At 45.9% G+C, this 121,896-nt stretch overlaps 4 protein-coding genes and 1 long non-coding RNA gene across 5 annotated transcripts; 3 read left to right on the top strand and 2 right to left on the bottom strand.

Moving 5' to 3' along the window:
* The first annotated feature begins 8,380 nt into the window (after positions 1–8,380).
* CFAP126 (cilia and flagella associated protein 126) lies at positions 8,381–11,953 on the top strand. The gene is made up of 5 exons (XM_004589286.3): positions 8,381–8,541; positions 10,253–10,315; positions 10,488–10,568; positions 11,179–11,355; positions 11,714–11,953. Exons 1-5 carry the CDS (start codon positions 8,515–8,517, stop codon positions 11,936–11,938), a joined length of 573 nt encoding a protein of 190 aa, XP_004589343.2. The 5' UTR covers positions 8,381–8,514; the 3' UTR covers positions 11,939–11,953.
* A 4,293-nt stretch (positions 11,954–16,246) lies between these two features.
* SDHC (succinate dehydrogenase complex subunit C) lies at positions 16,247–52,019 on the bottom strand. The gene is made up of 6 exons (XM_004589114.3): positions 51,935–52,019; positions 42,448–42,504; positions 40,375–40,476; positions 29,001–29,062; positions 20,398–20,561; positions 16,247–17,075 (listed from the first exon to the last, which is right to left on the bottom strand). Exons 1-6 carry the CDS (start codon positions 51,952–51,954, stop codon positions 16,971–16,973), a joined length of 510 nt encoding a protein of 169 aa, XP_004589171.1. The 5' UTR covers positions 51,955–52,019; the 3' UTR covers positions 16,247–16,970.
* A 5,474-nt stretch (positions 52,020–57,493) lies between these two features.
* On the top strand, positions 57,494–61,575 carry MPZ (myelin protein zero). The gene is given in 6 exon segments (XM_004589113.3): positions 57,494–57,638; positions 59,818–59,984; positions 60,206–60,419; positions 60,647–60,782; positions 60,969–61,029; positions 61,142–61,575. Coding segments are annotated over 6 exon segments (939 nt in total). The 5' UTR covers positions 57,494–57,571; the 3' UTR covers positions 61,436–61,575.
* Positions 61,576–79,680: 18,105 nt separating this feature from the next.
* PCP4L1 (Purkinje cell protein 4 like 1) lies at positions 79,681–108,051 on the bottom strand. Its single transcript, XM_012928081.2, has 3 exons — positions 107,828–108,051; positions 81,007–81,061; positions 79,681–80,388 (listed from the first exon to the last, which is right to left on the bottom strand). Exons 1-3 carry the CDS (start codon positions 107,834–107,836, stop codon positions 80,246–80,248), a joined length of 207 nt encoding a protein of 68 aa, XP_012783535.2. The 5' UTR covers positions 107,837–108,051; the 3' UTR covers positions 79,681–80,245.
* LOC131479608 (uncharacterized) lies at positions 100,005–102,650 on the top strand. The gene is made up of 3 exons (XR_009245006.1): positions 100,005–100,580; positions 101,695–101,762; positions 102,460–102,650. It is a non-coding gene; the product is annotated as an uncharacterized LOC131479608 (long non-coding RNA).
* Positions 108,052–121,896: the final 13,845 nt, after the last annotated feature.

The raw sequence follows: 121,896 nt of genomic DNA, 5'->3' as shown, positions 1-121,896 counted from the left end.
CAGTTGTTTCTGGGTCTTCCATGCGGATTCAGGGTCCCAAGGCTTTGAGCCATTCTCTATTGCACTCACAGGCCACAAGTAGGGAGCTTGATGGGAAGTGGAACAGTTGGCACATGAACAGGTGCTCATATGGGATCCTGGCACTTGCAAGGTAAGGATTTAGTCACTAGGCTATCATGCTAGGCTCAGGAGTTTGTATCTTGGTGCTAATGGTTACCATTATTCTAATATTTTCACACAATACTTTAAGTTCTTTCTTGGCTATTGTTTATATAAACAAACTTTCTAGCAATGTTATTGACTCTAGCATTTCTCTCTTTTTTAAAAAAAGATTTTGTTTTATTTTTGTTGGAAAGTCAGCTATGCAGAGAGGAGGAGAGACAGAGAGGAAGATCTTCTGTCTGTTCATTCACTCCCCAAGCGGCCGCAACAGCTGGAGCTGCGCCGATCTGAAGCCAGGAGCACAGAGCCTCTTCCGGGTCTTCCACGCAGCTGCAGGGTCCCAAGGCTTTGGGCCGTGCTCGACTGTTTTCCCAGGCCACAAGCATGGACCCTGATGGGAAGCGGGGCTGCCGGGATTAGAACCGGTGCCCATATGGGATCCTGGTACATTCAAGGCCAGGACTTTAGCTGTTAGGCTATTGTACTGGGCCCTCCAGCCTCTCTTTGAGGAAAACTTACTCCTAGGTAAAACCTGTACATGACAGAGAACTCATTCCATTCTCGTGTGCTTTCCCTGACCTGTCCTCTTTGACAGTTATAGTATGTGTATAGGTCTTCCAGGAACTACAGATCATAGGTGAGCACGTGTTAGTGGTTTTATGGTATTATATTCCAATAAAGGATTTAAAAAGAACTATTTCTAGGCTTTATGAACACTCTGTATGTCCACTCTGTATGATAGCAGGGCCTGGCAAAGTGGCTTAACTGGATAACCCTCGCCCTTTAAGTACTAGGATCCCATATGGCCACCAGTTCATGTCCTGGCTGCTCCACTTCCCATCTGGCTCGCTGCTTAATGCCTGGGAAAGCAGCATAGGATGGCCCATAGCCTTGGAACCCTGTACCCACGTTGGAGACCCAGAAGAAGCTCCTGGATCCTGGCTTTGGATAGGCTCAGCTACAGCCATTGTGATCATTTGGGGAGTGAATCAATGGGTGGAAGATCTCTGTCTCTCCTCTCTATAAATCTGCCTTTCCAATAAAAGTAAATAATCTCTTTAAAAAAACCCACAGCTGTCACATAATGTACTGTTTCCATGATTCTTCACTGATTTTGCTTGTTCAGGCAAACATACATGTAATTCCCAGCACGAGTGATAGATGTTGTGTGTTAAAGCACTCTGGTTACTGAGGCCTGTTTTCCACATTCCCCAGGAGGAACTACAGGCTGCGTTGTGGGCTTTTTGGGGACATAGAGCAGCCATCTCCAATAGAGGGCGCCACCGTCACAGGAAAGAAAAGTGGATCCGCCAGTTTGCGCTCAAGAGAAGACACTCGGAGCTCCCAGTGCACAGAAGTGTTTTCACTTCCTATACAGAAACACACACACGCAAAGGGCTCAAAACTGGCCCAGTAGCTAGGCTGGCCCAAAGCCTGTCAGCCTAGGAAAGGGGCAAAAGCTAGCTGGCCACCTGTCTTGGGGCGGGGGTACGTGGGGTCCCCTTGGAACTGGCTGCAGGGAACAGACTTTGAAAGCTGATGGCGTGGCCAGAGACTGATGTTCAGGAAATCCAACTGTATAACAGTTGGAGGAGATGCCCATGTCTTCATGAATATTGGTTGCTCCTCATCCTTATAGTTCTTAAAGTTGCCATGAGAAGAAGATCCATTAAGTGCTAACATTCAGCGATGATTAATTAGAACGCATTCAGTGATATAGCTTATGTAATGATGCAAATATTGGAGGGAGAAGTTGCTGATAATCCCACTGCTGTCTAGGAAGTGGCCTGGGATGAAAGCAAACCATCCTGGAGCTGCCAGGGAGCTGTCCCACGTGGGTGGGAAGGGTGTAACCTCTGTGGCAGGCACTGGGCAGCAACTATCAGAATATATGGACCCTTGGGCTTCATGTTTTCACTTCTAGAAATTCATGCTACAAATAACATTAGGCGCTGGCACTGTGGCATAGTGGATAAAGTCCACAGTGATGCCTGCATCCCATATGGGTGACAGTTCAAGACCCAGCTGTTCTACTTCCAAGCCAGCTCCTTGCTTATGTCCTGAGAAAAGGAGAAGATGGACTAAGTGCCCGGGCCCCTGCCACCCATGTGGAGAACTGAATATTTGGTCTGGATCCGCCCTGGCCATTGTACCCACTTGGGGGCGGAAGGAGCCAGTGAATGCAAGATTCTCTCTCTCTTCCTCTCTGTGTAACTCTTTCAAATAAGTAATAAGTAAACCTTTAAAAGGAGAGACCAAATGAACTTTTTTTTGAGAAAAAGATTTTTAACAAAAATAAAAGAAAGGCAGATCAGATTTATAGAACGGAGAGACAGCATGATGTTCCATCTGCTGGTTCACTCCCCAAATGGCCACAGTGGCTAGAGGTGAGCTGATCTGAAGCCAGGAACTTCCTCTGGGTCTTCCATGCCGGTGCAGGGTCCCAAGGCTTTAGACCATCCTCCACTGCTTTCCCAGGCCACAAGTAGGGAGCTGGATGGGAAGTGGAGCAGCTGGGACACAAATCAGTGCCCACATGGGATCCTGGTGCTTGCAATGTGAGGAATTAGCCATTGAGCCATTGTGCTGGGCCCAAACTGAATAATCTTAGTACAATATCAATGTAGTTCCAGGTGCTGTAGAAAATAAGGAAGCTCTGTGCATTAAGATGTAATGATATCTAGAATATAAATTGCAATTTAAAAATGATTCTATTTGATTTGGAAGTCAGTGTCACAGAGAGAGAAGAGAGATCATCCCACTCCCAAATGACCACAATGGCCAGAGCTGGAAAGTCTGAATTAAGGAGCCAGGGGCCTCTTTTGGGTCCCCTACATGGGTGCAGGGGACCAAGCACCTGGGTCATCTTTTCTGCTTTCCCAGGCCACCAACAGGAAGTTGGATCAGAAGCAGAGCAGCCAGGACAGGAATAGCTTTTTTGGGGTCTCCCACATTGGTCCAGGGGCCTAAGAACTTGAGCCATCCTTCACTGCATTTCCAGGCACAGACAGCTGCATCAGCAGTGGGGCAGCTGGAGAACTAACTGGTGCCCGTATGGGATGCTGGCACCCACAGACAGAGGATTACTCTGAAATGCCATCCCACCGGCCCTGGTTTCCTCATTTCACATATAAGGACTGTAAAACTCAGATTAAGTTTTTTAAAGGTTTATTTATTTTTATTGGAAAGGCAGATTTACAGAGAAAGAAAGACAGAAAGTTCTTCAATCCAGTTGGTTTACTCCCCAAGTGGCCACAACAGCCAGAGCTGAGCCAATCCAAAGCTAGAAGCTAGGTGCCAGGAGCCTCTTCCAGGTCTCCCACGCGGGTGCAGGGTCCCAAGGCTTTGGGCCATCCTGTACCACTTTCCCAGGCCACAAGCAGAGGGCTAAAAGGGAAGTGGAGCAGCTAGGATATAACCAGTGGCGCATGCAAGGTAAGGACCCCAGATACTATGCAACCACTGGGCCTGAGATTAAATTTTTTTTTTTTTTTTTTGAGATTAAAGTTTCTAAGGTCTCATATTCTGCAGAGCCAGAATTTAATCCAGGCAGTTTGACTGCAGCATTCATGTTGGCGGTTTCCCTCCCTTAGGTCTAGCTTGTTCAACTACATGCCTTACAGACTCTCGGGAAGCTTCACACTTGGAGCGGGCGTTTGGTTCAGCAGTTATGTCACTGCCTGGCACGCTTGCGTCCCCTGTTGGAGTGCCTGCCTGGCTTCAGTCCCAGCTCCTCCACTTCCTTCCAGCTCTCTTGCTACTGTGCACCCTGGAAGGCAGGGGATGGCTGCTCAGGAGTTTGGGTTTCTGGCCACTTGGTAGACCAGGATTAAGTACCTGGTCCTGGCTTCGGGCCCTTACCAGCCCTGGCTGGTCAGCTAATTGAAAATCGATATCTCTTTCTGACTTTTAATACAACAACAACAAAAAAATAAAAAAAGCCTTATATTTCAATGACAGGTAATCTTAATCCAAATGAAGCGTGCCCTAATGGCCCAACTTTAGGCATCAGAATTTTCTTTTAAGGATTTATTCATTTTATTACAGCCAGATATACACAGAGGAGGAGAGACAGAGAGGAAGATCTTCCGTCCGATGATTCACTCCCCAAGTGAGCCGCAACGGGCCGATGCGCGCCAATCCGAAGCCGGGAACCTGGAACCTCTTCCGGGTCTCCCATGCAAGTGCAGTGTCCCAATGCATTGGGCTGTCCTCAACTGCTTTCCCAGGCCAGAAGCAGGGAGCTGGATGGGAAGTGGAGCTGCCGGGATTCGAACCAGCGCCCATATGGGATCCCGGGGCTTTCAAGGGGAGGACTTTAGCCGCTAGGCCACGCCACCGGGCCCAGGCATCAGAATTTAAGTGAACAAAAGTATCTATCTATATGACATGTTTTGGAGCCTTTATGAGCCCTTCCGACTTTGCAAGAGTTAAATTTGGAAAGACCACCAACTGTACCTAACAACCAGTTCATCCCAGGGAAGGTTAGAATGTAACACAATTTTAGTAGAAGCTTCAAACCGTGTGTTACTATTTCTGTTTCTATTATGTCCTAGTGTCTGTGACATTTTAACTAGAGCTCATACAAGACCAGCCAAGACTGCACCTTGGATTTTAGACTGGAGACAAGTAACCTAAAATGGTTACCATTCTTCCCAGAACAATGGGATTCAGAAATAGATCCAAATTATTAGGGAGTAAAATGAATGTGACGTTTGAAATCAGTGTGTGTGTATGCGGGGAGGGGGATAGCTTATTTAATGAATAAGGCCAAGACAACTAGTTAAGCATCTGGAACCTGACCTCATTCTGTTCCCTTAATTCAGAAATAAAAATTCAGGAGGTGAATCCTTTTTTTTAGGTGAATCCTTTCTTACATATTGGAATTTACAAAAAGCCACCCAAAGCATACAAAAGCACAGAAAGAAAAAATAACAAAGTTGACCACAAAAATACAAAAACTGTTCATGACAAAAAACAAAAAGGAAACAAGCAAACAAGCAAAAAACAAACAAACAAAAACCCCAAAACCCACCACAAACAAAACAGAATTAAATAACTAGGATAAGATATTCGGAAAAACAACTAATTTTCTCAATATAAAGTACTATGCCCGGCGCAGTAGCCTAGCAGCTAAAGTCCTCACCTTGCACATGCTGGGATGCCATATAGGTGCTGGTTCATATCCTGGCTGCTCATTTCCCTTCCAGCTCCCTGCTGTGGCCTGGAAAAGTAGTAGAGGATGGCCCAAGGCCTTGGGATCCTGCACCTGTGTGGCAGACCCAAAAGAAGCTCCTGGCTCCTGGCTTCAGATTGGCTCAGCTCTGGCTGTTGTGGCCACTTGGGGAGTGAACCAGTGGATGGAAGATCTTTCTATCTGTCTCTCCTTCTTTCTGTAAATCTACCTTTTTAATAAAAATAAATCTTAAGGAAAAAAGGGGAGTGGTAATGGGCTGAGCTTGACATGACCATGGAACTCATGGGTACTGGGGCTGGGAACAGGTCAGGCTGGTCCAGGATGTAGCACCCTTAAGTGCACCCAAGTATTGGGTGTAGGGCAGGCCGGGCTACAACATCCACCAGCACACATAAAGGCCAAGACCGGCAGTCAGACTATGTCGGGTTAGTGCCTAACACCCAGTGGCACACGTGAGATCTGGGTCTGGGAGTGGGCCTGGTGGGGGAACTTGGGGAACTCCCCTGGTGGACTATAGCTCTTATTGGTCAGCATGTCAGCCAGAGCTGGGTGTTGGTCAGGCCAGGCAAGCAGTTCCACTTGTCAGCAAGTGTGTGGGCTGGCTCTGGGGGGTGGACCCAGCAAGCCAGATCAAACCTTAGCACACTGGTATTTACAAGAGCCAGGAAAGAATGTGGGCCATGCCAGGCTAGGCTGTCACACCTACAGGTTTGCATGAAAGTTGGCAATGGGGGCAGGCTGGGTAGCACCCATCAGTGAGAGTTGTTAGGGCTGGGGCCAGGTTAGGCTATAGCATCCAATGGAAAGAGCCAAGACAGGGTCAAGGCTCTGCCAGACTGGGTCAGAGCAACCACCAGCACATGCAAGATCTGTGGCTGGTTGTAGATCTGGTAGGGAAGCTAAGGGGATGGACCTCCCTGCTGGGCTGTGGTTCCTACTGGTGAACGCAAGAACCAGGAATGGGCTGGGCTGGCTACAACATCCCTTGGTATTTGTTGTGGGCTGGGTCTTGGGGTATGCCAGAGTGGCTAGACTGCAGCATCCACTGGTGTCCATGAGAGTCAAGAGTGGGTGTAGGACGGGCTGGGCTAGATCAGGACACCCACTGATCCACATGCGATCTGGGTCTGAGGATAGGCCAGGCAGGGTGGGGCTGTAGCAGCCAATGGTGAGAGTCAGAATGGAGATAGGTCTGGCAAGGCCACAGAAGCTGCCAGTGAATGTCAGGACAGGAGGTGGACCAAGTCAGACTGAGCCAAACACCCACCTAGTGTGTGCAAGATCCATGACTAGGAGTTGCTTTAATAGGGGAGCTTGGGGAATTCCCCTGTAAAGATGTAGCTCCTGCTGGTGAGTAAGACAACTGAAGCTGGGGGCAGTCCAGGCCAGGTTGGGATACCGTACCCGTAGGCATTCATGTAGGTCAGGTCTGGGGTGGCCTAGGCTGGGCCAGTCTGCAACACTCGCTGGCAGGCATGAGAGTCAGGGATGGGGTACAGGTCAGGCCAAGTTGGGATTCCACACCCACCAGTTCACATTAGGCCTGGGACTGGGGGTTGTCCAGGCTAGGCTAGGCTGCAGCACCCCACAGTAGGAGCTGGAACTGGGGGCAGGCTGGGTAGACCAAGGCTGTAGCAACTACCGATGAATGTCAAGGTGAGATGGACCATGCCCGATTGGGTTGCAGCACTCAGTGGCATACAAAAGACCCCAGGCTAGGAGTGAACCTGGTAGGGGCATTGCAGGGCTCCCTTGCTGTGTGAGAGCTGGGACTGAGGGCATACCAGGCTGGGCAGGGCTGTAACAACCATTGGCCTGCATATGAACTGGGTTTGGGGGAGGGTCAGACTAGGGCAGGCCACTATATCTGCTGTGCTGATAAGCCAGGATAAGTGCTGATTGGCTAGGCTTTGTGCCAGCATCTACCTGCAAGTGATGGGACAGGGTGTGAATTGTGTTAGACTGGACTGCAGTAATCCCAGGTAAATTCAAGGTCTGGGATTGGGACTGGGCCTAGTACTAAAACTGTGGGCATTCCTTTGCTGGGCTGCAGCTCCATGGGCTTGCATGAGAACTGGGGCTGGGGGCAGACCAGGCTGGACATGACAGCAGCACCAGTCAGCATACGTGTAGATTGGGTTGTGGTAGGATAGGCTGAGCATGGGTGTATAAGACAGCCTGATTGGGATGCGGCCGGCACAGACTGGACTAGTCTGCTGCACCTGCTGGCACACACAGGAACAGGGGCTAGGGGCGATCCTGGTGGGGATTGTTGGGGGGTCGCCCCAGCTAAGCTGCAGGTCTCACTGATGTGCGTAAGGGCCAGGTCTGCAGCAGGCAGATCTCTTTCTTCAAACAAATTGTCTTTGTTTTTTCCCTTTCATCTGTTCACCTTATGTGGGCCAACTCAGAAAATGCTATTCTAACTTCTCGTTAACTCTCCTAACAACCCATTAGATGAGGATTGTAATGCACTCTTAGATGATTCGCAGGACTATCTCATCCTCCAAATGTTGGGCTTGAGTGCTGTCACCATGTAACTCGCCCAACCTGATGCTTCCCAGTCCATCTCATCATCCCTGTTCAGCTTCCTTGCTCTAGTTCCTGATTCTGCTTTATCTGAGCCAGCACTAAGCCACTGTGTTCCTCGGCTCTGATTCCATAGGTTGTAGAGGCACGAAGAGTCATGAACATCGTACTTATTCATTTGAAAGGCAGAGAGACAGGGAGAGAAGTAAGGGGCATCTTCTAAGGGTAGGGTGGTTCTGTGTACAAGGTAGACAACAGATAGGTAGTGAGGGGAAACCAGAGGCTGAAACACCATGGCACCATGTTCAGTAAGAACTCAGATCCCAAAAATGGGTTCTTACCCAGTGAACACAGTTCTTGGGAATCCACGGTTAAAGTAAACCATGGACGTTCTTAGGTAGGAGTAAGTGATGCTACTCAGCTGATTTTTTTTATTTTCCTTGTTAACCCAGCCTTTCAGATCTCTAAAATGAAAACAAACCCAGGTTTCACAGAGAAGAAGGGAAGGGCAAGGAAGGTGGGGCAAGGAAGACAACAGGAGGCCGCCAGCCCCTGCTGACTGGGAGGCAGCTGGGAAGGCCAGCCTTCTACGGTTGCCAAGCAACCAGCATAAACAGCGCAGGATCATGGCCACTAACTACAGTGCCAACCAGGTAAACTCTTTTTCTGCCTTTTTTATTGTTGTCTTTTGGTTTCTGTGTCTCTGAAATGACCTCCACCATCAGCAATGTGATTATTCAGTAGTTGAGAAAATACAGGGAGGGCACAGAGGTAAACACCAGGAATCTATGCGTGAAACCAGGAGAGTGTGAACCAAAAGCCAGCAACCTGTTTCTGTAACAGGCCACAGTACTTGGAGGGGGGCAGGTCTTCAAAAAGTTCGTGGGAAATGTATGTTATGAAAAAGCTATGTATGGATTTTAAAATGTCTAGCCAAAAGAAACATATCTTTTATAATACTTTCAACCCACAACCCTTCTGAAGTATCCTCTGAATTTAGGCTTGTGGGCCAAATAACACAGTCACAGTAGTTATGTAGGTACTTGCATAATGAGAGAAAGCTTTTTTTTTCTGTAAAACTTTGGGACAAAAATTTGACAAAATATTATGGAGTATAATTGTGACATAATGAAAACAGCTGAAGCCTTTTGGGGGTCAAACATTTTGCTTAACTGGAATTCCAAGTTAGTGTTCCCTTTTATCAAGCCAAATGCAAGTGCTTGACTGTGAAAACCATTCCCGTATATGAAGCCGTTTAAAAATGGCCATCCCTATGGATGTAGCCCATGAGTCAGCTTACCAAGTCCGGATACAGAGCTGGGCAGCCCAAAAAAGAGTATGTGTCACAACTGTAATTTTAAATTCTCGAGTAGCTATATAAAATTTTTAAAATTAACTTTAATATTAACTCAAAATATTAACAATATTGTAGATTATAAACAGATGATCCACATTCTTTTTTTGTACAATCTTTAAAATTTAGCACATTTAAAATTTATTTTCATTCAATTTGAAAGGCAGAGACAGAGAGAATTTTTCCATCAGCTGGTTTATCCCCTAAATACTCACAACAGCAGGGCTGACCTAGACCAAAGTCAGGAGCCCAGAGTTCAATCTGGATCTTCCATGTACTTGAACTGTCTTCCACTGTCTCATAGGTTGCAAATGAGCAGGAATCTGGACGGGAAGTGGAGAGGCTGGGACGTGAACACTGCGATGTGGGAGGCAGGCATCCCAGTGCGGTTCGAACTGCTGTGCCACAATACCCACCCAATCCAGTGCATCTGATCTTTTTTTTTTTTAAGATTTATTTATTTTTATTGGAAAGTCAGATATACAGAGAAGAGGATAGAGAGGAAGATCTTCCATCCACTGGTGTATTCCCCAAGTGGCTGCAACAGCCAGAGCTGAGCCAATCTGAAGCCAGGAGCTTTTTTTGGGTCTCCCACACAGGTTCTGGGTCCCAAGACTTTGGGCCATCCTCTACTGCTCTCCCAGGCCACAGGCAGGGAGCTGGATGGGAAGTAGGGCCACCAGGATTAGAACCGGCACCCATATGGGATCCTGGCGCATGCAAGGTAAGGACTTCAGCTGCTAGGCTACTGCACTGGGTCCCCAGTGCATCTGATCTTACCAGGCACCTCAGTCTGGACTAGTTACATGTCAAAAGCTCCAAAGGCGCATGTGGTGACTGGCTCCTGGTTGGACAGCGACATCTCACCCAAAAGACTACACCACTGTTACAGTCAGTAGCAATGTCATTGTTCAGACTTTGGATTTTCAAATCTAAAGACCTAGGCCTGCCGCTGTTTCTGGGTGTGGGCCTCTGACTTCCCAGCACTGTTCATCTTTCTCTCCCCACAGTATGAAAAAGCCTTCTCACCCAAGTATCTGCAGAACTGGTCTCCTGCCAAGCCAACTAAAGAGGTATTTCCATATACGGTTACTGATTCTATATAGCATGCTAACTTCATCATCTGACTGCTTGTAGCTGTCTCTCGGCTCCTACACCCTCCTCTCCCGCTTCCCTAAATTCAAGTTCCTCAGTTACTTCCTTCCTCTCACTCATGAGCACTTCTCTCCCCCATGGCCCCCTCAGAGAATCTCTTCCCATGAAGGCTACACCCAGTTTATCGCCAATGACCGTGGTCACCTGCTGCCCTCGGTGCCCCGTTCCAAGGTGAGCCCCATCTCCATTCCTATCAGGAGACACAGAGAACTGGGGCACAGCACTTGGGGACTGCACTGTCTCAAACAGCGAAGTTCAGTGTAACTCATGTTGCAACGTGCATGTTCCCAAACTGCTACCTGGTTTATGGACCAGGATGGGGTTGTGGTTAGCACTAAGAAATCCTTAACCTCGTGAGCCATCTCCATGAAGCAGTGTTCCCAGGTCTTGATGCTTGGGCTGTTAGGCCAGTGCAAAACCAGGAACCCACGACCGTACGGGTGGCAGAGGTCCAAGAACTTTGGCCTTCTTCTGCTGCCTCTCCAGGCACATCCACAGGGAGCTGGACTGGAAGCAGCGCTGCAACATGCAATGCTGGTGTGGCAGGCAGCGGCTTAACTTGCTGTGACACAACCCTGGTCCCCAGAATGCAGAATTTGACGGAGGGAAGTAAAAGACAAAACTAGGGTACCCTAAAGGAGGCAGGGTAGGAAGAGTGGGGGAGATGATGCTTTCAATCTTTATTATCATAGAAAAGTAACTCGGGGAACAAGGACAAACACTGCCAACAGGTCAGTTTTGGGAGGGGAAGCCCTGTTTGAAGCAGCTCTTTTCCCCTTAGGCAAGCCCCTGGGGTTCCTTCCTGGGCACATGGCAGATGCCTCTGAAGGTCCCCCCTGCCCGGGTGACCCTGACTTCCCGGACAGCTGCTGCTGCTGACTCCCTCACCACGTGGATACAGAAAAACCCGGACTTACTCAAGGCCTCGAATGGGCTGCGCCCTGAAATCCTCGGCAAGGTATCTATTTTCCCATTTAACCCCAAACCCTGTGGTCTCCATTGCATTACACCCTAAAAACAAACCAAAGTCTGATGTTATACCACTGCTGTCCCAGCAGAGGGGACCTCTGACCAGGTCTGCCTCTTACCTGGTGTGGTCACCTCCTTCTGAGCCTGACCCAACGAACGAAGGCCATCTTATCCTTATAGCAGAAAATAACCTCACCTTAAGATTTTAAAGGAATCAGATGTAACTACTCTTACTTGAGACCTGTTTTGTCCGTGTATGGGGGTGGAAGGGATTTAGACTTGTGAAGTGGCCTGGAAACAACCTGGGCCTGACTAGGAACCTGATGCTCTCCCCCTCCCCTTGCCAGCCCCATGATCCAGACAGTCAGAAGAAACTCAGGCAGAAGTGTGTCACAAAGACGGTAAAGCAAGCACCAAGTGCCACCATAATTCCAAGCTCTCCAGCTGCCAACCTCAACTCTCCAGATGAGCCCCAGAGCCCCCACCCCTCTGCAGGTCACACACCAGGCCCCCAAAGCCCAGCCAGCTGTCCCAAGAGCCCCCCCGGAAGCCCTTGCGTGCAGGAGAACTGAGCAGGTCCTCACCCAGCTGGAACTCCTTCAGAGACCCAGGGCCACACCCGGTAAACCTGTCGGGAAGTGAAGTCAACAAGACTTCCAGGCAGGAATGTGGGGCAGAAAAGCTGCGGGGTGAGAGTAAAGGCCAATTTGGAAAATAAATTGTTTGTGAAATCCCTTACTGATCTGAATTTTCTCCTCTGGTTGCGTGTCTGCTTAATAACTCTTTAGGAGAAGGTAGGTTTTGTGGGAAATAGAATAAGGAAAACAACATTGCTGGGCTTGGGGAGTGGTGGGGAGCATGTTTCTGCAAGAATCGAATCAGTTATACTGCAGAAATGATGGAAACAGGTCTGCATGAGCAAAAAGGCAGCCCATCCAAGAACCAGTCCTGCACCGCCACCTTTTCATTTTGTCCTGCCTGTGTGCACATGACAGTTTTAAAATCAGAAGTAGAATTTAGTATTTTATGTGTATTTATTGAATGTGGGGAAGAAAAGCCACAGAACTCCAAAGTACAAGACACTGTCCTTGCATGTACTTCAGATGTAAACAGAAGTACATGCAAGCATATCTCAAAACATCCATAAAAAAATGGAATGCAAAGATAAACACTGGAGCTGGCCATGTGGTAACAGGTGGGCCAGGGCCGAGGGGAAACCAGAAGCCTGAAACTTGCCTGCGTATCCCACATGCATGGCAGACACCGAGTGCTCGAGTTCTCACCTGCTGCCTCCTAGGATGCATGTCAGCAGGAAACTAGATCAGAAGCGGAGCTGAAGCTTGAACCCAAGTACTCCAATATGGGATGCAGGTATCCTAAGCAGCATCTTTTTTATTTTATTAAAGATTTATTGTTATTGGAAAGCCAGATATACAGAGAGGAGGAGAGACAGAGAAGAAGATCCTCCATCCGATGATTCACTCCCCAAGTGAGCCGCAATGGGCCGATGCGTGCCAATCCGAACCCGGGAACCAGGAACCTCCTCCAGGTCTTCCACACAGGTGCAGGGTCCCAAAGCTTTGGGCCGTCCTCAACTGCTTTCCCAGGCCACAAGCAGGGAGCTGGATGGGAAGTGGAGCTGCTGGGATTAGAACCGGCGCCCATATGGGATCCCGGGGCGTTCAAGGTGAGGACTTCAGCCGCTAGGCCACGCCGCCGGGCCCCCAAGCAGCATCTTTATTCTGATTTTTAAAAAAGATCTCATTTGAACTGGCAAGGTGACACAGAGACAGGCAGTGAGAGAGATCTATCTTCGTCCACTGGTTCACTCTCCAAATGGCCAAAAAAGCCAGGCCTGGGCCAGGCACATGAATGTCAGAAGCCAGGAGCTTCATTTGAGTCTCCCATGTGGGAACAGGAGCCCAAGAACCTGGGCCATTCTCTTCTGCTTTCCCAGGCGCATTAGCAGGAAAGTGGCTCAGAAATGGAGCAGCCAGCACCCATTCAGGATATCACAGTGTTGGTTCCCCCCAAGCAGCATCTTATCTGCCGTACTGAATGCTTGCCCCACGCATAGTTTTTTTTATATGTGTTTTTCATAAACTAAAGACTTCTTGCATACATGAATTTTTAAAGTTTTATACCAAAAATACATTTACCTTTTAACTCCATTTGTTCACTACTTTTTTCTGTCTTTTTAAGATTTATTTATTTTTATTTGAAAGGCAGATTTACAGAGAAGGAGAAATAGAAAGATCTTCTGTTCACTGGTTCACTCTCCAAGTAGTTATAATGGCTGTAGCTAAGACAATTAGAAGCCAGGAACTTCTTCTGAGTCTCTCATGCAGGAGCAAGTTCGCAAGGCTTTGAGCTGTCCTTGACTGCTTTTCCAGGCCACAATCATGGAGCTGGATGGAAAATGAAGCAGCCGGGACATGAACTGGTAACTACATGGGATCCTGGTACATGCAAGGTAAGGATTTAGCCACTAGGTTATTGCACAGGGCCCAGTTTTTTTTCCCCCCCAAAGGCAGAGTTACATATAGAGAAAGCAAGAGATAGGGCAAGAGACAAAGAGATGAATCTTACATTCACTGGTTTACTCCCCATGTAGCAGCAACCACTGGAGCTGAGTCAATCCAAAGCAAGGAGCCAAGAGCATCTTCCAGGTCTCCCACATGCGTGCAGAGGCCCAAGCACTTGAGCCATCCTCTGCTGCTTTCCCAGGCCATATGCCAGGAGCCGGATTGGAAATGGAACAGCCAGAACACAAATTGTGCCTGCAGGAGTAGGCTTAGATGCTGGTGCTGTAGAAGTAGGCTTAACCTGTTAAACTAATGTGCCTGCTCCTTCTATGTTTAAGTATCCATACAGAGTTTGAAAACTGCAGGTGAAGACTGGAAGGAGCCAGTGCTGTGGCGGTGAGCTAAGCTTCCATAGACACTGCCAACAACCCACTTCAGAGTACCAATTGGAGTCCTGGTCTCTCTGCTTCCAATCCAGCTCCCTGTTAATATGCCAAGACAGACAGGGGAAGACGGAACAAGTTCTCGGGCCTATGCCACCCACATGGGAGACCAAGATGGAACTTTGGGCTCAGAAGCAGTTCTGGGCATTCCAGTCATCTGAAGTGTGAGCCAGTGGATAGAAGATTTCTCCTTCTGTCCCTCCCTATCATTTCTGCTTTTCAAATAAACAAAACTTAAAAAGTGACTGGAAGGGCTTGGCACGGTAGCCTAGCAGCTAAAGTCCTTGCCTTGAATGCTCTGGGATCCCATATGGGCACTGGTTCTAATCCTGGCAGCCCCACTTCCCATTCCAGTTCCCTACTTGTAGCCTCAGAGAGCAGTCGAGGACGGGCCAAACCTTGGGATCCTGCACCCGTGTGGGAGACTCAGAAGAGGCTCCAGGCTCCTGGCTTTGGATCGGCTCAGCTCCAGCTGTCGCAGCCACTTGGGGAGTGAATCAATGGACGGAAAATCTTCCTGTCTCTCCAATAAAAATAAATACATCTTTTTTTTTAAAAAGTGGAAAACATGGGCCCGGCGGCGTGGCCTAGCAGCTAAAGTCCTCGCCTTGAAAGCCCCGGGATCCCATATGGGTGCTGGTTCGAATCCCGGCAGCTCCACTTCCCATCCAGCTCCCTGCTTGTGGCCTGGGAAAGCAGGAGAGGACGGCCCAAAGCATTGGGACACTGCACCCGTGTGGGAGACCTGGAAGAGGTTCCAGGTTCCCGGCTTCGGATCGGCGCGCATCGGCCCGTTGCGGCTCACTTGGGGAGTGAAACATCAGACGGAAGATCTTCCTCTCTGTCTCTCCTCCTCTGTGTATAGCTGGCTGTAATAAAAAATGAATAAATCTTTAAAAAAAAATGTGGAAAACAAGGAAGAAAAAGAGATTGATAGGGAGAAATTTGAGAGTAACATACATGATGCTCTGTCACATTTCTTCACCCGTTGATCACTGGAGTGGAAAGAAGCCACCAAAAAGCAGCTCTCCATCCATTTCCAACATCTGTTCATCCTTGGCCCCAGTCTCCAACTTCCTGGCACTGACTGGCCTGTTGAACTTTATGTCCTCACCAAACCTTTCCCACTCCCAGTGTCAGAGTGCGTCCTTGTGAGCCCTTCTGTCTCACCTCAAGGACAAGGTGAAGGGCAGCTGGTGTGAAGTGGACACACACTACAGGAACCTCTCAGGGCCAGTCTGGCAAGAAGGGGTCATTACATCAAGCCAGACTCCGAGGGCTGGGATGAAGATGAAGCAGCAGGCCCCCATTCTCTCAGCTTAAATAAGGTCTTCCTGTGTAACCGAAACCAGCTAACATCAGTGTTATTCCTTTTCATTTCAACCCATGACTCTAATTAGTTAGGCAACAATTCAGAGTGACAAAGTGGATCTCTAACTACTCCAGAGTTTCTGAAGATTATCAAAGCGGTACTTCTGTCAAGGGATTTGGGGATCCACAAGCCTGGCCTATATGGACTATAAAAACAGCAGGTTTTTCTGTTAAATATTACCGTGTCCCTTAGCTGTTATCTCTGCTGGACCCCCACGTCCGTCTCTGGGTAATTTTCTGGCCTGTACCCAAAGATGATAACTAGTCTTCAGTGGGATCTGGAGCCTGCCACAGCCAAAGAGCTCTACAGGCTTAACTTCCTTTCCCCTCCTTTTCTGAGACTTTTCTGTGATATTTAAATCTCTGGCTACTTGGACAAGCATTTCATTCCCTGAAAATTTTTTCCAGTGGTCAGCTGGAGGACAAACTCCTGGGAAAGGTCAGCTAGGGGGTGTAAATGCCTGAGACCCGAGAGAGGGGGAGGGAACTGGCTCCCCAACAGCCATTCATTTGGTCTCTAGATTTCAAGGAGAGTCAGAGATAAAATGAGTATTTTAATTCCACTTCAGAAAAGGATGGTATATGAGCTTAGATAGAAAACATGACATTAAGAGTTTTGTTTTTCTGCAAATCAAGAAAAAAAAATAATCTTTAATATATTCAACAATCATTTTCTGGGTCTTCGTCTTGCATCAAAAGCTATATATCTTGTTTCTACAGCATCTGCCCAAGAACCAAGTCACCCATTTTATCTCCCTTTAGCTGGACAGGCCAATCCCCACAACCTCGCATCTCTTCTTTCAGTCACACTGTGTGGGTACAAAAGGCCCTGGGCTCTGACCAATGAACAGGGTTGTCCTTTAAGCCAGCAACCCACAGGCAGTGGCACCCAGAGCCCCAACCCCAGTCCTTAGAGCAGAGGCCACAGAGCTGGCATTGTTTCCACTTCTCGGGAAGAAGGAGCCAAAAGCTGACCCTCAGCACATATCAGCCGAGCATGGAGAGCGGATCAGGGCTCCATGCCCAGAGTAGGCTGTGAGCTGTAGGCAGGACAAGCACATTTTTGCAGCTACTCCATCTTTAGAAACAAGGCGGGAGACTAGGTCCTATCCCTCTGCTATGGTTCTACCAGCTGCCCTACTGCTCTAGAGCTCCATGGGGATCTGCGAGCACAGAAAGAATAAACAGCCCAGACAGGAATGACAAACAGGAATATAAATCAATGATATAATTTGTAGGAAGATGATGCTAGGAACTTGAGTTCTTCACATGGCTGCCAGACCTACAGAGGTCAACACAGTAAGAACCAGGACAACCACTCCAGACTGGTACAGCTGGGGGATCTTCAGGCCTTTTCCTAGGTCCCACATCTGCAGAAAAAGAAGGAAAATAATGATCAGGACCCTGGTCACACAGCTCCTTTCTTAGAGAGTAATTCTCCCTCGTCGGATAGCTACCTTCTTTCAGTGTGACTCCCGAGAAAAGCAGATCTACCCTTACACTCTGCCTTTACTCTTCTCAAAACCCGCACTACGCACCTACCACCCACTTCTCCCGAAGACAGGCAATCAAGCCCCATCGTGTGGTGGTTGTTAGAGGGACCACAGGCACTAGATACTAGAGTTCCAAAACTGAACAAATAAAACTGTTTCTTGTACCAACACTTTCAGATCAATGTTTTGCAAAGTGCGTTCCTTCAAAACTAGTTCTGAACAATGCTGAAAGGCATTATATGAAGGGAAAAGTTTTGCAGCCAAATAAATTCAGTAAACACTTAACTACAATACTATTCAAATAATTTATTAAAGCACACTGTAAATCTATAAATAGGGAACACGGTATGCATAACTTCTTTTTTATTTAAACATTGGTACATAAAAATTATATATATTTGGGCCAGGCATGGTAGCCTAGTGGCTAAAGTCCTCACCTTGATTGTGCTGGGATCCCATATGGCTGCCGGTTCTAATCCCAGCAGCCCTGCTTCCCATCTAGCTCTCTGCCTGTGGCCTGGGAAAGCAGTCGAGGGACCCTGCACCTGTGTGGGAGACCTGGAAGAGGCTCTGGGCTCCTGGCTTCAGATCAGTGCAGCTCCAACCTTTGCGGTTACTTGGGGAGTGAATCATCAGACAGAAGATCTTCCTCTCTGTCTCTCCTCTTCTTTGTATATCTCACTTTCTAATAAAAAAACTGAATCTTTTAAAAAAAAGTATATATATTTATGAAATACTATGTTAATTTCTTAGATATAGTTAATGTTGTTTAGAGGAAATATCTGTGTATCACAGATCTAATACTCTAAAGAATATTTTGTGGGATTTAGAAGACTGTCCAATTATGCTTGGATTATGACTCCACTAAGAAGTTTCTTTCAGGTGTGGGCATTTAGCTTGACAGTTAGGAGGACAGTTAAGATACTGATGTCTCATGTCAGAGTTGCTGGGTAGGATGCCCAGCTCTGGCTCCCAACTCTAGCTTCCTGCTCATGTACCCCCTTGGCGGTAGGGGTGATGACTCAAGCAACTAGGTTTCTGTCACATAACCTGGATTGAGTTCAAGGCTCAGGGCTTCATCCCCACCCAGTTGCAGCCATTGTGGGCGTTTGGGAAGTGAATCAATAGACTGGAGCTCTCAATGTAACTAACTCATTGCCTTGGAAAAAACTTGTAAAAAGGAAACATCCTTTAAATTGGAACATAGTAGATGTATATAATACAGTAAAAGTTAAATAGCCAAATTTATTTTTTAAAGGTTTATTTTTGTTTATTTACTTGAAAGGCACACACACACACACACACACACACACACACACACACACACAGCAATCTCCTATCTGCTGTTTCACTCCCCAAACAGCTGCACTGGCTGGAAGCCAGACCTGTGCAAAGCCAGGAGACATGAATTTTTTTTAGGTCTCCCATGTGGGTGCAGGGGCCCTAGGACTTGCGCCATCGTGTGCAACTTCCTCATGTGCATTAGTAAGAAGTTGGCTTTACTTGCTACACCACAGCACTGGCCTCTTCTATCCTATTTAAATTTATTGTTGGTAACAACCCACTAAGTTGATTTTCTACCCACTGGGTTAAAATCCGCATTTTAAAAGCACCAGACTCTCTTGTACCCTAGGTATATTAACATACTATTTAAGTCATTACAAGAGTCTGTAGGGTCTAGGTAGAATCTTCAGGCACAAGGTTGTTAGGGTAAAATTCCCTTGGGAGGTGGTGGTGTGAACAGGACAGTCTCCTGAATGGTAGATAAACTTCCTGCTCTTGTTTATCCAGGCCAGAAACTCTAACCGTCCGTCAAAAGAAACACAAAAAAATCCCTGACACCCCGGGTTACAGCCAGTACTTGTTAGAAGAAGAAGGAAAAGAAGCAGATTTAAGGGCTTAAGAAAAGCCGTTAAAAAAAGCCTTTAGGCTCCTCATTTCTCTCAACAGATTACCCAACTCAGGATAGAGAAGCCCTGAGTTCTGGGATTTCACAAACCTCCTTCTCTTCCCTCCCCCAATACTGAGACACAAGCAAATCTCTGGCTCGTCCCCGGCCGCCCTCCCTCAGCCAGACTCCCAAGAGAGGAAGCTGAAGCTGATTTTCATGAGAGAGCTTTGTTTGTGGAGCAAGAAGTCATTAATGCAAATGCCTTCTCTCTCCACCCTCTACCCCTCAGTGAAGTCATGTTAAAATTTAAACTGTCCCAGGGAACAGCTGACAGATATGCTCAATAGGTCACTCAGTCCCAGGTTTTTATTCCATTGAACAGTCTACTGGACTAGATCCAACCTCAGGAAGTGCTTGTGTCCAAGTCTCTATGTGGAAGTTATAACGGTCAGATCAAAGCAAAAGGATCAACAGTTGGCTGAGGTTCAGAAGTCATGGAAAACATGGAATGTCCACTGTCTTCTTGAAGAAGGATCCAAGACATGAAATCATGAAATATTAAACTGCTAGAAGAGGGTTCACTGGCATGCAGTGGGCTTGGTTAAGCTTTAATTCCTTTCAAAAGGGAAGAAAGTTGCCAGTTTAGAACTCACTTCCAGGTCGTGCAGGAGCCACAGCGCCTGTTCTCAATTCACCGCAAAATCTCTAAACTCAGGACTAAAACCTGAGATCCTTGGCGCCCAATGTCTACCGAAGTTAGTCATTCTCTCCAGATAGTCAAAATGATAAAGAACAGCCAGCTCACATCTATCGTCAAAATAACAAAAGTTAACAAACTGAGTCTGGCCAGATAGGAATGTCATTTGTTTACAATTGTTACTGTTCTGTTCCTTTGTCTTTGACAAGAATGTTAGCAAACATGTTTAGCTCGTGACTGAATCCTCTAGATCTAGAACAATCCTTGACATACAACAGGTAAGAATATTTATCTAATAAACAAGTTCTTTATTCCAGACCTATGATCTGGCTTCAGAGGTCTCTTTAATAACATCTCAACATCTCCTTAAAACCAGAAATCACATGGAAACCCTGCAAGCATCTGCCTGGCCAAACCCACTGCTCGGCTGTGTGCCAGCAGGGCTGCTCCTGGATGCACAGCAGGTCTTAGCTTTCCCAACAGGATCTGCTGAAGATTCAGTACAACACCCCTTAAAAGTAAGACTAAAGCCAGCAATCTGAAAGAAAACGGTGAGCCTCTGCACATCCCTCACCCCCGACCCAGAACACAGAAATGCACAACTGACTCACCAGGTGCCGGACGCCATTCCAGGTGTGATACATGAGAGGGAAGACGAGTGCGAACTTGGCCGTGTGGATCAGCGCAGGCCCCAGGGACAGGGACTGCACAAGTGCCAAATGGGACTCAAAGTTTCCAGGGAGCAGTAGGGCCGACAGGCCAAACAGAGAGACCCCTAAGGAAAAAACCGAGCAGCCCGTCAACAGCTGCCCCAAAAGTTACAACTAATATAATGCCCAAAGCTGTTTATTCACTGCCCTCCCGCCACCACCTCGTTCCCTCATAAGCCATTTTGAAATGCAGAGAATTTACACCCATGCTCAAGATGACTGACAGGTTACTCGGGATCTGAGATTAATCTAAACCTGCCATATGTTTCAGTACATTATTCCTTGTGTCAACATCCTCTTCATAAAAACCTTACTTTGTCAGTTCAAAAGGCATGCTTGCTGTATCTACATCATCTCAGCAACAAGAAGAGTATATTTAGCCCAGTGTAAAGAGTGAAAAATATTTCAAATCATTCATACAAAAAAATCAAAATCGATCAGAGATTTAAAAGAGCTAAAACAACAAATTATTAGAAGAAACCATAAGCGGCCCAGTGAGGCTTAAGTCCTTGCCTTTCGCACCTGGGATCCCAAATGGGTGCTGGTTTGTATCTTGGCTCCTCCACTTCCCATCCAGCTCCCTCCCTGTTCATGGCCTGGGAAAGCAGCGGAGGACGGCCCAAAGCCTTGGGAACCTGCACCTGCGTGAGAGACCTGGGGGAAGTTCCTGGGGGAGGCTCCTGGCTCCTGGCTTTGGATTAGTTCAGCTCTGGCCATTGCAGCTACTTGGGGAGTGGACCAGCGGATGGAAGATCTTTAAAAAAAAAAAAAAAAGAAAGAAAGAAAAGAAACTGTGGTAATAAATCTTCACACAATCTTGGATTAGACTGTCATTTCTTTTTCCTTTTTTTAAAAAAAGATTTATTTTATTTTTATTGGAAAGCCATATATACAGAGAGAAGAGATAGAAAAATCTCCTGTCCGTTGATTCACTCCCCAAGTGGCCACAACGGCCGGTGCGCGCCGATCCGAACCTGGGATCTGAAACCTCTTCCAGGTCTCCCACGTGGGTGCAGGGTCCCAAAGCTTTGGGCCGTCCTCGACTGCTTTCCCAGGCCACAAGCAGGGAGCTGGATGGGAAGCGGGGCTGCTGGGATTAGAACCGGCGCCCATGAGATGCCAGTGCATGCAAGGCGATGACTTGAGCCACTAGGCTACCGTGCTGGGCCCTAGGCAGTGGTTTCTTAAATATGACCCCCAAAGGCAGCTCTGAGCACTTTAGTTGCTGTGTTCCATCACCCTGTGGCCCCTGTGCTGCCCCAGCCTGCAATGTCAGGTCCCACAGGGGACCTGGGCATGCCTGTGGACACACGTATGGATGGCAGCTTGAGGAAGCAGAAAATGTTGCCATCAACATCATACTAGACCAGACTGACTCAGTCCTGGACCACCTGGAGGGCAAGAATGCCCATCTGTGCAAACTGCTCAGTCTAACTGGCAGGTGCGCCTCAAGTTCTAGTTTCAACTTGGGCAGGTGCCCAGAGCTGCCAGCCTGGGGCACTCATCACTTGGCTCAAACACCCTCTCATGGGCTAGCCTTTTTCCCCCCTGGGCCTCACCCTACTGCCCAGCATATCCTCCTGGAGCCAAGGGTGAATGTGCCACCATCCACTCACTTCCCTTCCTGCCCAGGCCTTGAATGTCCATACATTAAATGGGTCTGTGGCTCCAGAAAAAAAAAAAAAAAAAAAAAAAAAAGAGCCCCCAAACCTAGGTGACAAAAAAAAAAAGCTGTTCTGCAAATAATGCCATGAAGAAGGTAAAAAGACAACTCATAAGAACAGTAGAAAATATCTGCAATATCTAACAAGGGAATGTATAAAGAATTCTTACTACTCAACAATAAAAGATTAAAGGGCATGGGTGTTTGTCACAGCCGCTTAAATCACCATCTGGGACACCCATATCCTTTCTCAGGGTGCATAGTTGGAGTCTTGGCTTCTCTGCTTCTGACCCAGTCTGCTGCTAACATGATTCCTAGGAAGTAGGAGAGCAGAGACCCAGAAGGAGTTATGGGTTCCTGGCTTTGCCCTGACCCAGCTCTGGCTGCTGTGGGCATTTGGAAAGCAAACCAGTGGACAGAGTCTCTCTCTCTTTCACTTTAAATGAAATAAAAATTTACAAAAAAATATTATGAATGGCAGCAGGCATTTAGCTTAATGGTTAAGACACCCCGTCTAGGCTCAGTGCCCTATTCCCAGTTCCAGTTTCCCACCAACACAGAGTGGGCGATGGGATGGGGGTGGAGACATGCAACAGTGAGAGTTCAAGGAATCAGATTCCCACCTCCCATGTGGAAGACCAGGACTGCGTTCCTAGTTCCTGGCTCTACCACCAGCTCAGGCCACTGCAGGCACTGGAGAAGCAAATCAGTTTTCTAATGCTTAAAATAAGTAAAAACAAAAATGACAATGGGCAAAAGTTCAAACTTCTATCTCTCCAAAGAAGTAAATGAGTATGAAAAAAATCCTCAACATCATGAATCATTAGAGAAAATTAAGTCAAAATCATAATGAAAATTATTTCACATACACTAGAATGCACTGTCTCTAGTTATATAATTTATTTAAAAAATAAATTTACAAAGATTTATTTATTTCTATTGGAAAGTCATATATACAGAGAGGAGGAGAGACAGAGAGGAACATCTTCCATCCAATGATTCACTCCCCAAGTGACCGCAACGGCTGGTGCTGTGCCGATCTGCAGCCAGGAGCCAGGAACCTCCTCTGGGTCTCCCATGTGGGTGCAGAGTCGTCCCAAGGTTTTGGGTCGTCCTCAACTGCTTTCCCAGGCCACAAGCAGAGAGCTGGATGGAAAGTGAAGCAGCTGGGTCTTAAGTCTGAGCCTGCCCACATGGGATTCCTGCTGCAGGTAGTGGCTTAGCTAGCTATGCCACAATGCTGCCTATACTGGCGGTGCAGACCCCTCAAAACTTCTCTACTTTGGAAAGTTGTGTTAAGAGTAGATGGCACCTTAGGAGGAGGCCGCCGGGCCCAAGTCTGCCTTTCCATTAAAAATAAACAAATAAGGGCCCGGCGGCGTGGCCTAGCGGCTAAAGTCCTCACCTTGAACGCCCCGGGATCCCATATGGGCGCCAGTTCTAATCCCGGCAGCTCCACTTCCCATCCAGCTCCCTGCTTGTGGCCTGGGAAAGCAGTTGAGGACAGCCCAATGCATTGGGACACTGCACCCGCGTGGGAGACCCGGAAGAGGTTCCAGGTTCCCGGCTTCGGATCGGCGCGCACCGGCCCGTTGCGGCTCACTTGGGGAGTGAAACATCGGACGGAAGATCTTCCTCTCTGTCTCTCCTCCTCTGTGTATATCTGGCTGTAATAAAATGAATAAATCTTAAAAAAAAAAATAAACAAATAAATACATAAAACAACATCTCCTTCCTTGGTCATGATGTTTTCCATTTCCATACTCCTGTTGTCACCACGACCCACCCCAATCTTTGTAACTTCAAATTGGCAGGTCAAACCTAAAAACAGTAGCCACTCAAGTGTTGTGTCTATTAACCACGGCACAAGTAGTTAAGGCAAATGGAGCTTAGAAAGACTGTTGAGGATGGATGCGTGGGCACACATACTCCATTTTAAAAAGTTGTATTTTTTTTTATTAATTATTTTGCATTATGTGACAGTTTCATAGGTTCTGGGAATCCCCCACCCCTTCCCCTCCCCTCCCCCCTGGTGGATTCCTCCACCTTGATGCAGTATTACAGTTCAAATTCAATCAAGATTCTTTCCTTGCAAACATATACCAAGCATAGAGTCCAGCTCCTTATTGTCCAGATGGGTTGAACAGTTTCTTGGGGAGACCATTTCTGGTCCGAAGTTAGAGCTGGTAGAATATCATCCCAGTCAATTAAGAGTCCCAATATAACATCAACAGGAATTTGCAACATTATGGAATTGACATGGTTTTGAGTAACCAGTATGTTAAAAAAAAAAAAAAAAAAAAAAAAAAAAAAAAAGCAAGTCCTAACCACAACCTATGATTAGCTCATTGACATTTCAATTTTAGTTTATATTCAGGACCGGCTGCTATATACCTGAAAATGGCTATAAGGTACCATTCAGCTGTCTCGTGTCTATTTCATTTTAGTATTTAGCCATTTGTTGTGTTGAAGTATAATTTTGCTGATCTTGGCAGATTTTAGGATAATCTAGACTGGCTTGTAACTCTAACAAGATATTTGTCGACATTTAAGGTGCAGAACACATTTTTTTTTGGGGGGGGGGTGTAGGAAAATCCTCAACACCATGGTGAGGAGTGACTAATCTTTGTGTCCCACCCAGCGAGGCATGAGCCAATCCACGCCAGCTCTTTCCTGTCAGATTTCAAGCTCTACTTTCTGTTGTTTGTCTATTTATTTTAGGTTTTTTTTAGTTTGTATGATTGTTTGTATGATAAAGTTGTATTTTATTTTTCATTAACACAAAGTAATAACATGCTCAGTGTGATGTTTCAGTGTAGGTCCATACTGTGCAATGATCAAACAGCATTTCAACATTTACAACCTCTTTCTGGTGGGAACGTTCAAATGCTCTGTTCTGATTATGTTAAAATACATAATTCATTACTGTTAACTACAGCCACCCTAATCTAAAACTTTGATACTACTAGAAATACTTCATGATAGCTGACTTGGGCAAGAATCTATTAGACAGGACTTCAAAAGCACAGGCAATAAAAGCAAGAACAACTGCGATTGCACTGAAAAGATCTGCACGCAAAGGCAACTATCAACAGACAACTTATGCACCTGACAAGGGATTGATATCTAAAATGGACAAGAAGTTCAAACAATTCAATAGCAAGAAAACAAATAATTGAACTTAAAAATGAACTGAAGACCAGGCCCAATAGCTCAATTGGATAATCCTCCCCCTGCAAGTGCTAGGATCCCAAATGGGCACTGGTTTATATTCTAACTGCTCTACTTCCCATCCAGCTCCTGCCTGTGGCCTGGGAAAGCAGTCAAGGACAGCCAAAAGCCTTGGGACCCTGCACCCACATGGGAGACCCGGAGGAAGCTCCTGGCTCCTGGCTTCAGGTTGACTTAGCTACAGCTACTGTGACCATTTGGGGAATGAACCAATAGATGGAAGATCTTTCTGTCTCTCCTTCACTCTGTAAATCTGACTTTGCGATAAAAATAAATAAAACTTTAAAAAATGGGCAAAACACCAAAAATGTTTGTTGTAATAATGGTTTAACTAAATAAGATATATGTATTAATCAAATACAGACCATAGGCTGCCAATGTATGCCCTGAAATAGAATACAATGCTGCTGACTAGCTTTTTGTTTCACTTAATTTTTAAAAAGCGAGATTTTCTTATTTCTTTGAAAGGCAGCGTTACATAGAGAGGAGACACAGAGGGAGAGGGACACGACGGAGACAGAGATGCAGAGTCTCCCATTCGCAGGTTCCTTTCCCAAATGGCTCCAATGCCAGAGCTGAGCTTACACGAAGTCAGGCACCAGGGGGCTCTTGCGCGTCTCCTACGTGGTGACAGCAGCTGACCCAATGATTTGAGCCGTTCTATGTTTTTCCAGGCTATAAGCAAGGAGTTGAAATGAAAATGGAGAATCTAGGACACAAACTGTATGGGATGCAGGCGTCCCAGGCAGAGATTAGACTACTATGTATGCCATGGCACTATCTTCATTCTTGGACTCCTCTATGCTTGGGGAAGCGATTATGTATCTACTATCCCTAATTTCAAATGTCTAACAAGAAATTAGTGAGAAGGCAGAAACAGCATCCCAGCTGTAGGTAACTGTCTAGGTTGCCTTGTACCTAGGCAAGCGTTACACTACTGGAAAAAAAGCAGCCAACAGCTGGTAGCACTCTGGGGCTGATTAATGCCAAACCTGTGTTAATTATATCAGCATGCCAGCACAGCTGTCTGTTTCATTATTCATTTTTAAAAGAGTGTGGGGGATTAAGTGCCACGGTACTCTAGCAGAAGATGCAAGATGGCAGGCCAGGACATGCCACACCAGCCCCTGGATCCTGCCATGTGTGTGAGGGTGGGTGGGGAGGGCACTAGATTTCCCTGGAAGGGATTCTGGGAACATGCTAGAGTAGAGCCATTAAGGCATATTTCAGAGGTGAGGAGAGACTTCTGGGGGCTTCCGCAGACCAGGCCACTGCACTCGCAGGTAGGCGAGGGAGCAGAGATGGAATGATTTAGACGGTGGAAGCCAGAGGGCATCTCTGAATCAGGCCAAGGCATTGCACATGTGAGAGACCTGGACCAGATTAAGTAGCATAGCCAACTACACATCGGTGCACACAAAAGTTGTAGCTGGACAGGGGAACATGCCTGGCTCGGCTAGGTCGCAGGAACCACTTGCAAGTGTCAGGGCAGAGGGCAGGCCACATCAGGCTGGGCCACAGCAACCATCAGAATGCACAAGAACCAGAGATTTGGGAGGTAGATTCTGCAGGGCACTGTGGGCCTGCCCTGTAGGACTACAGCACCCACCAGTTTGCACAAGCGCTGGAAGTGGTGTGGACCACAGAACTCACCAACATTTACAAGAGCCTGGGCCTGGGAGGAGGCCAGGCTGTAGCACCTGCTGGCACATGCAAAAGCCAAGACTGAGTTAGATCATGCCAAGCAGGATACATAGATCAGAGGCTGGGAGTGGGCCTGGTAGGGAAACTTCAGGGATCCCTCCTAGGTCTCTCCTTCCACTGGTGAGCCTGAGACCTGGGACTTGGGGCAGGTAGTCCAGGCAGGGATGTAACACCCATCACCTGGCCTGTGGGCTGGGCCTGAGTGCAGACTAGGCTGGGCTAGGTCTCAGCACCCACTGGCAAATGCCAGGACTGGGTGTGAGCCATATCAAGCTGGACTTAGTGAAGCCTGGCAGGTGCAAGACCCAGGCCTGGGAGCGTGCCTGGTAGAGAGAACTGTAGGCACTCCCATGCTAGGCTGCAATTCCCACTGGCAAGCATAAGAACCAAAGTTAGGGGTGGGCCAGGCTAGGCAAGGCCCCAACACAGGATAGTATGTGCAAAAACTGGGGCTGAGGGTTATAGGGGGTTACCCGACTAGGCTGGTGTGCGTAAAAATTGGACCTATGGAGGACTGGGCTGGGCTAGCTGTAATACCCACAGGTTCACTGAGAGATGGGGCTGGGGGCAGAACTGATCAGGCAGCTGCATCCACAGGTACGTGTATTGGCTGCAGCAGGTGACAGACTGAACCTGACCCTCTACCTGCTGCTGCACACAAGAGTCAAGTCTGAACTCACCCCAGGAGAGGCTTCTTGGGGGCACTCCCCAACAAGATAGCTGGACTCAAACCCTGGCCACAGGGAAAAACCACAGGATGTATGGTGCAACCTTGGAATGCATGTATCAGGACTGGGCCTCCTCAGCTGCTCTTGTCTGTGTAGTGCATAGCATGCCCAGATGCACAAGGGGGACACAATGGCCAGCTCATTCTAGGTCAGCAGGGGTTGTCAACTGGGGAGCTGGATAGAAAATGGATCTGCTGGGACACGAATTGGTGCTCATATGGGAAGCTGGCATTGAAGGAAGCAGCTTTATTTACTATGCCACAATACTGGCCCCTTAAGCATTTCCACCACTCCTGGTTTGCATCTGTTCTGTGCTGAATTACCTTTACTAGAAGAGAGAATACAAGCTCACCAGGAATCTTGTGGAGACCTTCAGAGAACAAACTCAGATTTACCCATTCACCACTCCAATAATTCCTGCGGCCCGCTTCTTGCTCCCACTGAATTGAGCGGCTACACTGGCGACCATACATACAGAAAATATCAGTACTGAAACACTAGTGAGATAGCTGTTATAGTCGGGATGCAGAGGAGCAAAGTAAGATACCACTGGAGCCAGAAAACATGAATATGCATTGAAAAGAAACTTGGAATATAAGAGGACATCACAAGGTTGGAATGAAATGGAAAACAGAATTAAAAAATATGTTTTGGTGCACAAGTTTTTAGAACCCATGCACAATTTGTTCATAACACATCTTACATAAAAATGTTGATAGATGTAATCTAAGTCCGCACAGAATGCATACTCCAGTAAAACAATGAAAATGAACAAGCTGAGTGTATCAAAGGCACCAGGTCTAGTTGGTTTTGTTCCCCCTTTTTGGTGGTGTGAAGAAATAACGCATTTTACAAAAGGCTAGAGAAAAGCAAAAAGAAAAAGAAGGAAGGAAGGAAGGAAGGAAGGAAGGAAGGAAGGAAGGAAGAAAGAAAGAAAGAAAGAAAGAAAGAAAGAAAGAAAGAAAGAAAGTAAGTAAGAAAGAAAAGAAAAAGAAAAGAAAAAAGGCCAGTATTGGCCAGAGAAAAATTTAAATCTCAATTATTAAATAAATGAATAAACTTGGAAAGACCTATTCCCCTTAAAATTAAGCTTAAATGGGGCAGTGACATGAGCTACAGAAACAGTAAAGTTCCTCAAAGAAGCCTGAGTGTTTTTGCTTAAAACTACACATACATACCTGCACTCAGGGCTACACCGGTGCCACGATGGCAAATGGACATTGCCATGGGAAGAGACCAACTGCAAAGAAACACACAAAGACAAGTTGAAGAAAAAAAAGATGACAACACAATAGAAAACCCATCTTGGCAAAGAGAATATAAACTAATTTTGAAATAGGTACTCTTTTTAGAAAAATAAAGCAACTTTGATATTCCCATGTTTCCATTTTTTTAAAGATTTATCTTATTTAGGGCCCAGCACGGTAGCCTACTGACTAAAGTCCTCACCTTGCATGTGTCGGGATCCCATATGAGCACAGGTCCATATCCCAGCAGCCCCAATTCCCATCCAGCTCCCTGCTTGTGGCCTGGGAAAGCAGTCGAGGATGGCCCAGGGCCTTGGGACCCTGCACCGGCGTGGGAAACCCAGAAGAGGCTCTGGGCTCCTGGCTTTGGATTGGTACAGCTCCAGCTGTTGCAGCCACTTGGGGAGTGAATCAACAGACAGAAGATCTTCCTCTCTGTCTCTCCTCCTCTGTGTATATCTGACTGTCCAATAAAAATAAATCTTTAAAAAAGATTTTAAGATATTTATTTTATTTTTACTAGAAAGGTAGATTTAAAGAGTGAAGAAGAGGCACAAAGAGAGATCTTCCATCAGCTGGTTTATTTCCCAAATGGCCACAATGGCTGGAGCTGAGCCAATCTGAAGCCAGGAGCTTCACTAGGTTCTCCCACATGGGTGCAGTGGCGTTAAGGCTTTGGCCGTCCTCTGCTGCTTTCCCAGGCCACAGCAGGCAGCTGGATCAGAAGTGGAACAGCCTATATGGGTTTTCTATTGTGGGATACGTGGATAGCAGGCATCCATGCACTAGGGCTATCATCCGCTACATTCCCAGGAGCATTAGCAGAAGAGAAATCGGAAAAGAGGCTAGCTGGGACTCCAACCAGAACTCCAATAATATGGGATGCAGCAGGTGTATCACACAATGGCTTAATGCATGTGTCACAATGCCCACCACAAGGATTCCACTTTTCTAATATTAAAGAGAAAAAGATTTATTTCAAAAAATGTGTAACCATTTTACTAGACTCCATCAAACAGAACTGAAAAAAGGCAATGATTATAACTCAAACAACATTGATCAAACACACCAATTAAAGTTGGTACAACTGGAAAACAATCAGAACAAAGCCACTAGTCCTTGTGTTTCTCCAGTTGCAAAACGAAAGAAAACCTAAGTAAATCTTGTTTATCCATGATGTCACATAATATGTAGTCAACCTTGAATTCTCCCTCAGTACATGCCCCCAAATATTCAAATTAAGCATGCCACTTATTCCCAAATAAACTTCTTATCCCACATTTTTACAGCCAATTTTAGACTTAGTATATATTTTTCAATCTAGAGCAGTTCTGAAGTACTTTGTCATCAAACCCCTTTTTAAATCATGAATCATCAATTTGCCAAAGTATTTCCAAAGAAGGACAAGCAACACTGTTATTCTAGACCTCGTTCCCATGCTAAAAGGGAACTGGTGGGTAAAATGGAAAGAAAAGGAGTCTTGGAGAAAGTTAATTTCGATGCTGAAATCTGAGTTTAAATATGGAATACTGAGCATAATCTGATATAACACTCAACACTGTCAAAGAGGAACAAATTTTAAAAACAAACACATAGATATCACGCTGATTAACTCAGATTTAACAGGATAAATATAAAAGTTGGAAAAAACAGCCAGATAAGCAAAGGCAAACAGAAAACAATGGCATAATTTGATGAGAAAAATCAGGAGACTAATACCCAGAAAGAGCTGAGGCTTGCAAAACTATCCTGAACAAAAAGGGGCTTTTAAGATTGTGTTCAGAAAGCCTCCTGAGATGAACAACTTATGTTAATTGATGACAGAGTGAAGAACATATTGCTCAACTACTCAACTTATCAAGGAGAATGATTACCAGGCTGCCAGAGAACAAATATTGACTTCAAAGACCCAAACCTAAAAAGTGAGGAAACCTTAAGACATCCGCATTCCAAATGCATATAGAACTCCCACATGGGCACCGGCCAGTTTGTGTCCCGGTTGCTCCACTTCCCATCCAGCTCTCTGCTTGTGGTGTGGGAAAACAGCAGAGGATGGTCCACATCTTTGGGAAACTGCACCCACATGGGAGACCCAGAGGAAGCTCCTGGCTCCTGGCTTTGGACTGGCTCAGCTCTGGCCACTGCAGCCATTTGGGAAGTGAACCAGGAGTTCACTGTTTTATTGCCTTGCCAATAAAAATAAATAAATCTTGGAAGGAAAGGAGGAAAGAAGGGAAGGAGGGAAGGAGGAAAAACAAGGAAGGGAAGGAGGAGGAAGGCAAGAAGAAAAGGAAGGAAGGAAGCAAAGAAAGAAGCAAAGAAGAAGAAAGGAAGGAAGGAAGCAAAGAAAGAAGCAAAGAAGAAGAAAGGAAGGAAGGAAGCAAAGGAAGGAAGGAAGCAAAGGAAGGGAGGAAAGAAGGAAGGAACAGAGTAGCCAGGACTCAGATGAGAATCCCCAGTACGGGACATGGGTATCTGAAGCAGTGGTTTAACCCCACTGTGCCAAATTCCTTCCCCTAGATCTATGTCTTAACTCAGCTCCCAGCCTTTGTGTTTTCCAACTGAGAACCCATACATTTTGGAACAAGATATTCCCTGTTCAAACAATAGATAAAAACATAAAACCAGGGTTGTCAATCATTGTGTACCAAGTACAGCCTTCAGCCCGCAGTGTCAGCAACCTACAAGTGTACTGATTAGAAATCACAGCTCCTCCTCTTCCCCTCCAGCTCCCTGCTTGTGGCCTGGAAAAGCACTGAAGGATGGCCCAAAGCCTTGGGACTCTGCACCGCGTGGAAGACCAAGAAGAAGCTCCTGGCTCCTTGTTTTGGATCAGCGCAGCTCTTACTCTTGTGGCTATTTGAGGAGAGAACCAGCAAATGAAAGCTCTCTCAGTGTCTTTCCTTCTCTCTCTCTTTTAAATTAATTACACTGTATTATGTACACAGTTTTATAGGTACTGGGATTCCCCTCACCCTTCCCCTAATGGTGGATTCCTCCACCTTGTTGCATAACCACAGTTCAAGTTCAGCTGAGATTCTTTCATTGCAAGCATATACCAAGCATAGAGTCCTGCATCTTATTGTCCAGATAAGTTCAACGGCTTCTTGGGGAGACCATCTCTGGTCTGAAGGTAGAGCCAGCAGAGTATCATCCCGATCAATTAAAAGCCCCAACAACACATCGCAACAATTTATAACGTTATGGAATTAATTGACATAGTATTGAGTAACCATATGTTAAAAAAATGCAAGTTCTTAACCACATCCTGTGACTACTTCATTGACATTTCAATTTTAGTTTATATACAATTGGGTTCTATACATCTTAAAATGGCTATAGATTACTGTTCAGCTGTCTCGTGTCTATTTTCTTTATAATATTCTCTCTCTCTTTTAAATAAATAAATAAATATATCTTTTTTTTTTAAAGATTTTGTGTTTTTATTGGGAAGACAAATTTACAGAGACAGAGGAGGAGACACAAAGATTTTTCATCAGCTGGTTCACTCCCCAAGTGGCCACAATGGCTGGAGCTAAGCCGATCCGAAGCCAGAAGCCAGGTCTTCCACACAGGTGCAGGGTTCCAAGGCTTTGGGCTGTCCTCAACTGCTTTCCCAGGCCACAAGCAAAGAGCTAGAGGGGAATTGGAGCAGCTGGGACATGAACTGGCGCCCATATGGAATCCCAGCATATGCAAGTTGAGGATTTAGCCACTGAACCACAGAACCAGGCTCCAAAATAAATATATCTTAAAAACAAAAAACAAAACAAAAAAAAAACCTGGGGCCCGTCGCAGTGGCCTAGCAGCTAAAGTCCTCGCCTTGAATGTGCCAGGATTCCATATGGGCACCGTTCTAGTCCCGGCAGCTCCACTTCCCATCCAGCTCCCTGCTTGTGGCCTGGGAAAAACAGTCAAAGACAGTCCAAAATCTTGGGACCCAGCACTCAGATGGGAGACCCGGAGGAACTTCCTGGCTCCTGGCTTTGGATCAGCTCAGCACCGGCTGCTGCAGTCACTTGGGGAGTGAATCAACGGACCGAAGATCTTTCTCTCCGTCTCTCCGTCTCTCCGTCTCTCCTGCTCTTTGTATATTTGACTTTGCAATAAAAATAAATAAATCTTAAAAAAAATCCTGAAAATCAAGATTGTTTTCACTCAGTTACAGAAAGGTGGTCAATACACCTACCCTTGACCAAAAAAAAAAAAAAAAAGAAAAAAAAACCTTTTAGGTAATGCTGACATTGCTTTCGACAAAGGTTCTATCTTATTTACCTCTACACTGTATACCCTTAAAAGAGCATCAGTTGCAATCTGAGAAACCTACTTGCATGAACTTATATTAATTTTATCTTCTTTTCTGACTTTGTTAATAGAATGTTAAAGAAATGCTAAAGACATGGGATATATGAATTCCAACAAGCAACATACTTCGGAAATAATACTGTCAAGAAAGTAAAAACATTTTTCCAAAGCAATGTATAAACGACCAAAAAGCACATGAAAAGACAGTATCACTCATTTCCTTGCCTCTTTCAAAACTAAAAGTTAGAGAAAATATGAATGCAGATATCTCAAACTGCTTTCCTGACAGACACAACACTGGAAACAGCCCCATGTCCCTTGCTGTTTCTTTTTTCCATAAGTCTGGGGTTCCACAACTGAAACAAGGTCATGAAAGATTCAACTTACTGCCCTACCACTATTCTTTTAAGACCTGAGAAGAAAGGTCATGGCCTTACAAACAGATTCAGGATAATTTGGGACATTCATCATCATAACCCTCCCCAAAGTCCTAGCTCTCTGGGGAAAAAAAAAAGTTCAGCATAAAGTAGCATGGGTTGAGATCACTTATTAACTTTCTTCTGTTTTAGTAGAATATTTGGTTTTTGCAATCAGAATTATTCCTGGAATCTGGCTTGTGGTATTTGTGGAGGTGGTTAAAAAATGGCCAGCCTCCCTGGCAGGAGTTCAAATAAAGAGGGAAAGAGAGCTCAGGAGATGCTTTTCTGGGATAGCTTTAACACACTGATTTTTTTTTTTCCCTTTGAAGATACAAGTAAAACCATCAGTCACACTGTCACCCCTCTCGTGAGGATGAGACACAGAGGTGTGTCTATGTACACATCCACATACATGCCTGAATGCTGGGTGGCTACAACAATCAGACACGGATAGTGCCCCTCCTTCTGCCCACTAAGACGGCCTAGAAGCAATGTGAGCCTGCTAGCAACAAGCAGGGGGTATTTTGATTTTTGTTTTTAAAGATTTATTTATTTTTATTGGAAAGGCAGATCAGATTTTACAAGAGAAGGAGAGACAAAGATCTTCCATCTGCTGGTTCACTCCCTAAATGGTTCTAACAGCTGCGGCTGAACCAACTTGAAGCCAGGAGCCAGGAGCTTCTTCTGCGTCTCCCACACTTTGGACCATCCTCCACTGCTTTCCCAGGCCATAAGCAGGGGGCTTTATTGGAAGTGGAACAGCTAGGATACAAACTGGTAGCCATATGGGATCCTGCAACTTGCAAGATGAGGATTTAGCTATTGAGCCATCATACTGAACCCAATAAACAGGTTTTTATTTCACAGGAATAAAAAGTTCTCAGATATTTAGTTCACAGGAGCATCTTGAAGAATGCCCACTGGTCAAATATGAGACAACCTGAACACCAAAATGACATAAGACTAAAACCTTTTCTGCAAAATAGGAATCTTCGCATGCATAGTGATAAAGTAGGCAAATTTTACCTGTCACAATACATAAAGCTAGACGATATATGAATTAGGAAAAGGATCATAATTTTGCAAACAACAGAGCAATGACTTGTTAAGGCAAGAACCACCAATAGCGCTGATAAACATCTCTAGCAGAGTTTCAAATATCTTTCCACAAAATATGTATTAGTTATCAGAAACAACATCCTGCATCATTAACCTCCCAGTGATCTAGCAGATCTTACCTGTTACTTAGTGATTTCTTATCAGCAGGGATGGATTAAACCACCAGCATGTGCTTCCCAGTAATAACACTGAGAAGACTATAGCATCATTTCAGGAACATTCTTGCCAGAAGTGCATTAAGGAAATATCAAACAAATGCAAACTGAGGAACTTTACAGAAACGTTGAAGGCAGGGACAGTCACATACGTGGCAGTCATCATTTGCCAGGTCCACATGCTGTCCTGGAGTACTTGGCCTGAAACTTGGCTATTCTACTTCATTCCACTTCTAGATAATGCACACGCAGAGGCAGCAGTTGATAGCTGAAGTCCTTGAGGGAGACCTGCATGGCATTCCGGGCTCCTGGCTTTGGCCTGGCCCAGCATGTTCTGTTGTGAGCATTTGGGAACTGAGTCAGTGAATAACATTATCTGTTTCTCCATCTTGTGAATAAAATCAGTAAAACAATGTAAAAATAATAAGAGATCAGGAAAAACTAAAATACTATCCCATACTGAAGAATATTAAAGACACGTGGCAACTAACTACTCATGGCTCATGGCGGGCTGGGCCCAGACATGCCTGGGTGTGGGGCCTGCTTCCTTCCGGGGTGAGTACGCCGAGGGGGGAGGTCTCCGTGACTGGGTATGTCCGGGGCCCACCCACCACCCTAATTGGGCGGTGAACGGGATTGGGGATGGGCGCAACCTTGGGCCTGCGGGTTTAAACCTCCAGCTGCCAGAGGCGACCGGTGGGCTGCAGGAGGGGACGTCTAACTCGGATCCCGAATCCAGCCCGCCATGTGCTCATGGCGGGCTGGGCCCGGGCGGCCAGTGCGTCATTTGGCGCCAGGCTGTGCCTTCTGGCTGCCCGGCCGGGGAGCTCTGGGGTAATGGATGTCTGAATCGCTGCTTAGATAACTCTAGGCTGACCCCACTTTTTCTGGGATCTGAGTCAATCCTAAAGATTCCCAATGCTAGTAACTCTTCCTTTGAAGAACTTCCAATCCCTTAATAATGCTGAGCTTTGAACATCTATCAAGTAAAAGATAAGCTCCGGCTTGTCTAGCAGGCTTGCACCTAATGGTCCTCAGAGCAACCACGGGCAGGTGTGTGATTTACGGCTAGGAACGGGCCCAATCTGGGAGGTAAGGGGACACCACAACTGGGATGAGGTTCCCACCAACGGGTGTATGTGCTGGAATAGGGGCTGCATTCTATCTAGGAAACAGTGGTAGTCACCCGAGGCACTAGTGTGGGCTGGGATTGGATGCACCAGGCCGGTTCAGATCCCAACACCATCTGGTGTTATGGAGAAGCAGGGTAGATGTGGGACTTTCTAGGCTGGGTCTCACTCCCCTTCTGAGCCATGTGTGAGCTGTATGTGGGTATGGACGAGCCATGGCTGGGCTGAAACATCCAACAACAAGAACCAGAATGGGATGAAAGCCAGCCAGCAAAAGCCACTGTTCCTGCTAGGACAGGAGGTGAACCGAGTAGGGTTGGCTCAAGAACCCCCTGGCAAGCGCAAAATCTGGCATTGGGAGGGGTTCTGATGGAGGAGCCTGGGCAACTCCTCTGACAGGACAGTCCCTGCAGGTAAGCGCAAGAAGCATGATAGGAAACAGTCCAGAATAGGCCATGGAAAGTTTCCCACTGGCATACATTTGGCATGGGTCAGGAGCAGACCAGGCTGAATCAGTTCATGTCATCCACTGGCAAATCCGATCACCAGAACAGAGTGTGGGATGAGCCGGGTTTGGCTGCGACAAAACCAGTACACATTATGGAATGCCAGGGCGTGGTTGCCTGTACTGGATATGAATGCAGCACCCATCCAGCACACGTGAGATCCAGGAAGGAAGGGGCAGAGCTGGCGGGGGGATTAAGGGGCTGGTCCCCTCGCCAGACAGCTACTCCCACTGGAGAGCGTGGGCTGGGATAGAGACAGACACGACTAAGCAAGGCTAAAACACCTGTGCGCTGCATGTGGACTAGATCAGGGCCGCAGCATCAGCTGGCAGAAGCTGGCACTGGGGACTAATTCTGTCGAGTCAAATCACAGGACCACATAAAGAGTGCATAAACCGGGACAGAGAGACCTGGGAGGGAAAAAGTGGGTTCCTCCTTCTTGGGTCACTATTCCAATGGGAGGGCATGAAAACTAGGACGGGGGCTGGGATGGCTAGATAGAGAGGCACTCAACAACATCTGTGAGGGCTGGATGGTTGAGTTGGCTAGATAGAACTAAGCTTTAATACCCATTGACAAGTACAAGAGCCAAATGGGATGGGGGACAGACTGGTCTTCTGCCACACATACTGGCAAACCAGGGTAGGGGGCGGGCCTGGTGGGGGTTATTGTGGGGCGCCCCTACTAGGCTGCAGCTCCCACTGGTTGATGTAAGGGCTGAACCAGACTGGACTGCAACACCCATTGGTTCCAGTGCAACTCGGGACTGAAAACAGAACCAACACAGCAATTGCAACCACCAGCTGATCGGGGTGATGGACTGTGCCGGGCCCTGTGCTTGCTAGAATATACAAGAAACTAATCTGGGAATACCTCAAAGTATCTTTGGAGATCTCCCCAATCGAACTGCTGGACTCAGAACTCTAACCAAGAAAAGACAGAAGACAGAACAGGACAATCATTCATCTCAGCTATATGTTGGCAGCGAAATATGGGGCAAACGGAGACTTTATGATGGACCATATCAATCAGTGGACAACCTCATCGAGCAAAACTGGCAGCGATTCATAACTGGAGAACTATTAACACCACTTGAGCACATATCTCAGAGCATGCCCCACATCCGGGACTTGGGGTGGGCGGGAAACAGGGTGGGGCTTCTCCCTCAATATCCCCCTTTACCTCAGATACATGATGGAAACAATATGGACATAATAGCATTACCCACTTCCCTATCCCCCTGAACCTTTTTTTTTTCTTCTTTTTCCTTTAACTGTAATTAACTATGTAAAGATTGTCAACAACAATACAATAAAATAGATTAAAATAAATAATAAATAAAATTGGAGGTTGGAACTTGGAACTATAAATGACATTATTGGGATCACTGGCAAAATCTGCATTAGGCCTGAAGTGGATCGGTGCTGATTAAATTTCTGACTGTGATAACTGTACTGTGAAGAGAGTTCTTGAAGAAGCACACATCCATGTACAAAGGATATATGGTAGGCAGAATAACGGCCCCCTGAACGGCTCCACATCCTAACCCCTAGAACTTGTCAGTACTTAACTGAATATGGTAAAGGGGAAGTAGGGTTGCAGATGAGACTGCTTCCTAGCATTATAATTTTAAAATGAGGAGACACTCCTGGATTAATCGGATAGGCTCAACATAATTACAAGGGTATTTAAAAGCGGAAGAAGCTGGCAAAGTCCTCTCCTTGCATGCGCCAGGATCCCATATGCACGCCGGTTCATATCCTAGCTGTTCTACTTCCTTTCCAGCTCCCTGTTTGTGGCCTGGGAAAGCAGTCAAGGATGGCCCAGAGCCTTGGAATCCTGTACCAGACTTTCCAATAAAAAAAATAAATAAATCTTTAAATAAAAAAAAAAAAAGTCAGACACACAGGAGGAGTAAAGACAGAGAGGAAGATCTTCCATCCAATGATTCACTCCCCAAGCAGCCTCAATAAGAAATAAAATTCTCCCACAGTAGAAAAAAGTTACAAGAATATGCCTCTTCCAAACCTGTCCAAAAAGGATATTTAAACATGTTCTCTTGACAGAGAAGAGCAATAGCACCTACCAAAACCAGAAGCAAATGTGAAGCACATCCCAGTAAAATAACAACAGAAGACTAAATCAACGAACAACCCATTGCTACAATGACAGGACAAATTGCCAACCATTCATATTAACCCTGAGTTTAAATAGCTTAAACTCATCAAACAGATTAGTAGACTTAATTGAAAGAAACAAAACCCATCTATTTGTTGCCTACAGAAGACATATCTCACCAACAAAGACTAGCAAAAAGTATATCTCATGGATTTTGATTTTTTTAAGTTTCATCTCTTCAAAACTCTTTCTCATTAAATTCTTCACTGGCTCATAGATCATACAGTAGCATTATTTTCTTCAAGAAGGTTCTTGATTTTCTTTTTCGTTTCTTCAGCAACGCATTAGTCATTCAGTAGCATGTTATTTAGCTTCATTGCGTTTTTAATTTCTTTTTTCTTCCTATCGTTCATTTTGTTTTGTGGCTTTTCATTTAAGGGTATATACAGTAACTGTGTAATGGAGACTACCACATCCAGTAGCATGTTATTTAACTTCATGGTGTTGTGAATTTCTGTTTTTCTTCCTGTTGTTGATTTTGTATTGTGGCTTTTCATTTAAGAGAATGTACAGTAACTGTGTAATGGAGACTATCATATCCAGATGTGACGATACAACGCAGTATGCATCTCTACTTTCAGATCAAAGATGGACTCCCAATGAAACTGTTAACTATATTTGACAATAGGATGCTGGACTCTCTGCCATTGTCCATGCCCGCAATGATGGACATATGACTTTGTATGAAGAACTATACTATAGTAATAATACATCAATATATTCATAATATAATTTAAAATATCATTATATATTATATCTATGTTATCTATAGTTTATAACATATTAAATATATATTATACAATGCATATTACATACAATATATTATATACTATATATGTGAGGGGGAAGGGGTCTGGGGAGGGAGAAAAGGGGAATCCCAGGGCCTATAGAACTGTATCATAAAATAATAATAATAATAATAATAAAGTAAAATAGATTAAAAAAAGATTATATTTTGTCTTACAAATTTGCTGAACAGCAGTTTTATAGAATATCCTTCTGAAGATAATTTAAATCATTTCCACTCAAAAAAGGCCTGAAGTAACTTCAAATCATTATCCTCTATCCTGAGGCATTCACCTCATGTACAGCAGTTACACCACAGCTCAGTAAGTGAGGGGGACCCAGTGTGGTGATTCAGCATGCTAACCTTCAACCTGCAGTGCCAGCATCCCATATAGGTACCAGTTCATGTCTTGGCCACTCCACTTCTGATCTAGCTCCCTGCTTGTGACCTGGGAAAGTAGCAGAGGATGGCCCAATGCCTTGGGCCTCTGAATGCACGCAGGAGGCCTGGAAAGAAGCGCCTGGCTTCAGATCAGCTCAGCTCCAGCGCTGCAGCCATCTGGGGAGTGAACCAGCAGATAAAGTTCTCTCTCTATCACTTCTTCTCTCTGTAAAAATCCTCCTTTCAAACAAAACCAGGGAGCCCAAGCTCAATCTTGAGAACTTACACACACCTCCACTACAGCTTCTGGTGCTAAAGCTCTTACCTGTAGATAGAGATATGGGGGGATACAGGACGGTTGGAACTTGCATTCTTATTCCAGAAACGCTCCATCTCTTCTTTGGCTGTGGTTCCCAAAGGAACAGCACTAAAATAAAACAAGAAAGTTTTGAAACGACTGGTTTAATATTTTCCATGACAAGAAAAATGTTTTGAAGGTACAATGGGCTGAACAAATCCACAGTATCAGAAGAATATGTTCTTCCACTCACCTTCCATGACTGTGTAAATATCCTCAGTCACTCAACGAGCTCAAATCACCCCACCTAATACATTGGTCTGGAAACAAAGGCCAACTTCTTTCTTATCAGGCGTATGCAGTGCTGAATGCAATGTTTCAATCACATAAGTGGATTATCCTTCTCTCGAATCATAGGTGCTCTCTCATATACTATCACCTGCTCTCTTTTGGCTTTTCAAGATTCTTTGTCATGGGGCTGTTATGGTGACGTGGCAAGCTAAGCCTCCACCTCCAACATGAGCATCCCATATAGGTACCAGTTTGAGTTCTGACTGACCTACTTCCTATGCAGTCCCCTGCTATGGCCTGAGAAAACAATGAAAAGCGGCCCAAACCCTTGGGTCCCTGCACTCATGTAGAATACCTGGAAGAAGCTCCTGGCTCCTGGCTTCAGACTGGCTCAGCTCTGGTCACTGGGGGCCATTTGGAGAATGAAACAGTCAAAACATACATTCTGTCTCTCCTTTTCCCTCTGTACTCTACCTTTCCAGTAAGAAAATAAAATGAAAAATAATTTTTTCCTTTGAAAGGCAGATTTATAAAAATAAGGAGAAATAGATCTTCCATTTACTGGCTCATTCCCTAAAGTCTGCAATGGCTGCAGCTGATCCAATCTGAAGCCAGAAGCATCTTCCAAGTTCTCCTACATGAGTGCAGCGGCCCAAGAACTTGGGCCTCCTTCTGTTGCTTTTCCAGGTCACAAGCAGGGAGTTGGATCAGAAGTGAAGTAGCTGGGACTAGATCCAATGTCCACATGGGATGCCAGCACTGAAGGCAGGGGATAGCTTGTTGAGCCACCATGCCAGGCCCCAAAATAAATAAATCTTAGATATAATATCACTTACACATTACTACTGCCACAAATGCACACTCTAAGCCTGATCACCGGGAAACAATCAGGCAACCAATCAGCCTGTATTCTTCCACAATGTCATAAAAGCTAAAGGCCAGGAAACAAACCCATATTTAAAAATACTAAGGAAAAACCACTACTAAGTACGATGTGCAAGTCTAATTAGATTCTGGATGGGAGAGGGGATTTGTATTTCTATAAATAACATTATTTGGGACAAATAGAAAATACAAAAATTAACTATACATCAAATAATTCATCAACCTTATTGTGAAAATGTATTAATTATGTTAATATAATTATACTTTTTTAAATTTCCTTTTCCCTAGGATAAGTACCATAAATAAGTAAAAGGTCATTGTACCCACAACTTATTCTGAAAGGATTCATTGTAAACAACAACAATTGCAAACTTATGCTGAGCCACATTAAATTGTCAATATATGACCAGCTTTGATTTACAAAATAACATTTTCATATGGCACTACTTAAAATATCTAGGATAAGCAAACACAGCAAAATGTTAGCAATCAGGTGAAACAGAACCTCATTGTACTTCCCTTACAACTTTTCTGAAAGTATAAAATGTCTGTAATTGTTGAAGTCAACACACTAGGAATATATAACAGGATAACGTATATTTACAGACTAACTCCTAGACCTACTCAAAGTTATAAGGGAAAAAAAGCATCAAGGGAAGAAAAACAAAGAAAATTCAATAAGAAGGAAGGAATAAATAAGTCAGGGCAAGTCAACAAAGTTAAAGAGCACAGACAAATCTGAAACTGAAGAAAATTAAGATAAAGGAACTATCACTCCTCCCGCTTCCAGCAGAGGTGCCCACAATGACACCATCTTCGGTCAGCTGGCTACCACTGCCTGCTTGCAAACACATTCCCCAAATCTAATTCTGCCTTTTTTTTTTTCCTCCCTGGGGGAAATAATCTCCAGACTTAAAAACTTACTTTCTGATACAGAGCTGCGGGCTGAGGCGGGCTCGGAGGCAATGACGGCCAACGTGTCTGCAAGGTAAGAGAACAGGGAGCACACATTAAGCACGTAACTTCACTGCGTGAACGTCTCTCTTTTAAAAGTCTATTTATTTATCACATTTATTTGGAAGGCAGAGTAATAGAGAGACTGATCCATCTTCTATTCTTTGGTTCACTCCCCAAATGCCACCAACAGCCAGGGCTGCCCCAGTTTGAAGCCAAGAGCCAGGAACTCCAGAATGATCCCCCAGGTGGTTGGCGTGCACTGCAGTCATTATCTGCTCCTTGCACATTAGCAGGAAACTGGACGGCAAGTGGACGTGGAACTTGGTCCCAGGCAGGAAGACAGAGAGGATCCCATGAGAAACACACAACCACAACGTGCTTTGGTTATGTCACTGAAACAAACATTTCTAGAAGCACCGAGGAAGGCAATGAAAGTGAAAATCTGGGATTAAAATTAGCAATGTACTGATCCTCCTAGAGGCTGCTTAACCTGTTTCATTGCGGTGCCTGCCTCATTTTTGTTTCTGTACTCAATTAAGACAACATGGCTGGAGGGGCAGTGCCAAAATATAATGCAAACAATCACACTATCAATGTCCTCAGATTATTTTTTAGTTGTAAAGTTACAACTCGCAGTGATTCGTTAATAATCAGAAATATTACCCATATGTGCAAAATAACATATTAACTGAAAAGCAAGGGAAAATAATAATCAAAGTTGGTAACATTCAACAGAGAAACACAGAGGGAGACCAAAAATAAAAACGGTCTTAAAGGAGGTGATAACTAAAAGACAAAATAAACAAGCAACAAGGAAAAAAATGCAGAGTAAGCCACTGGCAGCAGTGAGCCAGTGTTTAGTTTAGATGTAATGACCCTGCTGCAAATCAATGGATTTGAAAATTTGGAGAACAATGATCTAGAAATTTGCGAAGCAAGGGTCCTAAATTTTAACAGACCATATCAGAAACTACCAGTAAGTTCCAAACAACCTGAATAAACACCAAGTCAAACAGTTTCTCATGTATCAGTGTATAAAGTATAAAAATTCATTTTTCCCCCACTCCTGGAAAGGTATATAAAGAACAAATTTTCCACTAAAAAGTTGCTATTTGAAAAGGTATGCATCAGTACTGCTTTTCAAGTCAAAACAGATATACAGGCATTTTTTTTTTAATTGGAAAGTCAGATATACAGAGAAGAGGAGAGACAGAGAGGAAGATCTTCCACCCACTAATTCACTTCACAAGTGGCTGTAACGGCCAGCGCTGAGCCAATCCAAAGTCAGGAGCCAGGAGCCTCTTTTGGGTCTCCACGCGCATGCAGGGTCCCAAGGTTTTGGGACATCCCTGACTGCTTTCCCAGGCTACAAGCAGGGAGCTGGACAGGAAGTGGGGCCACCAGGATTAGAACCAGCACCCATATGGGATCCCGGCACAAGCAAGCAAGGACTTTAGCCGCTAAGCTATCACACCGTGCCCATGACCAGGCATTTTACCTAAGGAAAAAATCTGGGGAATATTATGAAAAACACTACCAATATACTCTTTGGTCACATCATTATATCAAACCTTCCCAAAAGCACTGATGGGGCTCAGCACGATGGCTCAACTGGCTAAATGCTCTCCTTGCATGTGCTGGGATCCCATATGGGCAACAGTTCGTGTCCCAGCTGCTCCACTTACCATCAGCTCCCTGCTTGTGGCCGGGGAAAGCAGTTAAGGATGGCCCAAAGTCTTGGGACCCTGCACCTGCGTGGGAGACCATGAAGAAGCTCCTGGATCCTAGCTTCAGATGACCTCAGCTACGGCCATTGTGGCCACCTGAGGAGTAAACCAGTAGATGGAAGATCCCTCTCTCTCTTGCTCTTTATGTCTCTCTGTAAATCTGCTTTTCAAATAAAAATAAATACACCTTTAAAAAATACACTGATTCCACCTGAATTTATTAGCTATCCACTATGCGAAATCTATGTAATGCAAGGATGTTCTGAAAGACTCACAGTGCCCTCCCTCACAGCACTGACACCAGACGCACAAACATTTCAAAAGCCTCATCTTTCACTCTAGCATCTTACAAGGGCCCTTGACTGGAAGGGGAAATCCAACCAACAAGCCCTCCTTCAGCCCTTCCCTTCTGCCAGCTTTGGAGGCAAGAGGTGAATACAGACATTGTGCACCCAGGGCCTCCAGAAAGAAGAAGTGGGAACAAATCTCTTTGAATTGTGACTCTCAAGCTGCAGGGCACACATTCCTCCCAGCACGCTCGGCCCAGTCAGCTGTCCAGCAGGAGCTTGCAGATGTGGGTTGGAATCTATGGCGTGCTCTCTCTGTCTAGCGCTATTGTTTCTCAGACAAAAACCAATGTAAACTTTCAACAAGGCCCTTACAGAAATTATTTGTACCAACTCCATAACTTTGTTTGAAATATGTCAAAATTAGACAATCATGTGAAACCAGAAACTCTGAAAAGACTTCTTCTTCAAATTCACTTATCCTTACATGTGGGCACATTTCTTGTTATATATACTGTATTTGATAAAATGTGGGTTTTTTTCCCAAAGAAAATTTGTTTGTTTTGCAACCCAGGAATGATGTCTGCTATAACTAGAAAGTAACAGTATACTATTTTGAATTAGTAAGCCAGAATTTATAATTCTGATTTAGTACTGTCCTCTTTCAAATACACTGCCAGAAAGACAATCATCACTGAACTCAAGGGCCGTCCTCAACTGCTTTCCCAGGCCACAGGCAGAGAGCTGGATGGGAAGTGGGGTCACCGGGATTAGAACCGGCGCCCATATGGGATCCCAGCACAAGCCAAGTTGACGACTTCAGCTGCTAAGCTACCACACTGGGCTCCTGAAATCATTTTTTAAAACTCTGAGGCCGCCTCATGGCAGCGCACATTAAGCCACCATCTGCAATGCTGACAATTGCTGCAGGGACTGGTTCATACTTGGCTGCTCTGTTTCACTGATCCAGCTCCCGGGTACTGCTCCAGGGAAGCAGCAGCAGCAGACAGCCCAAATGCTTGGGAGAGACCAGATGACGGAGGTCCAGGCTCCTGGCTGCAGCCTGGCCCAGCCTAGACATCCTGGCCATTTGGGGTGTGATTCAGAGAAGGTAACTCCTTCTGTCTCTAACTCTGCCTGTTAAATACATAAACCTTTAAAAACAAACAAAAATTCTTCTTTGGATAAAAGCAGTAACAGTAGGTCTTTCTGAAAATAAAAGAGTCAGATTTGAAGTATAGGTCTGCAGGAACTGTATAATTTGATTTGAATCACCAAGCTTCAGTTTTTTTCACATATAAATGAGACTAATATCTGCCTGTTTGCTGAATTACATGAGAAATGTACAAGAAACCATTCTCTGAACTATAGCATATCATTTGTCCAGATAAATTATTTCATTCATCATCCTGAGATTTTTAGAATTCTCATCACATTCTTTTTCTTTTAAGCATTTATTTATTTTTATTGGAAAATACAGAGAGAAAGATCTTCCATCCGTTGATTCACACTCCAAGTGGCCAAAACAGCCAGAGTTGAGCCAATCCAAAGCCAGGAGCCAGGAGCCAGGAGCCTCTTTGGGTCTCCCACGCAGGTGCAGGGTTCCAAGGCTTTGGGCCATCCTCGACTGCTTTCCCAGGCCAGAAGCAGGGAGCTGGATGGGAAGCGGAGTCACTGGGATTAGAACTGGCACCTGGAGCCCGGCAGCATGGCCTAGCAGCTAAAGTCCTCACCTTGAAAGCCCCGGGATCCCATATGGGCGCCGGTTCTAATCCCGGCAGCTCCACTTCCCATCCAGGTCCCTGCTTCTGGCCTGGGAAAGCAGTCGAGGACAGCCCAAAGCTTTGGGACCCTGCACGCGCGTGGGAGACCCGGAAGAGGTTCCTGGATCCTGGGTTCAGATGGTCGTGCACCGGCCTTTGTGGCTCACTTGGGGAGTGAATCATCAGACGGAAGATCTTCCTCTCTGTATATCTGACTTTGTAATAAAATAAAAATAAAATCTTAAAAATAAATAAATAAATAAATAAAAATAAAAATAAAGAACTGGCACCTGTATGGATCCCTGTACATGCAAGGTGAAGATATTAGCCACTAGGCCACCACACCGGATCCCACATTCTTTCTTTTCACAAAAAAAATTAAAAGGGGGGGGGCCCAGTGCCGTGGTCTAGCGGCTAGGGTCCTCACCCTGAATGCGCCTTGATCCCATATGGGTGCTGGTTCTAATCCCGGCAGCCCTGCTTCCCATCCAGCTCCCGGCTTGTAGCCTGGAGGAGCAGTCGAGGATGGCCCAACACCTTAGGATCCTGCACCCATGTAGGAGACCCGGGGGGGAGGTTCCTGGCTTCAGATCAGTGCAGTTCCAACCTTTGTGGTTACTTGGGGAGTCATTCATCGAACAGAAGATCTTCCTTTCTGTCTCTCCTCCTCTCTGTATATCTGACTTCGCAATAAAAATAAATAAATATTAATTAAATAAATAAATATTAAAAAACAAATATTTAAAAAAAAAAAAACAACACTGAACACAGCACAATGGCTCGATTAGTTAATCCTCCCCTTGCGCCGAGCATGTGCTGGGCAGAACCAGACTGGACTGCAACACCCATTGGTTCCAGTGCAACTCGGGACCGAAAACAGAACCAACCCAGCAACTGAAACCACCAGCTGATCGGGGTGATGGACTGTGCCGGGCCCTGTGCTTGCTAGAACATGCAAGAATCTGGTCTGGGAATACCTCAAAGTTTCTTTGGAGATCTCCCCAATCAAACTGCTGGACTCAGAACTCTAACCAAGAAAAGACAGAAGACAGAACAGGACAATCATTCATCTCAGCTACATGTTGGCAGCGAAATATGGGGCAAACGGAGACTTTATGATGGACCATATCAATCAGTGGACAACCTCATCGAGCAAAACTGGCAGCGATTCATAACTGGAGAACTATTAACACCACTTGAGCAAATATCTCAGAGCATGCCCCACTTCCGGGACTTGGGGTGGGCGGGAAACAGGGTGGGGCTTCTCCCTCAATATCCCCCTTTACCTCAGATATATGATGGAAACAATATGGACATAATAGTATTACCCACTTCCCTATACCCCCTGAACCTTTTTTTGTTAACCATAATTAACTATGTAAAGATTGTCAACAACTATACAATAAAATAAATTAAAAAAAAAAATCCTCCCCTTCCAAGTACCATGATCCCATATGGGCACCAGTTCATCTCCCTGCTGCCCCGCTTCCCATCCAGCTCCCTGCCTGTGGCCTGGCAAAGCAGTCGAGGACGGCCCAAAGCCTTGGGACCCTGCAACCACATGGGAGACCTGGCTTCTTGGCTTTGAATTGGCTCAACTCTAGCTATTGTGGCTTTTTGGAGACTGAACCAGTGAATGGAAGATCCTTCTGTCTCCCTTTCTCTCTATAAATCCAACCTTCCAATAAAAATAATTAAAAAAAAAAAAAGAAAAGAAAAGCCTTAATGGTGACAAAAATATTTACCTGCTGAAAATGGATTTGACTTCTCGGAAAAAAAAAGAAAAGCATTCAAAACTCCGTCTATGAAAAACTGAATACTGTTTTTAACCTAAAACAAGATGTGACTATAATGTAATGAGTACTTTACATGACTTCCAAACTTGACCTAACAGAATCCCAGAATGTTTCACAAAATATAAGATAACACCAACAATAGGACAAATATACAACCTTGAGTGACAATAAAAAAGCAATCATCTGCACACGAAAATTGTGATTAATGATGACTTAGAATCTAAGTCACCTCTGGTTTCTCTTTTTCTCACTCCTATACATAATGACACTTTTTGATGCTTTTAAAAGTTCAGTGGCTAGCACCAAAACGTAGTAGGCTAAGCTTCTGCCTGTGGCCCTGGCATCCCATAAGGCACTGGCTCATGTCCCAACTTATGGCCTGGGAAAGCAGCAGAGAATGGCTCTAGTCCTTGGGCCCCTGCACTCACATGGAAGTCTCCAGAGAAGGCTCCTGGCTCCTGGCTTTAGATCAGTTTAGTTCCAGCCACTGTGACCATTTGGGGAGTGAACCAGCAAATAAAAGATCTCTCTATCTCTTTTTGTCCTTCTTTCTGTAACTCTGCTTTTTAAATAAAAATAAAAATAAACCTTCTTTTAAATAAGTTTATGGGAAACAAAAGGTTAAGTTTATTTTAGTGCAAAAATATTTGATGACTTCATAGTCTTTTCATGATACACAATTTCATGAACTTTTAAAAAGATGTACTTATAATCTTAAATTTTAGGTTTCTTTCCGAAAGAAGTTTATCTTTTAATTCCACTTTCCCCAAACTCCCTGAAGTACCCTCACAGACATGGGGACACCCCAGGCTATCACTTCAGTTCACATCTTCTTCGTTTCTCACAAAACTGTGACAAGAGGTCCGGAACTGACAATCCCAGCAGGAATCTTTCCTGATCACTCAGTCTCACCAGTGGAACATCCTCCAATGAGAGGTGATCTCATCATTCTTCGGCCTAAAATTCCACACAGTTCTTCACTGCTACAATCAGATCCTAACTGTGGGCAAACAAGGCACTTCACAACATGGCCAGATCCAACTCTCCAAGACTTATCTTTCACAGGTGCCTTTCTGATGCCCCTGTACTTTCGCCAAGCTGAACATTACAGTATGTCCAGATAAACCAAGCTCTCACAGTTACATGCAGTGCTCCTGCTGTGCTGACTGGAACCTTCCTCACAACCTGACAAACCAATCCTCCAAAACTCAACTCCCAGATGGCAAAATTAGTTCTTTAGCCTTATCTGCTGCATGTAATATGCAATCAGACCTCTCGTTCATCTCTCATATCAACACATACTATGTTATTTAATAATTAACCTACTTCTTTACCTCCCATGTAAACTTTGAACTCCTGCACATAAGACTGGAACACTTTGTACCCATTACATCTGTAATTATGGACACCTATGGCAGGCTCAAAAATATATATATATTTATGAAGGAGTATGCTTATTTTTAAAAGCAGTCTCATGAATCATGAGTAAAATCACATTTTTAAGCTGAGTATAAGGTAAGACATCCAGTTGTCTAGCTTAGTTCAATTTCCGTCTTGCCTTTGGCAAGTCATTGCTTGAATGACTGCCAGTAGGAGTTTGTTACTTGGCTGGTAACCAATAATTTTTAATTTGCCAAGCACTAATAACATTTAACCCGAGGCAGGAAAGGCTGGAGAGATGTTGGTCACAGGATATAAAATTTCAATTAGAAAGAATAAGTTCAAGAGTGTTATTGTACAACATAGTAATTTACAGTTAAGAACAATCTATTGTATATTTGAAAATTGCCAATTAGATTTCAAATGTTCTCACTACTAGAAAAGTTTCAGAATGTGAGGTAATTCATGTTATTTAGCTCCATCTAGCACACGGTGTGTATACATTTCACACTGTAGACCATAAAGAGACAGAACTGTCAGCTAAAAGTAAAATTTTGGAAAGCTTAATCAATATTCCTCTTAAGCAAACCCCAAATAATTATTATTTTCAACTCACAAATGAGGGAATCATAATCATGGAATTTTTTTACTTTGATTTGTCCAAATCAAATAGAATTAGTGCCACTTTCAGAACTAGAAACCAGCTCCTGGAATTTCTCACGGAGTATTTTTGCTTAGAGTTAAACCATCACATTTTTTAATCAGTTCCAAATCCTTTTGGTGAAAGGGAATTAGAGTAGGGACTTTAGAGAGAATAATGCTTTTAATTTCCTATTTCTCCTCCTCAAAAAGCCACATCTGAGAAATGAAGGAAGAGGCAGCCTTCCCATGACTGCTTCAAATTACAACTAATGACAAAGAAATCTACTTCTTGGCATTGACTCCTAGCCCAGTGGTACACAATTCCAAATGACTAGGTCTGGATACACTTAATCTACAATCTCCCCTTGGTATCCAGCAGAACTTGGTTCCAGGACGCTCAGCAGAGAGCAAAAACATCTAAATCGCACAGTGTCTGCATGTAACCTACACACATCTATCCTCCCATACACAACTCATGTCTATGTGACTTACTTTACCTAAGACAACGTACGTATTATGTAAATAGCTGTTGTGCTGTATTGTTTAGGGAATGACAAGATGGAAAAAGAGTGTTACGTGTGCGCACCATCAACACAACCGGCCTGCATAGAACTTCACTCCTATGGATTTAGCATAATGCCCTTGGAAAAATTCAAGTTATTGCTTTTCGGCAGTTTCTAGCGCTTTTCCTTTTTGATATGAAATTGGGTAGCTCTGCAGATGTAGAACATGTGGACACGCAGAGCTAACTGGATACTGCCTCTACCTCTACACACTCATGTTAAAAGGAACTGTTTGGAATTAATATGATCATTTCCAGCTAAACATTAATCCCAGCCAAAGTCCCAACATCTCACCAAATATGACATAACAAAGAACTCGAAAGCATGTCAGCTCAGCTGGGGTAGCGAAAGCAGTTCTAGCAAGCCTGGACTTGGCTCATTAGGAAAAACTCTATACAGACAAAAGGCAGGGAGAAAATGAAGGATTAACAGCACCTGCATTCAACTCTAAGAGAAATTATTTTGTCTCAGAGAAAAACAAAGTCCCTCTCTTTTTATATATCAAGGAACTGAGATGGAAAAAGAAACGAGAGGATATTTGGGGAAATCAAAAACTGAAATCTCAACACTGTTAACTTTCCATAACAGTTTCCAAAAATAGAGCTGGCAAGAAACTAGAGCTGGGACTTGTATCAGGAGTGTGGAAAAGGTACGACCAGAAAAGCCGACTAGGAAAAGAGAACTCAGGAGATTTCTCTCAGAGAAAAACCGAATCTCCACTCCACCCCCAGATTAACTAAAAATTAGCTCCCAGGGCTGCCCTGTGCAGCACTGCACCTTGCTGAGTGCCCTGCCAATCGCCAGCCCAAGCAGCAGCCTCGGGCTGGGGACCGTTAGGAATCCGGACGGCAGCAGCGGGTGCTCACAGGAGAAAGCAGCAAGGGCAAAAGGCACCGTCTTAGGACTCCCCTCGAGGCGCAATCCCTAAACACATCTCAAAGACCGTCAGCCCGTTAAACTCCGACGTTAACCTCAAGCTACTCATGGCCTCCGGGCTCGACTCTCCGAGTGCCATTTGGGGAAGATGGATCCGAGCTGGGAAAAGAGAAGCGAGCGAGAACCACACAATTCCTCGGGTCCGGAGTGACCCCCAAAGCCCTCCGGAGGGCACCGGATCGGACGCGGGGGAGGGGAGATGGGGGTCCCTACAACTTCAGAGCGCGTGAACCTCCACACCCACAAGGCCTTTCCCCTGCCCAGACGCAGGGTAAAAACAGCTGTCAGCAAGCCGTGAGGGGCCCATTCCGGTCTCCCAAGGACCGCGGGAACCGACCCCCAGCCCCATACTAAAGTCACCTCAGCAAGAGCGCAGCCATCTTGGGTTCCGGGGTGGACGGAAGTGACGCCAGGCGGGGGCCCAGGCAGCTAAGGGCGGCGGGGGAGCGGGGAGGTGGGGGCGGGTGTCACATGACCACGCTAAACCCTTTAAAAGGACTCGCCCCTGGCCTGCGGGCTCGCTGTTTTTTTCTGACGCCTTCCGTTCTTTCCCCGCCTCCCTCCGCTGCTTTCCACCACCCAGACCCCGGCTTTTGGCCGAAACGCCGCCGGCTCATGACCTGACAGGGTACATTTCGCCCGAGTGCGTGTTCGTTTCACGTCACCCTGCCACGCAGCGGTTTTGTCCAGTCTTCCCTGAGGACTTGGCAGTCTTGGTGTCATTCCCCTCCCGCTGTAAAAGCATCGCGGCTGACTGGCCGGCTGGCTGAGACAAGCCGGGAAAGGGATTACTTAGGACTCGCTAGTGTGAAGGTTGCCAGGCCAAATCGCAGAGACACACAAGTTGGGAAGTGTGAGGTGGGGCCGCGAAAGCATCTCTCAGAGCCCCCTTCATTCCCAAGGAGGAGCGCCTGCTCTAAGCACCACGATTGGGCTGCATACTTTTCTGACCTTGAGCTTCCGAGCGAGTCACACGCCCACCGGAAAGACAAGGCTCCTTTGTTGCTTGGGGGTTCAAGAGCTGCGTAGGCGACACCCACAGTCAGAAATCTTGGGGTGAGGGGGAGAACCCATTTGGATTTATACATTGTGTATTAACAGTTCTCAGGCACGTTGGAGCAGCCATTAGTCCAGTGAGAAAAGAAGCCTAAAGCAATGCAAAAGTTCCTGACTCTCTGGGAAAGTAGGGTGGGGAGGAATAAAGGGGATAGTCCCAAGCAATTCAGATTCTATGATAACATTCAGATTTTATTTATATTTAGTACTTACGCACTTTCCACACAGGATTTGAACAGCCCAAGTTCACTTCTTACTGCATTCAAAGAATCCTAAGTTTGCATGTGTATAATACTTCTCAAAGCAGTTTCACAAGTTTTGGAAACCACAGGGTCTGGTAAGATTTTTTATGCAGTGCGGGGATTTCCTCTGCATTATCACATCTGCTGATTTTGACACTCTGCTTCAACACATTCAGTGATAGGTACCCTCCCTCTGCCCCCCCCCCAAAGCATGTTCTATTTATTGAACAGATTAACCTTTAGAACTTTCATATTAAAATACAATTTTCTGGGGCCAGGCATGATGGCTCAATTGGCTAATTCTCCCTCTGCAAGTGCCAGGATCCTATATGGGTTCCAGTTCATTTCTTGGCTGCCCCACTTCCCTTCCAGGTCCCTATTTGCGGAAAGCAGTAGAGGATAGCCCCAAACCTTGGGATCCTGCACCTGTGTGGGAAACCCAAAAGAAGCTTCTGGCTCCTGGCTTCAGATCAGATCAAATCAGATCAACTCTGGCTGTTGTGGTCATTTGGGGAGTATACTAGCTGATGGAAAATCTCTGTCTCTCCTTTCTGTAATTTTACCTTTCAAATAAAAATAAATAAATGACAGTCCTGGTAAACTAGCATAGTGGCTAAATCCTTGCATTGGATGCCTGGGATCCCATAGACACTGGTTCATGTCCCAGCTGCTCCGCTTCCCATCCAGCTCCCTGCTTGTGGCCTGGGAAAGCGGCAGAGGATAGCCCAAGACATTGGGACCCTGCACCTGCGTGGAAGATTCAGAAGAAGCTCCTGGCTCCTGGTTTCAGATTGGTTCGGCCGTGGCCATTGTGGCCACTTGGGGAGTGAACCAGCAGATGGAAGATCTTTCTCTCGTTCTCTCCTTCTCTGTGTATATGCCTTTCCCATAAAAATAAATATTTTTTTAAATTCCATTAAAATAAATAAATGACAAAGTATTAATAATTGTCTAGCTGTGTGTCTGGAAAAGCGTAGAGGATGACCCAAAGCCTTAGGACTGTGCACCCATGTGGAAGACTAGGAGGAAGTTCCTGGCTTCAGATTGGCTCAGGTCCAGCCATTGTGACCATTTGGGAAGATCTTTCTCTCTGTAAATCTGCCTTTCCAATAAAAATAAATGGATCTTTAAAAAAACACAATTTCGGGCCCGGCGGCGTGGCCTAGCGGCTAAAGTCCTCGCCTTCAACGCCCCGGGATCCCATATGGGCGCCGGTCCTAATCCCGGCAGCTCCACTTCTCATCCAGCTCCCTGCTTGTGGCCTGGGAAAGCAGTTGAGGATGGCCCAATGCATTGGGATCCTGCACCTGCGTGGGAGACCCGGAAGAGGTTCCAGGTTCCCGGCTTCGGATCGGCGCTCATCTTGCGGCTCACTTGGGGAGTGAATCATCAGACGGAAGATCTTCCTCTCTGTCTCTCCTCCTCTCTGTATATCTGACTGTAATAAAATAAATAAATCTTTTAAAAAAATACAATTTCCTGATATTTGACTTCCAGTCATTGGTCCTGTGTGGCCCTTTGGAACCTTATAATAATATCCAAAGAATACCTCTTTCACTTAGCTCAATAAATATAATTTCACCTAACACATATTTTTGCCAGAGCCTGTGTAATGTGCTGGAAGAGATTCAAAGATGTGGGCTTGTATATTGTCTTCAAGAAAACTATAACCCCAGCAGAACCAATCAATGAAGAACCACAACTAAGAGAAAGATGTGTATTAAGATGGGTGGCCGAGCAAGAAGGGGTTAGGTACTGCTGGGGGGATGGAGTTAGCTATGATGTTGATTTTCGCCTGTGGAATTTATGATTAAGCCTAATACTCACAGCTCCATAGCCCAAATCTAATACTAGTCACTAAACCCATCAGAACTATAAGATGCCAGAAAGGTGCTGGGTGACATGAAGCTTATTACAAGAAGAACCATGGCTTTTCCACTCAAATTAACCTACATAGGCAATAGATCACACTGAATCTCAACCAAACATTAAATAAGTCAAGCTCCTATTATCAAAACTTATCTTAAAAGTAAACAGGTTGTGTGGCACTGGCATCGCGCGTGGGTACTGGTTCATGTCCCAGGTGCTCCACTTCCAATTAAACTTTGTGCTTGTAGCCTGGGAAAGCAGCAGAGGATGGTTTGGTTCCTGCACCCATATGGGAGACCCAGAAGACGCTCTTGGCTCCTGGCTCCTGGCTTCAGACCAGCTCTGTTCTGGCCATTGTGGCCATTTGAGGAGTGAGTCTAAGAATAGAAGATTCTCTCTCTCTCTCTCTCTCTCTCTCTCTCTCTCTCTCTTTCTCTCTCTCCCCACCTTCTATATCTGTAAAATCTGCCTTACAAACAAAAATAAATCTTTAAAGAATGGTAAGCAGGAAGAATTGTCTAGTCAAGGTCTGCAGAGAGAGAAAGGAATGGCAAGAAAAAAATTGAAAACAATGCAGGCCCAGCACAGTAACCTAGCCTAGTGGTTAAAGTCCTCACCTTGCACGCACCAGGATCCCATATGGACACTGGTTCTAATCCCGGCAGCCCTGCTTCCCATCCAGCTACCTGCTTGTGGCCTGGGAAAACAGGTAAGGGTGGCCCAAAGCCTCGGACCCCACAATCATATGGGAGAGCTGGAAGAGGCTCCGGGCTCCTGACTTTGGATCGGTGCAGCTGCAGCCATTGCGGCCGCTTAGGGAATGAACCTGGCTTTGGAGCGGCGCGGCTCAGCCATTGTGGCCGCTTGAATCAGTGGACAGATCTTCCTCCTCTCTGTCTTTCTCTCTCTCTATATATATATATCTGACTTTCCAATAAAAATTTTAAAAATCTTAGAAAAATTAAAAACAATGCCAAATCAGCATATGGAAGGTTCAGGGAAAAAGCAAACTTTGCAAGGAGAGATACAAAGATGATTCACAACCAGGAGAATTCCAAGTAGAAGACTTTTTTGGCCAGATTTGTCTTAAAACTTTAGTCATGGAAACATCCCCATCCCTAATTTCACCTTTAGCAAATTCTCAGGACATACCAAGTTAAGTCCACCCTTATAGTGGCTCATTCAAGACCTTCACTAGCTTGTGAAGGTTTTGTGCTAGTTTGTGAAGATTTAGCTTGTGAAACTTCTCTGCCCAGATTCATTTCCTGCTATTGCGCCTCGGATTCCCCTAAATCACTGAGTATTTGTACGTCAGCTTGGTGTTTTGCTTGTGCTGTGTCTGGCTGCCCTCCCTTCCTCATCTCATCCTTGTTTTCAAAAATGACACCCATCCTTTGAGACTAGGCCATTTCTAACATTGCCACCCAGACAAGACTGTCTTTACCTCCAAACTTTTTTTTTCATTAAATAAGATTTGTTGTTATGTTTTGCTTTTATGCAAAGCAGAGTGACAGAGAAACAGATACACAGAGAATTAGATCAATCTTCCAGTCACTGGTTCCTTCTCAATAGCTGAGGCTAGGCCAGGGCAAAGCCAGAAGCCGTGAACTCCATGACAGGAACCCAAGTGCCAAGTTCATCATCTGCTGCCCCCAGATGCATTCCAAGAAGCTTGGTAGGAAATGCAGATAGCCAGTGGCCATCCAGTAAGGCACACGAAGCAGCAACTTAGCCTGCTGCGTCCCAACACTGGCCCCTATTTTTGCCTTTAATCTCATGTATTTACTCTGTTTCCCTGCTGTTGGACTGTGTGTGTCCTTCTTTATACTCTGAGCACTTTGTGGTTTGCTACGGAGTTCATTATTGATGCGGTTGTCCTCTGCTTATTTTCTGCTTTTTGAACCTGGAAGGAATAATTATCATTCCTGTTTCCATTACCTGCATTCCCGTCTTCTTTCAGCTGTCACGCAATAGGATTTTGCTGCCTTGCTCTACATAGAGAAGGCCTTAAACTGCAGCATGAGACACTGGTGAGCTTCTTGATGCAGGATTTCTTCCCTGGAATGTTTTAGTGGAGAAGAGCTTCCAACCGAAAGAGGCACCTAGGAGGCGGCAGATAATGGCCCAAGTAGCTGAGTCCCTGATACCCACATGCAAGACCTGCACTGAGTTCCCAGCTGCATCTTCAGCCTGGCCCATCCCAGCTGTTGAAGGCTTTGGGGGAGTAAACCAACAGGCAGAAGATCTTTGTTTCTCTACCTTTCAAATAAAATAACCCTTTTTTTTTTATTAAAAAAAGGATTTGTAGTATAGCCCATGTCAAGCAAGTTAACATGATATATCCTATTTTTTTTTTTCAGAGTTGTTTGGGGGAAACCTGCATCTAGCTCCTAGCTCTCTTGGCAAAACCAAGAAGCAATCTGTTTTCATGGCCTTTGGTTTCAGATTCTCGGCCCATTTATCCCTCAGAGAAGTATGTCTGTGTCCCTTTTTCTGTCCCTCTCCCTCATCAGCCCCCCAACATTCCAGCCTGAAGTAGGGGGTGGCCAGTAGACAAAAAGCCCTCTGTGTATGGGGTGGTATGTGTCCCCCCACCCCTCCACCCAGGGTATACAATGCTCTTTCTGCTCCTTGCATGCTTCCCCCCTCCCCACCACCTCTCAACTGCACATGCCAGGCTGCAATTGGTTACTGGCTCAGGACAGCCCCCCTCATACTGGTGCCCCGGGGGATTTTAAGCGGGTTCCAGAAACCCCCGCTCAGTTCCTTGTCCCCCACTCTCCCCACCCCGCAGCTGCACTGGGCCTTAGCCCCTGCCCCTGCCCCAGCTATGGCTCCTGGGGCGCCCTCATCCAGCCTCAGCCCTGTCCTGGCTGTACTACTCTTCTCTTCTTTGGGTAAGTGGTGCTGCCCCAGTCTGGGAATCCTGGGACCCAGGGTGTCTCCCAGCAGGCTTCCCCTGCCTTGCTGCATTTCCCACTGCAATGAAAAGAAGAGTGAGCAGGAGTAGGAAGGTACTATTATACTCAGAGGGGGGAAGTAGGAGGGTATATAGTTAGGAAGAAGGCAGTAAAGGTATGCTATGCTGGTGAAATGGTAAAAAGAAGGTGTGAAAAACATGGCTGGACTCACCCAGGTTGGAAGTCAGAATTGTTAGAGCTCCCAGAGCAAGGCTGAGAGCCTGGTAAAAAGTAGTGTTAGAGCATGGGACGGAGCAGGATCAAACCCCTGGGCTGGTCTCCAGTCATTACCCTAGTAATACAGCCATAGTTTACCAAAAAGAGAAAAATCAAGGAGCAAGATCCAAGGAGGAAACCCTTGGTCTGTGGTCTTAGCTGTTCAGATCCTTTGAGTGTGTGCCTCAGTTTCTCTCAGTGGCTCCTTGTCTGGTATGTGGGTGAATGGAATGGGATGGAATGGGAGCTTGATGAGGTTCTAGGACCTCACACCTTTAAAGCTGACACCCTTCACAAGTTGATCATACCCTTCCTTGCCCCCTGGAAGTTGTTGGGTGAGCCAGAGAAGGTGCAAAGAGGGTTACAGGAATGGGTCCTTCCCTTTTTGTTCTGTCCTGATTCTTGGTGCAATGAGTGAGCTGTAGGCAACCTGCAGTGGGGTGGGAAAACAGCAAGGGAGAGATCAGAATGTCCAGGATTCTTTGCTGCCAGTGAATTGCATCCTAAACCCAGAACCTAGACTCTTTTGGGCTGTTCCGGACTATTCTGGAATATCCTGAGAAAATGTTAAGCATAGGAGATTGGGAAAGGGAACATGAAGGAAATGAAGGGTGAGTACCTTGAAGTATGAGGAGGTAGAGTTCTGTTTCAAGGTATCGAGCAGAACTGAGACGGGCAATGGTTGATAAAAGAGGAGGAGTAGAAGTTAGAACCAACAAGTAACTTCCCTTGCTGTGTTGGAGATTCCCAAGAAGGTTCTAAGATACAAATCCCAGGAGATGAGTAATGACATTGCATGCTGGGGTAGAAGATAGGATGAGGGGTGGCATGAGTCCACATGAGGCAACATTGGTTAGACAACGAGACTTTGTTTGGTTGGCTACCTCCTCCCTCTCTTATAGAACAAAAGGGTCTACAGTTGCCCCCATCAAGGGCCAGCCCACAAACACAGTCTCCCAGGAATGGCCTTGCTTGTGTGGGTGAGTTTGGGGGTGGCACTGGGCCAGAATGACCAAGAGGAGGGCAAGGAGAGTCAAACCACAGAGGGGCATATATTGTCATAGGAGACTTGGCCTGAGGGTCTTTCTCTGTAGCCAGTTTCCCCTGAGAGGAGTACAAGGCCTCCTTAGCCAAGGGTGAGCCACGATTCCATGGGAAGGACAGTTGTAGCAGGGAAGTAGACTGCAATTCTCTAGTTACTGTCATATATTTTTCCTGCAAGAAATGTATATTTATTCTGTTATGAAATTATGCAGCTATCAAAAATAAAATTGATGTCTGTGAATCAACATGGAAAACTCCTCCAGCTATATGTATATATGTATATATGTGTATATATGTATATTTTTGTGTGTGTTTTAAGAATATAATATAATAGGTGCTAAAAAGGAACACATGTGCACATGTACCCTGAGTTTACTGAGTTCATAGATGGGAAAGTATGCATCTTAAAGTGGTCACAGCAGTTATGCCTGGGAAGAGACTGCAGCAAAGGAACTGGTTGGGGAGGGTATCAAGAGAGATGCTGATTGGCTCTCTACTACTACAATTATTTATAGGAAGAATTTGATATATCTCACCTCTGTGTTATGATAATGTGAAAACTTTTCAAAGCTGACATTTAGCTTCTAACCCAAATGGAAAGTGAAACTTGGAGATGGTCCAACTTCTGGAAGTTGTCCAGAACATTCTGTCTCTACTGCTCTTGCTTCCTCTGCAGACATGCTGAAGAGCTTGACCAGACACGGCATGTACACACATCCCCTGAGTTAGGCTCCAGAATGCCTTGTTTCTCTCTCAGTCTTTGCCATGGGCTTGGACGACCCGTGACTCATGTCGCTTCCTCTTTGATGCCTTCCTGGGCCCACATCTGGATCTGGTTTCCCCTCTGTGCTTGCAGTGCTATACCCAGCCCAGGCCATTGTGGTTTACACGGACAGGGAGGTCCATGGTGCTGTGGGCTCCCAGGTGACCCTGCACTGCTCCTTCTGGTCCAGTGAATGGGTCTCAGACGACATCTCCTTCACCTGGCGCTTCCAGCCTGAAGGGGGCCGAGACGCCATTTCGGTGAGTGCCTGGGGGAACCCTGGAACTGGATTACAGAAAAGCTGCTTCAAGAACCAAAGAAGAGAGAACTTGGGCTGGGGTGGGATGGGGTGAGATCCCATAAGAACCCTGGGTGTGGCAAGGTGAGAACACTTTGTCAGTCACCCTGAGCCTGGTATTGGTGTCTTCACAGCTCTGTTCTCACGTGGGTCCTCTCACATCCTTCCTCTCTTTCCTCCCAGATCTTCCACTATGCCAAGGGGCAACCCTACATCGACGAGGTGGGGACCTTCAAAGAGCGCATCCAGTGGGTAGGAGACCCTCGCTGGAAGGATGGCTCCATTGTCATACACAATCTAGATTACAGTGACAACGGCACTTTCACATGTGATGTCAAAAACCCACCAGACATAGTGGGCAAGACCTCTCAGGTCACGCTCTATGTCTTTGAAAAAGGTGTGAAAAGGGACAGGGGTGGGGTGTCTGGGAGGGAATCTGGGAGGACTGATAGACTATAGAAAGAAGCCAAATGCCCGGCCTAGGACCTTCAGACTCAGGGAAGGTGGGCAGAAAGTAGCTCTCTTCAGGAGTCTCTGTCCCCCCCAGAGGGAATAGATGTGGCACTGGGAGCCACACAGACGGGTTCCCACTCAGTGTGCCACTTCTTCACCCTGCCCTGCTAGTGCCTACCAGGTACGGGGTGATACTAGGAGCGGTGATCGGAGGCGTCCTCGGGGTGGTGCTACTGCTGCTGTTGCTTTTCTACCTGGTTCGGTACTGCTGGCTGCGCAGGCAGGCGACCCTGCAGAGGAGGCTCAGGTAAAGGACGTCCATCCCCAAGCCTCTTCCCCTGCTCCACCTCCAGCCAGGCAGATTCCCTGAGGGGAGAGGGAGGAGAGGACCCCCCCCCCAAAAAAAAGAGCCAGCAGGGTCCGCTCTGTGCACGGGGACTCTGGCGATGCCCAAGCCGTAACACCCGTCCCCTCTACCCTTTTTAATCTGCAGCGCAATGGAGAAGGGGAAATTGCACAAATCTGCAAAGGACTCTTCCAAACGTGGGCGTCAGGTTAGCGGGACTTGAGGCCGGCTGAGCTGGGGAAGAGAATCCCGGGGAAGTGCCGGGCAGCCGGGAGGTGTGGGTCAAGGGCAGCCACTCATGCTCGTGCCCTTCCTCGCAGACGCCAGTGCTGTATGCCATGCTGGACCACAGCAGAAGCACCAAAGCTGCCAGCGAGAAGAAGTCTAAGGGACTAGGGGAGTCTCGCAAGGATAAGAAATAGCGGTTAGCCGGCCGGGCGGGGGGTCGGGGGCCCGGGCCGGAGGCCTCCAAAGGCGCTCAGGTGGTAGTCATCGAGATGGAGCTACGCAAGGATGAGCAGAGCTCGGAGCTCCGGCCTGCTGTCAAGTCCCCCAGCAGAACCAGCCTCAAAAACGCCCTCAAGAACATGATGGGCCTGGACTCGGACAAGTGACCTCCCCTCCCAGGCCCTGCCCGAGCAGGGGGACCTAGGCTCCTGTTCTCACCTGTCTAGGTGCTCTGCTCCCTAGCTCCCCAGCCCTGGCCTGACCTCGCCTACTTTTGAGATGTAAGTTTCATTCCAGAATTCACTCCTCCCCCCAGCCTGTCCTTCTGGCTTTTTGGGAGCCTCCCTTCCCCTGTCCCCTAGGGCTGTGTGTTTGGTGCCTGGCCCCCAGCACCGAGAAGAAAGGGACCCTCTGTTCCAAGCCACCCCTCCCTTGCACCCGGCCCCAAGCTGTCCTCCACTCTTCCTTCTCTAGTCCCCTGTCCGCTTCCACCAGGCAGCCCAGCGCCACACTGTGTCCTTCCAGCTAACACCCACCATCACTCAGACCAGACTCTCCTTCAGGGTTTATTTAGGTTATTGATCTTTTTTTATGTTATATTTTAATCCATTTTTGTTTGTTTACCTGTGCCCTGCTCTGCCCTTACCCCCCATGACCGAGGACCAATGACGTCATGTGGCAAATCCCCAACCCCACTAAGCCCTTCTCCAGAGCCAGCCCAACCAGAGGGGCCCCTGAGTCTGGAACCTCAGATACTGGATGAGCACTCTCTGACCACTTAGGAGCACTGTTTTGAAGTTCAAGGGCATAGGCAAGGAATGAGAGAGAGGAAATGGATCCTTACAGGTCAGGGGTTGGAGGAAGGGAATGTGAACATGAAGAGATGGCTTTAAACAATCAAACGGGGAAAGGAAGCGACTGCACTCCCAAGCATAGGAGATTCTTAGAATTTTTCTACATTCTGTATATTTCTTCTCAAACCTCCAAATGTCCCTAAATGTTTAATAAACACTGACATTTCCAGAAACTGCTGTCTCCATGTTGCATTTCCTGCTTCTCATGAGAATAATCTCTGCTTCTTCTCTCATTTCCAAACTCCCACGCTACACCGCCTCTCCCAGCACGGGCTTGTGCAATCTGACGGAAAGAACTCAGTGATGGGCTCACAAGATGCTCTGTACCCTGCCCAAAGGTGCAATGAGCGTATACTGTGTGTCAGTGGAGTCAGTCTTTCCTCTTAAGACCCTGAATCTCTCTTCACCAAGATCTGCATCTCAAAAGTATCCCAGCCACAGAGCAGCTGTGTGACCAGCAAATCACTTGACTCTGTTAAGGTTGTTTATGCATTTGTAATGCCACCTACCCTACTTCATTTCTGGGGTTTTGCAGGAATCCAGTGAACTCTTGTGTAGGGAAACCTCATAAACCACATATCAACCTACAGTTAACGTAACTACAGCCAGCTGCTTACAGGCATTTCTAGTTCTTGCCTAAAGAAGTAAGCATTCTAAACATAGGTCCCATTCATCTGTCCATAAATACATACCCAACTTGGTTTTGTGAATAGTCTATTTTATCTTTTTTTTAAGATTTATTTATTTTTATTGGAAAGGCAGATATAAAGAGAAGAGGAGAGACAGAGAGGAAGATCTTCCATCCGGTGGTTCACTCTTCTGGGTCTCCCACGCGGGCACAGGGTCCCAAAGCTTTGGGCCATCCTCAACTGCTTTCCCAGGCCATAAGCAGGGAGCTGGATGGGAAGTGGAACTGCCAGGATTAGAACTGGCACCCATATGGGATCCCGGCACATTCAAGGCGAGGACTTTAACCACTAAGCTATTACGCCAGAGCCCGAATAGACTATTTTAAATACACTCTTAACATAACTCATTAACTAATTTGCTGGTATGTCAATTTAGGAACTCCATTAATATTCTGGAATCCTTTAACAATAATATACAAAAATATACGAATATGGCTATTGTCCCTGGGGGGGGCACTGATGGCAAAATATCCCCCAAGATCCTCCCACACAGGAAATTTCTTCTTGAGAAGCTAAGGATGTGGGCCCAGCACGATAGTGCAGTGGTTAAGTCCTCGCCTTGCACGCGCCAGGATCCCGTATGGCCCCAGTTCTAATCCCGGCGGCCCTGCTTCCCATCCAGCTCCATGCTTGTGGCCTGGGAAAGCAGTTGAGGACAGTCCAAATTCTTGGGACCCTGCACCCGCATAGGAGACCTGGAAGAGCTCCTGGCTTCAAATTGGCTCAGCTCCAGCCATTGCGGTCACTTGGGGAGTGAACCATCAGACGGAAGATATTCCTCTCTGTCTCTTCTCCTCTTTGTATATCCGCCTTTCCAATAAAAACAAATAATTTTTTTAAAAAAAGAAGCTAAGGATGTGTTTAACACTAGATTTGCCAAAGCACAAAGGGCTTCCATTTATTAAATTCATCCAAATTCATATTAAGGTAAAAGCTATTAGCTTGTACAGATAGCTTTTGGCATGGGGGAGCTAGGAGAAAGCATTTAGTAACAACTCGGTCAAGTTGGAAACATTTAACTAGGTACCAGTGCCTGACTAAGTGGTGGAACAGGGGATGGGTCATACTTGGCAGGGTCAAGACACCAACCAGCATGTGAGAGAACCAGGTCTGGGGGTAGATTCTGTGGGGGATGAGTGGGCCCAACCCTATGGAAATACAAGTCCCACTGGTTAGCCCGCGAGTTGGGGTGGTGATGGGCTGAGCTTGGTGTGACATGGAATGAACCTGCCATCACTCATGGGTAAAGGAATCAACAACAGTCTGAGCAGTTCAAGGCAGCAGCACCTGAGTGTGCATCCTGAAACAGGATGTGGGGTGGGCCAGGCTGCAATGTTCACCAGCTCATACAAGGCAAAAAAGGAAGGCCAGACTATACAGGGCACTGGCCTAACACACACTGGCATGTGTGAGAACTGGGTCTGGGTGTCGGGGTCTTCCGTCCCGCAGAAGAATTCACCCAACACTCCAGGTTCTATATCTTGAGGCACTTTATTCTTCCAACCCGTCCGTTTCCCAGCCAGTCGACTCGACTTCTCCCTTTTCCTCCCGTTAGTCTCTGCTTCATTCCCCAACCTCCTCGTCACCCCTAGTCTTCTGTCTGTCCGTCCGTCCGTCCGTCCCAGTCGTACTCTGTCCTCTGTCTCAGTCCGTCCGTCCGTCTCTGTCTCCGTCTTCCTGTGCTGGCCCCCTTTCTTCCTGAAACCCCCACCGCTAAGTACAATCCTAGTCCAATCAGCTTAAAGGTCACCGATGCACACGGCAGGCACGCCAATCATGGCTCTGATCACGCGTAGCACACGCGCTAAGCATGCAGCTACGGGCCAATCAGAAGGCACTTCCTGAAACCTGTGTACCACCACGCTCCGGAGGGAGGAGAGGTCTCAGCGCCATCTTAGGGCACACGTGCAGTGCTCCCGACATCTGGGTGTGGGTCAACTGGGGGAACTTGGGAAACTCCTCTAGCAGGTCACAACTTTCACTGATGATCACATGGTCCAGGCCAGCGGTCAGGCAAGTTGGGCAAAGTAGCTCCTACTGTTGGCTAATGTGTAGGTTGGTTATGGAAGGGGTCAGACTGGGCAGGGCTGAGCAAACCTCAATTCACAAGCAAGAACAGAAATCAGGATGGAACACAGGTCATGCCAAACTAGGCTCTTACACCAACTGGTCTGCTTGAGGCAGGGATACTAGGTCACAGCATCAAAAGCAGAGTGAGACAGGTGAGGGGCTAAGCCAACAGTGAGAGCAACCACTGGCTCGCGCGTAATCTATGGCTGGGAATAGGCTTGGTTGAGGAGCTATGAGAGTATACCCTTGCTGGATTGAAGTTCCCACAGGAGAGTGCGGGGGCCAGAATGGGGGCTGAGTTCTGGTCTGGATATGGCTACAATCTCCCTAGGCACAAGTGTGAACTGGGACTAAACGCACCGAGCTGGGCTAGACTCCAACACCATCTGGTGCTTTGGAGGACCAGGGTAGATGTAGGACGGACTAGCCTAGGTCTCTGCCCCTATGAGCCATGTGTGAGCTGTGTCTGGGTATGGATGAGCCTTGGCTGGGCTGAAACATCCAACAGTAAGAACCATAATGGGTTGAAGGTCAGTAAGGAAACACCTCTGTAACTGCCAGGACAGGAAGTGGACTAAGCGGGGCTGGCCCATGGACCCACCAGTATGGGCAAGATCTAGCAACGGGAGAGGTTTTGATGGAGGAGCTTGGGGAACTCCTCTGTTGGGACACACACCCTGCAGGTGAGCGCAAGAACCACAATAGGGAGAAGCTCAGACCAGGAAAGGGAAAGGTAACCATCGCATACATTTAGCATAGGTTGGGGGCAGATCAGGCTGAATCAGTTCATATCACCTGCTGGCAAATCTGAACACCAGATCAGAGTGTGGGTCAGGCCAGGTTAGGTCGCAACACATACCAGTGCACATTACAGCTGCGGTTGGATGCCTGGTGGGCTGAGCTAGGCTATAACCCTCACCAGCGTCAGCTGGAATTGGGGTGGCCAGGCTGGGTTAGGCTACAACACCCACTGCCAAATACCAAGGTGAGGTGATTTGGCCACAGCGCCCAACCAGCACATGTGAGAACCAGGGAGGGAGGGGGCAAAGCCAGTAGAGGGAATGTGGAGGGCTTCCCTGTTGGACAACCACTCCCACTGGAGAGCATGAGTTGGGATGGGGGCAGACCAGACTAGGCAGGGCTCCAACACCTATGCACCCCATGTAAGCTAGATCAGGGAAAAGCCAGGTTGGGCTGACTGTTCCTGACTGGTGCAAGCATAAATCAGAATGGGTGAGGGTTGGTTGGGCTTTGCCGCAGCATCAGCTGGCATCAGAGGCTGGCATTGGGGGCTAAATCTGTCAAGTTAAACTGCAGAATCACCTGGAGAGTGCATAATCAGGAAGTGGGAGTGGCCTAGTAGGGAAATAGTGGGCACCTCCCTCTTAGGTTGCCACTCCCACTGGAGAGCATGAAGACCAGGACTGAGGCAGGGGTGGCTAGACAGAAAGATACCCAACAGCATGTGTGTGGGCTGGATAGTAGGGTTGGTTGGGTTGAACTAGGCTTCAATGCCCATTGACAAGTACCAGGGCTAGATGGGATGTGGGACAGACTGAACAAGTCTGCGGTACATAGTGGCAAGCATGGGAACCAGGGTGAGGGACCGGCCTGGTGGGGTTATTAGGAGTCACCCCAGCTAGGTTGCAGCTCCCACTGGTACTGGTATGTGTGAGGGCTGAGTGTGAGCTGGGCATGATTGGGTTGGACAACAACAGCCATTGATTCGCGTGGAAGACAGGGCTGGAAACAGAAAACACCCAGCAATTGAAACAACCAGCATGTGCATAAGCTGATTGGGGCGACAGACTGTGCTGGATCCTGTACTGGCAAGCACACACAAGAATCAGGTCTGGGATCTCCTCAGACGAAGTTTCCTTGGAGATCTTTCCAACTGAACTGCTGATCTCAGAACCCCAACCATGAAGAGGCTATTAGGCAACGGAATCTGAATAGATTTCATCGTGCTTGGGATGGTGAGATTGGCAGCAATTCAGACCTGTTGAACTATCAAAACTGCTTGAGCAGGACCCTCGGAGCATGCCCCACATCAGGGACCTGAGATGGGTGGGAGGCTGGGTGGGGCTTCTATCTTTGCTTCTCCCCTTACCCCAGATACAGTGAAAATAATATTAATGTGGAAACAATGGTCTTACCCACTTTCCTGTAGCCCTTGACCCTTTGTGACCTAATCAACTATGTGAAGATTGTGTGTATATATATATATATATATATATATATATATATATATATATATGAAAATAAGCAAAAAATAGAAACATGTGACATTATGGTATGTTTGTCTATTGACAAAATAGTTAACACCCCCCCAAAAACAAAAGAAACATTTAAGTTAAAGATTTTTTTGTTAGTTAATGCCCATGATCATTTAGATTGCCACAGCTGGGTTCTGTGCTTAAACATCCCTTTCTTGGGACTCAGATGAGATTTAGCACAGTCCATAGCTTTTCGTTTCATTACAGTTTTGCTCTGAAAAAGTCATCAATTCCCTGTGTTTTATAAGCTGTTTTCCAAGTTGTTGTGGCTTTTAAAGATTTTATATATTTAAAAGGCAGAATGAGAGAGAGATCCCAAATGCCTACAACACCTGGAGCCCGTCAGGCTAAAGCCATGCGATGAGAACCCCATTTGGGTCTTCCACATGTGTGGCAGGGGCCCAAATACTTGAGCCATCATTTGCTTCCTCCTAGGATTCACATTAGCAGGAGCTGGAACTGTGAACAGAACTGGCATCTAAACCCAAGCACTCCTGTTTAGGATGTAAGCATCCCGAGTGATATCCTACCCACAAGGACAAATGCCCACCGTCAATTGTTTCAATGTTTCAGAGTTTCATTAGGATTCCTGGTTCCCTCGAATTGTGCTTCACAGACTCTTCCTATGCATTTCCACACACTTCCATGAGTTGACCCAAGACTAAGCTCCTTTCTCACAATTCCCACAAATGGGGAGCATATTATTCCTCTGCTTTACACCAATGACTGAAGAAAGCCTAGAATCATGATTCACATATAGAAAAATGGGTTTGTCATAGATGATACTTCGCATCCTCTCTAATTGCTACTTTTAAACAAGCTATTTATTATATTCAGTGCATCGCTAATATTAATTGTCTCCAGGCATGCTATTTGGTGAATAATTCAAAGTGTCTTTCAATGAAAATCTCAAAATAAAAACTGTAACTCAAGGCATGAATACAAAAGATATAAATTAAATATTAACAAATGCAATCTTACAGTGATAAAGTAATTATGGCCAAGAAGTACCAATTCTGGGAATGAAGAATGTGTAACTACTAGGAAATCTACTAGCGATTCATTACATTAACTTAGGGGAAAGACCATAATGATATCAAAAAGGATATCCTGGGTCTGCCACAGTGGCCTAGCGGCTAAAGTCCTCACCTTTAGTCCTCACCTCCTGAACATGCCAGGATCCCATATAGGCACCAGTTCTAATTCCAGCAGCCCTGCTTCCCATCCACCTCCCTGCTTGTGGCCTGGGAGAGCAGTCAAGGACAGCCCAAAGCCTTGGGACCCTGCACCCACATGGGAGACCTGGAGGAAGTTCCTGGCTCCTGGGTTCAGATCGGCTCAGCTTCAACCGTTGTGAGTGAATCATCAGAAGTAAGATCTTCCTCTCTGTCTTCTTCTCTGTATATCTGACTTTGCAAAAAAAACAAATACATCTTCATACAAAAAAGGATATCCTTCATTTCAAGTGGGGCAGTGGTTAGGACAACGCTTGGGAGGCTGATCTGCAAAGCCCAGCCCATATCCTAGCATTGGTTTGAGTCCCAGTTTGTTCTATGTGTTTTATCCTACAAAAGAAGACTTAATAGAATAAAACTGTCTTCCATCATTATGTACCTTTGAACTACTCCACTGGAAATTGAATGGGCTACTTTCATTCTAATAAGAAAATAAAACATTTTTATTTTTTAAAAAATTAAATCTCTTATTTATCTTTATTTGAAAGACAGATTTACACAGAGAGGGAAACCTTCTATACACTGGTTCACACTTCGCAACTGGGTTGGTCCAAAGCCTGCAGCTTTTTCCCAGTCTCCTACATAGGACCAGAGGCCCAAGGACATTTTTGTTGCTTTCCCAGGCACATTAGCAGGGAGCTGGATCCAAAGTGGAGCAGCTGAGACTCAAACGGTGACCATCTGGAATGCAAGCACTGCAGTAAGAAACTTAACCTAATATGCCATGGCACCTACCTAAATATTTCTTATTTTTTTAAATAAAGTTTATTTTATTTTTTATTGCAAAGGCAGATATACAGAGAGAAGGAGAGACAGAGAAAAAGATCTTCCATCTGCTGGTTCCCTCCCCAAGTGGCTACAATGGCTGAAGGTGAGCTGATCCAATTCCATAACCCAGAGCCTCTTCCAGGTCTCTCACATGGATGTAAGGTACCAAGGCCTTGGGCCATCCTTGACTGCTTTCCCAGGCCACAAGCAGGGAGCTGGATGGGAAGTGGAGCTGCCAGGACACTAACTGACATCCATATAGGATCCTAGTGCATGCAAGGCGAGTTCTAAGCCACTAGCCGGACCCAAGATTTATTTTTTTCTTAGGATCCTTATGTATTTGCTTCCATTTTTTTCTTTCTTTTTTTTTTAAAGATTTATTTTTATTATAAAGTCAGATATACAGAGAGGAGGAGAGACAGAGAGGAAGATCTTCCGTCCGATGATTCACTCCCCAAGTGAGCCGCAACGAGCCGGTGCTTGCCGATCCGATGCCAGGAATCGGGAACCTCCTCCAGGTCTCCCACGCGGGTGCAGTGTCCCAGTGCATTGGGCGGCCTGGACTGCTTTCCCAGGCCAGAAGCAGGGAGCTGGATGGGAAGTGGAGCTGCCGGGATTAGAACCGGCGCCCATATGGGATCCCAGGGCGTTCAAGGCAAGGACTTTTAGCCACTAGGCCATGCCGCCGGGCCCCATTTTTTTTTTCAAAAGAGAGACAGAGAGAGGGTAACAGAGAAGTGGATGTTCCATCTCCTGGCTCACTTTCCAAATGCCTGCAAAGCCAAGGCTGAACCGGGCTGAACTAGAAGACTGAAACTCTGCCTGGGTTTCTCCTTCTTTGAGTCATCGTCTCTTGACTCTCAGGGTGCACATTGGCAGGAAGCTGAACCAAAAGCAGAGTAACCAGGATTCAACCCAGTACCCTGATATGGGATGCAGGTGTCTTGAGCAGGAGCTTAACTACTGTGCCACTCTTAGCCCCCACCATCATCTCCAGTTGGGCTACTTTTGGCTCTGAACCTAATTTTTGAAGTTCATGTGGATGAACACACTTACAAGAATTCCTGGGGATGGTCTTCTCTTTAAGAATAAAAAAAAGGACAATAAGATGCTGGACTCTATGCTTGGTATATGCTTGCAATGAAGGAATCTCATCTGAACCTGAACTGTGGTTATGCAACAAGGTGGAGGAATCCACCATGGGGGGAAGGTTTGGGTAGAGGGTGGGGGAAATCCCAGTACCTATAAAACTGTGTCACATAATACAATATAATTAATAAATAAATTTAAAAAAAGAATTTAAAAATCTGTTTGTAAGCCAGTCGGATTTTTTTTTAATAAAAATTATCTTATTTCCTATAGGCTCACCTCAAGTTCTTCCCTGCTTGACCACTCTGACATATGAACTTAGTATCCTGTATTAAAATAGCTACGCTATTCTAGAAACATATATGTGCGGAAGTGAGGGTAAGGAAAGGAAAGAAAACACGAACAGACTATATGCAAGTACACCGCTCTCCCACTGGCTGGCAGTCACTGCCTGTGTCTTTGACATTGCTTGAACTCATATTCAGGCCCAGCAAACAGTCGGTGACAGAGCGAGCAGATTGTAAAGTTTACATTCAAGAATTAACAGCAGTACACACACAGAAAGGAAACAGACACATACAATAATTAACAGAGGCAAATCTGTGAAAATATTCACGTAAATAGAAAAAATGCCAAGTCACTACAATCCTGTTTTTTTGTAGTTGGTCAAGGAGCTGTGATGTACAACCAAGAACCTCATATGATCAGGTTTCTCTACTTCCTCTTCCTTCCTTCTTTCTTTCTCTTTTTCTCTCTTTCTCCCTCTTTCCTTCCTTCCTTCCATACTTCCTTCCTTTCTTCCTTCTTGTTTTTACTGGTGGAAGCAGTCTCCTACTGGGACTACATCTCCAAACCAACAGAACTTGAAATCGCTGCGAAACAAAAATTCTGTCCATGTAAAATAAGATGTAGTAATGATGCCTAAAATTAGGAAATTTGAATATCTGACTCCCTCAAACCAATGCAGGACTACAGGTGTCACTGCTTCACACCCCCAAGCACGAACAACAGCTGGGCGTAGGCCAGATTGAAACCAAGACCCTTGGGCCAGCGGCATGGCCTAGCGGCTTAAGTCCTCACCTTGAACACCCCGGGCAGCTCCACTTCTCATCCAGCTCCCTGCTTGTGGCTTGGGAAAGCAGTAAGGACGGCCCAATGCTTTGGGACCCTGCACCTGCGTGGGAGACACGGAAGAGGTTCCTGTTTCCCGGCATCGGATCGGCAAGCACCGGCTGTTGCGGCTCACTTGGGGAGTGAATCATCGGACGGAAGATCTTCCTCTCTGTCTCTCCTCCTCTCTGTATATCTGACTTTATAATAAAATAAATAAATCTTTAAAAGAAAAAGAAAGAAAGAAAGAAAGAAAGAAAGAAAGAAAGAAAGAAAGAAAGAAAGAAAGAAAGAAAGAAAGAAAGAAAAAGAAAGACCAAGAGCCAGAAGAAACTCAACCTGGGTCTCCATTTTTGGTGGTAGTGACGTAACCGCTTGAACTCTGAACTGCTACTTCCCAAACTGTGCACTGGAAGGAAGCTAGAATGAGGAGCAGAGCTGGGACTCAAACCCAGACACTCTGGCATGGGGCACAGCATTCCATGTGGCATCTTAATGCTACCTAACACTGGACTTTGAACCTCAAACTTTTCAGTTAGTGGTACAAAGAGGATGGAAATTTAACCCAATTACACAGTTTTTTGGGGGAGGGGATGAGGAGGATGTCTAGTGGAAGACCCTGAGATTACGGGGAGCAGGTGCCTCTCATAGACTCTCATACGAAGGTTGTTATAAAAGCCTGCATTTGGGTCCAACTTGTCTCATGGCTTCCTGACTTTCCATGTGATCCGTCATCCAGATGCATCCTCCCATCACCATTCACTGCCCTCCTGAGGGGTGAAACCAATGGTAAACAAACAAACAAAATCTTAGACTTGAACATCTAAAACTGTGAACAGTTTATCTGTATACTTAGTAGCCGTGGGTATTTCACTGTAGTAACAAAAAAGATGACCAAAGCATCAGACATTTAGCATACTAGACAAGATTCACCTGCAGTGGAGAGGGTGAGCCACTTTACTCAGTCTACTGGTTCAAATGTTAATCTCCGCAGAAACACCCTCACTGATACAACCGGAGGAATGAGAAGCTCCCAGAGGCCCAGTCCAGCTCACTGTCACATAACACCTTTTCCATTTAATGACAAATTAACACCCGGTTCATGCTGTGAAAAGCAGGCCTCATAGTGACCTTATGTTGTCTGACCTTTCTTTCCCTGCTGGGCTCACTCACACCAGTCTTCCAAGCAGGTGCACATAGCCACCACAGCTCAGTCCTGAATTCAGGAGACCAACAAAAGTAAAGTATGAATCATGAAATCAAAAGGCCTGGGGCCCAGGGCGATAGCATAGTGGCTAAAGTCCTCACCTTGCATGCACTGGGATCCCATTTGAGCGCCAGTTCTAATCCCGGCGACCCTGCTTCCTATCCAGCTCCCTGCTTGTGGCCTGGAAAAGCAAACGAGGAGAGCCCAAAGCCTTGGGACCCTGCACCCACATGGGAGACCTGGAGGAAGCTCCTGGCTCCTGGCTTTGGCTCAGCTCCAGCTGCTGCAGCCACTTGGAGAGTGAATCAGTGGACAGAAGATCTTCCTCTCTGTCTCTTCTCTTCTCTGTATATCTAACTTCCCAATAAAAATAAATAAATCTTTTTAAAAAAGTCAAAAACCTGAAGTTTTAAGGGAGTTTTAAGAGAGTTTCACCTCCCTGAATCTCTAAAATCAGTGTGGTATTATACAAATGTCAGTGAAAATCAAGGAAAAGGGAAGATCTCAGATTACTGGACAGGTGTAGCTGGCACTGTGGTACAGCCAGTGAAGCTCCCACCTGCGACGCTGGCTCTGGCTAGCTCTGCTTCTAATCCAGCTGTCTGCGGATGTGCGTAAGAAAGCAGTGGAAAAGGGCCAGAAGCCTGGGTTCCTGCTGCCCCATGTGGGAGACCTGGATGGGGCTCCTGGTTTCAGTATAGCCAAGTCCTAGCTGTTGCAGCCATTCAAGGAGTAAACCAACAGTTAAAGAGTTTCTCTTCCATCTTCATCTCCTGTTGATGCTCTGTCTTTAAAATGGATAAATCTTAAAAAAAAAAAAAACACAGAGGGGTGTGCAGAGAAATCTTCAGTACCCTAGTGAGGAGTAACTAAAGATTTCTCTGCACACCCCTCTTAAAACTGTTCTGCACCTAAACTGTTGACATATGTCTTGTCAGAGTTATAAGCCAGTTTAGACTACCCGAAAAACAGCCAGGTTCAGCAAAATTATGCTTCAACGCTATAAAATGCCAAATACTATAACGAAAATAGACACAAGACAGCTGAATAATAATCTATAACCTTTTTAAGGTGTATAGAACCCAGTTGTATATAAACTAAAATTGAAATGTCAATGAAGAAGTCACAGGATGTAGTTAAGAACTTGCATTTTTATTCTTTTAACATGTTGGTTACTCAATACTATGTCAATTCCATAATGTTATAAATTGTTGATGATGTTATGTTGGGGCTTTTAATTGATCGGGATGATACTCTGCTGGCTCTACCTTCCCCAAGAAGCCATTGAACTTACTTGGACAATAAGATGCAGAACTCTATGCTTGGTATATGCTTGCAATGAAAGAATCTCAACTGAACTTGAACTGTGGTTATGCAACAAGGTGGAGGAATCCACCATTAGAGGAGGGTTTGGGGAAGGGTCGGGGGAATTCCAGTGCCTATAAAACTGTGTCACATAATGCAATGTAATTAATTTAAAAAAGAGAGAGAGAGAGAAAAAACAGTTGGATTGCTAAAACAAAAAAAGAAAAATCCCCATGAATATATCTGACTCAAAACAGCCCTCTTTCCTTATTTAGAAAGTGCCTTGGAGGACCCGGCAGCCTGGCCTAGCAGCTAAAGTCCTCGCCTTGAAAGCCCCGGGATCCCATATGGGCGCCGGTTCTAATCCCGGTAGCTCCACTTCCCATCCAGCTCCCTGCTTGTGGCCTGGGAAAGCAGTTGAGGACGGCCCAATGCATTGGGACCCTGCACCTGCGTGGGAGACACGGAAGAGGTTCCAGGTTCCCGGCTTCGGATCGGCGCGCACCGACCCGTTGTGGCTCACTTGGGGAGTGAATCATCGGACGGAAGATCTTCCTCTCTGTCTCTCCTCCTCTCTGTATATCTGGCTGTAATAAAATGAATAAATCTTTAAAAAAAAAAAAAGAAAGTGCCTTGGAGCCATCTAGGATATTTCACCTAAAACTATATCACCTATATCACCTAAAACTCTCCTAAAAATCACCATGTGATTAGTAATTTTTCCCTCTTAAAAAAAAGGTAAAAACACAGCTTTAAAAAGAAGCCTTAACCAAAACCAATGCTACATAGTTCTTCCCAGGAGACAGTTAATATATAGTGAGCTGGATGGAGCAGGTAATGTTTACAACATTATTGTGAGAAATTGCTGCTAAAAAGCATGAAGGATTTTATCCAATGAGCTAGGATCCCCTGAGGCAGTAGAGTTTTCACTGCTCAGTTACACCTGTTCCGGAGACACAGGCGATCAGAATACCTGCCCCTGAGGAGGCAGTCGCTTGGTCGGGGGGAAGCTAAATGTATATCCCCCCTTGTGAAAGCAGGGAGTCTGGGACTGAGTACATGTTCAACACACATACACACACACACACACACACACACACACACACACGGAGGCAGCAGAAGGACTGATTCCAAGATGTGTAATATGCAAATGCTTGGGATATAGAATGAAAGTTGAACAGAATCTCTGACTCATCCAAATCTTTCAGCTTATTTAAAAAGAGTCAAAATTATGGATAGTTTAGAAACTTATTCCCATTTCTAGAAAGATCTGAAATGAGGACCAAGCCAGACTCTTTTACATTCTTGCTGTAGCTTTCTCTGTCTGTCTAGGACAAACATTTTTTCTCCAGAGCCTTGGGATTTTTTTTTAAGATTTATTTTATTTTTGTTGGAAAGTCAGATACACAGAGAGAAGGAGAGACAGAGAGGAAGACCTTCCATCTGATGATCCACTCCCCAAGTGACCGCAATGGCCGGTGCTGCACCAATCCGAATCTGAGAGCCCGGATCTCCCACGTGGGTGCAAGGTCCCAAGGCTTTGGGGCCATCCTCGACTGCTTTCCCAGGCCTCAAGCAGGGAGCTGGATGGGAAGCGGTGCTGCTGGGATTAGAACTGGCGTCCATATGGGTTCCCAGTGCCCACATGGGATCCCAGTACATGCAAGGCGAGGACTTTAGCCGTTAAGCTCCTGGACAATTCCTTCCTGTGAAGCACTGTCCTAACAGAAACACCACACAAAACATTAACTACCAAAAAATACCCCCACTGATTCCCAAATCATCCCCTAGGGGGCAGTGCATCCTCCTTATGAGAACTGATTAAGAGACATAAGTCCTGGGTCCCTCCTTGAGTGAGGGAATTTAGTTTCACTTTGGGATACCCACATCTGCTTACTGTTGTACCCTATTGTGGACCTGTTGACACTTCTTTTTTTCTAGGTTCAAATATCAGTCCTTACACCTCAAGCTGTGAGCCACATTTCTCCGTTTCACTTCAATACATTTAATTCCAGAGAACATGGCTACATGGATGAAGAGGACAAGGCATTCACACAGTTCTGGGAAACATCTACTAGAACAGGCAGGTAAGACAGGATCTGGGTCTCCCCACCAAGAGTAAGAGACCAGAGAGGGTCCAGATCTGACCAACCTATGAGGGGCCATGTAGATGTGTCTGAGCCCAGCTAAGGGAATCTCTACTCATTGTGCCCTCTAAGTTAGCTTAGATGTTGGACAACATCCTCAACAACCAATGTGGCTGGCTGCCCTTCGCTTATCCAGGCTCAGTGTTGCTCTCGCTCTCATTTACTGATAATTTCATTCAAGAGACAGGGCTACACTGAGAATGGAGGAGAAACAGAAGAAAAAAAAATCATTCCATCTGTTGATTTCATTCTCAAACAGCTACCACAGAACAGCTGAATACAATAAAACAGCTGAAGCCGGAGACTCAAGTTTCACCTTACCCTCTCACGTGGTGACAGGGGCTCAAGTACCTGAACCATCACTGACTGCGTTCCCGGGCACATGAGCAGGGAGCTGCATCGGGAGTGGAGCAGCCAGGATTCACACTGGTACTCATAGGAACCCTTGATGTACACAGCTGGTTGGAAGAAGTTCAAGCCACAAGCTAGGACTTGCAGGTGATATTAATGTCAGATAAGTGTCATAATGGAAAGTTGGAAAACTGCTTAATATGAAGAAAAAAGCCACACCTTTGGTGTCCAGAGGTGTTACATATAAGAAAAACGTAAGTTTTTTCTAACTGTTTGTTATGGTTATCTCTTTTGTTAGGGAATTTACAGCAGTTTTCACTTACAATTGTGGCTGCATGAAACAAAGCATTCAACAATAATTCTTCAGCGATTGTGACGCAAGGGTCGTTTCTCCAGCAGCAGGTACAAGAAGGACAGGAAGGAGAAGCAGGATTTGACAGTCTCAAGGAGAAGATTCTAAGTCCAGTGTCCCAAGGAACAGTTACAAGAACTCTAGAGACAAGACTCAACTTGATGGCCTAAGGTAGGAAGATGGATAAGCACCCTAACAGAGAAAAAAAAATTATGTTCAGTGAAAAATTTTATTATTTTTATTGAACCAACTACCATTGGTTCAGTAAATGATGCCTAAATCTTCTTGGTCAGCGTTACCCACTCCAAAGCAATGACCCTGCCTCTGCTACCATGTCCCTTATTAAAAATACTTGTGAGGACAAGCATACTCCTTTTGGTGAGGGGAAAATGATTTCCGCACGATGTTCAGTGCAAAGCTATGCACGGCTCAGATCAATGTGGCAAACACCAGGTCACCAGCTCTCCTCCAGGCAGCAGTGTCTCCGTGAGGGGCTGGTGGCAGGGAACCCCACCACTGCCTAAGCACCCACCAGCTCTCACAAGTCCACCTCCCTGGGAACAGGGAGCCTGCATGACCAAGTGTCCCCAGGGCAGATCAAGGTGCAGCACCAGTCAATCCTCATCTGGTATCCACGGATCAAGAGAACTTCTGATTTATACACTGGACACATGTCAAGGGTGCAATGAGGTTCTTTTTGGTCTATGGGGCCTCCATTATGACAATGCTGCCATCGTAAGAGGAACGCTTCCTTCTGTTTGGCATCAAGAGGAGGCTCTCCTTGAGCATCAGCCTTTCCTGTGAGTTACTATTCTGTTCTAGAAGAGCCCTGGGTATGCTGTATACAAATTCTGTGTTACAGATGGCCTTCCAGGGAAGACATCTCTTAAGGGGAGTGCTATTATATTCTTAGAGTTGTATTTATGAACTACAATGAATCTATTCTCATTAACATGGGAATTCTGTTGTAGTAATGATCATGCAGGTGCCATGACCCTGAGAATCTAATGTATTAACAAATTCCTAAACAAACAAAAAGGAGGAAAGGACAAATATTAACAAGTAAGGGCAAATCCCAGAGGAAGAAGGTAGAAGAGTGGAAAAGTGGGATGGGAAATATTGTGGGTTTTTTTGTTTTGCTTTTTGTTTTTTTAAGATTTTTTAATTTTTATTACAAAGTCAGATATACAGAGAGGAGGAGACACAGAGAGGAAGATCTTCCGTCCGATGATTCACTCCCCAAGTGAGCCGCAACAGGCCGGTGCACGCTGATCTGATGCCGGAAACCAGGAACCTCTTCCGGGTTTCCCACACGGGTGCAGGGTCCCAATGCTTTGGGCCGTCCTCGACTGCTTTCCCAGGCCAGAAGCAGGGAGCTGGATGGGAAGTGAAGCTGCCAGGATTAGAACCAGCGCCCATATGGGATCCCGGGGCATTCAAGGCGAGGACTTTAGCTGCTAGGCCACGCCACCTGGCCCGGGAAATATTGTTGAAAGGATATGGAATTCCACCTCTACAACAGGAATAAAGCTATGGAGATGAATAGTGGTGGTGATTGTAAACACGAAGATATTTAATACCATTGAACTATAAACCTAAAAATTGTTATGTGGCAACTTTTATTAAATATATCTTACTACAATAAAAATTGGAAAAAAGCAAATAGTTAAGATTGGTCATTCTTTGTTCAATCTTCAACCATTTGGCTTCTAGTTTCAATGTAAAGGGATATTTTCTCAGCAATACAAGCTCACTTGAAAGCCATTGATTTATTTAATTCAGGGTTTAAATTCTTATGTGAGTTAAGCATTGATTATAGCAGTTAAAGCCACCGGTTGGGACCCCATTTCCCATAATGGAGTGCCAAAGTTTAAGTCCCAGCTCCACCTGGACTCCGACTTCCTGCTAATGTACAGCTGGCAGCAGGTAATGGCTCAGGTAATCAGGTTCCTGTAGCCTATGGGAGAGATCTGAGATGAGCTCCTAGCTCCCACACAGCTCGGTCCCAGTTTTTGCAAGCATTTGGAGAATGAGCCAGAGGGTAGGAGTGAGTTTTCTTAACTAAATACATACATAATTTTTAAAATGTTTCCAAAATCTTTAGTTTAACAGTGTGCTCTTCAATGCCCAGGGTTCTCTTCTCCTTCCGTTAAGTCTGATAAACAGTGGGAGGGGAGAGGAGGACGTGGGAGGAAGCCAAAGCAGAAGGGAATTCCAGGGGAGGCATCTTGGGATAGGGAGCAAGGAGGGCAGGTTTGCCTCCACAGGGATCTGTCCCAAGCACACTGTCAGCTGGAAGGAGAAAGAGATGAACACATTTGCAGGTGCACACTGTGGGCGGTGACAGCAGCAGAGAGAGAAAATATGGGTGACAACTCAAGGTGAGAGCAAGGTCAGAAGAAGGAAGGAAGGCTTAGTTCTGAAAACTGCTCAGGCGTGGCTCATTTCCGAGGCAGCCCAATAACCTACACAGTCACTCTACCACCCTCAGGTCAGCCTTACGTTTGTACTCTTCCCAAAGTGGTGGCAGGGTTTGTGTGTGTGTGTGTGTGTGTGTGTGTGCTGACAGACAAACGTTAGCAGAGGCTGAATGACTTAATTTAAGGTTTCTTTTTATTGTTAACATTATTAAACATGCTAAAATCACAGAGTGGTTATTCCATTTCTGCCCTGACTTCACAGCAGGCAGGTGGGAGCTCTAGGGATCACTTGGTTTGTGTGGCCTCTGGGAATGGCTGGACTTGGGGAGGGGGTTAAAGGGTAGGCAGGTTAGCAAAGCCCAAGAACCCTTCAGGTTATACATTTTGCCCATAGTAACCTGTGGCTTCAGAGATCTCCCCACTTCTTCATTTTTCTTACTTAATTCTCACCTCCCTGTCTGGGTCCCCTGGAACTTCTATCTGCCCCTTATGGTCCTGAGCTAGATGATGAAAAAACACAAAAAAACAAAAGCAAAAAACCCTCCTTTTTTGGGAACTAATCTACTGAGCATGCACTAATGTGGTTTAGCTGCTTGATTCGGGTCTACTTACAGGAAAATGGGTGTTCTAGTCACCACTACAACTTTGATCATGGGAAGGAAGTGGGAGGTAGAGGTGTAGAGAGATTTGAAGGAGAAAGAACGTGTTGCCTGAAGTGTGACTGTTGTAAGTGGGAGAACAGTGCATAAGCCCCACCTTCAGGCACCTACTCTGAAGACCCTTCCCTCCTTCCCATCTGGTCAGGGGAGCCCCTTCTCAGCTGCAAAGCCTCTTGTTCTTCAGCCTCACAAGGCAGGACTAGCTACTGATCAAGGACAGCCTTATCCCAAGAAGAAACTGGTCCACCATTAGGCAAGTCTTCACCTTCCATGCATTTCTTGTGCCTCTGCTGCTGTGCTAGCTTGAGGGTGCCAGAGAAAACAATATTTAAGGATTGAACTTGCTTTACTAAGAGGCTACAGGGACAAAGAGACATAAATACATGGGAGTTAGGGTTGTGGAAAAGAGGGTGAAGGGATCAGGGGGAGAGACAAGGCTGGCCACTTAGGAACTGGGGTCCTTTTTCCTCTTCTGGAATCGCCGGAACTTGCCCTGAATAGCAAGGGCAGCCTTCTCTGTTTCTGGTGCTGTCAGATCAATGTCAATCTCCTCTTCCTCTTCAGCCTTCTTGGCATGGCCAGCTTTCCCTGTGGATAGTCAGGAAACTCATTAATCAGTTCAGCTGTCCGGTTCCAGCCCCTTTCTCCAGGTCCCAAATACAGTGGTGACGGTCCAGTTCAGGTGGGACTCCTTGAGCCTCACTAGGAATAAGAATGCTTCATAACACACCTAAAAGCATGAGGCTAGGCGCCTAGGCTGGGATTCACTAGCTACTCGGGGGAGCTTCGTTACCTTGGACCAAAAGACAAATGCCTTCTATCACTTATTCCTAAATACTGCATACAGTTCAGGCCCTAAGGCAGACTTACATTCCCTAGTCTCCTCCTCTTTCAGATAGAGACAGCCGGGATTGTCAGATGGAATTCTTCTTATGATAGTATCTGTCTTCCCAATCACTTCAGACTCAATTTCTAAAATCAAGGAGTAAATACTGATAGGTTTGCATCATTTTTTTCCATTTTCCCATTTTTAAAAGAGACGATACATCTATAAGGTAGTACTAACCTACTCCTTTGCTTCCCTTACCCACATTCTTATTCCTTTCCTATCTATCTTAAGGAGCTTCTAGACTTACTGTCCTACCCATATTTACAACCCTGCATTCACACTCCTTGCAAGCTCCCCCAGTCAATGTCCCCACTCACCTTTTTCCTCCGGACCAGATGCCTGGTTGGTCGTTGGGGATGTTTTGGTGTTAAGCTAGGAAAAAAAGAATATTTGACACTTGTGGAAGTACTAAGGTACCACTCCCTCAGGCCCCTCAGACGTTCTCAAGCTCTCCTGGGAACATTGCCTTAGTCTCTTGAAGAAGTGACTCTTGAGATCAGGGAGCAGAAGAAAGTTATTAGAAGTCATCCATCAAACATTTACTGATGCTAGGGAAAGTGTTGAAGACAAGGCAGACAGAGAAATACTGTCCCATTGAATTTAAATTCTAGTAATACACAAAGAAACAAGCAGCCAACAATGTAGTGTAGTGGGCCAACTGAATTCCTGGCTGTTTCACTTTCTTTCTTTTTTTTTTTTTTTAAGATTTATTTATTTTAATTGGAAAGGCAGATATACAGAGAGGGGGAGAGACAGAGAGGAAGATCCTCCATCCGATCATTTACTCCCCAAGTGGCCGCAACTGCTGGAGCTGAGCCAATCTGATGCTAGGAGCCAGCAGCTCTTCCAGGTTTCCCACGCGGGTGCAGGGTCCCAAGGCTTTGGGCCACATGCTGGAATCTCATATGGGTGCCAATTCATGTCCCAACAGCCCCACTTCCCATCCAGCTCCCTGCTATGGCCTGGGAAGGCAGTCGAGGACAGCCTAAAGCCTTGGGACCCTGCACCCATGTGAGAGACCCAGAAGAGGTTTTAGGCTCCTGGCTTCGGACTGGCTCAGCTTCGGCCATTGCGGTAACTTGGGGAATGAATCATTGGACAGAAGATCTTCCTCTCTGTCTCTCCTCCTCTCTGTATATCTGACTTTCCAGTTTAAAAAAAATCTTAAAAGAAATAAAGAAATTCAAGCTAGAGATGGTGATAGCTTGAGTCAGCATGGTAACACAGGAGGTGGTTTCAGTAGTGATATTCGGTATATATTTTCAAGCTATGGCCAATGTGATTTGTTTGGATAAATGATATTGTAAAGAGAGATGTCAAGGATGCTTCCAAGCGTTGGCCTGAGAAACTGAATAAATGGGGTTGTCATTTCCTGGGATGGAAAAGACAGAAAGGGGAACAGGTCATAGCAGGAAAACCCAGAGTTTGCTTCTGAACAAGTCTGAGACCTATTAATTCTCTCAGACGAAATGACTTAATACACAGTTGGACAGTGAAGATGAGTTAAAGATACAGACCAGGGGCATTAGAGAGTTACTGGGTTACTGGCACATGGACAGCACATAAAGCCACAAGGCTGAATGAGGTTACTAAGGAACTGCATTCAGATAGAGAAGAGGACCAAATCCTATGACATTCCAGTGATGAACATTGCAGAGACAAAACAAAACAAAACAAAAAAACAGAGAGGGCTCAGCATATCTTAGTTCATTTTCTGTCATTACAACTGAATATTTGAGAACAGGTAATTTTAAAAGAATGAAAGATTATTTAACTAACAGTTCTCATTTAAGTTAGATAGATAGGGACCTGTGTGATGGCTCAACTGGCTAATCTTTCACCTGCACTGACAGCATCCCGTATGGGTGCTGGTTCATGTCCCAGCTGTCCCACTTCTGATCCAGCTCCCTGCTTGTGGCCTGGGAAAGCATAGAGGCTGGCCTAAAGCCTTGGGTCCCTGCACCCGCGTGGGAGATCCAGAAGAGGCTTCAGAGCTTTACATCTTTTTTTTTTTTTTAATCATAGCTAGTGAGACACTGTTTTCCTTGGTCCAGCGGCTGAAAAAAAAAAATTAGATAAGATAGATTTGTAAAACAGAGTGACAGAGAAAGAGATATAGACACAAAGAGATTTTTCCATCTGTTGGTTCACTTGCCAGCCAGATGTGGGCCAGCCTGAAGCCAGGAGTAAGGAACTCCATTCTAACTTGCTACATGGGTCACAGGGTCCATCCAAGTTCTTGGGTCATCATCCACTGCTTTCCCAGGGCATATTAGCAGGGTACCGGATCAGAAGCACAGCAGCCGGGACTTGAACCAGTGACCATATAGGATGCTGGTGTCACAGGAGGCAGCTTACCTGTCTGTACTAGAACACCAGCAGTGGCTCACGGTTCTTGGGGTTCAGAAATCGAGAGCATGGCACCAACACTTGGACACAGGCTTCTTTTTGCAACATCGTAAGCCAAAAGGGATCACACAGCCAGACAGCAAGTGTGCTAGCTCTAGTCTCTCTCTTCTAAAGATTTCTTTGCTTTATCTGAATGACAGTTACAGAGACAGAGGAATAAACAGATCTTCCATTCACTGATTCATTCCCTAAATGGTTTCAATAGGCAGTGCTGTGCCAAGTCAAAGCCAGTAGTCAGGAAATCCACTGATTTCACCTTGTGGGTTGCAGGGATCCACATCTTGGGCCATCTTCTGCTTTCTCAGCTACAGTAACAGGGAGTTAGATTGAAAGTGGAGCATCTTGGTGCCTGTGTGATGGCTGAACTGGTTAATCCTCTACCTCCAAGTGTGACATCCAATACCTTTCCAATAAAAATAAAATAAAGTCTTGAAAAAGAGAGAGAGAATGAAAAAGAAAGAAAGAAAGAAAGAAAGAAAGAAAGAAAGAAAGAAAGAAAGAAAGAAAGAAAGAAAGAAAGAAAGAAAGAAAGAAAGAAAAGCATTGGGGCATGAAAACTGTGCTGTATGGGAGACTGGTATTGCAAGCAGTGGCTTAGTCACACACAATGCCAACACCATTCTCTTTTTTTGTTTGTGTTAAACCCCTAATGCCATCACGAGGCCCCTGCCCTCATGATTTCCTCTAATCCTAATTACCTCCCAAAGACTCCATCTGCACAAACTACTAACAGATGACATTGGGCATCAAGGCCCGCATGTGAGTTTGAGGAGACACACCAAAATCGTAGCAGGTGGAGCGGTGTAGCTTTAAGGTGCTGTTAGGTCACAAGATTTTACTTAAAGATGATAGACATGGGCCTGGCATGGTGGTCTAGTGGCTAAAATTCTCACTTTGAACGCGCTGAGATCTCATATGGGCGCCGGTTCTAATCCCAGCAGCACCGCTTCCCATCCAGCTCCCTGTTTGTGGCCTGGGAAAGCAGTCGAGGACGGCCCAAAGCCTTGGGACCCTGCACCCACGTGGGAGACCTGGAAGAGGCTCCTGGTTCCTGACATCGGATTGGCTCAGCTCCAGCAGTTGCGGCCACTTGGGGAGTAAATGATCGGATGGAGGATCTTCCTCTCTGTATATCTTCCTTTTCAATAAAAATAAATAAATCTTTTTTAAAAAGATGATAGATGTGACAAAGTGTTTGTATGCTTATGGAAATGATACAGCAGAGAAGGCAAACTTTCCGAGAAAGCAAGCATCACTGCTGGAACAAGAAAGAGGGGATGAGATCCAATGTACAAGTAGAGTAGCGGCCGGGAAGAGGAGCTGTGTAGCACAAATGAGCCCATGGTTACCGCAGGGAAGTCTGAGCATGCGGCTCCAGATGCAGGCAGCTGGGAACATGTGGAAGACCTGCCATAATTGCTTCTGTCTTTGAAGTAAAATAAGTAACAAGGTCTTTATCCAAGAGGATGAGAGAAGTATTGAGCAAAAGAAGAGGGGAAGGGTAAGAAATACTCTTTTGGGGGAGTCCAAGTGAACGCACTAGGGAGCAGTCCTGTGACATCCTTCCTAAGCAGAAGGTCATGAATTTGAAACGAGACACGTCAGCTGATGTAAATTTTTTTTCCAGCTTCCCTGTTCAGATGGAAAGTTAAACATAGTAGTAATTCCCCTTCCTCAGAATGCTATTAATAGAGGCGCTTCACAGAACATTCATTGGTCTCAAGGCACAATTCATCTTGAGACAAGATCACTTCTATAGGCTACTTGATGCTCCCAGAGCCTGTTTTCCAGACTCCACAATTCCCAATGCTTTTTACTTGGAAAAATACAGACACGGGCTAATCTTTGGAACAGCTCAATGAAGTATACAGTATTGACCTGCATTTTACACATGCAAATCTTTGTGGGAGTACTGCCAAAGGAACAGCTTCTGCTTTTAAAAGCTGACAGAATTCAGTTTGTTTGGTTTTTTTTAAAGATTTTTTTTAATTTATTTGAAAGGCAAAGTTACAGAGAGGAAAAGCGAGAAACAGAGGGACACCCTCCAATTACTCACTCATTCTCAATTGGTAGCAACAGCTGGAACACTGTCCAAAGCCAAGAGCCAAGAGTTTCTTCTAGATCTTCAGGTGGGTGCAGGGGCCCAAGGGCTTCAGCATTCTCTGTTGCTTTCCCAGGCACATTAGCAAGGAGCCGGATCAGCAGTAGAGCAGCTGAGACTCAAACCAATATCCATATGGGATGCCAGCAATGCAGGCAGTGGCTTTATCTGCTATGCCACAATGCTAGCTCCTCAGTTGAAGTACTTCAGATTATACTGTTTTCACCCTTAGTGTTGCTGTTGGTTGGTTGTTTTTTGAAGAGTCATTCCTATGTAGAACTTATTACTGAAATTTTTATTTACTTATTTTATTTGAAAGAGAGGCAAAGATAGGATCTTCATTCACTGTTCAATCCCAAAGTTCAAGCAACACCTGGAGATCTGGGGCTGGGCCAAACCAAAACTTGGAATCAGAAACTCAATTCAGTGTTGGCAAGGACATACTGGCTGAAGGCTGGAATTAAGACTGCAGCCAAGACTTGGACACAGGCACTCCAACATGAATGCAAACAGATCAAGTGGGGTCTTAAGTTCTACACCGAACCTCAGCCCTTCCATCCTACTTTGATAAATACTTATTGGTCACTTCACTTGTGTGCTATGCATTCAAAAATGGCATAGCTTTAAGAAAGCAAAGATTCATTCACCAGAAATGCCAGTGCCTATTACCAAGGGTTATTCTAGGCAATAAAGATGCAGAAGTAAGCAAAGGAAATGTCCCCACACTCATTAAATAAATATGTCAGTTAGTGACAAATACCATGGAAAGAAAACAGAATAGAGCACTTGGGAAGGTCTTTCCAAAGTCTGACATTTGAATGGAGGCTTGAATGGCATTTAAGACCACGCTAAGGAGAATCATTAGCCAGTGTGAAGCAGAGAGGGCACATTTCAGGAAATATGAGAGGACAGAATGACAGCAGAGGGGTACCTGGAGACTGGCAGACACAGGAAAGCAGCAAACACAATGGTGTGGTGTGCAGTGACCAATACCCCAGTGATTTGAGCAGCAATCTGAACTGCACCAGCAGCCAGAACTCCCTCAACAACAAGACAGGAACGGGCATTCACTGGGAGCTCAGGAAGTGAACCCAGACAAAGAACTGCCCATCCTGCTGGTCTGTTTAATTTCACTAGGCACAGAGACAGAGCAGCAGGTCCCAGACAGGCAGTGCAGGAACAGGGTGGACTTCACAACACATTCTGCACCCTAGAGCCAAATTGGACACCATTTTGTGTAGGGAGGCAAAGGTTATGGGACCGGATCGTGCACCCACTAAGCTGTGAATGAACTCATTTCTGGCTCAGCGAACTGCAACAACGAACTGCTTTCACTCAAGACAGGTCCAGGTAGCCCTCAGACCTGATGACCAGCAGATCAAGAATTCTAGTAATGGCACATCAGGCACCATTTTGTACAGTGTGGCAAAGAATTTAAGACTGCAAGGACAACAGTGAGCTGCGCATGTGCTGAGCTGGGAGAGAACTCACTGAGCTCAGTGCATTGCACTGGTCTCATAGTGAAAAAATACCTACTTAGGCATCATATGGGCCAAAATAGGTCCATGTGGCCCTGAGACCTAACGGCCAACAGGTCAATAAGATCAGCACCACCAACAACCTAGCTATAAAGGACTCCTGGTGTCTCCCTAATCCTGGGAACTGCCTTAACAGAATGTGGGAGAAAGGTTGTACAGACAATACTGCAGCCTCAGCATGGTATCACAGGTGGTGGAGAGGCTATGGAGAAGTTTAACATAAGAACCCAGACCTGGAACTCACTGGAGGGAGTGGCACAAGTGACTGCAAACAAAGAGCTGTGTACCAACCACAATAAATAAAATCAAATTGGAGACCTGTGGATGACACAGCTTAAAAACCTAACCCAAGGAGAAGAATCTGCTAACCAGATGCACAATGACCAAGAGCAAAAGAAGAGACAAAGGCACAATGAATATGGCTGAAGACTCCCCTGCAAAGGGGCAAAAACTTTAGCCAACCTCAGAGTCAATTGAGGAGGACATTGAGAAAATGGGTGATACAGAATTCAAAACACTTGTTACAAAGCTTCCTAACAACAATGAGAAAGATGTAATAAAGGAGCTCAAGGAATTTAAGGAATATGTCACACAGGAAATGAATCAAATGAAAATTGATATATCAGAAATTAAGAATATAGTAGAGCAAATTAAAGTACAGATAAGAATCTCCAAAACAGAAGGATTAAAGCAGGAGAAAGAATCTCAGAATGGGAGATACTTCCTGTCACCAGAGTGAAATAAACAAAAAGATGGAAACAGAGTTTGGTCAAGCTAAAAGAAAGTATTCAAAAATTAAAAGGGGCCCAGTTCAGTAGCCTAGTGGCTAAGGTGCTTGCTTGTATGTGCTGGGATTCCATGTGGATGCTGGTTCTTTTTATTGTTGTTGTTTAATTAGTTAGTTAATTAATTAATTTTAAATGATCTTACTTAGTTAATTAGGGTGCAAAGGGTCAAGGGCTACAGGAAAGTGGGTAAGACCATTGTTTCCACACTAATATCATTTTTTTCACTGTATCTGGGGTCAGGGCAGAAACAAAGGGAGAAGCCCCACCCAGCCTCCCACCCATCCCAGGTCCCCGATGTGAGGCATGCTCCGAGGGTCCTGCTCAACCAGTTTTGATAGTTGAACAGGTCTGAATTGCTGCCAATCTCGTCGTTCCAATCGCGATGAAACCTATTCAGAATCCACTGGCTGACATAGTCTCTTCGTGGTTGGGGTTCTGAGATCAGCAGTTCAGTTTGAGGACTCTCCAAAGAAACTTCATCTGAGATGATCCCAAACCTGACTCTAGTGTGAACATGCCAGTACAGGATCCAGCACAGTCTGTCGCCCCAATCAGCTTATGCACATGCTGGTCATTGCAATTGCTGGGTGTTTTTTGTTTCCAGCCCTGTCTTCCACGCGAATCAATGGGTGTTGTTGTCCAACCCAATCATGCCCACTTCATACTCGGTCCTCACGCAAACCAGTGGGAGCTGTAGCCTAGTTGGGGCGACTCTCCATAACCCCACCAGGCCTGCTCCTTACTCTGGTTCCCATGCTTGCCACTATGTACCGCAGACTTGTTCCGTCTGTCCCACATCCCATTTAGCCCTGGTACTTGTCAATGGGCATTGAAGCCTAGTTCAACCCAACCAACCCTACTATCCAGCCCACACACATGCTGTTGGGTATCTTTCTGTCTAGCCATCCCTGCCCCTGTCCTGGTTTTCATGCTCTCCAGTGGGAGTGGTTACCCACAAAGGAGGTGCCCACTATCTCCCAACTAGGCCACTCCAACTTCTGGATTGTGCACTCTCCAGGTGGTTCTGGCATTTAACTTAACAGACTTGGCCCCCAGTGCCAGCCTCTGCCATCTGATGCTGCGGCATGGGCGCTGGTTCTAATCCCGACTGTCCCACTTCCCATCTAACTCCCTGCTTGCAGCCTGGGAAAACAGTCCAAGACGGCTCAAAGCCTTGGGACCCTGCACCTGCGTGGGAGATCTGGAAGAAGCTCCAGGCTCCTGGCCTTGGATTGGCTCAGCTCCAGCCACTGCAGCAGCTTGGGGAGTGAACCATCAGATGGAAGATTTTCTCTGTCTCTCCTCCTCTCTGTATATCTGTCTTTCCAGTATAAATAAATAAATCTTTTAAAAATGTATTTAATGAAATAATAGGGGAAATTTTTCCTAATCTAGAGAAAGAATTGCGACAAAACATCCAGGATGGGCACAGAACTCCTAATAGGGTTGATCAAAAGCTATCTTTGGGCCTGGCACGATAGTCTAGCAGCTAAAGTCCTCAGACTGCACGCGCCATAATCCCATATGGGTGCTGGTTCTAATCCCGGTGGCCCCACTTCCCATCCAGCTCCCTGCTTGTGACCTGGGAAAGTAACTGAGCATGACCTTGGGACCCTGCAGCTGCGTGGGATACCTGAAAGAGGCTTGGGCTCCTGGCTTTGGACTGGCTCGGCTCCAGCTGTTGCAGCCGCTTGGGTAGTGAATTAATGGACGGATAATCTTTCCCTCTGTCTCTCCTCCTCTCTGTATATCTGATTTTCTAATACAAAAATCTTAGAAAAAGTGATCTTCACATGACGCTTGATAATCAAGCGTTCGTCAATTGAACATAAGGAAAAGATCCTTAAATGTGCACATGAAAAATATCAATTGACATATACAGGAATGCCAATTAAATTCACAGGAGACCTCTCACAGGAAACTCTACAGGCCAGAAGAGAATGGAATGACATATTCCAGGTTCTAAAAGGAAAAAAAAAATTAGGCCCAGGATAATGTACCCAGCAAAACTTTCCTTTGCATTTGAAAATGAAATAAAATTCTCCCACAGTAAAGAAAAGTTACAAGAATATGCCTCTTCCAAACCTGTCCAAAAAGGATATTTAAACATGTTCTCTTGACAGAGAAGAGCAATAGCACCTGCCAAAACTAGAAGCAAATGTGAAGCACATCCCAGTAAAATAACAACAGAAGACTAAACGAACAACCCATTGCTACAATGACAGGACAAATTACAACCATTCATATTAACCCTGAGTTTAAATGGCTTAAACTCATCAATTAAATGTCATAGAGTAGTAGACTGGATTAAAAAACAAAACCCATCTATTTTTTGTCTAGAAGAGACACATTTCACGAACAAAAATCAGTGGAAGCTATATCTCATGGATTTTGATGTTTTTGTTTTTGCTAGTTTCATCTCTTCAAAACAGTTTCTTCTCCTTAAATTCTTCGCTGACTCAGAGATCATACAGTACCATCATTTTCTTCAAGAAGGTTCTTGATTTTCTTTTTCGTTTCTTCAGCAACACATAAATCATTCAGTAGCATGTTATTTAACTTCATGGCGTTTTTAATTTCTTTTTTCTTCCTATTGTTCATTTTGTTTTGCGGCTTTTCATTTAAGGGTATATACAGTAACTGTGTAATGGAGACTACCACATCCAGTAGCATGTTATTTAACTTCATGGTGTTGTGAATTTCTGGTTTTCTTCCTGTTATTAATTTTATATTATGACATTTCATTTACAGGGATGTACAGTAACTGTGTAATGGAGATTATCATATCCAGATGTGAGGATACAATGCAGTATGCATCTCTACTTTCAGATCAAAGATGGACTCCCAATGAAACTGTTAACTACATCTTGACAATAGGATGCTGGACTCTCTGCCATTGTCCATGCCTGCAATGACAGACATATGACTGTTTATGAAGAACTATACTATAGTAATAATATAGGGGAGCTCTGTGGGGCGTAGGAGGGGACCTAGGGAGGGGGATAAGTAAAATCCCAGGGCCTATGGAACTGTATCATAAAATGATAATAATAATTAAAAAAAAAGAGTATAGACACAATTCATGCTGCCTGGGTTCAAATCCTAGTTTTGTGACTTGGGTCTATGACCTTAGACAAGAAAATTGACCTTTTTTTTTTTTGAAGATTATTTATTTGAAAGGCAGAGTTGGAGTGTGTGTTACATATATTTTTCATTCACTGGTTCACCCCCACCAAGTGGTCACAACTAGTAAGACTTGGCCAGGTCAAAGCCAGGTGCCAGGAACTCCATCTGGGTTTCCCAAGTGGTGGTAGGGACCTAAGTAGTTTGGCCATTGCTTGCTGTTTTCTCAGGCACATTGGCAGGGATTTGGATCAAACGTGGAGGAGACAGGACTTGAACCAGTATTCGTGTGGGATGCCAGCATCACAGGGAGCAGCTTAATTCACTGCTCCACAAAGCAGCCCTGAAAATCAACTATTCTGGACTTGTTTTTTGTAAAATCAGAACACTAACAATACATATTCTCTAGGGCTGTTAGAAAGATTTGACGAGTTGATGAGTTAGTATTTTTTTTAATGCACAAAAAAGTGATGGACAGGGTAATTAGGTCAACTAACAAATATATATATAATAAATATTAAAAATAATAAATATTAAATAATAAATATATAATTTATATATTTATATAATATGAATTATATATATAACTTTTAAGATTTATTTTTATTTAAAAGGCAAAATTGCAGAGAGAAGGAGAGACGATAAAAGAGATCTTCCAACTGCCAGTTCACTCCACAAATGGCCACAACGGCCAGAGCTGGGCCCATCTAAAGCCAGGAGCTTATTCTAGATCTCCCACATGGGTGCAGAGGCCCAAGGACTTAAGTCATCTTCTACTTTCCCAGGCCATAAGCAGAGAGCTGGGAGCCAGCATGATGGCCGACTTGGCTTATCCTCCACCTGCAAGCACCAGCAGTCAATATGGTGCCAGTTTGTGTCCTGGCTGCTCTACTTTCAATCCGGCTCCCTGCTATGGATTGGGAAAGCAGTAGAGGATGGCCCAGGTCCTTGAGACCCTGAATCTACGTGGGTGACCGAGAAGAAGCTCCTGGCTCTTGGTTTTGGATCAGCCCAGCTCTGGTTGTTGTGGCCATTTGGGGAGTGAACCAACAGAGGGAAGACATTTCTGTCTCCTCTCTGTAATTCTTCCTTTCAAGGAAAAATAAACAAATCTTTACTTAAAACATAAATAAATAAAAGCAAAGAGCTGGACCAGAAGTGAAGCAGCTGGGACTAATGGGATACAGGCACTGTAGTCAAAGGCTTAGCTTACTATGCCATGGTGCCAGCTCCTATATGTGATTAATAAAATGAAATTCTAGGACCTGTGTCATGGAGCCGGGTCAGGTTAAGATGCCACTTATAATGCTAGCCATTCAAATGATCTTAGAGGACCATTCCAGCAATGTAATTCCAAATGACTTCCTTGCTTACATTCAAACCTGTTATTCAAAGCATCTAGCAAGCACAGAGCTGGGTTCATTTCAGCCTCACCACCCACACAGGACTAAGTGTTTGTCATTCTTTAATACACACAAAACACTAATTAGCAACTGTGAGGCACATCTACTCTTCTCTTTCCCTGGAGGGCCTAGTTTCTTTCCTTGCCTGCCTTCCTGTGTGCCTTTTCTGCTCACCTCTGCACCTCATGTATAACAATATTCCATTCCATCATCTTGGCAGTAGCTGCTAATTCCCCATGAGTGTTCTCTGGTTTCCTCTGCAGTTTAAAATTGCATATCCTTCCTTCCCAAGGGAGAAGACATAAAGGAGAGGTTTACTGGTTTAGGGGTCTTTCTTCTTTAGTCTTTGAGACTGTAGCGGGGGATAGGACATCATGCATTCTCTCCTTCCCTACTACTTGTCCCAAGAGGGCAATACTTGCCTCTTTGTTTCTCCCTGATAGGGCTGGAATGTGTCCTCTAAAGATCATGTATTGGAAATAAACGGAATCTGCAGTGCAACAGTGTTGAATGGTGGGACTTTTAACAGGTGATTGGGGGAGGTGGTGGCACAGTGGCCTAGTGGCTAATCCTCACCTTGCAACCACTGGAATCCCATATGGGTGCTAGTTCGTGTCCCGGCTGCTCCACTTCACATCCAGCTCCCTGCGTGTGGCCTGGGAAAACAGCAGAGGATGATCCTGCACCCGCATGGGAGACCCAGAAGAAGCTCCTGTCTCCTGGTTTCAGATCAGCTCAGCTCTGGCTGTTGTAGCCACTTGGGGAGTGCACCAACAGATGGAAAATATTTCTCCCTGTCTTTCCTTCTTTCTGTAAATCTGCTTTTCCAATAAAAGTCAATTAATTAGTTAAAAGTTTTTTTAAAAGGGTTGTTTTATGAGGGTTCTTTCTTCGTGACTGGGTTAATGTCACTGCTGTGAGAGTAGGTGTGTTACAAAAGCAAATTCAACTCTTCCCTTGCTTGCTCCTGTGCATACACATTCTCTTGTCCTTGTCCCTTTTCCTATGGGATGACACAACCAGAAGACTCTCATTAGGTGCCAGGGCCTTGATTCTGGACTTCCCAGCCCCTCAAACTGTCAGGAAATGCATTTCTCTTTGTATTTGATATTCTGCTGTAGCAGCACAAAATGGCCTTCCAACAAAGAAAGCGCCCTATAGTCATCTTGTCTACTTCCTCCCAGATCATTTACCAGCATTCAGAGGTCACATCCCTCCATCTAGCCCCAGATCTCTTTCTCTCCTTTTTCTGGAATCTTGATAATGTGTTCCTTTCCCTGTCTTACACACAAAGCCTCTCCCTTGAGATAAGTATTTGGTATAGCAGTTCAGACACCTGTTCGGACATCTACATCCTGCATTGAAGTGCCTGGGATTGACCCCTGACTTTGGCTCTGAACTTAACCTCCTGCTAACGCGTGCTTTGGGAGGCAGCAGTGCGGGTTCCCATCACCCACAACAGATCAGGCCCAGTACTCAGCTCCAGGCACCGCTCTGCTGCAGCCTTACTGGGGGAGGGCACATAAGGAATGAACTTGTAGGAGAAGCTTTCTGCCTGTCTATTTCTGTCTCTGTGTCTCTCAAATAAATCACTTTTAAAATAAATGTGCTGCCAAAGCAAGAAAAAATGAATAATTTAATAATTTTCAAATAATTTTTAAAAGCACCTCTCCTGGGCCCGGTGCTGTGGCCTAGCGGCTAAAGTTCCTCGCCTTGAATGTGCCAGGATCCCATATGGGTACCAGTTCTAAACCTGGCAGCTCCACAACCCATCCAGCTCCCTGCGTGTGGCCTGGGAAAACAGTCAAGGAGAGCTCAAGGCCTTGGGATGTTGCCCTTGCATGGGAGACTCAGAAGAAGATCCTGGCTCCTGACTCAGGATCAGCTCAGTTCCAGCTGTTGCAGACAGTTGGAAGAGTGAATCAACTGACAGAGATCTTCCTCTCTGTCTCTCCCCCTCTCTGTATATATGTCTTTCCAATAAAAATAAAATAAATCTTTTAAAAATACAAATATTAAAGGATTAGGGAGATATTTCAACAAATAGTACTGGAACAAATGATCAATCATATACAAAATAGATATCTACAAAACACTTCGAGTTATGTCTTGAACTCTATATAAAATGTTTAAGGGCCCTGCGGTCCGGCGGCTTAAGTCCTCGCCTTGAACGCCCCAGGATCCCATATGGGCACCAGTTCTAATCCCGGCAGCTCCACTTCCCATCCAGCTTCCTGCTTGTGGCCTGGGAAAGCAGTTGAGGATGGCCCAAAGGTTCCTGCACCTGCATGGGAGACCCGGAGGAGGTTTCTGGTTCCTGCCTTCGGATCGGCGCAGCACCGGCCATTGTGCTCACTTGGGGAGTGAATCATCGGACGGAAGATCTTCCTCTCTGTCTCTCCTCTCTGTACATCTGACTTTGTAATAAATAAATAAATCTTTTAAAAAAATAAAATGTTTTTTTAAAAAAGACTCAGGATGGATATAAAACCATGAAACTTTTAAAAGAAAATGTAGAAAACATTCTGCAATGTTGGGCAAGGCAAAGATTTCTTAGGTACATCAAAAACACAATCTGAAAGGAAAAAATAAAATTATAGGGGCCAAAGTTGTGGCACAGTGTCTTAAGGCACTGCCTATGACGCCAGCATCCCCTGTGAGTGTTGGTTCAAGTTGCTGCTAATGTGCCTGAGAAAGCAAAAGAAGATGGCTCAGTGTTTGGGTCCTTGTTGTCCAGGCGGGAGATCCAGATGGAGTCCAGGCTCCTTGCTTCTGCTGGCCCTGCCTGGCCACTGTGGCCATTTGGGGAGTGAACTAGTAGATGGACAATCCCTCCCTACCTTTCTCTCCTCTCTCTCTGTCAACAATTTGGGGAGTGAACCAGTGAATGGAAGATTTATCTCTCCGTCTCTTCTACCCTCCCCTTCCATCCCTCCTTCCCCGCCTCCCCCCCAGTAACTCAGCCTTCTCAGCCTTTCAAATAAAAAGTAAATGAGTCTTTAAAAAATAAACACATGCTTTTTTTCTAATTTTATACTGAAAAGGCAGATTTACAGAAAGAAGGAGTGACAAAGAGAAAGATCTTCTCTCCATTGGTTCACACCCCAAATTGTCACAATGACCAGAGCTGAGCAAAATTGAAGCCAGGAGTCAGGAGCTTCATCTAGATCTCCCAAGTGCGGGCAGGGAGGGGCCCAAGGATGCCTGCTGCTCTCCCAGGCCATAAGAAGGAAGCTGGATCTGAAGTGGGGCAAGCTGGGACTAGAATCAGTGTCAAATGAGACGCCAGTGCTGCAAAGAGAAGATTAGCCTATTGAGCCACTGCACTGGCCCATTGTGTTTTAAGATATATTTATTTGAAGGGCCCAGCGGTGTGGCCTAGCAGCTAAAGTCCTCGCCTTGAATGCCCCGGGATCCCATATGGGCGCCAGTTCTAGTCCCGGCAGCTCCTCTTCCCATCCAGCTCCCTGCTTGTGGCCTGGGAAAGCAGTCAAGGACAGCCCAAAGCATTGGGACCCTGCACCCGTGTGGGAGACCTGGAAGAAGTTCCTGGTTCCCAGCTTCAGATCGGCGCGCACCGGCCCGTTGTGGCTCACTTGGGGAGTGAATCATCGGATGGAAGATCTTCCTCTCTGTCTCTCCTCCTCTCTGTATATCTGACTTTGTAATAAAAAATAAATAAATCTTTAAAAAAAAGGTATATTTGTTTGAAAAGCAGACCCAGAGAGAGAGAGAAAGAGAGGAAGAGAGGATATTCTTCCATCCTTTGGTTCATTCCCCAAATGGGTGGAGCAGTCAGGTTTGTGCCAAAGCCAACAGCCAGACACTCCATTCAGGTATCCCACATGGTGGCAGGATTCTAAGCACAGGATTCCAAGCACTTTCAACAGAAAGTTGAATTAGAAGCACAGAAGCTGTGATTCTAACGAGCCCTCTGATCTAAGATACCAGTGTTGGTAGCAGTAGGCTAATCTACTGCAACATGATGGCCACAACATATAGTTTCTTAAGAAGACAAAATATTTGAAGTAATGCTTTATCAAAGAAGATAATTGGATGGCGAATCATCACATGAAAAGTTGCATAAAATCATTAGTCTTTTACGAAATGCAAATCAAAATGAATGAGATACTGTTACATACCCAGTATAACCACAATTATAATGCCATGTGCTGGCAAAAATATGGAGCAGTTGGAACTCTAATACATGATGCTAAAAATGTAGAATTTTTGCCACTACTTTTTCTTTAAAGATTTATGTATTTATTTGAAAGCAGAATGACAAAGCAAGTGGGATCTTCCACCTGCTGGTTCACTCTCCGGATTAACATAAACAGCAGGGTTAAGTTATGAGTCAGGAACCCTATCCAGGTCTCCCATTTGCATGGCAGTGGCCCACGTATTTGGGCCATCTGCTAGTGCTTTCCAGGGTCCATTAGCAGGGAGCTGGATTGGAAGCAGAGCAGCCAGAACTTGATCCAGCACTCGAACACAGATGCCAAGTCATAAGCTGCAGCTGAACACTCTGGGCCACAACACTGGTCCCATTTGGCAGTTTCTTAAGTATATATGTATCATAAAACACGGTAATCCCACTTCTTGCTATTTACTTAAATGAAATTAAAACTTATGTCCACATACAAATCTGTAATTGTTTTGATTATAATAGTTTATAAGAGTTTAGACTGTAATAGTTTACTGGAAACAACTCAAATGTCTCTCACCAGAGAAGAGAAACAGATTATGGCACATCCATATAATGTAAAATCAGTCAGCAGGGCCCAGCGGCGTGGCCTAGTGGCTAAAGTCCTCGCCTTGAATGCCCCGGGATCCCATATGGGCGAAGGTTCTAATCCCAGCAGCTCCACTTCCCATCCAGCTCCCTGCTTGTGGCCTGGGAAAGCAGTCGAGGACGGCCCAATGCATTGGGACCCTGCACCCGCGTGGGAGACCCGGAAGAGGTTCCTGGTTCCCAGCTTCGGAACCGTTGGTTCCCAGCACCGGCCCGTTGCGGCTCACTTGGGGAGTGAATCATCGGATGGAAGATCTTCCTCTCTGTCTCTCCTCCTCTCTGTATATCTGGCTGTAATAAAATGAATAAATCTTTTAAAAAAAAATCAGCATTTATAAAAAACAAACTATTGATACATGGAACAATGTAAATGAACCTCAAATATATTATGATAAATGGTATAGGATGCATATAGGATCCAATATAGATGCAAGTTAGGGATCAGGATGCTCTACTTCTATCCAGCTTTCTGTCAAAATGCCTGAGGAAGCAGTGGATGGTCCATGTCCTTCGGCACCTGCACCCACATGGCAGACCCAGAAAATCATCTGCTTCCTCCAGGTGCATCACAAGACTCTATGTCAGAATTAGAACAAAACCATCCCAAGCATTCTGATATGGGATATTGGTGTCCCAAGTAGCATTTGACCTGCTGCACTGTAACACCCGCCATTGGGCACAGTTTCTAATCCCGGCAGCTCCACTTCCCATCCAGCTCCCTGCTTGTGGCCTGGGAAAGCAGAGGAGGATGGCCCAAAGCCTTGGGACCCTGCACCCGCGTGGGAAACCTGGAAGAGACTCCTGGCTTTGGATTGGATCAGCTCCAGCAGTTGCAGCCTCTTGGGGAGTGAATCATCGGAAGGAAGATCTTCCTCTCTGTCTCTCCTCTCTGTATATCTGCCTTTCCAATAAAAATTAAATCTTAAAAAAAATAAAGAAACCTAGAAATTATTGTTTTTACCTTTCCTTGCTCCACATTGTATAAAACAATTCACTGTTAAATCCTGTTAAATCTATCCTGTAATCCATTCACTTTTCTCCACTGTTACAACCCTGTATTAGGTCAGGCTGCTATAATAAAAATGTCACAAACTGGGTAGCTGATGAACAACAGAAGCTTATTGCTAACAGTTCTGGAGACTGGGAAGTCTAAGACTGAGGTGCTGGCAGGGGCCTCTTTCCTTCCTTGCTGCATCCTCACAGGCTCTCTGAGGTTGCCTTCATAAGAATATTCATCCCTTCGTAAGGGCACCATGTCACCACTTGTCACCTCCCAAAGGCACCCCTTGGTGCTATCACCTTGGGGATTAGGATTTTAACATGTGAATTTCAGGAGGTGGTATAAACATTCAGACCACTGGGGCCGGGCAGAGTGGCCTAGCAGCTAAAGTCCTCGCCTTGAATGCTCCGGGATCCCATATGGGCGCCAGTTCTAATCCCGGCAGCCCCACTTCCCATCCAGCTCCCTGCTTGTGGCCTGGGAAAGCAGTCAAGGATGGCCCAAAGCCTTAGGATCCTGCACCCGCGTGGGAGACCTGGAAGAGCTGCTGGCTCCTAGCATTGGATGAGCGCAGCACTGGCCATTGCGCTCACTTGGGGAGTGAACCATCAGATGGAAGATCTTCCTCTCTGTCTCTCCTCCTCTCTGTATATCTGACTTTGTAATAAAAACAAATAAATCTTAAAAAAAAAGAATTAAAAAAAACATTCAGACCACTGTATATCCTAACACAAATCATTTTTCTATAGTTGCCAATGTTCTTAAGATAAACAAAACTGCTAACATGGCCTAGAAGGCCCTACATCACGCAGCCATTGATGGCCTCTATAACCTCATTCCTGGAACACACTAGGTTCCTTTCTCAGAACCCTGGCATGTGGTTCTCTTATCTCTGTCACCTCTTAGATCATTAATTCCTAGTCATTCCTTGCACATCATTCATACTAAACATTTGTTGAATGACTGGAGTTCCCACTCTATCTTACTTTCTACCTCACCCAAATTTCTGAAATCAAATTTTTTCTCACATAATTGAAGGCCTCCATCTCGTAGACATGGCTGAGGTTGTGGTAGATGTTATCAGAAGTCACTCATGTTTTTTTTACACTGCAGCATGTGTGACTAAGAAGTGCTGATAGTGAAGGGAAGACCTTCTCAGCAAGGCTATTCACTATGAGCTGTGCTATCATGTTCCTGCCTTGTTTCTCTTTCCTTATCCTCAGCAACACACATGAGATTTGATTTCCTTGAAAGTACATTTCAAAAAAAAAAGTACATTTCATATTTTCCATTTGTAAATTATGTGTTATCTATAACTGCAACTACAACCTGTCTTGCACATAATAAGTACTCAATAGATATTTGCTCATGTGAATTAGATGTTCCTCAGGCTTCAGATCCCTGGATTGGCAATGTGACACATTAAATGGAGTAAGATCCAAGTTCACAACCCTATACCTGCATCTGGTCTGTTCAGGCCCCATCTTTGCCATGTGTAGTACATGACACTGAGTGAACTATTTAGCTTTGCTTTGCTCAGACCCCTCCTCAATAGAGGAGAGATAACACCTTCCTTGAAAATTGGAAAGAATTAAAGAAAATGTAAACAGAGGCTTCAAAAGATTCATGAAAAATATAGACTTAAAATACGATGTGAAACTTCCATGAACTTTTTGAAATCCCAGTAAATATAAATGCCTAACCTAAATTAAAAGGAATAGTTATTAGTCTAAAATAATACATCCCTAGGTTGAATATAACAATAGGTTTCTGGGTGGGAATTTGGTATAACAATTAAGCATCCCACTCCATATCTGGGTCCCTGGTTTTGATCTCTGACTTGGACTTCCGAATTACGCAGCACCTTTGTGGTAGTGATGTTGGCTCAAGCAGCTGGACTCCTGACACTCACACGGGAGACCCAGATTGAGTACCTAGCCCTCAGCTCGGCTACAGCTGAAGTCTACCATGGGCGTTTTGGCAGATGGGAGCTGCCATGTTTCTTCTCTTTCTCTCTCTTAGCCTCTCAATTGAAAAGAAAAACAAATTAATATGTCTAGGTAAAGTTATTAGAGTACCTCATGATTAAAGTTCTAGAATCAAAGAGCGGAGTTGCCACAGTACATCCTCGGCAAGCGGAATGGAAGCGGGAAAAGAATACTGGAGTTGTGCCAAGGGCCCTGCAGGTGAGGTGATCACTCTCTGCGATCATGAGAACTTCATGAAGGATCCTCCCAATATCTGTCCCCCAAAACACTGAGAATGGCTGTAAACCTCTGCAAACTCTTAACCCTTCTTAAGTTACAGAATCTAGGAAGGAGATCAGCAATCAAGAGCAAATAAACTTTATCCCTTTAATCAAGTCCTTCTATCCACCTTTGTATTACACAGATGATTGCGTAATTCTATCCTTTGCCTCACGAGGTATTGTCTTGGCAAGCACCTACAGACAGCCAAAGCCATAGCAACTTGGGTGCTTCCTGCTGCTGCTAATGGGGAACAGGTATCCTATTGCTCTAGCCCAACTCACCCTGCCCCCTTCACCAGCTGTATTTCTTCCTTCCTTTGTTGCTTTCATCTTTAATGGTGTTGCCACAGCAACCATTGTCACCAGAAGAAGGAAGATACTGTCACCCTCCCCGCTCCACCAGTGAGCTAGAACTATCTTTGGGAAGGATAAATATCCAGATTTCACCATACTCTTCATCACACTGGGCTTTTTAAAGAAGGATCACAGGTAGCAATAAACAGGAACAAGGATCACCTCATCTCACCTGGACCACCTATACTCTGCATTTCTATGACACAGCTTGAATGTAGGGCAAAAAAAAAAAACCACATTAAAACCAGTATAGTACTGCAGGAATTGGCTAGTTTAGATGACCAGGCAAAGGTCCTTAGAATCCATCCTACAGTGCAGGACAGAGAAACCAGAAAAGAGCTTGAATTCTAAAAAAGTCTAAATATGAGCCCAAACAGAGCTCTTTTCTAGCCTTTGTATTGACATAAATTCTAGGTTTCATAAACTCACTGCTCACTCTAGAGGTACAGGATGTGAAGGGGGACTGGAGCTAGTGGATCTGCTCCCAAGCGGCAACAAAAAAGCTTTGCTCCCACTCCCGAGTCCCAGACACCCTTAAATCCCTACTGGCATATTCTCCCCTCAATGTTAAATGAAGGTCATTGCTAAAGGACATTACAGAAGCCTCTGGGATCCCCCTGGTGACCCTAAATGACTCTAGACTTCTGTTTTTGGAGTGTTGTTGGAACTGTTTCAATTCTTTCTGTGCAGCTACCAGCTGCAGTCCTCAAACAGCTTCAGAAAGACTTGCTCAAGGTCACTGTCAAGATACTAACAGGAAAAAAAAAAAAAACTAAGAATCTTTCCTCCAAATTTTACATACATACACAGGGAATATAATCTAACACAGGGAATATAACCTAGATGCCCATTGCTCAGATGCCCACTAAGATAAAAATAGTATCTAAACTGCCCTAGCAACCAAGCCCCCCAATTTGTCCTTCTTCCCTTAGCTATCCCCACCCCTGTTTCCTGGAATAGCAGTAACCCCCTGGAGTCAGAAGCAGAATTCCTTGGCCATGCCAGCTCATGGTATGCAGTGAGTCAACAGACCCAACCCATTCCCCCCCAGCATGGGCTGCCACGGTTTAATGACTGGTTATTCGTGGTACTCTGCACATGGCTTGGAGCTGTGCCTTACCCCATACTGGGGGTTAGAGGGTGTGGGAGAGAGACTAGTGCCAAAGCATCATCTATTACTATAATCTTCAATGTTCATTCCACCCATGGTGTTAATATCTCAAAATAAACGTTATTAATCCCCCCACAGCCTACAAAGCAAACACTCAGCTGGAGGGCTTTGTGTGGGAGAAAAGCATCACCAAGGACAACAGAATGGTGAGTGGCACCTTCTCCCCTGAGTGAAGGGTTGGGAAACCTGAGTGGGCACTGCAGCAGTCAGTCTGGGTGTAAGCAGAAATTGGGCTTCAGTGAGACGAATGTGACAAGGTCTAGGTTTCTAGGCATTTATTTATAGGCACCTTGCAGGGATGCAAATTTCTTGGAAAAAGTGCTTTTGGATCTGTTTCTGCCTTGGCTTACTCATGAAACAATAGTAGTTCTGAGGCAAGTCAATGTAGTTCAAACAGCAGATCTGAGTGTGATCTTAGAAATAAGACACTTGGTTAGGGCCTGGCACAGTAGCCTAGCTGCTAAAGTCCTTTCCTTGCACACACCGAGATTCCCACATGGCCACCAGTTCATGTCCTAGCAGCCGTGCTTCCCATCCAACTCTCTGCTTGTGGCCCAGGAATGCAGTCAAGGATGGCACAAAGCTTTGGGACCCTGCACCTGCGTGGGATACCTAGAAGAGGCTTCAGGCTCCTGGCTTCAGATCGGCTCAGCTCTGACCTTTGTGGCCACTTAGGGAGTGAATCAACAGCTGAAAGATTTTCCTCTCTGTCTCTCCTCCTCACTGTATATCTGATTCTCCAATAAGTAAAATAAAGCAAATTAAAAAAAAAAAGAAAAAAGAAAAACAAATAAGATGCTTGGGAGTCTGGGGTCTAAAACATCCTTCTTTCCCTTTCTTCAGGATCCTCTTCCTCCCAGACTCTAATCCTCACTTGGAAGTCAAGCAGCCAGGTGAAGGACTAAATATCTAGAGTCTGCCTGATCATCCAGTGCACCAACTTTACTTTAATACCAGCTTTCCTGCCCTGAGTCCTCCGAATCAGAGTTGAGAGAACTGCTGCCATAGTTTAGAAATAAAAATTCTCTTTCTGATCCTTGACGTTCTGCTATTTTGGGAACCAATGATGGAAACGGAACCTGTACAATGAAATCCTCCAGGTTTCCCTGCTCCCTCGCTCTGATCAACTCACCTATTCCACTCTGTTACAGTCACCATACCAACACTTACCATGACTCGGCCTCCTGCATAAGAATTGCGAGTGACTGCCGGGCCTTCTATTCCGCCCAAGTGTATGCTGCTGATAACAGCGACTTTATAGAGGTCCTACGTAGGTATCCTAAGTTGGTCGCTCCTTCTCTATTCTGTTGCTCAGTATTTATTTAACCATACTTTTACCCTATATTTCTTTTAAAAACTATTTGTTTTTATTGGAAAGACAGATCATATTTGCAGAGAGAAGGAGAGAAAGAGGGAAAGAACGTCGATCTGGTGGCTCACTCCCCAAATCCCTACAGTGGCCAGAACTGATCCGACCCAAAGCTAGGACCCAGGAGCTTCTTTTGGATTTCCTATGCTGGTGCAGGAACCCAAGGCTTTGGGCCGTCCTCTACTGCTTTCCCAGGCCATAAGCAGAGAGCTGGAAGGGAAGTGGAGCAGCCAGGACATGAACTGGCACCCTTATGGGATCCTAGTGCTTGCTATGTGAGAATTTAACCATTGAGCCATTGCACTGGGCTCGACCTTATACTTCTTACAAAAAGCATCTAAAATATTGATTAAAAACTGCATGCAAATTACATCATCTACTTTCGCTGGAGTAACAAGTTAGAAAGAATCTTGTGGAAAGTTCTTGCAGGATGAAAACCCAGCAGTGTTGCGCGCTAGTCTCAGTTCAGCACTATGAAAACTCAGATCATTTTCGGGCCTCAGTTTCCTCATCTGTAAAACGAGAAGACTGAAACAGGTGATCTTTAGAACTCCCCAACAAACCTAAAATCATGTCTCTACGATATTTTGATATGTTATTTGGATTTTGTTTGGTGGAAGATATATTGACCTTTCTTTTTTAAAAGTTTTATTTATTTATTTCAAAGGCAGAGTTATAGAGAGAGGAAGACAGACAGAAATCTCCCATCTGGTGGTTCACTCTCCACATGCCACAGTGACTGAGCTTGACCAAGCCAAAGCCAGAAGACAGGAGCTTCATCCAGGTGTCCCATATGGGTGCAGGGGCCAAATAGTAGAGCCATCCTCTGCTGCTTTCACAGGCACATTAGCAGGGAACTAGATCATAAGAGGCATATCTGGGATTGAAGCAGCACCCACATGGCATGCCAATATAAAAGGTGACAGCTTAACTCACTATACCACATTGCCAACCCCAAAACACCTGTGTATCTTGAAGAATTTTCTCAGAATTAAGTTTTTTTTCCTGACAAAATAGAATCATGCGGCCCGGCGCGGTAGCCTAGTGGCTAAAGTCCTTGCCTTGAACACGCTGGGATCCCATATAGGCGCCAGTTCTAATCCCTGCAGCCCCACTTCCCATCCAGCTCCCTGCTTGTGACCTGGGAAAGCAGACGAGGATGGCCCAAAGCTTTGGGACCCTGCACCTGCGTGGGATACCCGGAAGAGCTCCTGGCTCCCAGATTTGGATCAGCGCAGCACCGGCTGTTACAGTCACTTGGGGAGTGGATCATCAGAAGGAAGATCTTCCTCTCTGTCTCTCCTTCTCTCTGTATATCTGACTTTGCCATATAAATAAATAAATCATTTTAAAAAATAGAATCCATGAAAGCCAACTTGGAAATAGAGACGAAAGAAAAAATTCAGAGGAAGGCATTCACAAAAGCATCATTTTATAAAGACAAGTTATTCTATAAAGACAAGTTACTGATCTATCATCTTTCCACCAGCAACACTCCCATCCATCAGTGAAGTTTCTCCACAGAGAAACATGAAAGATACATCGAGTTGGTGCACTTGGACTTCAGCCATATTACTTAGGACTGCCTACCCCTATAAAGTCTTGACATTGTTAGAGGTATTTATCACCGCTACCACTCGGGAGAAAACCATTCATATTGTCAGGTGACAAGATGACAAAGCTGTCCACTTGTACAAGACAGAGGTCCTGGCCAAGCAATGAAAGCAAATAATATAAATGGATGACTAGGAAAAGGAAGCTACATTCTGGTTTTCCTTACTGTAGAAGACAGGTGTTTCCAGAGGCACAAGGCATTCCAATGAAAAGTAGCTAGCCCTTCAATTTTGCATGTCCAACTGAACCATGATAATAATAAAATATCACAAACAGAAACTTGAATTGATGTCTGTAAGGCCCTATCAGGTTCCCTAACTACAGTCTTACAAAAGATTTAGCTGAGGAGTATCACGCTGACTGAACAGCCATTGGGAAGAAGGTTGCAGAGGCACACAGATGTGCAAAGGAAAGAGAATGTGGTCCCCAAAGTGTGATAGCCCAGGCCCATTAGGCAAGAAGATAGCAAACAGAATAATGGAATAAACACCAGTTCTAAGCTCTCCTCTAATGAGATTTCTAGTTGATCTGTCTTGGCAGCCAAAACCCAAGAGAGGCACCAGGAGGATGGTCACCAATAGTCCTTGGCTTGCATCACGGCACAATGATTGCTGTGTCTAGGTTTCCTCCCACCAGGCTTTTCCCAGATGAGAACAGCAACAGGATCGCAAGAAGAAGCAGTCAGCTACGTGGTATGCCAAGAGATGATAGGAAAAAGCCCTCAGGGATTGAATGCACCTCCTGTTCCCATCCTTCACTGAAACTAGGGAAAAGTTATTAAACTATGAGAGATAGACAGCGATCTCCAGCAAACACGCCCTGCCTGCAGCTGTGCCTGTAGACAGGCAGGAGATGAGCCCCTGCAGCGCCTCTGCGCAGGAACGCATACACACACAGTCCCAGGGACATGTTCTGCTGCAGTACTGAGTGATAGCAAAGAGCCACCAAGGCAGAGCCAAGCTGTAGAGCTGCCCCAGGAATCCCACCGGACCCCCTACCTGGCTCCTCTTCCTAGAATCTGTAGGCTCCTCCCCAGTTTCTGTTCCTCGGGTGAAATGGAAATCTCCTAAAGACATCCCACACCCTTGCCTTTCATGCAGTTTCCCTAAAGCAAGAGGGCAAGTAATTGGGGTGGGAGCGGGGACGTGAAACTTACATAAGATTGGGGCACACAGGGCTTCCATGGGTTGGATTCCGCCATGTTTAGGAGGAGACCCTCGGGGCTGGCCGAAGGGAACTGAAGCAGTTTGAAGTCTCCCTCCAGCTCCCGAGCTCTGGCAACACTTGGGCTGCTCCTCATAGCTTTCAGGAGAGAAAGAGGACAGGCGGGGTCTTGCCCCTTAGGGAAGCCCAGAGACTCCCTTAGCGAGCTGGTTCAGAGATAGTTGACCTCTGTACACCCAGGTGGCTGCTTCGGGGTTTTATAAATACTGATCCCTGAAGCCAGGCTTGGCTCGGTATGAAGAGGCAGCTTCGACGGCTAAATTGCTAGTTCAAAGCAGTTTGTTCTGACAGCCTGGGAGGACAGGCAGCCTTGCAGACACTGCTAGTTAGTCTCAGGCAAGCCTCTGACTCAATGAACCGAGGCTAGCCCAGTTCTGCTGCTGAATCAGGAGGGGGCCCAAGACTTGACCAACTCCCCCAATACCAGAGTGTTTTCCTTGTCACAAAACAACCTTGGCACTCCACCAAACACCATCCTAAAGGCCAGCTCTTTTGTCATGTACTCTCCTCCACACCCCCCCATCCCGTTGCCAAAGCACAAATCCTCATGTTGGCACAGCCTCATGAAGAACTCCCAGGGGATGGCTTGGATTACAACTCTCAGATTTAGAAACGTTTGCGAGGGAAGGAATGGCTTGAACCCTAGATTTCTGTAAAAAGTGGGTAAAGAAAATCCATTTTCTCATAGTTGAAATACTAGATCTGGAAAGGACTTCCCTTCCCCTTCTTTTTCAAAGACTGTCATGACCACAGTCCCAGCCAGCGGAGGGACTAGAGACCAGTTCAAGTCTTCCACAGCCCCCTGGAATAGCTGAGTTTTCCAGGATACACTTAGTGAACATGGCAACCAAGACAACATAGCAGTTGACACTAATTGGCTCCCCAGATGACCACTTTGGTAGGAGCTTGCAGAGTTCTTACTAAAAGCCTCCGTCTTTCTATCTAAGCTGGGATGTAGGCTCCAGTCTCTTCCTTCAACTACCCTGAAGTCATTGGGATTCCTTGTGGTCATTCTTCCATAACACTGTAACTGGGAAAAAAGAATCAGGGAGCTAAACACTAACTCAGACTGAAAGCCCACTCTGCACTTCCACTCCCTTGTTAACCAGAACAAGTCCCACTACCCTTTGTACAAATAAAAGCCGAAGCCCAGAGGGGTTTCATCATTTGCCTGAGGCCACACCGTCAGTAAGCAGCACAGCTGCGGTCTGGTGTTTCAGTGAGAAGAAGGATTGACACAAGGGCCCGGGTCAGGTTGCCGGGCCACTGCTCAGGCTGACCACACACTTAAGAAGGGTCCTGCTTGCTTCTATTTCTGCCACAGCGCCAACAGATACAGTCGGACAATAGGAGAGGTCTATCAGAGCTTCTGCTTTGATCCCGAGAACAACGGTGAGTGGCCTGGGTCCAGTTCCAGGGAACATCACGGAACCTGCCTGAAGACCTAGGAGGTGGCCAGCACTGCAGAGGGAGTTCTCCACACTTGCAGGAGCTGGGCATGCCTCCACTGCAGGGGGTGGGGTGGGGGGCTTCTGAAGATCAGAAAGGATCCCACCCACGCTCCTGACAGAAGGTGCAAAGGGCCAGGCGCCCCTTTCCAAGACGTGGGAAAGTGGCCATCCCAAGGCGGCCAGGGATGGAGTTCTTGTTGGATGCTATCCACAGCCCTAGGTAGGGGAGGGAGGATGGCGAGAAGTGAAGGGAGCTAGGGAATCAGATAAACCTCCAGGTGTAAGAATGAAGCAGAGGCCAGCACCCCGAACGGGCTCAGTCCCCCTCGCTTCACAGCCGATTCCAGGCACCCCAAAAGCGCCCTCCACAGCTGGGGGATTTACAGCGCCCCCTCTTCCAATGGCGTCCCAGCACCTCGAAGTGAGAGCTTCCCCCCAGGAGCACAGGGGAGCCTCCCAGAGGGTCTCTGCAGCTCCAGGGGCCGCACTCCCCCTCGCCTCCCTGGGACCCCGGACCGCAGCCTCCTCCCGGCCGCAGCCCCCCGGCGCTCACCTCGCTCATGTCGGCGGCGGGGCGCGGCACGCACAGGTGAGCCGAGGGGCCCGAGGGGCTGAGCGGGCGACGGCGAGAGTTTCTGGGCTCTGAGACAGGAGCCCGGCTACCCGGGAGTGCAGAGGACCCTGCTCCGGTGCTGGTCGTGCACGTTCTCAGCTCTCAGTTCCCAGCCAAGCGTCCCCTCACGACCCCGTCCTGTCAGAGCCTTTGCCAAGAGCCTCTGGCCCCACCTTTTATAATCAGCTCCGGTACCCGCCTCCAGTCAGACCAATAGGAGCTCTTCCTTCTGCAGAATGACAGCCCTCGGCATCCAATAGTGGCAGGTCCAGAGGTCTGCTGCATTTCCAAACTAGGGTAAGACAGGCAGAGAGCGGGAAGGAGGGGGAGGCCGTCGGGGGATGAAAGGACAGAAAATCAAGCAGGGGGAGCCGTAGAAGAGAGGGAAGAAATAGTCCACAAAGGAGGGAAGCAGGCAGGGGAGAGTAAGGAGCGTGATGAGCTCAGGAAAGACAGAAAAGAAGACCTGGAAGGGAATGAAGAGGATATGCGGGAAGGAGGAAGCCGGGGAAGCCAAGAGACTTGCCAGACGAAGATTTAGTAGTGGGAAGATCAACTGTATATAATGAAACAGCGGAACAAATGGACAGTGTGCTGCGACAAAGAACAGGAAAATTGTAAAAGGCCTATTTGACATGGAAGATCATAGATCTTAGGTGTCGGAAAACACCCAAGAAGACATCAAGTCCCATCTCCCATGAAATGCACAAAACAAAACAAACAAACAAACAAACAAAAAACCCTGCATCAAAAAGATGAGCTCCTTCAGGAGTGCCAGTTCTGTGCCATAGTCAAAATACCTGTCCAACTCTTACACCATCCGGGCTTCATGTCCTATCCCAGCTTCCTGCTAATGCTCACCCGGGGAGACAGCAGGTGGCGATGGCTCAAGTTCTTTGGTCTGCTACCTGAGAGGGCACAGAGTGAGTTCCCAGCTCCTGGCTTTGGTCTGAGCCAATCCCTGCTACAGTGGACATTTAGCAGTGAACCAATGGATAAAAGATCTGTCTGTCTCTTACCTTGCCTCTTTGTATGTGTATATGTATGTGTGTGTGTATGTGTTTGAAAAGCAGACTGACTGAGATAACTCTTCAATTGGTGATTTACTCCCCAGATGGCCACAACAGCCAGGCTGAGCCAGGCTGAGCAGGCTGTTACCAGGAGCCAAGAATCCCATCCATGTCTCCCACATGGGTGGCAGATGCCTAAGCACCTGGTTCATTTTCTGCGCTTTCCCAGACACTTTAGCAAAGAATGAAACAGAAGCACAACAGCCACCACTCCACCCGGTATTCTGATATGGGATGCCAGCATCACAAACAACTCCTTAAACCACTGTGCCACCATACTGGCCCCTCTCTGCCTTTCAAATAAATAAAAATTTTAAAAATGTAAAATTCCACAAGAATATGTAATAAGCCCCCACTAAAAATTAATTTACACAGAACCTGTATTGTGGCATAGTGGATAAAGACACTGCCTTTGACAATGGTATCCTATATGACCCTGGCTCAAGTCCCGGATGTTCCACTTCCTATTCAGCTCCCTGCTAATGGCCTGGGAAAAGCAACAAAGGTGACCGAAATACTTGGGCCCCTGCAATCATGTTGGACATTCGCTTGGAATTCTCGGCTTCTTGGCTTCACTGCAACCATCTGGGAAGTAAACCAACAGATGGAATATCTCTGTCTCTTCCCCTCTCTGTAAATCTGATTTTCGAAAATAAGTAAATATGAACTCCCCTATTAGGTTGTAGCTCCTGCATGAGAGCCAGAGCTGGATAAGGTGGTAGAACCCATCAGCAATCTATGTGGGCCAGGTCTAGGGCTGGGTTGGGCTGAGCTAAGTTACAGCATCATGGATGTGCCCAAAAGCCAGGTTAGGCTAGGCTGCAACACATGTGGGCAAACACAAAAGCCAGGGCTGGGGGCAGGCCCTGTGGCATTTACTAAGGGTCACCTCAACTGGACTGCAGCGCCTGCTGCTGTGCATGAAGACCTGGCCTGTTGTGGGCTTTTTTGGGCTAGAAACTGTTGGGTCACCTGAGAGATGAGGTAGGGGGTGGAACTGACCAGACAGCTGTATCCACTGGTATGTGCATTGGCTGGTACAGGTAACAGATGGAACTTGACCCTGCATTGACTGGTACGCACAGGAGTCAAGTCTGAGGTCACTCCAGACAAGGTTTCTTGGGAGACTTCCCAACTAGAATGCTGGAATCAGACCCCAGCTACCCCCACCCCCAAATCACTTGAAATACTTGTATCAGAACTGGACCTCCTTAGTTGCTGATGCCTGTACAGTGCACAGCATGTATTTGAGTACACGGGGGACAGGACTGGCAGTACATCTAGGCTAGTAGTGGACGTTGACTGCCTCCTTACAGGATGGAAAGTAGAAAAGGCTAAACAATTCTCCTGGGCAAGCTAATAGCATGTTCCTGGGTCTGTGGATACACCAAGGTGGACTTTGTCAAACAATAGACCTTGGAAAGATTTTTTCAACCCTGGAGCAGCAGGGGCCATAGATGACATACAAACAATAGGCAGGACTATATGCTCATAAAACTGTGTTTTGAATGCTATAGTTTGAATGTCACATAATTTTTATGTATTATGAAACATTCCACTTTTTAAACTTTCATGTGGAACTATCAAAACTACTCAAGCAACACCCTTGAAACCTTCTTCCCCACATCGGGGTCTCTAAAGGGTCAAAGAACTGTCCTCCAACCCAGGTGGTGATATAGTTTGACAGTAAGGAGGGGGTCCTCCCTTCCTTTCCTCCCCTGTGAACACAGGAGAGAAAAAACAAAAAACAAAAACAAAAACAAAAAAAAAACAAAACAAAAAACTGAACCATGTATCCCACCCACTTTCCTCCATACCTGACCCTTCCCACCCTAATCAGAGGTCGTCCATGTGCATGCATTCCTCTCAACTATGTAAACAACATTAAAAACAAAGTTTAAAATTTTTAAAGAGGAAAAAGCAATAGAACACTTGGCTTAAAAGTCAGGAACTTTCTGGTGACTTTGGCTGCCACTCTTGTTCACCTGGCTCTCCTTTCTTCTTTAAAGAAACCCTCTAAATTCTCGTGTTTATGATTCTCCCAGGCATTGTAAAACCTCTCCGTTTACTTACAGCTTCAGTCAGCCAAGGCCAAACACATTCAGCTTTAGCAGTTAACACCCTTTGGTTAGTTTCTTTCATTGCCTGTTATAACTAAGTCATTAATCGCTCAGCTTCTCTCAGCCAGAAACCAAGGATCTCTTCTCAACAGCCAGATTGCAGCAAGTCCTTGAACAACTTGTTCTATAGCTAGATCCACTGTGCTTTCACATTTTCTCTGCCAGTTCAGAAGCAGAAAAGATGGAAAACGGACCATCTGGTTTCCCTTACCCACCTGAGATCCTTGAACTCTCCCTTTCCAAAAGCAAACCAGTCACCCAAGTTACTTAGAGTCCAACTAGGGTAGCTCCACTCATGCTCTGCAGCCAGCTCCTCCAACCCCGCCCCCACCTTGCTCCTGAACAGATAATTAGCTTTGAAAACACCATCTGCAGTGAAGGAGACTTCTGCAAAGTTCTTAGACAGCTGTGAAAAGATTACAAAAAGAAGCCAAGATCCTAGGTCAGGGGTCAGCAAGCTTTTTCTGTAACACTCAGATGACAAATATTTTAGGCTTTGAAGACCATATATAGATGGTCTTTCCAGAAGACACAAGTCTCCCAGGATAGCTTAAAAGGGGCCATAGATGACATACAAACAATAGGCAGGACTATATGCTCATAAAACTGTGTTTTGAATGCTATAGTTTGAATGTCACATAATTTTTCTGTATTATGAAACATTCACTTTTTAAACTTTCATGTGGAACCATTCTTAGCTCAAGCAGCAGGCCAGATTTGGATCATGGGTCATAAACGGCCAATCCCTGTCATAGATGATTAAATGTTCAAGTATACTAAAACAATAAATTGTGTGATAATAGGTAGTAATACATCAAAGATGAAAGATGTCAACTAGGAACCAAATGAGTCAAAAGTTTCCTGGGTGAGTGAGATTTAGTGCCACCTTACAGGAAGATTAGAGAAAGGAAAAGAGGGAGGAGAGAAAGATGTGGTTCTCTGGAACTGGAGTAATAACAACAGAAAAATAATGAAAGAAAATTCAAGTTCATAGTGAAGTCCGAAGAGATTGATCAGAGTGTCCTAAATGTCAGGATAAGAACTTTGTTTTAAGATTAATCAACTAGGAAGATGTCACACAGGGTAAGCCACCACTTGCTAATACAGGCATCCAGGATCAACGTTCTAAGAAGAGTCCCGGCTGTGGCTCTTCTATTTCCAGTCGAGCTCCCTGCTAACGAGCCCGTTGAAAGCAGTGGAAGGTGGCCCAAGTGCTTGGGCTCCTGCCATCCATGTGAGAGACCTGGATGGATTTCTTGGCTCCTGCCTTTGGACTAGCCCAGTCCTGGCTATTGCAACTGCATGGGAAGTGAAACTTTCATTTGTTCATATATGTATGAATGTATTTGTTTACTTATTTATTTATTTATTTCAAATGCAGAATAACAAAGGGAGACAGAGAAAAAAGATCTTTCATCTGCAGGTCTACTTCCCAAGTGACTGCAAAGGTTAGGGCTAGACCAGGCTGAAGCCAGGAGTCAGGAATTCCATCCAGGTCTCCCATATGGGTGGTAGGAATACAAGTATGTGGGCCAAGATCTGCTGTCTCCCAAGCACATTGGCAGAAAGCTAATGAGAAGTGCAGAGCAGATGGAACTCTAACTGGCACTCCAATACAGAATGCAGGCAACCCAAACAGCAGCTTAATGTGCTGTGCCGCAATGCTGGCCCCGGAAGAAAGACTTTAAACTTAATTTTCTTTTTTTTTTTCAAAGATTTCTTTTATTTTTATCACAAAGTCAGATATACAGAGAGGAGGAGACACAGAGAGGAAGATCCTCCGTCTGATGGTTCACTCCCCAAGTGACCGCAACAGCCAGTGCTGCGCTGATCCGGAGCCAGGAGCCAGGAACTTCTTCCAGGTCTCCCACATGGGTACAGGAACCCAAGGCTTTGGGCCATCCTCGACTGCTTTCCCAGGCCACAAGCAGGGAGCTGGAAGGGAAGTGGAGCTGCCGAGATTAAAACCGGCACCCATATGCTATCCTGGCGCATTCAAGGCGAGGACTTTAGCAGCTAGGCCACGCCACTGGGCCCTAAACTTAATTTTCACACAGATAGCATTTCTAGATTATTCTGAGAATATATGGGATTGATTTGACAAGGCAAATATCAAGAGCAGGGAGGCCCACATGGTAATGTTGCATTTCTGTAAAGTTCGGATATGTGAGAGCATCAACAAGTTTGATGACAGTGACAGAAATGAAGGTGCGGCATCAAGAAACATACGACACAAGGAATCAATAAGGTTTAGTAGCTAAGACAGTTTAAGGGAAGATTCAATGTGGCTTTTGAAATTTAAGAACCTGTGAAAACTACTGCGTCATTCATCATTAAGTCCACATTATGGCCAAGATCTGTGCTAGGTGTTTGATACTAGGTATTAGAAGCAAAAACATTTCTTGCAACACGGAACTTAAATCTAGTAGCAGACAGTCACCTGATTGCCAAGGCAAGATTCTATTACAGGTACTGTAAAAAGAACTGGTCCAAGAGATCAGGCATTTAACCTGAAAACTAACGCCCCTACACACCACAACAAGGGTTCCCGGGCCTGATTCCTGGCTGCAGCTCCTGCCTCTAGCTTCCTGCTCAGATAGGTCCTGAGAGTCAGTAATGAGGGAACAGGAATTGGTTCCTGCCACTAACATGCACCAGCTGGCTTGCCTTCTTGGCTCCCAGCTTTAGCAGTGCCTGTTAGGCATTTCATCTGTACACCTGCCGATTCTCTCTCTCTCTCTCTCTCTCTCACATTTTCCCTCTCTCTCTCACATTTTCCCTCTCTCTCGTTCAAACCCAGTCTCACAATAAAAAAGAAAGTGTAGGCAATAGTAGTGGCAGTCCACAGAAAGGAACCGAGCAGGATTTAACCCACTGAAGCATCAGGGGTGACCATGCATAGCAGGAATTCACGGTACTAGAGTTGTATATTTGGGAGGCAATCACATACTGAGATGAAGAAAAATGAAATAAAACACATAAAAGTACTCTGTAAACTGTGATGTTAAAACGTTAGCTATTTTTACCTTTTACCAGAGTTCTGTAAATAGATGAGTCATTAGGGAAGAACACAGAAAAAGGATGGGAAGGTTGTTTCAGCCCTAGAGAAAAATTCGTGGTCTTTCTTCATCTACAGGCTTCAAAAGAGAGACCGTTGGAGAAGAAACAAAGAAAAAAAATAAGTTTTAGAAATAGAGTTGGAGAAGCAAAAACACATACCGTCACAGAGCTCAGGGAAACAGTTTCAAAGAGAATGTGGTAGTCAGGTGGGGGTCAAAAGCTGGAGGGAAGCTGAGAGGGGAACATAAGAGAAAGTTCATTGAATTCAACAGATTACAGCCCATCCTTGGTGACTTTAAAGAAGATTAAAAGCAGATTACGAGGCTCGGATAAAAGGAACCCTTCCTGTTCAAAGAACTGTTTGTGCTAGTACCTGAAAGACCAAACAGGATGGGTCAAGCCTACCCTGGAAATTTGGCTCAATGGACACTGTTAGATTTGCCGACCACCAGGGAAAGAATAACTCCGCCAAATACACGAAAAGAATTTAGATGGCCTTTATTTCAGGGAACCACGGTCACTGGGTTCCCTTCCCTATGCAGTAGAAAGGACAGAAGTGAAGGAATGAGCTGCAGAGGAAGAAGAGAGTGTGAAAGAGACGGGGAGGGGCTTTTAAACTCTCCTTGACAGGGAAGCCGAGACAGGGGTTGCCTCAGCCCTTACTGGTGGGGGTATATGGGTCTGTGCCCCTCATTGGTGCAACGTTGGTCTCACAGCCTGAGAGGTCCGCCAGAATTCCGCCATCCGTTCCGGGTTTGGTTGAAGGCAAACTCCACCCTTCTCCGGCCACCGTGGAAACCATCAGACACCTGAGTGAGGTCAGCTGGATGTCAAGTGCAAAAAAATGACAGGTGGAAACAAGCAGCAGGTGAAACAGCTCAGGAGTCAGATGGGATCAGGAAACAGACTAGAATACTGACAGGAATCCTGCCAAAAAGATAAGACTGCCAAGGATGATCAGCTGTGAAAGACAGCAGCAAACAGGGAAAAAGGAACGTATCCAGACAGCACAGTGGAATACAGGTGCTAGCCAGCTGCACGGCACAAGGTCAGTACCCAATGGAATAACCTGTCCTTTCAAAAGTGATTGAATAAATGAATGCCACAAATAATAGTATTTGATGCCACATGAGAAATATGAGTTTGCAATCAGATTTTTCATTCATTCACATCCTAGCGCATTGATTCACCCCATCAACATTTATAAAATGGGTCTGCAGTACATAAGACCCTAAAGATCTAAAAATAAAAGATACAACTCTGGATTTCCACACCTCAGAGTCAGAAAGAAACGTTTGCTTTTCCATGTGAAGAGGTCTATGGCAAATGTGTGCCCAGAGGCTAACGCACAGGCTCCCAGAGGGGATTTGCTGACCTAGAGGACAAGAGGACCAGTGCAAGGTGTTTAGAAATAAGGGATGTTGTCGGGCAGTTCCCAGAAGGAACAAAAAGGAGAGATGTTCAAGGTGAGTGAGCACAGCTTGTTCAAGGAACTCTAAATACGTGAGCACATCTAGAGCCAAAGTGTGATGTTACTAGGTCAGACAAAGGAAGTAAGGATGGAATAAAGGAGGCCACAGTGATGAAGAGGTCAAGGGAAGGGACGGTAGGTGCAGATACAGAGAACTTTGTGTGACACGCGAACAAGATTGGATTTTCTCCTGAAGGTGATGGCAAGCAAATAAAGAATTTTAAGTAGGGAGAAGACGAGAAGACACAGACATGATCAAATTTGCATTTTTGAAATAGCAACAGCATGAAGGATGGGTTGAAAGGAGATGAAGCAGGCAGCAGGGAAAATTCATTTGATAGGTTATTAAGGCAAAATGCAAGATAATAATAATACATATATGAGGGCTAGAACTTCGCTAAGAGGTAGTGCGCGAGTGGTCAGGAGCCAGGAATAAAAGGTCATGATAGGGCCTGGCGTGACAGCGTATCAGTAAAAGATCTCGCCTTGAACGCACCGGGATCCCATATGGGCCGCTGGTTCTAGTCCCAGTGGCTCCACTTCCCATTCATCTTGTGGCCTGGGAAAGCAGTCGAGGACGGCCCAAAGCTCTGGGACCCTGCACCGGCATGGGAGACACGGAAGAGGCTCCTGGCTTCAAATTGGCTCAGCTCCAGCCATTGCAGCCACTTGGGGAGTAAATCATTGGACGGAAGATCTCCCTCTCTGTCTCTCCTCCTTTCTGTATGTCTGACTTTCCAATAAAAATAAATCTTTAAAAAAAAAAAAGGTCCTGACAGCTGGTCATTTTTAATGAGTGGGAAGAGAAAGAAAAGAGGCCAGGTGACAGCTTCCCTAGCTTCTAGCTGCTTCCAGGAGAGAGTGGAAGCATAGGAGAAAGAAAGAGGGTAAAATAATAAATAAGTATCGACTTGCTTCCATGTTCTTAGGCACTGTGCATGAAATTTTATGTATATTACTTTACTTCATCATCCCTACCATTCGGGAAGAGTATGACTCTTAACAAGAGAAATGTAATTCCGATAACTTAGCCCACCAAGCTGCAAAATGACACAGAGCCTGACCCGAGTTAGACATATTGAAAGAAAGTAGAGCTATTAGTTAACCCTAAAAGTCCACTCAGCATGGTTGCCAGGGCCTCCTTGGGCAGCTTCTGGTCTCCCTCTGCTCCCCAGGAGGGAGTGTAGGGATGGGGGAGCATCTCTGCACATAGAAGAGCTCAGAGGTCTGTCTCCAAGGCAACCCCATCTCAGAGAACTGCAAGGTGGCCTTCCTCAAACAGAACAATCTCGGGGTAATTCTTAGAGTCCAGGTGAAGGGCAAGTTGTCCACCCAGCTAAGAAGCAGACTTAAGCATTCAGTGTTGATCCAGGAAGAGGAGGTATGCCTCACTTTCCTGAGCTGGGGTGTCTGATTCCTACAGCTCCAGGGTACTGGGTCTCAGTCATGTCCGTTAAGGAGGGAGCAAAACAAGTAATTCAGCTAGTAAGAATTAGAGTCAGCATTTGAACTTAAGTCTATATGACTCCAAAACCTGTACTTTTGCTTATTTGTTGCGTTCGGATAGTCAGTAATTTAGGTAATACGGAAGTTAGTTTGAGGTGAGTTGGCAATGAGATCTATTTTGGATGCATTGAATTTGAGATGTCTATTTGGTATCCTGGTGAAGTCCTCTGATAAACTGTTGGGTATTTTGGTCTTTGTATAAATTAAGGATAAGGATGTAGGATACCTACATCCTTGGAGTGAAAGGTTCAAGTCCCAATTAAACTACACTTCTGATCCAGTTTCCTGTTAATGTGCCTGGGAGGCAGCTTTTGATGTCCCGAGCCTAGCATTGGAGTGCCCACAGTCCCCCCTATGAAGCCTGCTCCCATCCCCAGATCTTGTACCTATCAGGAGGTACTGCAGTCCAGTCTGGCATGCCAGGAATCCAGTCTCAGCACTTGCCAGTGGATACCGTGGCTTAGTTCCAACCCTCACCCATTTTGGCTTTAATATGCCCCAGCAAGTACAGCAGCCTAGACCAGCCTGGCTTACCCACAGTCCCAAGTCTCATACTCACCAATGGAAGCAGTGGCGTAGCAGAGGGGTTCCCCAAGTTCCACTACCAGGCCCTCTCCCAGCCCAGGGTCTTGTGCATGCCAGTGGGTACTGCAGTTCAGTATGGAATGACTGCCCCCAGTCATGGGATTTGTTGGCAGGTGGTGCAGCCTGGCTTAACCTAGCCTGCCCCAGTTCAAGCTCGCAGCAGAAAGTATGGCAGCCTAGCCCAGTCTGGCCCAGCCTGACTCACTCCCAGGTTCAGTCCTCGTATGAACTGTCAGGCATTGTGGTCCAACCTGGTCTGGCCTGCAACCTGCCTTGGATCTCACTCATGTTAGCACATGCTGCAGACTGGCCTAGCCCAACATACCCCCAGACCCAACCCACATGTATGCCAATGGGTGTGCAGCCCAGCCTTGCCTGGCCTGCCCCCAGCCCCAGTTCTCGTACTCACCAACAGCAACTTCAGCATAGCAGGGGAGTTCCCCAAGTTCCCCTGCCAAGCTTACTTCAAGCCCCAGATCTCATGTGTGCCAGTGGGTGGTGCAGCCCAGCCTGATATGGCCAGTCCCCAGTCCTGGCACTCCTTTGGCAGGTACTACAGCCTAGCCCAACCAGCCCACATCCATTACAGCTCTTACTGCTAGGTCCTGGGGTCTAGCCCAGCCTGGTCCACTTGTAGACCCAGTCCATCCATGACCCCAGGTCTTGTACTTATCAGTGGGAACTGGAGCCTAGCAGGGGAGTCCCCAAAGTTCCCATCCCTAGACCATTCCCAGCCCCAGATCTTGTACTTGCACTGGGTGTTCCCAGCCTGGCATGGCCTGCCCCCAATCTCAGCAATCACATTGGTTTTGCAGCCTAACTAAGCTAGATACAACCCACACACCATCTTGACTATCAAGCATTCCAGCCTGGTTGCTCCCAGACCTGCTCACACACATATCCCTGTAGCCTTGCCTGGTTTGACCCACCCCCAGCCCTGGCTCTTGTGCTCCCCAGGAGGAGCTGCAGCCTAGCAGAGTTCCTCAAGTTCCCTTACCAGGCTTGCTCCCAACACCGGATTTCACACATGCTGATGGGTGCCTCAGCCCTGCTTGATATGGTCTGCCCTCAATCCCAGCCTTTGCTTATGCCAGTGGATGCTGTAGCCTGGCCCAGCCCTGGCTCCAGTTAGTGTTGGTAAGTTCTGTGATCCAGCCTGACTCAGCCTGTCACCACCCCAAAGCCCTTGTGCAAACCAGCAGTTTCTGCAGTCCCAAGAGGTAAGCCCACAAGCCCTCTCTACAGAATCTGCCCCCAGATCTGGTTCTCGTGTGTCTCAGGCAGCCCAGTCTGATGTGGGCAACCCCCTGTTCCAACACTTGTAGGCAGGTACTGTGGTCTAGCTCAGCAAGGCATGCCCCCAGCCCTAGCTTTCGAGTGCCGTGGGCTGCAGGCAATATTACTTAGCCCAGCCTAGGTCTCTCACCTGAGGTGGAGACTTGGCCCGACTTAGATGTGCTCTCTGATTTCCTCTAAGCCATCCTGTCTTAACTCCCTCACCTAGCTATATGTGTAGTGACCCAATCCATGAAAGCCTCCAGAAGCCACTCCTCCCCTATCAAACATGCTCTCAGTGGCCTCCATTACAACACATCTCCAGAATCCCTTCCCTGGGCAATCTGCAGACCCCATGGCCTGGGGGGGCGGGGATAGAACAGCGTTTCCCAGTCTGGTGTCCCCTGCCTTCCCCACATATCTTAAAAAAACATACTATTCAATTTTTGATGATACTTACATAGTTGATCATGGTGCGGAGGGTTGAAGGTTTGGGAAAAGTGGGTGAGACAACTGTTTTCAAACTTTCTTTTTCTTCTTCCCATATCTCGGGGAAGGGAGGAGATAAGGGAAGAAGCCATACCCAGCCTCCCAATTGCCACAGAACCCAGGGGTGGGGAACGGCCACCTGATGTCATCCTAGGATCCCTGATGTAGAGCCATGCTCTGAGGGGTCTGATCAAGTGGTTCTGCTAGTTCTGGAATGCTGTCAATCTTGCTGCTCCAAGGATGAGAAAATCATTCCAAGGTCCATGGGCTAACATAGTCTACCTTACAGGATCCAATCGCCCAGATATTTGTTGTCAATGCTTGGCTGGAGTAGTTGACCAATTTGTTCTGCCCTCTATCCTCTGCAATGGTACTAGATGTCCTCTGCAGGTCCCAATGGACTGCCATAGCCTCCATGTGCATCTGGGTATCCATCCACTGTTCCGTCTAAGCCACGGAGGAGGCCAAGTTCTGATATATGCATTTCATGGTCAGCAAGCATAGTGGCCTTATTGGTGGAAGACCCTCAGAAGTCATTCCTCACCTGCAACTTATTCTCTCAGCAGTCCTCCTTCCCACATATCCCCTTGCCTCTTGCCCTGGTCAATCCATAGTCCCTGGGCCTGAGAGTGCATGGGATGCCCAGCAACAGATGGCACTCACGTGGGCTGGCCCAAGCCAAGCTGGGGGCCTGCAGTGCCAAATTCCCCCACATATTTTTAAAGTAAATAAATAAACAAAATAGGTGACTTATGTTGGCATACTGGTATAGTTAACACAAATTTGACATTAGCCAGACACAGAGTGTCCACCAGCAATTAGCTGCTTTTTACCCAATAGTGTAACACTTACCTAGGTACAAAGCAACCTATGCAGTTGCCTTAAGCAGGAGGAATAAATTTAAATTTAAAAACATGCAAAGTTGGGCCTGGCGGCGTGGCCTAGTGGCTAAAGTCCTCCTCGCCTTGAATGCCCCGGGATCCCATATGGGCGCCAGTTCTAATCCGGGCAGCTCCACTTCCCATCCAGCTCCCCGCTTGTGGCCTGGAAAAGCAGTTGAGAACAGACCAAAGCTTTGGGACACTGCACCTGCATGGGAGACCCGGAAGAGGTTCCAGGTTCCTAGCTTCGGATCGGCGTGCACCGGCCCGTTGCGGCTCACTTGGGGAGTGAATCATCGGAAGGAAGATCTTCCTCTCTGTCTCTCCTCCTCTCTGTATATCCGGCTTTCCAATAATAATAAAATCTTTTAAATAAATAAATAAATAAATAAATAAAATAAACCGAGAAATGAATAAACAAGTAAGCATTTAAAAATAAATAAATAAAAACATGCAAAGTTATGCATAATTGGATATTGAGATTAAGGGTTTCATTAGCTCATTCCAGAAACCTAAGCAAGGTCCTTTTAAATTTTTATGAAAATTAATTATTCAAGGTTTACTTATGTTTATTGGAAAGGCAGATTTACAGAGAAGAAGAGACAGAGAGAAAGATCTTCCATCCACTAGTTCACTCCCGAAGTGGTTGCAACAACCAGAGCAGAGCTGATCTGAAACCAGGAGCCAGAAAGCAGCTTTCTCCAGGTCTCCCACATGGGTGCAGGGTTCCAAACCTTGGGCCACCCTCCACTGCTTTCCCAGGCACAAGGAGGAACCTGGAAGAGAAGTGGAGCAGTGGGAACACAAACTGGCACCCATATAAGATCACAGCTCATGCAAAGTGACGATTTAACCACTGAGCTATCTTGCCTGGCTCAATTAAAATTTTCTGAAAAGCAGATTTACAGAGAGAGAGGAGAGACCGAGAGAGCACTTCTATCCACTGATTCACTCCCCAAATGACCACGATTGCTAGAGCTTGGCCAGGTCAAAGCAAGGAGCCAGGAGCTTCTTCTAGGTCTCCCATGTGGTTATCATGGGTCCAAGCACTTGGGCCATCATCTGCTGCTTTTCCAGGCCATAAGCAGGGAGCTGAATCAAAAGTGGAGCAGCTGGACAACACCTGTGGGCCTCATGTGAGCTAGATCAGGGAAAAACCAGGTTGGGCTGACTGGTCCTACTGGTGTAAGCATAAATCAGAGTGGGTGAGGGTTGGTTGGGCTTTGCCACAGCATCAGCTGGCAGAAGCTGGCACAGGGGGCTAATTCTGTCGAGTTAAACTGCAGAACCACCTGGAGAGTGCATGATGTGGGAATGAGCCCAGGAGCAAACTAGTGGGCATCTCCCTCTTGGGTTACCACTTCCACTGGAGAGCATAAAAACCAGGAATGAGGCAGTGGTGGATGGACAGAAAGGCATCCGCCAGTATGTGTGTGGGCTGGATAGTAGGGTTGGTTGGGTTGAACTAGACTTCAATGCCCATTGACATGAGAGCTGAATGGGATGTGTGGAACAAACTGGACTAGGCTGCTGTACATACTGGCAAGCACAG

Source organism: Ochotona princeps, chromosome 2 (genome assembly GCF_030435755.1).
Source record: "Ochotona princeps isolate mOchPri1 chromosome 2, mOchPri1.hap1, whole genome shotgun sequence".
NCBI classification, from domain to species: domain Eukaryota; kingdom Metazoa; phylum Chordata; class Mammalia; order Lagomorpha; family Ochotonidae; genus Ochotona; species Ochotona princeps.
This window is presented reverse-complemented; position numbering and strand designations above follow the sequence as displayed.

What these genes read in the sequence shown, in the direction of transcription:
- SDHC (XM_004589114.3), bottom strand. Translation starts at nt 51,954, where the DNA reads ATGGCTGCGCTCTTGCTGAG. An exon ending in CCGCAGCTCTGTATCAGAAA is followed by an intron (nt 40,477 to 42,447) that starts GTAAGTTTTTAA and finishes GTTTTATTTTAG; the next exon opens with TGCTGTTCCTTTGGGAACCA. An exon ending in GGAATGGCGTCCGGCACCTG is followed by an intron (nt 17,076 to 20,397) that starts GTGAGTCAGTTG and finishes CTTTTTCTGCAG; the next exon opens with ATGTGGGACCTAGGAAAAGG.
- PCP4L1 (XM_012928081.2), bottom strand. An exon ending in ATCTGGTCCGGAGGAAAAAG is followed by an intron (nt 80,389 to 81,006) that starts GTGAGTGGGGAC and finishes GACTATCCACAG; the next exon opens with GGAAAGCTGGCCATGCCAAG.
- CFAP126 (XM_004589286.3), top strand. Translation starts at nt 8,515, where the DNA reads ATGGCCACTAACTACAGTGCCAACCAG. An exon ending in CTAACTACAGTGCCAACCAG is followed by an intron (nt 8,542 to 10,252) that starts GTAAACTCTTTT and finishes CTCTCCCCACAG; the next exon opens with TATGAAAAAGCCTTCTCACC. An exon ending in GCCCTGAAATCCTCGGCAAG is followed by an intron (nt 11,356 to 11,713) that starts GTATCTATTTTC and finishes TCCCCTTGCCAG; the next exon opens with CCCCATGATCCAGACAGTCA.